Raw genomic sequence first — 137,875 nt, 5'->3', positions numbered from 1 at the left:
GAGCAAGTTAATGGCTTTTCAGAAGTGAAGCCTCAAGTGAAGGAGGGCAGTGTGAAGCTCACTGGCCACAGGAGGTGATTATGCCCCAATTCTTTAAAAAGCAAAGATAGATGAGAGGTCTTAACCCAGGTCAAGCTACCCTAATATGGTCTGTCAGGGGTGGTAATTAATCAGCAATTCACAAACACACACACACACGAGGAGGAGGAGGAAGAGGAGAGCATTCCTGTGGACTCAGATCTAGCCCTGTTTCCTTTCTCCCTCCCTGCATGCAGGACCTGCAGCCATGCTACATCTCCTGCCACTGCCCCTGGTCCCAGGGAAGCTGTGCTCCCCCATGCAGGCTGTGCTCACCAGCCTTTGTTTCACAGATTTTTACACAAGGTTTACATCCTCTGGCTGCTTTCCCTGCCTTCATCCTGCTGCTGCTTTTTAAGGCAGTTTCCGAAAGGAGGGTCCATCCCTGAGTTTGGCCAGCACATTCCCAGGGAACTGATGTGACTGCAGGGCTGGCAGGCTGTCCTGTCCTGGGAATACAGGCACAACCCCATGGTGTACAAGGACACACAGGGAGCTGTGGGGCCTGGCTATTCTTCCTTTGTTTAATATTCTTCTGTATCATACACAAAGCTGTATATCCAGCACAGCAGCTGTCACAGGGTGGGCATGTCCTGTCATGCAATGCTGAACTCTCTGCTGCTGCCCCAAAGCCTGATCTTGCTGCTATTTCCAGCAGTGGGACAACAGTGCCTTTTGTCTGGATTTGCTTTGAGCAGCTGGGCCTCTGAAATATGAATTCTTACATTTTCCTCCTTTCCTTCTCCTTCTCCCATTCTCAGCAGGCTCAGCTGGAGTTCTCACATAATAGATTGAGCCTCTGGAAGTTGAGCATTTGTGAGTTCCTTGTGTGACCACCCCCATTCCTCCCTCTGCACCAAAGCAAAGCTTTGCCATCACCGAGCTGCTGGCAGGACTGGACTCTGACACAGTGATTGCAGGTTATGAAGTAATACCTGCCTTGCATCAGTGTTTTCTACACACAGTGATCAGGAAGCTGTCAGCATCTCTCTGCCCCTGTGCAGGTGACAGGCATCTGTGTCCCCAGCACCATCAGGCCCTGCCAGTGTCTGTACCTGCCACTGAGAGCCCCTCAGGTGACACTTTCCATTTTCTTCTGCTTCTGTCAGCAAAAATTAGGTTGCTTTTGTTGTTCCTTCCCTTCACTCAGTTCTGCCTTCCTGCCAATGTGTTTGCCATGCAGGACTCCCCCTGCTCCCCCAAATATCAGTAAAGAACCAGCTGCCAGCAACCCCCATCACTGCAGAACCTGTAACAGACCTTTTGCACTTATCTGGATTATTAGAAGCTATTAGTCAAGTACCTGAATGTACTGGGCTGTGCAGAAACATAACTTTCTCCTCCTTTTTCTCTCCTGTAACAAGCCTTCCCTCACAGCAGGCAGATGCCAAACTCCTACCCATGCACTTAATTTTTATTATGGATGCCTAGAAACAGAGAAGCTGGACTGGAAACCCTTCTTCCCTGCTGCATCTGGTAAACATTATCAGCCAGGGGTCTGCAGGCTTTGATTCAGGTCAGCTGGCATCAAAGGAGATTTGGGAGTGTTTGCTTTCAATTCCAAGGTTGAACAAAATAATCTGTTCTAAAGCTGAGGCCTCTGCCTGCCCTTCATCAGGGGCTGCTTTGTGCAGGGAGAGCAGGGGAGAGGAGAAATGGAGTGCTGAGCAAAAGTCTCTGCTTTGTTCTGCTGTGCTAGGGCTGGCGTCAGCAGACTTCTCAAAGAGGGAGGCAACCATGCTACCACTTGTTCAAATATTTTGAATAATAAAGGTGTTAGTTTAATAAATGTCCTAGAGGAGGAAGAGTAGTCCAGCAATAATAGTTCAGCATTTTCCCTTTTGAGCCTGGAGAAGCTGCAACCAGTGGTTAGTGATCTGAGAGGGAGGGTAAAGGCAGGATGGGGATCAAGATTTAATTTTTTTAAGAGAGCTCTTTGGCTAATTTTTTTTTTTTTTTTTTTTTTCTTTTTTGATTGTCAGACATGACAATCACTACTGCAAGTTCTTCCCTGACCGATCCCTCCTTAAATACAAAGTGGCAATTGTGCAAAGCTGGAAAAATATTAACATTCAAGCCCAGGCTTTGCTTTTCCCCAGTCATTTACCTTCCTGGTTAGGCAAATTCTGCATCTGCCAATACTAATAATTTTCAGCAATTCTGTATATTCTTTTCTTCCCTACACTTGAATTTTTTGTTGTGCAAAAGGAATTATTCACCCTGATTTCTGAGGATCAGCTGTTCTCTCCCAGGCAGAGCTAAGCAGGCAGTAACCCTGCATTTCTGGCTATGTTGGAGAGTAAGAAGAGTTTGGAAGGGAGCAGACAGCAGACACAGGTTTGTTTCCTTAGTGTCCTTCTGTCTCACATATGGAAAGCAGGGCCAAAATCATCTGTCTTCTGTCCTCTCAGAGGTGCAAATAACTAGTCAGAAAAATGGCCAGAACTCAATGTGATTCCTGCAGCTGTCAAAAGTAAATTGTTGTTATTATTATTATTATTATTATTATTATTATTATTATTACTACTACTACAACCCATATTATTATTACAATTGCCTTATGTTTGCTGTTTTTTTTCTCTAGCCTACTGTTTCAGTGATTACTGAAACAAAGAGAAGCAGTTTCAACAGGAAAGTGTGAGAGATGAGCTCAAGGAGCCTGGGGGAAAGAGGAGGAAGCTAATCCCTATCTACCACATCCTGGACTAATCCTGGAACTTTCTAAGGAAAGGAGGTCCCCTTCTTTCTCCTGATGTACTTTTTGAGAGAGACTTAGTAAACATTTCATTCAATGCATTCCCCTCAGCCACTGCAACAGACCCTGAGCTGGGAGCTGAGTGTGCAACAAGGCACTGCCCTGGCACCAAACACAGCCCCCACTCAGAGGAACCACAGGAAACAATAATCACTTACTTCTGGAACAATAAAACCCACCTCCATGCACCTAGTCATTGTTGAGACCCACAGATTTCCTTGGGCTTTCTAAATGTCACCCCAAATGCTGTGACCAGAGAGGACCATAATTTAAAAGCACATTTTCAGCTTGTTGTATGGGTGGTGGTCATGGATGTCCTTCATGCCTCCAGCTGGAAATGCACTTCCTGATTTCTGTAATGAGAATGAACTTCTTGTTTGTTGTGGATATATAATCTAAGAAATTCAGTCTCTTTTCAAATAATAATTAAAGAAAGGCAAATTGTTATTTCTGCTGCTTCTTTGTTTTTGCAGAACCATTGGCTCAGGTTTGAAAACACCATGACAAGCTAAAGACCTCACCCCAGCCTGCCCATTCACACCACCTCAACATCCATTAAAAAAAAAAAAAAAAAAAAAAAAAGCGCTTTTTAAAGTCTTTTAATTTTTTCCTCTAGTTGCTGCTCTGATCTGATGTCACAGCCCCATGCCCAGAGGACAGAGGAGCTCTGTCCTGTAGCACCACTGCAGAATTCACTGCTCCATCAGATCACAGCCTACTTGTTAATTCAGTTAAATTGCATGAAAAAGTGTTCTGGCTGAGGTGAAAGGGTCAGGAATAAATAATTTATCTTGCTTCAAAGTGCTATTTCTACTAAAATGCAACACATTTCAGGATACAATGATTTGATGGATAAGTCTTTCATCACTGACCTAACAAGCACATGAAATGGCCAGATGTGTGCCATTTATGAAGATGAAGATTTATGGCTTTACCAACCCTTGTACCTGCTTCACCATTCATTCCTCCCCTGGGCACCTTCCCCATTGCTGTCTCCTACAGCTGGAGAGCTTTTTGGCAGTTCCAGCCCCATCAGACCCTCCTGTTGGCTGCTGCCCTGCACAGCAGCCCCAAGGGAGGTATTGGCAGCACAGTTTCAGTGTGCTGTGCCAGGACAGCCCTTCCACCCCAGGCTCACCCAGCCTTCCACCTCTGCTGCCTGCAGGTCCATGCATCCCTCTGGTCTTGGGTGTCAAGGAGCTGGAAAGATGAACATGCAGCAAAACAAAGCTTTTCTTTTTTAAAAGATTATGTCACAGGATTTGGTTTGGGTTTTTTTAGTGGTTTACTCTACCTTTGGGTAGAGAGTTGTGACTCAGTGCCAATGTCACCACAGTGCTACAAACTCTTGCACAGGTGGTGGCTCTATCAGCTTGGAGCTTTTCACATCCACACAGCCTTCTCTGTTAAAGGTGTGGGAATTGGATCCCATCTCTAACTGAACCAGGACAGAGTGATGTCCTGATTTAGTTGTTACAGATGGAGTTACAGCACTACCAAAACCATGTAGGTAAGCCCTTGTGTATCACATGAGCATGCAGCAGGGTTCTTTCTGCTGAATGGGGATGCTCAGTGTAGTCTGTTACCTTCCACCACACAATAACTCATGAGTTACCCTTGGGCACTCCCATTCATCAGCACTCCACCTGGTATTTGCCTACAGAAATCTTCACTACAGCAATTTTCTTTCCTATCAATGGCTCTTTCCATTTTCCTTCCAACTTTTAGTCATCCCCCCTTTCTGCCTTCAGACCCTCAAGCTCTCTGAAGAAGCAATCTCACATACTGCACATTTACCTTGATTTCCACTGTGCCAGTATAAATTCAATCCTGCAGCTGAGTCGTAGTACAGTCACAGCTTTAGATACAATTGGGCTGATCTCAAGGAACAGATTTTATTCTTTTGCTAAAGAAATGAGAAGCTACAGGAGATAACCCTAATCCAGAGCCCATACCTCAGGGTGAGGACCTGTTAATGTTCACTGTTCCAGTTTCCAGACACATGGCTCACTCCTTTTCCTGATGGGAAATATTTTGGGGGAAAAAATGTCCCATCCTTCTCAGCATTAAAGCACAATAGGCAAGATGCAGAGGTCCTTGAGAATATTGGAACACATAAGCAGAAATTACAGAAATAATCTTGCCTAACATGGGAAGCTTTTTATTTTATTAGTGCACAGATTTGAAGGGGCTGGAAGGAGAGGAAAATGCCTGCAGGATTTAGATCACAGGGATCCATGGCTTGCTCCAGCTGATGGGTGGGAGACACTACATGAAAATAAACACAAGGTCTTTCTCTGGGTGCTGTTGGCAGGAACAGCAAGAGCAGGATGCAAAAGAACAGAGACCTGGGTTGATCCTTCTGTTCTTCCAGCTGGATGCCAGGGGAGAGTCTTCAGCATGGGGTCAAACAGTGCACAGCCTGTAGCAGAACAGGCAGGAAGATAGCTGGTGTGTGAGGCTCTTGTCCCCACCACTTCATCACACAGTACACACAGGGTAGTGGACAAATGTGCTCATCTCACAAGGATGTCATCTGGTCTTCAATCCTCCCCATAATTATCCACAGACAACAGTGCTACCTGGCAGAGGTGTTTGGGTTTGGTTTGTTGTTGTTTTCCATTAGAGAGGAAGAACCCTAAACAGGGCTCACAAACACACAGCAATACATGTCTGTTACTAATCTTGAGCTGTGCTGTGCCTGGCAGTGGCATTGAGAATAAAGGAGCACAGGGCTCAAACAGTGAAAGAGAGTCAAAGCAGCTGGAAGAAAGGCTAGAGACTGTCAGCACTTCAACACTGAGTTATGTGATTATCTCTTGGAGAGCCCAGTTTAAGAATAGGGATAAAACTCAGGTTACAGTAACATTGTTTAGGAATGGGACAAAGACTAAAGCTCAGTTAGTCCTAGGACTGCCAAAGCAATGTATAGGCTGAAAAACAATCACCTCTGAACAAACTTTTTCCTTGGGGTCTAGATAAGCTGAGTTGAGAGTCTGGGTTAGGATTAGGTTTGGGACAGAAACAGGGAGAAAGTTGGGACAGGAGCTCGGTTGACATGGGGATTCCAAAGTAAGGAGGAGGAAAGAAAAATGTTTCTTCCCTATGCCTCTTTCATTTAAATGGTGGCCCAGGGCTCATTCCACATGTAGTGTTAGAATTAAGGTTTGGGTTTCCTGAAAGATTGCTCCTCTGACACCTTCACTGGGACCACAGCAGGTTATCCCTAATTATAGTTAACCCAAGATCAGGATTTTGCTTTAGGAGGGAGAGACTCCCTGAAGCTTCAGTAGATGCTGCATTTCCCACTGCCAGGAGAAGCAGCAGTCTCCTAGAAGGTTTTTGCTTTGACAATTGCTTGATTTGGGCTTTGGCTCCTCAGCAAAGGGTTATCCCATGCACAGCCTTAGAGCTGAGTTCAGTGTTGGGAAAGGGAAAAGCTACAGCAACAGTTAGCATGGCACTGGGGAGGGACTTGTGAAGGGAAGTGCAGGTCACAGAAATATTTCTCCTCTGCTTTTTCATTTGGACCATTGCTGTGTGTTCTTGACTGAGGATCAGCTCTCCTCAGGCTTTAGGTTAAGGATGGAAGAGGAACAAAGCCAGATGGCAAATGTCTGCCAAGGGTTTGGAAAAGGCTGGAAAGAACAGTAAAAAAAATTAACCCCCTGCTACACTTTTCATCTCAGCCAGAGCTGAGTGTTCTTACCTGTGAAGCAGCCCACAGCTGGGCTTAGGGCACAGTTTGAGCACTTAGAGATCCTACAGCTCCAGCTGCCATGGGGCTGTTAATGCACTGCCAGAGGCAAGGGAGAGGCTGCAGAGAGCTTTCTCCCCTCACAAGTTTGTTATCTTGGCATGGCTTAGTCTCTTTGGCAAATGCTCAGCTCACACAGAAGGTTTAGGGCTAGGATTAGTTCAGGGGAATGTCAAAGCCTAGAACTGCATGTGATGTGGAGCTGCCAAGGAGCTCCCTCAGAGGGAGGGACTGCATTCATTAGGGTTTTGTCTCTGAAAATCTCATCACTGGTGTAGCTTGTGATAATCCAGCCAAGGTCAATGTTTAGGGTCAGGAGAGGGAAAACCCTTGAACTCCAGTTGTGTTGTGGCTGACAAGGGAGAATGTAAAAATATTTCTCCCATGATAGTTTTTTAAATTCTGCTACAGCTTGAGATCCTTGGAAAAGGGTTTAGTCTGTGCCTAGGGTTAGGGTTTGAGTCAGGAAAGGAACATTTAGAGCAGTTAGAGCTCTCATTTGCCTAGGAAGCCTGGGATTGCCAAAGGAAAGACAAGCTGCACAAAGACTTCTCTGGGAACCTCTTCATTTGGGCCCATGGCTTAGGGTCCTTGGTTAAGCCTCACTCAAGTCCATTTATCAAAATCCATAATTTTCCTGAAATGGATAGAAATCTACTAGACCTTGCTTAAAAGCAGGTTCTTCATACTTGCAAACCTGTTGACATTTCCACTTAAGTAATTCCCTACTGGGATATGGCCAATTCAACACTGCATTGCCAAAACAATGGAGCTCTTAGGGGGGCAGGTGCAAGAGCTCAGGCAGAGGAGTCACAGTACACAGGCTTGGGCAGGTCAAGAAAATTTCTAGCTTTCAATTCTTCTCTTTTTCTCAACAGAATCAGTGGGACAGTTCACCATGCCCAAAACCTGAATACCTACAAGATGCACTCTTCATCCAGGTTGTGGAAGGAAATAAAGTAATGCTCTTACAACCTGGGTCTGCTAGGAAGGTGATGAGGAGGGGCAAGCTCACTCTGAAGGGCTGCAATTTGAGTCCAGTGAGAAATCTAAAAAACACTTGAAGCCTAACAAATTCTTCTTGGAAGAAACTAAGGGGAAACGGGGGAATAATAGGGTGAAATTGTGGGGAAAGGTACCAGTGGGGAAGAGAAGGCTGAGGGCTCCTGTTGATGGGGAAGGGTAGTTATCAGAGTGGGGGTGAGACACAGGAGATCCCTCAGAGCTCCTTCTCACATCTGCAGTAGAAAAGGGGCCAAGGAGCAAGACTTGGCTTATGGTAATGGGTCAGGAGTGTGAGTGGCCCAGTGGGATGAGAAAGGACATTCATGTACTGGCACTCATGGCTGGCATTTATCTGAGGCAGGATGAAGGCAGAAATAGCCTCGACATCTCATAGGTTTGCTGGTATCAAAACCACCAACAGCCGTGCCTAGGGACCACTAAAAATTGTGATCTATAGGAAACCCTGCAGAAAAATGTTCACCCTCCTCCAGTGTTTCACAGATGGCAATCTCCAGGACATCACCACCTGCACTGGGCACTGACAATTGGCACAATTGATCACTGGTGGCCCTGCATGACGAGCCAAGCTGTGCTCAAACAAAGGTGTGCTCAGGGAGCAGTGAGACCCAGCACAACTGCTCTCATGGACAAAGCTGCAGGCAAATCCTGGCACCCATCTTCAAAGGTCAGAGTGGGAAATGTAGGGACTTGCACCTTCCCTTGGAGTTTCCTGGTTTGTCACCCTGACCTTGGTGCTCTGGGAAGGTGTTTGTACTCAGCACTAACAAACAGTGGGACTGGCAGGGCAGGTGGCCCTATAGTTACCTATAGCTGTTTTCTCATTGAAATCACAGTTCAGCACACAGTGAGATGTGCCAGGAGGTCCCAGCCCGTGCCTGCACCTGCACACAGTTAAACAGCTTGCTGGATCAGGGCCACAGGGAAAAGCTTTGCTGAGATGGGAGAAGAGAAGGGCAAAACATACAGGATTAACACAATGCACTTGGCTCCACTTCAAGAGCCTTGTTTTGGTGCCACAAGGATCCAGCCCTTCCAAAAGCACACAGGGCACAGGTTGTGCTACAACCTCAGCCACGTTATGGGCATTTAAGGGCCAAACCAGCCATCAGTTTTGAGAAGCACAGATGCAAAACTAACATGAACTGAAAGCAAGATGTTTATGCCCTCACACAAAAACATGACATTCAAATCCTGTTCAGAAGTAGCCCTGCAAAAATCAAGCAAAATTAATAGCTCATGTCAAAGCTGGCCTCACTTCAGGAAAATTCCTGTTGCTCTGGTAAACAGCTGAGCCTCCATTTTTCTCCTTCCTATTGGCAATGTACTTCACTTGCTAAATAAAGATATCTAAACAATCTCTTTGTACAATAATTTTTATGCTTTCCCCATTGGTCTGTTTCAGTTACTTGCCCCTACTCTGTGCAGTACAGTACAAAGCAGCATTCAGAGTAAGCATTAAAAAATGTTTGGGGTTTTGGTAAGATACTAACAGGAGAAACCCAAAATTTTCTGGATGTAAATATAAGCTGAGACAAAGCCCCTGCTCATTCATCTCTTTCTCTATGAGACAATGTTCTGCTACTGTTTCTTTTGCAAAAATCTCTTTTTTTTTCTGTACAGAACTAATGGTACAAATATACTCCAGTATACAATCTAGTATTCAGAATCTATCAAAAGTACTTCCATGCATAAAATATTTCATTTTTCTGTTTTATATCCTAAGATCTTTATTGCTCAATACTGATTAGTTATCTCTGCAACATAAATACTTACCTTATGATTAAATTGCTTTCATTTTTGCCTTCCCTTGGAACTGCCTATAACTTCCATTCATTCTCCACCCCCAGAGGGGCATTATCCTGGGCAGAAATATTTGCTCAAGGAGAACTGGAAACTGATAGCTTTCTCTATCCAGTCATTTCAGCCTTTATGGCAATGAGCAGAAATCCCTGTTCATCTGTCAAACACTGATTTTAATGGGTCTTTGGGTTGAGGACAAACCCAGGAGCAGTTTCTGAGAAATACCCTGTTCAGGTGGTTATCTGGAGCTACCTGCCAGCTTCTCCAGCAGCCCAGCAGCAGATGGTACATAACAGAGCAGCAAACCTCTCCCTGCACCTGCTGCAGAGAGCAGCATTGCTGCACCCAGCCTTGACATTTTCCATCCCAAAAATCCTAAAAAACCCAGAGCATTATTACCTTTGAGTGCAGATGGGCTGGGCCATACTCCTCATGCACTCCAGCCTCAGTATAATGATTTCCCACACGTCACTCCAGCCCCAGCTTTCTGTAACAATCATCCTGAGATGAGGAAAACCCTGTGAAACTAATTGTTATGCTGCTGGTGTAGCCTGCTCCCTATTAAAATAAAATGGAGGATGATGATGAGAGGGCACACACATTAATAGTTAGAGAGGGAAGAGAACTGTGCTAACCAGTGGTGTCACCTGCACAGCACTGTCACTGATACATGGCATGTTAAGCATGCATGAGCCCTTCTCCTGTGCTGCAGGGAAAAAGCAACTCCCCTGAGACCAGGAAGAAGGATTTACTTGCCTTCCTATGTCTTGGCTTACAAGTGTGTGGCATTAATTTGGTTTTAAATTACTCTGAATACAGTGCACAGTCACTGCTTCATCTATTCAAATAAATAATTTGGTTTAAAAAAAAATAAAAGCTGTTGTAGTTTCTATCCAAGAGTGAGTGCTTCTCACTTCACCAGCTGGACAGGCAGCCTTGGTTCCATAACCCCTACAGGCTTTTCCAGTGGTCAGCAGAGAGGGACAGGCTGTGCCTGGCAGAGAGAAGATGGGTGTGGAGAGCATGTCAGACCAGTGGGTATGGATGAGGGGCAGAGGAACTGTGCCAGATTTCCTTACAGGAGATGATTTTCCCTACACCCACTGCCCAGTCTAGATCGAGATTTGGCCTTTGTGAACATGGTTTGTTGTCAGCCACTACTCAGATGTTGCAGGGCTTGTAATTCAGCTCCGTGCCTTGGTCAGGGTGAGACAGGTGACAGAGAAGAGCTGCATATGAAGGAACACTGATTTTCAAACAGCATTTTGTATTGTAGCATTGCTCAATTAGGAGAGATTGAAACATCTCCCATTAGGCTTCTGGAAAAGGAGCCTTCCCCATGTTTTAATAGGAACTGGTGCAGACAAGAGCTGTTTGCCCTGGTGCTGTTGTCCCTGTGTGAACAGAGCCCATCTCAGCTTCTGCCTGGGGCCAGTGGGAGATGGGGATCCAGGTCTGCAACAGGGATAGGTGCAGACTTCATGGAAACTGTATGTTCCAGAGTTTGGGCTGGGACAAGGACCTTGTTGGGGCCCTCCACAGAGACAGCAATGGTCTGTCTCCAGCCCTGAGTTCAGGAGACTTGATGCATATGCTAAACACGTGCCACTGTCCTCATGTTTCAACAGAGGAGATGGAAAGCATCAGGAGAGAGGAAGATGAAAGGTCTGCCTGATTTTTGCATCATGTTCAGCTTCAAAAGAGCATCAGAAAGAGAAGGTAGAAAGAAATAAGCACCAATGATTGGCTCCATCTGCACTCAAATTGCTGGAAATTATTTTGAATTACAAATGTAGTAAGGGCACCTTGTGCTTGTACAGAAGCAGCACCACCCACAGAATGATTCAAAAGCAAAAGGTCTGGTTTAGCCTCCAAGCTGAACTCATTGCTTAAATAACATTGTTAGGATCCAAGTTCTCCCCCACCTGCTTTTTTTTTTCTTTTTAATATAATTAAAATGTAGAAAAAACACCAGGCTCAAGATTAGACAACAGGATGTTTTCTCAGCAAACATGCTACTGAAGCCCAGCAGATGCAGAAAGTACAAAACCTACTGTCAACAGGAGTAAAAAGGCAGGGTTTTATAATCAGAAAGTAGTGACATGGATGGAAGAGCAGCAATACCACCAGTCAGTTTACTTCTGCATAACTTCTGCATCACCAAAGTTCACGCTGGTGCTGAAGACAAAATTGCCAACTTTCTCTGCTGGCATGGAGGTTTCTTCAGATCAAATCAGAGGTGCTCAAGCACACCTAAACTGCAGTTTAATTCTGTTACTGTACAGGACCTGCTTTATGAACAGAGCATCTACATCTGGAGCTGCCAATCCAACCCCTTGAATTTACTCAGAACTGAAAACACAAGATTTCATAAAGGACAAAACAAAAAGGGGGTGTAAGAGTGCCACATGGCAATGCCTCCCATTACAAACAAGTATCTGCAAAATCATAATAAGAATGCCTCAATCACAATGCTGATTTTACACAAAAGTATAATGTCTAGAAATTAAATAGAACAACCTCTTGTCTGATCTTTTTCTGTCTCTTCTAGTTGCATTAGGCATGCAAACTACATATATTTGCTTTTTCAGACAAACACATGAAAGACAATGAAGTGATCTTGTATGTAGCAGGGTCTGGGTGCCTACTTAACATGTTTTAATAAAATTTCTGTGTCAGCCCTTCAGCTTAGCCAGAAGACAGAGCATATCAAACCCAGGTTCACTGACTCTGCCAGATGCTGTGACACAGAACGCTGATGTTCACTGTTCACCTCTCCCCTCAGCCAGAGCAGGGATGACACAAGAACTGCCTGCTCAGGTGGAAAGCCTGGAAGAGGTGGTTCCTCCAGTCCTTGCTGTGCCTCCAGTGCAGAAACTGGGGGCATGGAGAGCAAGATGTGCTTTGTGGCACTGTGAGAAGGGGCTGTTCAACTTCACAGCTGGTTAAAAGTTCAAGGACTTCACAGCAGGATGAGACACAGGCAGGCTGAAGCTGATTTCACAGCCTGGAGAGGAGCAGGAGCCATGGAAAAAAGGGATGAGCAGCCTGGTATTCCAAAAACACCTCAGACCCCAGAGTAAAGAAAGAAAAGGCAACTATCAAAAGGAAATTGATACAAGCCCATCAGCAATTTCTGCCATAGTTATAATTGTTTTGAGTGCTCCCCAAGTAATAAAAAAAGAACTGTTTTTAGAAACCTTTCCCAGGTGGCTGCTTACTACAGCAACAAACAACCCTGAGTTTGTGGGGTCAGCCCCCAGCTGTGATGGAGCAGCCCCACTCACAGCTACAAGAAAGCCCCACACTTTCAGCAAATGCCCTCTAAGAGGGGATGATGCTCTGCCTTGCCTCCCCTTCCTAAAGCTGTTCCAAGGCTGTCCAGAGTCATCACACACCAGCCTGTTGAGAGACACCAAACTGATTAAACTTGTACATAAAAAGTGTTTACAGAACTACTTAGTTCCTGTTATTAGCCCTTGACACGATGGACTGGTTCTCTTGACACGACTGCAGCTCCACTCAGCACTCAGACAATCCCCCAAGAGCAATCCTGGGACATTCCTGCAGCCCAGCAGGCAGGCTGGGTCAGGCAGGCTGGTACCAGAAACACACACTGTGCTCTTAGCTGTAGTGGAGCATCCTTGGCATTTGCCAGCTCCCAAAACTGTTAGTGTTAATCTGCTCACCCATCACTTGCATCAGCTTTCTCACTGCTGACCACTGGGATGATCCAGTTCTAAAAGGTCCCACTGCTGTGCTGTAAATCTTAAATTATACATACAGCTCTGCCATAGGAGAAAAGCAATCACAGTGATTTATTTCTGGGTGAACAGAAAGCGTCCCCTTTGTCTCAAAACAGTAATTACTGTGGGCCACATTCCAGTGCTAGCCTCAACCACAGCAGGAGTTACTAGAACAGGGATTATTTGTGGAGTAAGGTATTTCTCAGCAGGTATCAGGATGCTGGTTTTCAGCCCTAAAGCCTCTACATTAAATACCACACCTTCAATTATTTCAATTTACCTTTAATCAAAGGATGTGAAACTAGAGCATCTCCCTTTCTCTTTGCTGATAGCTGCTCCCACAGATATGCAGAAAAGCAATTAATTACTGCAAATTTTAGAACCAAAATAGCTATGCAGGTATCTGTGAAGATGCTAAAAATGTCAGGAGAAAAGTGAGATAAATGTCAATGTTATTAAAAATAAATGTCTACTTAATGCAACACTTACCTAAATGTTTGTCAGAAAACAGTAAATAAGGAATGTAAATCTTGATGCAGCACAATAACGTACTGAGGTTAAACTCCACCTCTGCACTGAAATGCAGACAAAGATTAAAATCCCACTCCAAGCCCTGATATCATCTGTGCTAGCTCTCTGCACAAAAGTGGATTTTATCCAACATACAGTGACTTTGTAAACAACCCACTTCCTTTTTACCAACACTGAGTTTAGTTTTCTAATGTTTCCTTCCACATCCACAATGGTGCCTTATCAAACCTCACAGCCTGGCAGGGTTTTGGGATTTATACTATTTATACTCCCTTTTTCAGCCACCAGGGCCTCTTGGTCACTGCTCTGCTGGACCAAAGCCTCAGCCCCTTCAAGTTTAAATAGAGGACTCTGGGAAAATAATATGAGTGTTTCTTATGTCCTCACAATTTATCAAATAATGTGGCTGGCTCTTACAGTGAGCTCAGTTATTCCCATAATTGTGTCCAGCCTGCATGCACATCTACAAACAGTAGCAGCAATCATTTCATGTTTTCTAGCAAGCTGCTGACACAAGGGTTAAATAGTAAAAACCAGTAAATGACTCCTGAGGAACCCTACTGTGTACTCCAAGAGCTCAGAGATGATTCCCTCCATCCATCTCCACCTGGAGATCCATCAGCATCAAAACCACTTTCTGCTGGACACTGTTCATGTTCTCTCTGGACCCAGAAGTGAAAAAGGCCCACTTGGGCAACTACCACAACTTTTATCAGGCAAGCTTGTAATCTTGGCAAAGTAAAATATATCAGGCTGATTTGACAAGATCCATTCTCCTTAGGCTCAGGTAGAGAGATGCTCCAAATAAAGGACTCCAGTTTCAGTAGTTCCATTATTTTGCTGTGGATCAATGTCAAGCTGATAGACCTGTAGCACCAGCACTCAATTTTCATAACCTGTTAGCAGTATACTTTTTTCTACTCACTGGCTAAAAATCAACATAGAGATCAACAGAGCTCCTATCTCCAGGCCTTTAGAATTTAATGGATACAAATTTGCTGGATCTAAGAATTCTCAAATGTTCAGAGTCAGCAGATGTCCACGGTAACCTTCTCTAGCTTCTACCTCCATGGAAAACACTTCAATTTAATCACCTGTGATAAAGCTACATCTATTTGTCAGGCCATGCAAAACTGTATTGACACTGTCTTGAGCACTAATCTTAATAGAAACAATCAAAACTGAGCCAATTTCTTAGCTGGACATTCAAACTTCCACCTACAAAGCTCCTGAAAGCTGGTTTCAGCTCTGCACGAGCTTATCTTCTCAGCTCAGTGAGAATAACCTCTTTTCTAGAACATCTTTAAGCATTTCTAGCCAAGCTATAACAATTCCTTTGATGTTTGTGTGATGGACTAGAAGAGAGTATAGAGGGCTTCATGCCAAAGAGTTAAACCTCTTCTAAACCAGAATAAAATACAAGCTTTGTTTCACTTAATTTGGGTTATGAGCAAGATACTGGATCACTTCCTAATTTGACTGGCATTATTTATTTCCCCCAAAAAGCTATGCTGGAAGCAATCACTGTAACACCAGGGTAACACTCAAATTCATACACATGCAGGAGCAGTGACAGAAAACATCAAATGTCCTCACATGCACTGGCAGCTCCTAAACCTGCAGGGGTTGTGCTGCCTGACAGGGAGAAAGCTGGGACCTTGACACTGTTCAAATTAATAAGCACATGCTTGACTGAGATTTGAACAGTGGTTGTAATTGCCATCTGCATTATTTGTCTCTGCTGTATAAGAACTGTGGCAGGCCCACATTCCTCCTTGAATATTCAAGCAGGAAATTCAAGATGTCAAGACACTTCACAGACTGGGGGGTCAGGGTATGCAACTCACATTGTCCCTTTTTTTCACACACTACCTCCCCTCCTTTGGATCACTTCTGACAAGGTCATGCTGCAGCTTGAGTTCTGAGCAAGCTCTAAAAACTTACCTTCCTTATGGAGGGCAGAAGGAAATATCTGCTGACCATGAAAGGTTGCATTTGCATAGCTCAGATATTTCCAGCTAACATGGAAACATAATATTCTTCCTTGTGCCTCAGTAATATCTAAACCATCCTAATTTCCTGTTCTGCACATCAGAACATCTGTGGCAGCAAATACACCCCTCAACAAGTTGGAGATGCTGCACAGAGAGCTCCTGCACTCCAATCATGGCAGTTGCCATGAAATGGCTCCCATTAGATACCTGTCAGCAATCCTTCCCTTTCCATTGCTTCAGCCTGCTCCTGCTGTGTGATGCACAAGAACAACATTGCTCTATAGCCACACAGACTTGAGTGAACAGCACGGTTCTTAAGAAATTTACATTGTCAGAGATACAGCTCTTCATGCCTCTCGCAGAAAAAGCACTCCCTCTCCAATTACATTTAAAAAATCCATTGTAGATTTTACTGGCACTGCTGCCAGTGACAGAAACCACATTGTTGGTATGAAAGATGAAACTGCAACGTAACTAAGAATGAATGCCCACTTTTGTGCAAGAATGCAATCCTAGAAAGCTACAAAAACATTCAGAAACAACAGCTCTTTTATTTGGCCCTGGTACTGCCCTCGTGTACAATCCAGCTCACCAAAATAAGACAACCCCCTATCATTAAAGATGATCTCATTGAAAAGCAGCTCCTAGCAAGTTTTCTTGCATGGGAGGCTTTAGCTGCCAGCCCTGATGCAGCCTAACTGGGAGCAGTGTTTGCTCAGCACATTCTGCTGGTTTCAGAGACAAAGCCAGCATTCCCAAGGCTCCAGATAATCAAGCAGATGAAGTCATGCACTCTGAATGCTCCAGAAAGAGAAATTGGATGGGGGATGTGGAGGGTGGGTGTTAGAGGCAGGAATGGGGGACCACATTTGACATTATCACACAGAAAAGTGTGTGGTAGAAAAGTAGACAGGAAAAATGTTTCCCATTTAATGATTCACTGCATTAATGACATGCTGGCACTACCAATAAGAAAGATTTGAAAGAATAAACCATTTAACCCCAGGAGTCAGACTTGGAGGCAGCACATCTAAATGCAGGCACTAGAATGCAGCACCTATGTGCTCTCCCCAGGGACAGATCTTTGGTGGCTGCAGACAGAGCCTGAAGCCAGTGAGGCCCTTTCAGGGACCTCAGTTAAGCATCACCTTGTCATCATCCTCATCTTTTTTAAGGAAGGTACTGCTAATACCAGTCAACAGCACGTAGAAGTAAAAGGTGAAGCACATGCCTACAACAAACCCTTTCATTCAGAGCCTGCTCAGGACTAGGGCACAGAGGAGCACACAGAAGTTCTCAGTAGTGATACTTCAAAGACAGCCCCAGGTTGGGAAACAGGCTAGAATTAGATACTGATAACCACCAACATTTCAGAAAGCAACTGGTGTTTTAAGAGGCTCTGGGTTTTGGAGTTCAACTACAACAGCTTAAGGGAAATAAGATTTCCAGCCCTTTCTAGAAAACCCTGTTAGCTGCTTAAAAACTGAAATCATTGTATTGACCTATCCCTGAACTCCTGTGACTTTTTATATTCATCTCTGACTGCAAGCCCTCCAGGGATGGATCTGGCCTCACACTGCAGCATATTTCTGGGGCTTACACTGCAATTATTATAATGGACATCTTTCTCTTCAGATTCAGGAAGAGTGTGGTGAAAATCCTTTCCATTATCATGTGTTTTCAATCATTTTTTCCTCCTTCTTGCACACACACATCTCTTTCCAATTCAAAAATATATCATTTCCTTGCAGATAGCACAGCTGGATGGATACAGCTCATTACTTTCTAAGAAGCTTGTTTTCTTGCAAATTCCCTGTTTTCATTTGAACTCCAGCTTTATGCTTTCTTCTACCTGGGAAGGGATTATGGGCATGGTCTCTGCTGCTGGATGGAAGTGTACTATATTCCAGTTATCTGCTGCATTTACATGGAGCCACCTCTGGATAAACTGGAAATCTCCCCAGGGAGCATTTCTGAAGGAAAGCCCATCCAGATGCCATGCTGGAATTTCTCTCCTTACAAGACAGGCAGCTGCAGTCAGGCTCAATTCTCCTGTTGCCACTGAAATGGCAGCATGAAAGTTTAACAGAGAAAGCAGTTTACACTTCAGCATTCCAGCCATGGGTAAAACACAGCTAGCATCTCTGTTGTCAAACATCCTGCAGTCTCTTGCCACATTGATTTCACTCCATGCTGAGTCTAGTGGCAAAACCCCAGCACTAATGAAGTTAATGGGAGTTTCACCAGTGGATTCAAGAGGGCTGAAATTTCACACTGACTCTTCAGTCATAAAATTCCCTCTGCTCACCTCTGAGCTTAACAACTGTGCCCGCTACACCCAGCACGGAGGATCTGGGGTTGATCCAATATCCTTTTAAGTTAGTGGAAAGGCTCCCACTAACTTTAATGAGGACTGAGATAGATGACTTAGTGGATGAGAGCATTTTATTTGAGAAAGGGAAGATGATGCTTCACAGCCACTTACATTGTCTTTTTAACCCCTTATGTACTATTTCTGTGCTTCTCTAATCCTTGTGTTGATGTTACTTATTGCCAATAATGATTTTGCAACAGTGAGGGACATTATAAGCATTCAGGTTTTTACTCTTCCCTCTTTCTACCATTTAATGTGAGCAATAACAATGAGAAAGTCTGACTATCAACAGAAACATTCAGCAGAGCAAAAAATAGATGTAAAAATGTCCTGGAAAAAAATTCTCTGTGTAACCATGCTCAAGAATATGCCACAGCCTCAGTGATGCCTGCAGCTCACAGCAATCTCTCTGTATTAAGGTAATGTCTTTTGCTGGGAGCACACATCAGCAACCAAAAAGCTGTGACAGCAGAGTTGTGCTTAAGAAAAAAGCATTACTTTTGTATCAGTGCCAATCAATAGACCTGATTTAATGCTCTTCCCTTTCTGTGTGAATATCATTCCTCATCCTGATCTTTCTTGCTCACCTCCCACCCCATGTTTGCTGCATGAAAAACCCACACTTGTGTACCTCAGCTTTCTCTTGCTCTTCCCCATGATAAATTTTTCTTCAAAAACCATTCCACAGGGCACCTTATTTAAAAAAGGGCTTACTCCAAATACTGCTCAATTGTTTTAAATCCCAGTCCTAGAACTGTGAAGCAGTTTCTTTTATTCTGGATGAAGCAAGATGGGAGAAAACAGGTTGCACTGATAATTCAGGCAAACTAGTTCTGATTCAAGTCTGAGACTGCTGGAGGACTGTGGATGTCAGTGATAGCATGACACCAATGCCCATGGGAACATCATAAAACATTCACTGTGGTTCTCCTCAACCAGTGGCATGAAATTGGGCTTTTACTAGTATTTCAAACCTTTATTTTCACTGCTCTCTTTAAACCTTACTCTCAGTATTATGGCATGCTTGAAAACTGAGCAGAAAGTCTCAAGGCCACATACAGGGTGGAAATGACAGCCACACTTACCTGAAGCATCAGTCAGTGGGTTTTAATGCTGTGGCACTGAATGAAAACATTACATCTCCAGAGTTGCAACTCCCAAGGCCCCACATCTCCATTTTTAAATGTTTTTGGATCCCAAGAATATTCTCAGACCAATGTATTCAAAAATGGAAATGAATAAGCACCAGCTTAACAAAAGTCATTAATCCCCTGTAAGCACACTTCTGCATGAATCTATTAATTCTCATTTCCAAGTTTTCAGAATTAAAGTGTTTGATATAGTACATGCTACTTATTTCCTTTAATTAAACAACCTCCCACTGCTAAAGCAGGTGAAATATTTCATCAGTCAAGAGCATGCACAACCTTCATGAAGAAAGTTTCTGGGCTTGCCTGACACACAATAAAATACGGAGCATCAGCTGAAGTTCCTTGGCTCACCTTAAATCCCACTTGTGGCAGAAGCAGCAGGGGAATTAATTCCCTGCCTCCTTTACAACATGTACCTTAAGAGAGAATTGCACAGTTCAGATTTACATTGAATATCCTCTGTACCCTTCTTCACAGCCTGAAGCGTGGCTCTGACCAACAGCAAAAAGAAATGATGAATAACATTGCTGAGCACCTGAATGACAGCAAACCAGTGACCCATAGGAAACTGTTGTGCAGCACCAAAGCAACTCCACATGAACAAATGTCCATTCATGTGATGAATCCATGTGATTCGCCACTTGGCAACCATGGCAATAAATCTGATAGCAGAGGGATACACTCTCTAAGCAGTTCTGAAAAAGGAAGAGACTAGCTGTATTTATACTTCTCAGTGCTGCAGAGCATGTGGAAGAACAGGAGCTTGAACAAGCCAATGGCAGAAAATGCACAGGATCATTTTTTCTAATTCCTTATTTAATTCTATTTTTGGGAGCATCTACAAAGCATGTATACAGTGCACAGAAGTAATCTTATAATATTTGTGATTCACTATCATCCTCATAAATAGAAAATGGGAACATACCACTCTGTCAAGAAGTTTGTGTTTCAATCTTCACACATTCAACACAAACTGAAGTTTGTAGAGGCTTTTAAAAGGGTGTTTCATAAGTAGGGCCCAAGGCTGTGCTTTCAGCTTCCTATGTGATTGAGAAATCTCACATACAGAGCACACAGATACAAGAGGAGGGCACAACAGTGAAAACATTGGGGTTGCAGGAGGTCATTTGACATGGTCACAGCCAAGCAGGACTGTGACCCTGCTTGCACAGAGGAGCTTAGAACTAGAGGGAAGCAAAAAGGAGAGCAAGCACACTCGTCCAAAAGAGCACAGGCATTTGAGGAAGCTGTTTTTGAGCCCAGAAATGAGAAATGGTGATTCCTTTGAGACTTTAAAGTTTTTAGGTCACTTTGAACAAGCTTCCTTTAAGTGTGTGCAATGCAAGTCATTCCTGAAAATCCCAGAGGCCTAACACCATCCCCTTGATGGAATCAGATTACAAGGAAAACTTGGGTCATTCAAGAAACATCAACTAAAAACAAAGTCATCTCTGGCAGTCCCAGTGGACTGCAGTGTAGGAGGCTGTGAATCACTGAAGACATGGGAAAATGGCAGCAAGAGAAAATACAAAAAGACCAGTTTGCAGCAGATAAACAGGTGTAACCTCACTAAATCCTTCTGCAAGCAGCTGTCAGGATCTGATCCCTGCCTGGAAACTCACTACTCTTTAAAATATCCAACCTCCAATACTAAACATTTTATAATGATCACTGCAATATGAAGCTTGTGAAGCTAGCCTGTTCCAGCCAGCAGAGAAGAAAGGACCATCGTTAAGCAGCAGGCTTAATGCTTTTTCTTACAGAGAACCTCAAAGAGAACTCAAACTGCCAAATTTCAGCTACAGTTGTGTTGTATTGCTATACCACCACAAAGATAAACATCAAAATCCATGAGATGAAGGAATTGAAAGCAATCATTCTTAATCTACTTTTTAAGTTCCTTCATACACTGAAAAATTTTTCACTACCATGATGAAAGAAGTGACCATCTCAAAGGCAAGTCCTAAAACTGGGAATATATGTGACACTGTCTCCTCTGCAATTCCGAAAGACTGGATGAAAATCTGTTTTTACACAAATACAGGCTGGGCATGACCTGGTAATGTGCACACTGCAGCTCAGAAAGCTGATGGTTCTGGGCTGCATCAATAGCAGTGTAGGCAGCAGGGCAAGGGAGGGATTCTGTCCCTCTGCTCTGCTCCTGTGAGACCCCACCTGGAGAGCTGCATCCAGCTCTGGGGACTCCAGCACACGAAATGTGAACCTACTGGAGTTCAGAGGAGGGCTCCAAACACAGTCAGAGGGCTGGAACACTTCTCCCAGGAAAACAGGCTGAGAGAATCTAGGCTGTTCAGCCTGGAGAAGTGAAGGCTCTGGGGAGACATTACAGCTCCTTCCAGTACCTAAAGGATGCTGGCAAGAGACCTGCAGAGGGACTTCTCACAAGGGCATGTAGTGACAGGACAAGGGGGAAATGGCTTTGAACTGAAAGATGGTAGATTTAGATTAGATATTAGGAAGACATTATTTACTTGTGAGATTGCCCAGAGAAGTTGCAGATGCCTCATCCCTGCAAGTGTCTAAGACAGTTTTGAGCAAACTGGTCTAAAGGCAGGCAGATGTCCCTGCCCTTGGCTGGGGGGTTGGAACTAGATGATCTTTAAGGTGCCTTCCAACCAAAACCATTCTGTGATGACATCCAGAATTTATTTTAAATATTGGCTTATTATAGATGAAGAAAACTTGCAAAATCTCTATGGGATGGGAATGTAAGGTCCAAGTGCATAGGCACAGTAATATCATAGTGTTTCTTGAAGAGCTGGAACATTATTTCCAGCTCCATATGGACAAAGGTGAAATAAACTGAGATAGGAAGTAACATTCTTTTCTTCTCCAGCTTGAGGTTTATAAGTCCCAAAGTATAATATTCTTTAAATTCTTACTATTAAGGTTTTATCCATTAAAAAAATCTAATACTTAAAACACATTCTCCTGGGTAGGATCAAGTAACATTAGACAAGGGAGCTCTGAAGTTGGAGGGCTGAATTTTAATAACCAGAAAATCTGTGAAAAGCCACAGTAATTCTACAGCAGAAAACTTAGGAAGTCAAATTCAGATAAAGAACAGTGCAATAGTTCATATTGAAGTAAGCACAAAATTCTCTTTCATATGACATTCTCTTTGCAGATTTGGCATCATCTGCATTTTTTTATACTTTTTGCAAGATTGGTAAATATGCCTCACCTAAGATAGTTTAGAAAACACAGATACATAATTTAGTCAGCTGCCCTGGAATACAAGTTTAACATTTCTGATCCCCTACATCTTCTAAAATTAGGCCTCTTAAAATCCTAAGTGCAAGTGCCTTAATACCTTCTGATATCAAACAGAAGTCAGTAAGAAATGAATTGTATTAAAGTTTGATCCAAAGCCAAGTCTAGTTATTTTGATCTTTCCATTAAATTTCAGCCTGCCTTGGTATAAGCCCTTACAGAACATGTAAAGTAAATGTTGATGCTCTTTGTGGTTATTGCATAATGTTACGAGGTTCTTTGCAAATAATTTCCTTTTTCTGCATCTCAGTTCATGGCCACTGTCCATGAAAAATGAAAGCATTCTCAAAATAACAATCAGGATGCCAGGTAATGTGGATGTGTGCTTCTCAGTATAGGCAGCATCACTGAGGAGCAGTGATTTTTGTCTGTGCTCACATAATGACACACAAATCTTGCTGGAACACTTTAACAAGCCTACATATTCAAAACATGTGGCGAGTGTAAACTGTAATCATTCACCAGAAGACAGTACCAAGACTGGCCAGTTTCCTCAGTTCTAGGGCAAGAAATTCAGATGGGGGAAGCACTCTCAAACTTCTCTATCAGCTGGAAAGGATAAGGATTACAGGAAGGGTGAATGACATTCAGAGAAAGAAATGTCTTCATTAACTTTCTCTATTTTTTTTTCAGTACCAGTCTATCATCTTAGATGAGCATAAAAATCCATAGCTGTCTAGATCACAATTTACCATGACTTAATTTCAAGACTGTTCCTCCTAATGTCTGCTGACACTGATAAAACCTTCCAGAAGAATCTCTCTGCTTTCTTTTTCAGGCCAGTAAAAGATGGTTTTCATGACTGGGAAGCACAGCAGCTGAAAGCCCAGGGGAGAATTAGTCAAGAGCACCCTGCTGAGAGTTCATAATCACTTGCACCCATCCTGACTGGGAGGAGATGGGTCCCATTCAAAAGTACAAGGCCTCACAAAGACTGATGAACCAGCAAAGAGACCAGGTCAGCCAGTATCACTAAAAAGAAAGGTGTATTTTAGCTCAGATTCATTGCTTTTGCAACAATTATGTTCTCTTGCTTTAAAAACACAAACCTCACAGTCATTTAGTGTTTTTGCATCCCCCTAATGTATGTGTACTGGCAAGTCTACTGTTACAACTGTATAATAAATAAGAAGGCCAGCACAGATATTATGACCTCTTCATTGAAAAGAGATGATTCAGTATTGACCCACACCATATTTTACCTCTCCTCATCAAGTTTTATGCATCACCAGCTCCCAAACCAACTCATATCCATGCTGATGTGAAATGACACAGTACTGACAGACAGCCTCATACTGCTCTTCCACCAGGGATGGAGCAATCCTGTATCCTCTGTGTACTGATGGCAGGCAGCACATCCTTCTTATGGCCATGGGCAATGAGGTTCCTTGGTATGGATAGGACTATGTAAGTGCAGATGTTTTCATATAGTTGGAAAAGCTGGTGTGAGAAGCAAGTTCAAGGTGTTTTTTTTCCAAGTATCAGACTTAAAACAACTTTCTCAAGTATCAGAGCTGCAAAACACAGCCTATCACAGAAATCAAAGGGGTATGTGTCCCCAAGCCATTGGTATGGTGGGGAAAGAGGAAGAGCAGAGAAGTTTTTAATGCAATTATGTACTGTACTAAAACTGTTAAGTATTGGTTCTCCCTTCCTAAGGTCCTGAGCTCACCAAGGATTAAGGCAACCATGTGCAGTCTAGGACAACGTGGATTTCACTCATGCTCAAGGGTAACCAAACCTTTTCCTGGTGACCAATCTGCTGTGGAAAGGCTTGCACTGATTCTGAATGGAGAACTGAGCTAGTTCTGAAACAAATCAAATCTGAAGCAGTCTTTTAAAAGGAGGAAAAGTAAACATGCACACATATCTGGGACAAAGGGGATTTCTTAGATGTCTTCATTTCCTGCTGTAGAGGCCAACTGCTTATTCAAGCCCACTGCTATTTATATCCTCCCTCTGTATCTTGAGAGAAAAAGCAAGAACATCTTTAGAATGAAACTGAAGTTCCTCTGGCCTAGGCCTGCTGATCGTGGTCCCTTAGCAAGTGCCTGTGATCATTCTGAACTCCACTCCTGCTCACTGGTGCAAACACATGCACTCCACTGGTGTGGGTGAGCACACTCCCAGTGGTGCTCTCACCAGTCCTCTTATGCTGCTTCATTTCCATGGCTCCTTGGTGTATGCTCTTTGCTCTCTATTATCCACTGTACAGTGCATAACAATTACTTTGGCTCCTCTTTTCAATTTCAGCTGTTCCTTCCTTTTGTACATGGGCTGGAGGCTATTTTTTTCTCTCTAATTAAAGGACTTTGTTTATGACATCAGGTTTTGAATGAAGATTTTATAGCACACACCATAATTATAACAGTTCCAATAAACAGCACAAACTGGCATTTACAGCTATCACACAGTGTTATAGTTACATGCCAACATAACAACTCCACTATATCAGCCTGAATATGGATCGATGCAATTCAATCAAATCACATCTCAAAAGCTGCCACTGATGAATTGCAACTCTCTTGGAGGAATCCTTGCTATTTTCTCTCAGTTCAGTGCTGGAAAATACCAGCCAGTAGGTCAAGAAGAAACTTCAGCAAGGAAGAAAGGAGGGATGGGCTAACACTCCCAAATACCAACAGAAGAATTTCACTGCCCCTGTTTTGATGAGCATGCTGTGTGGCATTTGTGGTAAATATGCAGAAATACTGGCCATGTATTTTCCCACTCCCCATTTCAGAACTGCAGATGCTTAGCCTGTTTGAGCACCTTCCACAGTGAGAACACATGCACTGAAGCTCCCAAGTCAAGCTGCTGATTCAAGTGGGCATTGCACCATCCAATAACCACCTCTGTGAGTAAGAACAGGTTTGCTCAGGCCATATAGTTATTTGCTTGATGATCTGTTCCTTGATGTTCCCACAGCAAAAAGACACAGCTTCATGTAGGGAAGTGGGCCTGCTCCTCTGCAAGCTAAGGGTGTAAGGGAGAAAGTGTGGAGCAAAGCAATCATTCCTCTTCATTAGCCAGGCTCTAAAAATTAAAGGTTGTAAACGAAGGAAGAATAGAAATACTTGAAGACAAGAAGGAGATGAAAAACTGAAGAAGCTCTAGGGCACAAGAGAAAACAGGTGATAAAAACAAAAAAGCAGAGTAGGAGACCAAGTACATATGAGGCAGGAAGGCAGTGCAGATGAATAAAGCACAGGACAAGCAGGATTCCTGGAAGCTCAACCAGCTTCAATGAAAATTATGCTGGACCACATGCAACTGCACTAGGAAGAACACAAGAAAAATATATATGAGTCCTCATAAAAGTAAAATCATTGCAGTTAACAGTAAAATAAAAATAAAAAATCAAGCTAGGTGACTGTGTGATATCCTACCCTCAAATATTCAGAACTGTAATTTGCACAGCTTGATTTCAGATATACTCCTGAAGGTGGTTGGGTTCGTTCTTCAGAAATTCTAAGACTATTGCAGAATTAACATCCTGCTAATGCTGAGGAAAGCAATCTCCTCCTTTCATAAGTAACCAAAGTAGTTCCTGACATTGCATTATGTAATTAGCTCCTCCATTATTAGTTTTAGAATGATTTGCAAGCTTTTACAGAGCATTTGGTTTAAACCGGAAGGGTAACCCCTTCCCTTTTTTTTTTTTTTTTTTTTTTCTCTAAAGAATGGCCAGAGGTCATTCTATTAGGACAAAGTGCTTCCCAGAACTACCATGAAGTAGGAAAGCACATTTGGCTCTTATTTCCCCAGAACAGGATAACACAGCTCATCATGAAAAGTATTATTTCCCAATAAGCCAACACTGGATGGAAAGGCCATTGTTCCAAGTGATCCACAAAGTTCCAGAACAGCAGCCAAGGACCAGACTTTCCAGGAACTAACAAGACTGTAAAGACAGATGCACATGTATTTCTAAGGAAAAAAAAAAAAAAAAACACCAAAAAAAAAAAACCAGAAGAGGAAAAAAAACCAAAAACCCAACCAAATCTGATGTTAATTTAGGGAGACAAGTCTCCAAGACCACTGTTAAACAATATGGCATATTGCCATGGAGGGGCCCATGACTGGTAATCTAATGATCATCACATGGCAAAGGACTGAGTTGAGAATGATAACTTTTGAAACATGCTCAGACTTCTAATTTTTACAGAAAAAGTAATACTAAAGAATATTAGAAGGCTGACAACATAGGTATGATTATATACCAGACCAGAAATGCCAGCTAAAATGAAGATATAATTTCTCTTAAACCATTCTGAACTTCATAGCAGAATGATTAAATTACACAGAGACAAGCCAGAGAAGTGGCACATCTGATCTCTGTTAGCACAAGAAACAACCCTGAGACTTATTAACATGAAACATCAAACACTGATAATGTCAGCACCCACTGCTAAATTAGTAAGGGCAAAGGACAAACATAACTAGGTTTAATGAGTTCTCTGTGGCACCCACCCATTCCTGGTGGGTTCAACACCTTGTTCTTCTCTTCACACTGCACTCTGTGCTTAGCTCAAGCTAGTTGCACAAGAGCCCTGACACTATGGAAATCTCTTCTAACATAATCACAGCTGCCCTGCCTTTGGAGATAGGTTGTGGCAGCACAAAGTCAGGCCAATGCCTGTGCAAAACCAAGCAGCATGAAGTAGCATCCCACTTTTCACTGGGACATAAATCTGCAAAGACTTTCATTAGGAAAGCTGTCCTAAACACCAGTACTCTTAATCTTCCTGGAGCCTCAACATTCACTCCTGCAGTGCTAATTCCTGCAAATTTACTTACATGTAAACACACTGAACACCAAAAAAGGGTTAAGTTTAACTTCTACAAATTAGCTATGTATATTCAAATGAAAATAAACATCCTAATTCTCCAAAGAGAAACGATAAAGACACTTGGTTAATGATTCCCGAGCCTGTTCTCTCTAACTGTCTGCTGGTGCCCTTACCCACAGTTCTTTATGGCTGTATTATCATCATCATCATCTCTGGACTTAGTATTCCAAACATACCAGCTGCCCACAACTGAAGGGCTTCTTTGCATTACCAATTATAATTGCACTGAATGCACTACTGGTTCTGTGACATAAAAAGGAATTAAAAAAAAAAAAAAGTCATCAAGCTTATTTCAACTTGAGAGAGTTGAACCCAGGTGAAAAACTAAGTCAGTAACCCACAGAACCCACTAATTAATTACTATATAGATGTATGTATCCAATCTAATGGAGATCAAAATTAAAAATAAAAAAAAAAAAAGAAGCCCATTATTCACCACCAGTTTCAATTACAGGTGGGAGAATAATTCCACTTAACACATTCCCTGTGGCCTGGCCCACACTCAAGAGATGTTCCTGGGGAAGAAGCTTAGAAGCAAAATCTGTCTTGAAAACTGAACCAGGACACCTATTTTGAAGTCTTCCCACAAAAATCAAACCAAAAAGCCCCACCACCACTAAGGAACTTCCCAAAATCCCAGTTCTCCCCTTTTTAAGATGACTATTTTCTATAGTAAATCATTGAGATCAACAACTTCATCCATCCATTCCTTCAATAAAACATTCTAAATCAGCATTAATTTGTTAACCTTTGTGTTACTTCATGCACTCATGCCACAGGATGTCAAGCTAAATTCCAAACTAAATCCATTTAAGAAAATAGAAAAGAACGTTTCTTACCTGTTACTCTTTCCTCATAACTGTGGACTCCCACTGCTAAAGATAATCTGTCAAGTTAGAAAGTCTTCTTTTTTCTTTCTTTTTGTTTAACCTCCCACTCTTAAACCATTTAGTATTACCACATGGGAAAGAAAATGCAAGGAAAAACTTGTCTAATGTGTCAATGGCTACATGCCACTTCTGTTAGTCAGCTTCTGTATCAGCCTGGGTGGATAACTCAAGTAAAAACAGGGGAAACAGCCTATTTTCTATCAAGAAAAGAGACACGAAGAACATGTCAGAAAAAAAACCCAGAACATTTTAAAATACAAATAGAGTGTAGGGTTGCAGCAGCATGCAAAAGACCAGAAAATACTACACTTTTAAGTTTACTATATGTTATTTTTCACATTAAGTCAATTTAGGTCAAAAAACGTTTTGATTTCTCCAACAAATTATAAGTATATCCAACAACATGAATATCCACCTAAAAAAGAGAAAAAGACAGCAAGCTATTGCTTTTGCAAGACATTGGCACAAGGACATACTAATGCTGGTGCACATTTGGGTTGCAATGGTATACTTTCTAGAAGAGTATTGCACAACTGATTTACTCGTTAGTCAAAACAGTGAATGAATAGCAGCATTTACTTGCATCCTTCCATTCACATGGTACAGGCAAACTGCAATGCTCTTCAGGATTGTGCATGCTGTACTCTTGCTGGCTTGCACTTTTCCACTTCAGAAAAAAGGCACTGTATTTTGAATGTACTGGAAATAAAAGAATAGGAAGGCTCACAGTTCCTGGAGCATTTTAAGAGATCAGTGTTACTTTAGCAATACAATTTCACAGCTTATTATATGTTAACACATTTCCATTTAAAAATGAGTCATCTCATCCCACTGGAGTAAGAAAACAGAACCTGTCAGATTCAGATTGCAGAGATTGCCCAAGTTTCATTTACCTCTAGAGCACTGAATTAAACTTTCTAAAGACCAAGAAGAAATTAAAGCCCTTACAGTTATTTTGAAGCTTTTGCCAAGTAAATTGTCAGATCTAGTTAAAGGACCTGTAATCCATTTTTCAATTTACAATTTAGGCAAAAATTGTATAGATGATATTGTATGGTGGCATTTTGAAAGTATTTCAACTTTATGTTATAACAGAAGCTATTGTTCTAAGTGTGGAAGACCTCTATTTCCCCATAGTGAAATCATTAAACCAGACACCAAACTTTATAGTACAGAAAAGCTACAACAAAGGTTTGGAGGAACAGCTGTAAACTTTTAGGATTTAATATACATTTATGAGACACGAAGATCTGAACAGAGAACACTAAGCAGAACCATTCAAGTGTGGGACTTCAGAGTTTGTTCATGCAGTCAATGACATTAAATACCCAACTACATACCTTTATTGCTTTTTCCCTCCTCAAAAGCAAAGAGTAAGCAAATTCTTTGCTTTTACAACACAGTAGGTCCATGTGAGTTTACCTGGCATGTTCTTAGTGCACTCTTATATTAATCCTTTACTAATTTGTCCCCACCTAATATGTGATACCACAAACAATCCAGATAACGTCAAGTGGGAACCTGTCATCAAGCTCCCAGAGCTAAAATTATAAACATGGATCAAAAATTTCTCCCACTGTGAGGAAAGTACAGCAACTGTTATGAACTCACAAGTCATTCACATTTCTCCATAGTCACCAGCAAGGCAAGAACACTAACAGTTGTACAGGAATAATACTTAAAAGTACAACTTATGCACCTGTATGAACCAGGTAGGATGGCAAAAGCCAGGCTAAACACCATAAAGAAAAATCACAACTTCTACTCCATCAGAAATTATTTGAGCCTTTAATGAATACTGCAAGCAAAGAAATTCAGGTCATCATGACTCCGCTTGTATTTAATTAAAAAAAAAAAAAAAATCCCACCGAAAGTTTTGACAAAGAGGCTGCAAGTAGTAAAAAAATAAAAGTGAGATTTTGTCAAATAATTGAAAGGTGCGCATAAAATAGGAAAATAATAATAAAATCCGTGTCTATTGTCCCTTCATGAAGCACTTAGTACTGGAGATTATTAATGCTTAAGCTAACTCCAACAAATGAGATCAAAAGGGCAGGAAAAGGTGGCAAAACTCATATGAACATATCTCAGTAATGATGAGAACAATTTAAGAGCTATTAATGAGCCTGTTGAGCAGAAAGCATGCTGATAAAATACAGCATGGGAAAAACCAAGGTGAGACTTACTTGAAAAAAAAGAAATTACTTGAGCTAGTCATTTACAGGTCATAAACTAACTAACTGCTTTCAAAACAAAGTACTTTACAATTCACACCTCAAGACACAGAAGGTGTTTACAGAGCATGAGGTAACAAAAACAAGTAAAGAAAATTTGATAAATCCATTAAAATATAAAGCATATAGTAAAACCTTCATTCAGAGATTTGATTTAGTTCTGAGCTACTAAGATGAGAAAGGAGTTAGGAACTAAGAGAGCTTGTAAAAATGGACTCTAGAAAAAAGATTGCAAGAGGCATATGAAGGCTCCTGAAACAGGAAACATACGGAATATTTCAGGAATAAAATTAACACAGGGCATGAAACAGTAATTAATCAGTTTACTGAAAAGGTAAACCATTCTCATATATATTTTTTGTAAATACTACCAAGAGACAATAAGACTGAAAAGCAATTCACACAAACCTGAAAATCTTCACACAACATATAGCTGACTTTCTTAATGTTATTGCCATACCCAGTACATGCTTAGATTCACCTAAAGAAAAAACTAGGCATTAGAAGGCAAATCCCTACATTCTCTGCAGAATTCACTCATGAGGTTCAAGAAGCCCACTGTGAAGTCCTTCTGTAGGTAAGTTGTAAACAATTGGTACTTCTCACCAACTTCCTAAGGAAAACTTCTATCTTCTCAGAAGGCAGTTGTGGGTAGGTGCTCTTCAGGATAATGCATGATCATTTTGGATTGCTCTGAATTACTGCTTTCTTTCATTAAGCTTTACCAAGCACAAGTGTCACTGCCCAGTTTTCAGTTAATGCACATACGGAAAAATACATTTTTTAGTTCCAATACAAGCTGTAAATTCAGAAAACCTTACAGAAGTAAGATTTCAAGAGTGGTGTAAAACTAGTATGTGCACAGAACTTCAGAAATTGTACTTGCCTCTTGGATCTGAGCAAGACTGCAGTTCATTTGCAAAGGTGCCAGTGCAGTCTCCTGGCAGTGGCATGATTTACCCCAAAGCAAGTCAGACAGTGCTGGTATCTGCTTAACCTGCTCTAGAGTTACACACAGAGGTAGTTGCACTAGTACTGGCTGAAACACAGCATAGGTAAGAAATGTGTTTTAATAGCAAAGAGGAACCAGGAAATAGGTCCATCTTGCAATTTTCATTAAAGCTATGAATGGACTTAATTATCACAGAAACAAGAAACACAAAGCTCATTAGACACTGCCTCATAGCAAAACTGTCCTCTGCAGATGGTTTCTTTTCAGGCCACACAAATTCCAAGACAAACAAATTCATTATTCACTCTATTTCACCTTGCTAAAGTAACACCAGAACTACCACCCAAGGATAAATCCAGTACTCCATCATGACGTAATACCTTTTTTATTACAATATCCAAAAAACTGAGTATGCAAGATTTTGAGATCTCATGATCCCTTCTTCAATCTCAGGAATGTGCCATCTAAAGACTGTATATTTAAACCATAAAGGAGTTTAAATGTAAAGAAAAGAGAAAAATGCATTTTCTTCATAAACATTCTGTGTGTCTCTTCCTACCAACCACGCCATCCTCTGTAAAACCCGAAGATTTCTTTCTGTAAAGCAAATATATATATAGTGTTGGTAGCCCGCCCCACCCTGTCCCAAGATCAGTTTTTATTAATCTCCTGTATTAGTGTCAACAATCAGCTACAGATACATATTACTTTGAGAATTAAATACATAATCGTTTAATTCAAACAAGCAGAAGGGCAAGAGGAAAAAGCATTATGTGGATGGCACATTTGGTTGTAGATTACCAAAACATTCAGCCTTTACAATTCAATTATTCTTTCTCTAGTAATCAACTTTCAAATAAAATTTCTCTTTGTTGCAATTACAGACCAAAATACACTAGTTTTCTTTTACTACAATCTTACCATAGTAGTTTAAGAAGTACTATTACAAAATGCTTTTAATTAGTGTACTCTTTACAAAGAGTCAGAGAGGCAATGTAACAGCAGAGTACAGTGTAAAGAGTGCTTCTAGGAACTAGGAGATTTTGTATTATCCTACTCGGTAAGCAATATAGCTACAGAACTCACAGCCACAACTGTTATGTCTACTCTCTCTCACTCAAGCAGCTGCAGCTTCAGTGCATTCAAACTGTGCCCGATGTCTCTGAACGGAGAGTTCTGCCTGCACGAGCAGTCTGAACAGATGAACTAACACTGGTTTGAATTGAAAACGCCCCTCCTTGATCTGAGCTAACTATGTAAACGTACACAGGAGAGGGGCGTTTTGAACTCTGCCGGGAAGGTGAGTGCTCGCCACGGCCACCCAAGGGAAACTCTCAACCTGAAGAGAGGTGGTCAGAGGTTAACAAAACTGGAACACAAAAAGAGGCAAACGAAAAAAAGAAGGACAAACCGCAACTGACAGAGCAAACACTTTAGTAAGAGCCTATTCCTTAAGCCTGCCTCAGATATTGCTCTGCTCTAGAAAAGTGAATTTAGGACCTAAGGCTTGTAAGTTATAAGAGGCCCAGGTGGCCAAGTCCATCTTCAACGTCACTGAAGTGCTTTCACAAGATATAGCTTTTCCCCGTGTTCACTGGTGAAGATGGGAGCCTTTTTGTAGTGTTCCACCAACTCATCCATAGTATTAAATCGTCGCTGCCCAATACAATAGACATTGTCCACGAGCTGCACCTTGAAATGTTTGTTCTTCCCCGACGCCTTTAGAGATACTGAGAAGTCACTGGGCTGTTGAGAAGAATTCAAAGAGAAAAACAAAATTACATAAAAGTGAACAAAATGACAGCATAATTTTGCAGTTTCAGGAACAAACTGTGTCACATAGTTGACAGTAATTTACATCACTCTTTGTTCCACAGCTCGGCGCTTTAGCTGCTTAAGAAACCCAATAGCCTATTATTCAATAAATAATTGCCATTGTTATTAACGTGCACAGTTAAGTCAGTTAAGTGAAAGCTCCCCAGATGCACAGTCTGAAGTTGCCAATTACATGACTAAATTGCAAATATTATCTTAGTTACTCAATCTAGAAGCAGAAGAATGTCAAGGAGAAGGGAAGAATTTTTATCATGCATGTCTTCCTCACTAGAGTGCCCTGGAGAAAACAATTACTGCAATATTGGGCGAGATGAAGAAAATTCCCCATTTCACTTCTTTTAAAGCTGTGACCACTAGAGGGCCATTTTTGCTTTGCATTGCAAAAGACAAAAACACATGCACCTTTTATCTTCATTACCACATGTATGGGGAATAATTTCTCCCTTTGAGTACACTTTCTTTGTAAAAAAAGATACAGCCATAGAAGAAAAACATTGCACAAATCTCACCATTGCACCACCACCACAAAAGACAGAATTTATGCACTAATTAAGTTACTCAGGACATAACAATTTCTAATGATAAATCTCTTCATCCTGGCAATCAGTTGCTTTAACAAGGAGAGTGCTGTCATCCAAACAGCCAGAATGAGACCATTCCACCTTCACCACATGCCACCATAGGAGGGTAGAAAGGACACAGCATCCCTTGATCCAGCTGAACTCTGTCTCCAGCCACCTACTGCTGCTGGTTGGCCACAGAGATGGTGTAGAAGCCTGGGCAACAAAGATTTAATGTGCTGCTATCTATGCCTCAAGTACTGACGACCATTCAAGCAGGCAAATTAGAAAGGGATGTGGCTGGAGGAGGGGAGGATGTGCAGAAGTAGGGCAGCACCTTTATGGGGCCAATTTTCCTGTTCTGGCCCATGGAGACCACACAACACAAAACAGTGCAGGCATGGGAATGGGGTCAAGGAGCAGGCAAGTCCAGTATAGGGGGATCAAGACCACCAACAGCCCCTCAAAGCTCCCCCCATTTCCATAAAGGTCCAGAAGAGTACACATACTGATTCATTTACATGAAGAGCAAGAAACCTAAACCAGGGAGGGGAAAACTTACCTACAACCAGGTAGCCCACAAAGCCTTGGTGATGCACCACCCAGGCCCTGGATACCCTGTTGTCTGGATTGATCCTGGATCCAGAACTGCAGAGCTCCTTTCCTCTGCAACCTGATCTCCCTTTCACTTTCTCTTTCTTTCCTCTTTTCTTATATTATTCCTCTTACTATTAGAGAGTAGGGGCAAAGCATGAATTTCTATGCCAAGTGTGTAGTTTCCTAATAAAACTTTATGAGCTTCTTTTGGACCCTTTTGGTTTTTGCCATTCTTTGATGAATGCTGGGTGCTCCCTTCCATGTAGGAGTGGGATATGACAGATGGGAGCACGGGCTTGCCCTGTGAAAGGTGTATGGAAGTGCCACCAGCCAGCAGGAAAACTAATAACAAAACCCACCTGGCTGACAGCACTGAGGGGTCAGGAGCCCTCACATATTACTGCTGACACCAGACTCCATGAAACCACACCCCAAGTCCTCTATACTGCATTTGTGAGGGATCAAACACACACTGAGTACATACCCAAACAAGCTGGAGGACAGCATTTTCTCAGACATGCTGTCTTTGTTCCTGCAATAAAATGGGTCTCTGCCCACACATCCCTCATGCCCTGCCTATCCCAAAATCTCATCTCTTGCATCTCCCCTTCACCTGTTTTAGCACTAATGCTTTTTTTGTCTTCCCTCTGACTCCATGTGCCCTGCCCACAGCAAACAAAGCTCTTGCCATGCCTGCTGATCCGGCTCTCGTCCAACTCCTCAGACTCCAGGCTTGGCTTTGGGCAGGAGCTCTTTTCCTTTTGTACTGCTAAAGGCAGCAGCAACCTCCCCACACCCTTGGCCTAACCCTCTTCTATTTAAAGCCACTACATTTCAGATCAACAGGCATCACTTCTTTCAAAATTATTTCATGTAACACCCATAGGATAATTACTTGTTCCAGCTATAATCCAGGGTCATTGGGCCTTGACCAGGTCAGTGCAGACTCCATCAGGAAGCCTTCTTCTGGCACTGAGCAGCCACTGGCTCAAAAGACACGGAACATTTCCTGTGACTGCCAAGAGGGGACTGGGAAGGGTGGGAGAAAGTGATGGAAAGAAATGTGCACAAGAGCGTATCTTTGGGATTTCCAATGCTCCACCCGAGATACATTTTGTGCCCTGTCATCCATCCCTAACTGCAAGTATGAAAACTGCTCTTCTAAGCCAGCTATCTCTGATGTCAAGCCCCTGCCTCAGCAGTATCACAAAGAAGGCTGCACAGAACTCAGTGAGACTGGCTTTTTGCAGCACCTACCCCACTGGGTTAAAGCTGACCTGGCTGTACAAACACTCTGTGGTTAAAGCCTGGAATGCAGTGTGGACAAAGCCTCCAGCAGCCATAGCCACACACACTGCTTCCATGGAATCTCCACAGTTCCAAGCAGCAGCCATTAAACAGTAACAAAGTACAGGCTAGCACAAAGCTCTCCAGAAGCTTTGGGACCCTGGGCTCATGAAGGAGAAATTTAGGGCATGGGCTCTGGGCAGTGTGCTCATCGCTCTGCCCTGAACACAGGCAGGTCTGTAGGGTGTCACTAAGGACAGACTGAGGCAGCAAGTACAAATTAGCCAATTAGGATTCAAAACACAGTATCAAATCTTGCTGACTAAGTTCTGCTGTTTCCATGGGTGATGTCTACTCCAAACAAAAACCAGCAACCAAAAGGCCCTCAATTAAAACAGAAGAACTTACAAAGGGAAAGTTCATAATCTCAACGAAACATTTGTTTGTTTTAGGAACAGGAAACAATGCTATGGCAAAAGCTTAAAAATAAGTGAAATAATCACTTTGGTCTCAAGAAAGTTTTAATATTTTCAAACAAAGCACAGGTTTTTTAGCATGTCAAAACTCTGAGTTTTCAAAGCTCCTTGTATCTGCTAAGAATCATTATTTCTAAGCCATAAAGGATGTGCTAATGACAGCAGAGAGATGCTGGACCTCTGACCCACTGTCCTATGACCCAGGCACTGGCCACACTTCTGTCTTTGCGAGGTGATTTACACAATACAGTAAAGACTCTTTCTGCCAGTTTAATTATAACCTTAGTGAATGAACATTTCTCATGAACTACTGTCTAGTCTCCACAGCCCTGGAGCCTGCTTGTTAGATTGGTACATAAGTAGAAGACGTTATCATATTTTCTGCAGAATATGTTACAAAGTTTATTCCTTTCATTATCTGATTTAATTAAAAAAATGTAGAAAGTGGAAAGGCTGATCTAACTCTTTTGAGAGTCATCATCTGGTGCAAAGAGATGGAAGAGCTCAAACAGCTGTTGCAAAAATCCTGAAATCCTTTATTGGTCTCAGAGTAGTAACTTCTATACAACTCAAGAATGAACAGCAAAAGCAACTGGACTCATTATTGTTTTGATTTCAGTTCCTTCCTGCCCTACCAAATGCAAATTCATTAAAAATACTATTAAAAAAATCTAAATAAACTATTGCTCTTAACACTACCATTTCAAAGTATGCTGGTTCAATGCAGTTTGAATTGGTTCCCTGCTGTCCTCCTTGGATTTGCTCCAAGCCTGTTTATTTTATTTACTGTTTAAGCTATTTTGTTCTAACTACTGGCCAATTTCTCTCTCTTCTCCCTCTTAAATTAATTGCTACATTTGGATGTTTACACACTAACTTTTCCAGGAATAAAAGGCTCACATACAACAAATAAAGGCACAGCAGAAGGAAGCTTTAACCTCTTGAGTCTATTGAAGAGTTGCTGATTTACAACAGAGTTACAGAGTATAGCTTTGTGGCAGTGAAGCTATGAATATTTCTGCACCATCATAATTGGAAAGACCTAAACCTGAAAAACCTAACCTGAAGTTAAATCAATTCCTAAAGCAGAAAATTAAAGATTAGCTCTAAATGCACCTACAGTCCAGGTGTAGTTGTACTCTGAATTGTTTTCAATCCCTTTATTTTAACACCTGCTGATATCTAGAGATGACCATGAGCCAGCTGGTGCCTGCAGCATAGGGAAAACAGAAGGTAGGAAAGGTAGGTTTCTTTATTTCTTCAGTGAGGAATTGAATGATCTTAAAAAAAAAAAATCCAATTGAAAACTACCACAAAAGTGATAAAGCAATATAAGGAAAAACAAGTGAAGCAGCAAAAACAGAGTTCCCTCTTTACACTCTCAATTTGAGAATGAAATTATAATTTTATCACTTATAAATGGCAAGGTTGTGAAAAACAGCTCCCTCTGAAAGTCTTTTACTCAACCTAACTATTCTAAATTTTCCCTTTCAGTCCAATTCCATTTACCAATGCCCCTTCTCCAAAAAGATATTCTCATGCACCCATTCTTCAAACTATTCCAGATCCTCTGAGTGCCCATCAGTAAGCCTGTCCTGGAGCTCCCCAACTCCTTCCACTTCCATACTCAAGTTTTCCCTAACTTTTCCTCTTACTCAATCAACCAGCCAAAAAACTCCAAGTCATAGCTCAAAGATCTAAGGTCAGGCTGGAAAGAGCCATCTGGGAGAGTTAATTCCTTTTTCTACCCCTTCTGTTTCACTTGGATATGACCAAATACCATTCTCCTCCCTATGTCATGTTCACGTTCCAAAATCAATATGACACAGGTAAAAAATATGAATCAGTTTCATTGATCTTCAGCTATAGCTCTAATAAGATTTATATTCTTCCCTTTAAAATAAGTCACTAGGATATTTTCTTATGCCTGTTTTGGAAAAAAAAAAAAACCCAAAAACCATCTTTCTCCTCATGTCTGCTGTACTTATCAATCACTGCATGTCACAGAACATGACCAATGCTCAGTTTTTAAACAGTTGCCATATTTCATTACTTCTATCCAGGACTGTTGCAGGATTAAAACCCCAGGAAAACATGGGACACTGAATGCTACAGAATTAGCACCTCAAAAAACATACAGACTCTCAACCTCTGTTTCCCTCTGTATTGTCATTATTGCTAGACAAAGAACAGAGAAGCTAAATATGATCTCAAAAAAACTGACAAATCCAGTCACACCTACAATTCTCATATCATTTGAATACATCTAAAATCATCAGTATCATCTTAAAACTATATCCTGCAACCCTGTTTAGGATGGGTTACTGAAATTTGAATGCTGTGACACTACCAGCAGAAGGTAGCTATTATTTCCTAATAAATATCTGCTCCTGAAATAATAAAAAAAATTGCATAGCTCACTCATAGGCTGAGAAAAATAACACCTTCTCTGCTTCATGAGAAGACCTCATAGGACTACAAAGCACTGGTGTTTGCCTGATTGCCAGTTTCTCACCCACCTGCAGAGGATTGCAAGGGGCCCACAAGTTCTGACAGAAGCTCCCTTTGAAGTTTAAGGGCGTCTGCAGCAAAGGCTCTGCTCAGGAGCTGGAGGTGACACACTACTGCTTCCTGTTATCCACAGTACTAGTAAGCACACTTGTTTCTTGGTCTGAATCTGAACAAAACAACCCATTCCCACCCAAATTTCCTTCTGTACTCAGTGAGATCTGAGATCTTCAAAGCATGGCTATCACCCACCCACCCAAGACCACTAGTATCAGCCATGACCTGTTTGTCTTGGGTTAGTAACTACACAAAGAGAGGAAAAAATCTGACCACTGAAGAGCCTGGAATCCAAAAAGTGGCCCTGCAGAGACTGCATAGGTTAAATCTGCATTTTTTTGTTCATTGTTTTGTTACGTAAATGAGACAAACTGCAAGTTTCATTAACCTAGCAGCCTGCAACAGAAAGAACAACTAGTTAGCAGTATTTCTAACTAGGGACATGCTCTGTTCTTTTAGATCTCCAAAACTAATGTGACATTACCTAGGTATAACACAGTTGGCAATGTTATCAGTGGGTAACTGTGCCTGTTACATAAACTCTGGGCTTAAATGGTTCAAACAAGTTTATGGTTCTAATAATAGTATTTCGTAATTAATGAAGATAATCAGGCTCCTAGCTACCTTACAGAGTTCATCTCAGGTTATTCTCCTCTATGGCAGGATCCTGTAGATCTAAGTGTAATGAGGAGTGTATTTTTGGCTCAAGGGATCTAGCTGTGAGACAAAAATCTGGTAAATTAAACCTAGAGAAATACTGTAAAGTCTTGCAACTACTAACATTTGAAATACAAAAACATGACAGTCCCATCAAGTGAATACAGAATAATAAAAAGCTTCATCTATGCAAGGAGAGCTTTGCGTAGCTCAGTAACAAGAGCAAAATTGAAATCTATGGAAAACTTTTATGCAGAACAATTATTGTAACTATGGTGATGGAAGGCTACAGAAAACTCTAAAACAGGTCAAAAATCAGGCACAGGATTAGCAGCATGACTCACAGTTTTATCTGTGGGCCTTTCTAGAAAGGAATAACCCTTGCAATAGGTGAGTTAACAAAGTGCAATGGGAAGTGCTGGTCTGGTGGTCAGATGAGCAAATCAGAGAGCTGACAACTTGGCTCTGCTCAGTCTGCTCTCTCTAATCAAGACCATCTGCTCACACTGTGAAGACACTCCTGGTGACTTTTAGCCACAGCATGAACAACCTCTGTAGTCACACGTGACAAATACAGCAACTGTCAGAAATTTATGAGTTATTGCTAAACTCTTTCTGTATTCCATACATAATAAGTTTGAAATAGATTTTTACGATCCTTTTCTCCATGCTATCAAGTATGTCCATTTACTTATTATATCATTTATGACACTTCAGGGAAAAAACTAGCAATCCTCAGTGTTTTGTAATTCACATACATAAACACACTATATGATGGAATGATACATAAAGATTAGGGCAGACAGAAGTCTGAGATGCAGTAAATTATTTTTTTAAACATAATAAAAACTAAAACTCTCATGCAGTACTAACAGAAGAGAGACATTTACATGCATAACTATAGTTTTCTCATTGCTAAGAGTCTCTCAAATATCGGGTATGCAAGACCAGATAAAGAGTACAAAAAGAAGGAAAAGAGGTAAGTTCCTCAACTGAGTGCTTTTTTTTTTTTTTTCCCCTGCAGGTGTGCAAAAAACTTGCTGTGATATGAACTGAATACATTTTCTATTATCCCACTAAGTGTTAGATACTAAAATAGTTTGTACTCTTTTTGTATCTCAAAGCAATGATTTCTCCAGCAACAATGCAGGCAAAAAGTTTGAAACTGCTTTGAGTATAAGGATTTAGTATTATGATGTCGCATTAAATTAAAAGGTTACTGTGCTCTTTCAAGGTAGTTTGTTTACTCCAGAGATAGAGGCAGACTCTTCAGAGCAAAAAACCAAGCCATAGCATAGTGGTCACTGTGACATGTCATGCACTGAGAAATGGGTAAGTGTTTTTGTATTTTAAGCAATGTATTAATTTTCAAACTCTCCTTCTGGCACTTTCCCAAGAGTTAAAGGAAATTGATAGCTACAGTCTCAGGATAAATGCAGCCTCTAGATGTGAAAGTGAGCTTCTACCTGCTGGACAGACATGCCAAGAAACCACCACATCCAATATCAGACAGGATGTTGATAGAAAAAGAATGTTGGGGAAAAAAAGGAACTACTGTAATTTAACGATTACCATAATCCTCCAGTGCCCTTCTACGTTTTAGAAGACGGTCCTACATCAGTCTTTTCTTCTGTTGACTAAAACTTGATTCCTCTCAGCCTCTGTAAACCAGTCATGTTGTCTAAATTCCTATCTTCCTCTAGTTTATTTTTATTTAATCCCTAATTTTTTCCTGTTCTCTTGTGGTTTATTTGCATTTGCCTTTGTTTAGTGATTACAATTAAGTAGAAATAGGAATTTAATGACACAGCTTCAAAGAAAGGGTAGTTTGATAGCTATTATGATTTTTGCAGAGCAAATTCATCAAGGAGAGGTGTCTGAAACTTAATCAGACAATACTGTCTCCAGATAAAAAAATATCTGTGACCGTTACAAAATCGTACTTTGTCAATTGTGTCAATGTTATGTATGATGTAAGATTAAAATTTGTCACCTTTTCAAAATCACAGTCAAAGGATAATTAAATTTTAGTGCTTTAACTCTGAATTCTCTGGCCTCAGCATACATGAAAGTCCTTTCAGCTGAATTTTAAATCTGAGCTTTCAGAATTACATGAACCATAATCAGCATTACTCAGATCCCTCAGATGTCGTCAAGGCTCAATTTACAAGGCATATGAGCTGCTGACTTGACCCTCTGTTGTACACAACAACCTTTAACAACTAGATACAATAATAACTTTACCTTATTACAACCTAAATGATCTAAGTAGATAAAAAATACATTAAAATGGGATTTTAATAAATAAACAATATAATTATTCAATTAAAAGCAGAACAGAACTGACCAGTGCAAAGATTCTATTTGAAAATAGCTTTAAGATCAAACCAATTACTAAATTTTCAATCAGCTAGAATTATTTTACCTTGTAGTGCTTTAAAATTGAGGATTGCATGAGAAACACACGAAAAGCCAAATGGAAACCTGAAATATTTACTTGATTGTCCATAAATTGAAAAAAGCCCTAGATAATACAGACCACAGCTGTTAAATTTCAGTGTAAATGTCACTGCATTTCCCTGACAGACCAATTCCCACAAGCAGGGAGGGTATTGGTTGTTTTGCTGACGCCCTGTTTGCTTCTTTAAGGGTGAAAAGACAGGAATGTGTTAAATGCTGTGCTTGCTAACCCATGCACAGGGGTTACAAACCTGCAGGCTGAGCACCACTTACCGAAGATTCACTGTCTCTGACAAGGAAATCTCCTTCCACTCCCCTCTCGTTGAGGGCACACTCTGCTTGGTGCCGGGTGACGTTCCCGTAATACCACTCTCTTCCAGCAAATCGTCCGGTAGAAGATGGTCCCGTGTAGCTTATCTGAGGCGGGTGGGAAGTGTTCATGGAAGGACCATCACTAATGATTACTACATAGTTTTTAGGGACAAGACCGATCTGACCTCTGGAATTTTTACATTTCCACCATTCTGGGTCATTTTCTGGCTTTTCAATGACTTCCATGGTTTCCCCTTTCTCAAAATTGAGCTCTTCTTCTGTGACCGAGCTGAACGGGTACAGTGTCTGAACGATGTGGAGTACTTTGGAGCCCTGGCCGTTACTCATGGAAGCGCCTTTCCTTAGGCTCAGAAAGCTGGGGGAATCTGCAGTTGCCTCCTCAACCTCCTCTACCACATAGTTAGAAGGGAACCAGCCGATCTGTCCGTTGTAGCTCCCTCTCCACCAGCCGTCGCTGCACTTCTCCATGACAATCACTCGGGACCCTTTGACGAGGGACAGCTCGTCCTCCCTCTCGGCAACGTAGGCGAACTTCACGTAGGCGGGAATGTTGAGATCGTAGATCCGGTCGGCGCTGCTGCCGTTGGAAGGGTACTCTGCGTCCGTGCTCGGAGTCGGGGAGGCGTCCCTCGCACTCGTCTTTCTCTTGGTTTTTCCCAAGCCTGTCAAAGACAGAAATGTAAAGTGGTCATTGGAATGCTTGTGCACAGTCTGCAAATGCTGGATGACATGCCGTGCCCCCACTTCAACAACACTGCTAAATGGAGATCTCTTCTGTAACACTACATAGTCAGGAAATAGCAACACCTTTAAGAGATTCTCCTTAACATCCACCTGATGCACCATTAGATAAAGAGCAATTTGTGTTATAATGACTTCTCAGATGTAAGAGTTTAAATAGACTTAAAAACAGTGTTTTCTTCACTAGGAGAACAGGTAATGACTGAAAAATTTCTGAGCTTGCTGTTACGTATCACATATCTTTAAACTCCAGCCAAATGACCATACCTTTTAAGTTTAGAGATTACTTCAATATGGCTCAAACAAAAAGTGAAAGAAAACCTACAAAATTAACAAGCACAGAAATAAAAGCTAAAGCTTCTCTGCAGATTGTATAGCTCTGTTTGCTCTGGCAGTACCCAGGCAGCACAGCTGCAATTCCTTCAAACTGCAACCCCCCTTCTGAAACTCACACCTCTTTCACCTACATTTCATCATGTACTGTAACAGGAGAAACCTGATGATGAGAAAGACCATTTGCATATGTTTCCCTATAACCCGTAAATTCTGATGTCCTGTCATGGCTTTAATTATAGTGTTAAACACAATGTACAGAAAAAACAACAATAACATTGAACACACTTTTTTTTTCAATTAGAGAAATCATACTAATGTCTGCTGAAATATAGGAAAACTGCACAGCACACTTGGTGTTTTCAAACCCCTGCTTAAGCTAACATATAAACAAATAATAAAGTGAACAAGTAGCCCTCTCTTATGAAATTCACTTATAAACAAAAGATTACGTCTCAGTATAGCACAACCAAGCAACACCCAAAATGTCACGCAAGGGACAGAAAGAAAAACCATCACAGAAATACACTATGTATCACATTTGTACTTTTCTCCATACTCCTACAGCCTAGGAGGCAGGTGAAAGAATTAGTTGAGACACAAGGGCACACATGCTGATTATGGAATACTTAATGGAAGAAAAATAAATAAAGGTACTTTGTTTTTGCTTCTTCAAATAATCTGAAATAAAGAGATGCATGCTAATCGATTTTTAACAATTCAGGCCTATTCAATCCAGCCACTCTGCTGCCAAAAACTGTGTTTTAATGTATTTATACGTGTACTTGCATATACAGTGGGCATCTTCAGCAAAGCTGTTTGTTCACCACAAAACTTCATGCTTATTTCACAATTATCTGAGCAGCACAGACTAACACTGCACACACAACCATGCAGGGATCGCTGTCTAGAAGGGTTAAATACATTAATACAGTCTTATGGTCTCAGGAGATGGCAGAAAATCCTGACGATCCTAAAGTGTTTCCTGACCTTCCCCAGCAGGGCCTTGTTTCCTGCTGGAGCCTGCTACATCCTAATGTCTTCTAACTACATCACTTCAGCCAAGAGCCAGTGGCTGCACTTTCAGGCAAAATGAGGGAGGCAGCTTATTGTACTAGGGGAGACAATCACAGGAAAAGAGTGTACTAATCAGAAGGTGGTCAGGCTCTGATCTCTGCCAGGACTGGAAATTTTCATCAGTTTAGAGATAATTTTTAACCAAAAAGACAAGGATGTTTCAGAACTAATGAGCATTAAATTACAGTGATATAAACAAACATAACTTAAGGGTCGTTCTGTTAAGAAAAGGGGGAAATTACTTGTTATAAATTCATGGAAAACAAGCAACTGTATTTCAATAGATTTGCTCTACAAAAACCCTTCCACTGAGACAGAGCCTTCCAGATTAAAAACTCAGGCTTTTATCAGCTCACTAATGAAGATATGCAGTCCACTTCTTGGAATTACAGCAAAAGAATTAATGAAAAAAGCAGTAGATGGTGAAGTAGCTGGTCTGAAGTAGCTGCTGTAGTTGTAACTCAGAGCAGAGAGATAACTCTAAGAAATGGGTATGTAATATGACAAGAAAATGCCATCAACTTCAGTATTTAGAGAAAAAACTATTGACAAACAGGTAAAACCCCAAAATTTCTCAAAAAACCCCTGAAATCTGATAAAGGCATCTAAACACTTAGGAAAAAGTTATCAATTGAGCACTTTCTTTCATCTGGAGTTTCATAAATTCCCTCTTTTTTCACAGACCTTCCAGTGGTGTATCTGACATTTCAAATGTTGCTTCCTATCATGCCCATTAAACATAAATCATTACAAATTCAGGAAAATTAAAAAATAAAAAAAAAAGGAGAAACATAGTAAAGTTTCTAATTTCAATCAATAAAGACAACTGGAGTTCTTCAGTTTAAGCTTACCATTTCATGTGAACAAACTTCCTAAGGCTGACAGCATGTTAATGATTATTCTTTTGCAATAGCAGCAAAGTGCACCAGACTTTCTAGCTGGTTTGACCAAAGGAACAAACTATGCAGAGACCCATCTGCAGTCAGGCACAGAGAAGGGCACCCACATTATCTAAGAATCATTTTTATGTGAAGTTGCAACACTCACAACTGTTTCCATGACTGAAGAGGAAACAAGTTGTTCCATGAGCAGAATGAAGGAAATCTGTTCCTGTTTTTCTCTTTATACCTCCTGCTGAGCTATTCCTCCTCTTCCTCCCCCACCTCCTGCAGGATTCACACCAAGTCCCCCTACCATATGACTGCTTCCACATCCCCAGGCCCTTCTCATATCTCTAGCTCCCCAGTGCCATCTCCAGAATGCCTTCAAAGCACACTCCATCTCCCCTGGTGCTGCCCTCCTCCCTACCTTTGTTGGGCTGGCCAGCCACGGACAGTGCCTGATGCCCCACTGCCTTTCAGCCCTGGACTGAGCAAAATGCTGGGGCTGCTCTGGCTTCTCCTCCAGTGAGGGACACCAGCAGTGACTCTCCCAGGCACAGACTTGGAGAAAACGAGTTAGTTTATCTCTGCCAGTCTGTCAAGTTTGCCTAAAATTGGCTGAGTTATCAAGGATGGACAGATGGATGGACTGTGACAGCATGACTAGTGTAAGCTTCATTTCCTTAGGAAAGTCTAAAAATAGAGAGTTTAGTGGGATGGCTCATCGCAGCTAAGCAAGAATAAAGTTAGGACAATTACAAAAAACAGAACTCCATTAAAAAATGTATAATCTACATGAGTCATCTCTAGAAGAGTAAACACTACCATTCTAAACACAGAAATATTCAATTACTACTATTTGTAAGAGATTCCCTGTTCTTATGTCTTAATGGAATGAAATCCATATAGAGGATTTCATGGAAAACAAAACATCCAAGCACTTTGGGAGGCACATGTAGAAAAGCTGAATATACTTGCAATTGCAGTCATAGTTTTGGAATGTTTTATTGTCTTTGTTCTAATGAAAACCTATCTACTAATCTATCTACCTATCTACTACAACTGTGTTTTTCCTATTCTAACTCAGTGGTTACAGTTCATCTGTAACCTGTGGAAGCCATAATCCTTTGTAACACAAATAGTTGTCATAAGGAGTAATCAAAGTGAGAGGTTAGCTTTCAAGTGAGAGGAAAAGAAGCACTGCAAAGGAGCAGAAAAAGCCTTGTCACTGCAATTTGTAGGAAGTAACACTATTCACAATCCACAAGTAACCCACAGTAAATTACTTCATTTTCACTTGTATAAATACATTGCCAAGTGATGTGGAGCTGGTATAATTCTTAGGATATATTACTGAGACCAAAAAAAAAAAAACCAAACAAATAAACAAAAAAAAAACTGGTTAGCAACATTTCCCAGTGCACAGGGACCCAGTGCAAATCCTCCTCCTCTCTGAAGGGAAACAAATTTTTGGCCCCACGGTTAGTCCAGGGAAACTCAGAAACGTGCCTGTCACATCACTACGTGCTGTCTTCCTTTCCTAGCTCAGCTGCAGCTCTAAAGAATAGCTTGTTTTTTGAGCAGCAGGCTGAAGACCAGTTTCCTATGAATTTGCTTCCTGTCACTTAAGTTTCCATTGTGCAACACCCCTTCATGACCAGCTTGTCCCTGAGACAGCCTTTCCATTGTCCTATAAGGTCCTTGAGCTCGCACCTCCAATTCCCTCTCCTCACAGCATTTCCAGCCTTCCCAGCTCATCCTCCTTAGACTTCCTGAGCTCCCCCAAGCCCAGAGTTCAAAGTGCTGGAATTCCCCTCTGGTCACTCTCCTCTGGCCTGATGCTGGGACAGTGCCAGTTCCCCTACCCCTATGTGTGTGTCTCCTGCCATGCTGGCAAAACTCCTGGGCCAAAGCTTGGCTGCCTGTCACCACAGATGCCCCAACTTCCCAGCCTTCTCCTGCTAAAAAAAAAGGATTTCTCACTTTCTTCTGCCTTCAGTGGTGGCACTGAAACAAGGCTGCAGAGCTACAACCTTGCTGAAAATTGGTTCATAGGCTAAACAAGTTTAATTATATTTAAACATGATTTTAAAATATATCTTATCAAACACATAAATAAAACTTGCATAGAAAGAGATTTTTTGCCGCTAGTATAAGTTTGTATTCAATTTGCTAATTATAGTTTAATATTCCATATTACCTTTACTAGAAAGAGTTTATTTACAAAACGACAACTTCCTAATTTAAAGAAGTTTTATTTGGCAAACCTTTCCATGTTCCTGCAAGCTGATATCCTTGCTTGAAACTGACAAGTGACCACATTTTGTATTTTAATTGCATTTGATCATCCCCAGAAATGAAAGAACATCTCCATACAACATTATCCTTACTCATGGTTATTAAATTCTGCTTAAGAATAACATGAATCAAACATTAAAGATATTTGCAGTTAAATTCTCTAGCATCCCCTTCCCAAGACTGCTCCCTAAATTTGTAAAATCATGTATGCAACTTAACTTTAGACTAAATACAGTTGCATTTCTTTTCTGAAGGAATTTTAATTTGATTTGATACCTGGCTTATTTTAAAGTTGATTTGCTATTACTGTCTTTTGATTTGGTATGTCTTTTCTATTTTTCCCTCTTCTATATACAAAAAACATTATTCAGTACCAAACGACAGTTTTTGAGAAATGGTTGGCAAGTTATCAGTGTGATCTGAATTCTCCCAATCCACCCTAAAACCTTCTCTGATTTTAATATGTAATTTTAATATACAAATGATGAGCAAAGATATCTTTTGCAGCTTACCTGTACATCAAATCAAAATCACAGGACGAAAAACCCCAAAAACTCTTTTAGAAAAGTGTTGCAATACAAGAAAACTATTGTTTTGAGAAATCATAAGTGCAATACCATATTTCCAAAAGAGAAGTCCTCAATTCAGAAGTCAGTGAAAAAGACCAGATACTACTAAATATAATAGATACAACTCCTTAAGAATCCTCCAATAGCTTCTTATTCAAATATCAAGAACAATTAAGGAAGGACCTTTAACCTATAGAATACACTGCAAAACCAACAAAAGCGTCTCAATACAACTGAGTTTTGAAAACTATTTCTTCTTTAAGGGACTAGAGTTATATTAAATGTATTTTTCAAATACCCTGTATCAATGTTGGAGAAGACAGTTTTAAGTCTAAATATGCAGCTGAAAATATAAAAATGTATGCTGTTAAGTAAAGCTGTGAGTTCTCCCCAGGGCAATTAGAAAGTCAACTATTTGTACATTTTCATCTACTGCCATATTTACATATCTTAATAGATTTTTATCATAAACTAGAACTAATTTTTCTATAATATAAAACCTTTATGTTTGAAATTAGTTTTTGATCAGTTATTATATATTACTACAAAGCTGTAAACTGGCAAAAAAGTAACTTGAGCAAGAAAAGAGTCATCCAAGAGAGATCTTGAGCTAATACTGCATCAAATCCCAACAGGTACTCTCTTTCATAGTCTATTTACTAATACAACAAGCTTTTTACTCAATTGAAAAACTAAAATATGCTGTACCACCTAAGCAAAACACAGAAACTGATATTAGAGCTGAAATGGACACATGTACACCCACAACTCTCACACAGGCTGTCAAATCCTGGGTTTTAAACTTAACATGAATATTTGAAAATTTATTTATGGGAAAAAATGAATTTAAAAAAAGATCTTTCATGGGAAATATGAATTACTCAGTAACTCATGTTTTTTAAATATTACTGAACATTACCCTCTGAATTAAAAAAAAAAAAAAAAAAAAAAAAAAAAACAAAACAAACCAAAAAAAAAAACCAACAAAAACAAAAAACCACAGCAAAACCTACCCAAAACAAAAAAGCAATTACTTGTAAAATTTTTCATACTAACACTACCAGTTGCTTTATGGTTATAAAAAACCCCCAAAGAACCCCATAAAATCATAGAAGCCACACAAAGAACATGAGTACGGTACAATTTTAATGGAAATAATTTCATTTAAACTATTTTTTTAATAGCAATGGATTTTGTTCTTTAAAAATAACCCCATTCCAATTCAAACTGAAACGAAGCACTCCAGAGTGCTGAAAAATTTAACCTTATTATAATATTTTAAAACAACGACAACTTCCATTAAAGAGCTGAAAGATTCAAGATAAACAAGTTTGAGGCTGATAAATTTGAGGAAGTCAAACAAATGAACTAGGAGAACTCCCAAAATAAATACCCAGGGGGAAAAAAAAAAAATAAGTAAAATAACTGCTGCTAATTTCAGAGCTAACTTCAGCAAAAAGTTAAGAAATAAATTTCAGCTGAAATTGAGATATGTTTTAGTTCCCCATAGCATTAAATCAAATTCTACAGAATAGCTCTCCTTCAAAGACAAGGCAACCAGAAATTTTCTTCCAATTCACTAATCTAGTGTTTTCTGTTAGATGCAACAGAAACAAGCAAATTTCTCAAAATTCATTTTTATTTAGAAGTAATATTTCTTCAGCATTTTAGCCAATTTTTATTTAAGATACTTAAAATTATTTTTCTTGTGTATTCTAACAAAATTGTAATTCCAACTGACTTCCTACAGATGCAGTTAAAAACAATGATCCTTTCTTGTTTAACAAGTAAGTTATTCATCTCTGAATATTATGACAATGAATATTGCATATTAATGCATACATTTAATAAGAGTGCAAAGTGTACAGTGTCTGTTTCAAAAGAAACTAAAAATTGTATTAAGAAAGAAGCAATTAATTTTTCAGGAATTTTTTTTCAGAAAAAATCCCACCAAAATGCAATGTAAATTAAGTAATTCATCCACTCAGTACAGAGCTAAACACAACTTCTTGTGAACTGGAATATTCAAATTAGACATTCACATAGTTTTGTTATTTATTATTGCTTTTATCATTTCAAATTAACGTGTCTTTGCTTCTTTATTACTAAGGAATTCAGCAGACCAAAGTTTCTTCTGTTACACAGAAAGAAAAACCAAACATTTCTGCACATTTTCAGACTGCTGCCTCCCACTCCTTCTCCCCCTCCACCCACACATCCAGTTTCCAAGAAAATGTTCAGAGGCTAAGATCCATATGGGATAGTTAGTGTTTTAGAAGTAACATGTCCACCAACAGCACTCTTTAAAGGACACTGCCATAAATTCCAGAAATCTTCAACTGCATTTGTAATACAGAAATGAAGCTTTACAGCTCAATTAATGACTTTTTGTAAGAAAAGAAGCTCAATATTAAAAAAAAAAGTCACTCTAGAACAAATCAGAAAATGGAAACTCTTCTCTAAATGTCAAAGTGAAACCCTGACATTTCGACAACCAGCCTGCTTTATCACTGCTTTTCAAATGCAGGAAAAAAGCAGTGTCAAAGTTTTCCATGTATCAAACACTACTTGGTCTGGAGGCTTCTGTAAAGAAATCAGCTATATTAAAACAATTATATTACAAACAACTACTGCATTAATTCCTGTAATTTACACTGTGCTACACATGCCTATCTGTGATTAGGAAAGGTACACTCCAATACCAGGTACTGAGTTTTCTGTACCCAGAGCATTTTAGAGCAAAAGGTTAAAATTACAAAGATGTTTTATAGGGACATATGTGGACAGAGAGAAATGCACGATCTGCAGGCTTCCATAAACTACCTCATGTATGTTCCTACCCCAGTAACAAAATGAAGCAGAAGACTCAGTAGGCAAATTTAAATAGTCTTGGGATTTCAAATCCTCTATATAACAGGAAAACAGCTGTCTTGGTCTCAAATCGAAGGCATATAAAATGATTGGGGTTTCTCAAGACCTACCACTCCAATTCTTTCTACATATTTAAATTGAAGCTTGCTTGCTTTAAATATGCAGTCTCTGCTTTCAAACACAAAAATATTTTCATCTAATTTGTAATCTTATAAATTACACTATCTTGATTTTGAAAGATGGACTGATAAAAGAATATAAGCAGAAATACCCTAAGTCTAAGGCAGCCCTATAATTCTAAGAACACATCTATAAAGTGTGGGGAGAAGGCAAAGTGATCATGTAGGACTTCCCACTGCTTTCTGTTCCCTTGATGTAGAGAAGTTACACTGTTTTGCCTTTCCTTCAGGAACACTATCAGAGGATATTGACAAAAAAATCACTAATATGCATGAGATGCTCCAAACTGTCTACCTCAATGCATACTCCTGTCCCTCAGGAAGCACATCATAGCTTGTTCCCTCTCCCTTTTCAGCACTTGGTGGAAATACCATTTATATTTAGCTATCTCACATTTATAAGAAGTAAAACAAGTGCACAGGACAGCTCAGGATACAAATTTGACTTCCTAACACAAACTCACTCAATTAAAAAGAAATTGAGGGAAAAAATACAGCAAGTACAAAGTAGACTATCCTGAGTGCAAGATGACAATCCTCCAATTTAAAGACCCTTCCAAATAACCAAGTCTGAATTATTCTATTTTAAACACATGTAACTATAGTTCTAACTTAGTCATTTTACTTCTTGTATGCTCGTATTTACGCTGAATTCTGTATCTTAAAAGCAAAGATCTAAGAGATGTTACAGATAGAGACTAAAATTTGGATCACCAAGCCCAAATCTGAACAGAGAAACTACAAAGCAGCCCCTCAAAATAGCCCCTCAAATTAAAGAAATGCTTTAGAAGACAATGATCCAAATACTGACTAAAGGGCAGTATCTCAGCATCAAAAAGCTCAACAGTCCCTCCTGAAAGTACAACACTCATCTACCCTTTGAGTTTACTGTGTTTTACTCCAGTTGACCCATACCAACATCAAGCATGATGCAAAGTCTTAGTAATTCTACCATAAGGCCAGAAAGCCCATGTTATACTATATCAATGTTTTGCAACATTAAATAAGTATTTATTACATTTTCTCTTTAGAAACCTTAAAAATACTTAGAAGCCCACAGTTTTCTTGCAAACTCCTTTTAGGAAGGGGAAAGCAAACTAAATATCATCTTTTCTGTACGAACTTCCTCCTTGAATTTTAATGCACATAGCTTCATTAATCAAGGGCTCTTCAGTTATTTGCAATTACATACACAAAAACAGGCCAAAACACAAAACCCAAGGACTCCCACACAAACCAGAGCCATTTCATCTGTAGATTTAAACTCAATAACTATCGAGCAACAAAGTAAATACATTTATCTCCTATTCTGGAGAACAATTTTCTGAATGAACAATTAAAAAAGATATCTTACAGGTTGGTTAGTAAACTGGTAGAGCCCATATGCAAGAAGAATAACATTTCCACCACATCACAATACATTCTTCCTTTCCTTTTTCTTTCACTTTCCATTTCCTTTAATTTACAAAATCCCAAAGACTGCAAACAGGAGTGATGGCAATGATTGCATACAATTTAGACAGCCTACAGCCTAAGTAGTAAATCACTTTCTAGTGCAAAATACAGCTACAAATAGTCATCTATTAGAAAGAACACCCTTAAATGTCCACCTGTCCAAGCTGACCAGCCATTAAGAGAGGTGTCTGTCCAAATGAACTTGCTGAGATCACAAAAATAATTTGGCAGTAAGCAACCACATTCACCACTGAAGCACCTCTCATAAAATGCCATCTGTGCTGGAACATTTCCCCTTAAAACAAGGGAGGTGGGCATTCTCTCCAGCATTGCAGCTTTATGTCTACATACACTCCACACATGTCAATTCCTGTTTTATGGACAGACTCCACAAAACAAAACACTTGTGAGACTCAGAAAATGGGAGGAAACCTTTCCTTACACACTGTAAGACAAAGCCCAGTTTCATTTGGCGTGAATGCTAATTTACAAATTCTGTTTGCATGGTATAAGAACATGTCACAGAATAGTCACCTATTGTTCAGGTCTTCAAAAAACCTGAGAAACAGAAAGCAATAGAACCCAAGTGTAAACACACAGAGAAAAAGGAACAAATTAAAAAAAAAAAAAAAAAAAAAAAAAAAAAGGAAAAAAAACCACATCCAGCAATACCAAAAGAATTACTCAAGGTTGCATATTGAAGGAAATAGCCACATCTGAAGGAAAAGAATTCCCCAATGATTCTAAGGTGGAAGGAAGAACAGCCACTGTCACCTATGTATTGAAAAATCTCTTGTCCTTTAGTCACTGCAATTCACTGGAATATGGTGTCCCCCAGAGTACATAGAGAGGCCACTGACTTTTGCCAGTTACCTCAGCTCAGTCTTTAGAACGGTGACTCAGCTCCACACACCAAACAAGGTACACAACACCTCTGATATCTCAGCTGGTGTCATCTGTTTCTTCTCTCTGCTACCACTTTCATGTGCTAAGATGTGAAGCCAAAGGGGATGACAGTATGCAGAGCACACAAACACATGTACCCCTATAAACACGTGCTTATGGAAAAGCCCAACCCAGGCAGAGAGATGCAATGCAGTGATGCACACTGCAGCCCCAGTTCTGCTGCCTCAGCCAACTTCAGCTCTCCCAGGAACCTGAGGAAAAGGAAGACTGAGGAGAACACTATGCAATGAATCCACTACAAGACAGTACCTGGGGGGTGGGGGGGAAAGTACTCTATTTTCACTAGTTTGGAAGAAGAGATATAATTAACAGAACGCTTAAAGTATTTTATTCTATGTAAAAAATGAAACATCAAAGGAGTTGAGGGTTCAGACACAAACTTTTAATGCTAAGAAAGTAAAGCCTGGAACAGGGCGTAGGAAGAGCTACTGGCAATGGGGTAACTCTTTAATAGTGAGCTGTGAAACTACCTTGGGAGCTAATTTTTGGGCTTGCTCTAAGGCCAGACATTACAGGTTGAAACATAACTGGCTCAGAGAGGGGCAAAACCAAGGGTCCTCCAAGGTGATGAGTGAAGGAAATAATACCAAAGGCATCAGTACACACAACCACACTGAGTTAAGGGGATCCTTTTATCTTTCCACACATAATTATGAATAAAATAAAGGCTCGTTCTTTGATCTATAAATGTCAATGTACCTCCAAGCACATGTAGACATTCTGCATGGGAAAGGAGGAAAAAGGTCTACCTATTAGATAAAACTTCTAATACAATGAACACATTCATTTACTCAATATAAACTAAAAATAGGAGGATTTCTTTATGTCATCAGCCTTGCAACATTTTACTGCAACCGTCACAGAAGAAAAATCTGCTGAAAGGTAGCACACATCATGGTTTCCATTATATATTTGTTTTAAATTCCTGAAGCAGCACATCCTTTTAATGATCTACCCCAATAAATGATCTACCCCAATAAAGCTAAAACTTCAACAGAATACAATATATAATTGTAAACTGATAAAAGCAAACTTCTGAACCATTGCAAGCTAGCACTGCAACAAGCTTCAGGTTCTGCATTCACTGCTGCTTTTGCTTTTCACTCTGGAACAGATAAAAGGCCTGGTGCACACATCCAGCACAGAAAGTCTTATCAGGCAATAAAAAAAGCATTATTCTGAACCATGAGTTCTGCAGAATATCCACCAAAATTCTTTGCCTTTAGCCCTTTAAAAGGCATCAAGTTGGTGTTTCATTTTCATTGGGGATTTTACTTGTGGGTTTGTTTGTTTGTTTTGCATTAGTCTGCTCTGCAACTTCAGATTTTTTTTCCTTCTCCAAGCAGATGTTTCTTTAGAAATTACAACACAGTATTTTTTAGAAAGTCTGATTTTAGTTTCACCAAGCAGAGACTTGGATTCCTTTAATGTTACTTTCAGTGGACATAGTTGTCATGCATCTTAAAAATATTTAAAAGTTTGAGGGTGTACAGTATGTCCAAAATCATAAATTCATGAGTTTGTTTCTGATTCTAGAGAAATATTTTAGTGTTTTATAGTAACACTCATTAAAAATTAATGTATTTTTTGCAATTATGTATCTAATTGATAGTGGGAAGGCAGACCATACTTTGTCATCAGTATGTTCTTGTGTCATTTTCCATATGCAAAACTACTGCTGTTGAGAATTGTCTCAATAACTTTAAATTCATCAATAATGTGAAAATGGCTAACTAAGTCTAGGTTTTAATGATAATTGTGAGGCAGATATATTTCCAGAAAGCAGCAAAATATTTCAATTACATATTATACAAATCATCTGCTACCACTCCACTGGCACCAGCACCTAACTCCACATGCTCTGAATGGGAATGGAAGAAATCTCTTCTCTGTGTTTGAAATCATTGTGAACATTTCCCATTACTCCTTTCTCACCAATTTATGCAACCACAATCATCTGTTATTACTGTGAACATGGAAGAAATGCAATTGTTCCAGCTTATTTTCCCCCCGAAACTAAAGACACCACGCCTAAAAGGAGTTCCCATCACTTCCCTCACTACCACAAAACCATATTCTCCTCAATTTCATCACTGGTGAAGAGTCACCACCATTGCCACACTGTCTCACAAACAAACATGCTTACTTTGAGCAATGCAACTACAAAGCAGGATGAAGCACAGCAGAGAGGGTGCTTCAGTTGAACAAATTCAACCATGAAATGAGCTATTCTAGGATTCTAGGAAATTGAGCAAGAATTTGTGTTGTATATAAACAGTTCCACTACTTCCTCTCACTAAATTTGAACTTAAATTTCTGTGTGCTAACTCCTTTAAAGTGCAAACAGAGATGACTTACCCTCATCTAATTCTCCAAGAGGCACAACAGACATGCCACAACTGTTATGCCCACATTTTCTGACAAGCTAGAAAACTTCAAAGCAACAATAAGTGACACAGAAAAAATACTTTTATTTTTGCTGAATTCCTGTGAGGGGATTGATTTTATCACTAATTTCAGCCAGAGATGTTTGGCTAAACAAAAACTTCTTAGAATTCCTCCTAAGGAATTTTAATATGCGATAAATAATTTGACAAGTAGCTATATGCTTCAGTAAGTTATTTATTTTTTAAAACAAACTTTATTAAATACTGGTTTTTGAATGGAAAGACTAGCATTTCTTACAGGTCTGTGACAAGGAAGGTCAAAACTATTGGAAGCTTGAAGTTCTAAAGAGATTAAAATAAATTCTATTTGTCTTGTAAGGTAGACCTGTTTTTATTAACATGGGCTGTATAAGGTTTAAGAGGCTGTGCTATATAACAGAATACTTACTATACAGTGAAATCATATTTATTTTTATTTCCACCATTCTTTCATCCTGTAGTAAATTTTGTACCCTTATGGTGTCCAGAGAAGACTAGAATTGAAAGTAATTAAGAACTAACAGAAATATTTTCAAACTGGGACTTAGTTCTACTATGAATTTAATGTGTTTTCTGTGATCTTGTAGATGAGGCTCGGACAGGTCACTGATAAACAAATTGATCAAGCAAAGAGTACTAAAAACACAATTTAGTGCTCTGACTGTGCCAAAAATACTGTGCATACTTATGATTACACTTTTAAAAATTAGTGTGGAAGAAATGGAAAATATTCAGCTAAATTCCACAACATTAGTCATATAAGTAACTTTTACCAGTGAAAGACTTTAGCAATCAAATTTCAATACTTAAAACAAGATTTAGAAGCAATCTGATGAATGTCAAAATACAACCTTATATAATTAAATCTGCCACACATATCCCATCAGAACTACCAAAATCAGATCACTAAGACATTTTTAAAAATAAGTCCTCAAAATCAAACCAACTCAAACAAAAAACAGAGGCCAATAACACACACACCAGAACTTGGAGAATGAGATTTCATAATCATGTTATACATAACTATGGTGATAATTGTGTAAATCTGAGTTGAAATATTTATATGTAAAAAAGGAAGTACACCATGGTTAGGAAGTACCTCCTAACCAACCAAGAGGAACAGTTTTCCATTGCTAAAAAAAGATTGCATTAAAGAATGACCAATTCCTCATTTCTGCTTCTTACTAGGCAGTGACTCTGCAAAGAAAAAAAGGTCTAACTTCCCTGCCAATTTCCAAATGGGCACTGAGAAAGTGGTACTAAGTAGCTCTCAAATGGGAAAAATGCAGTTATAAATTTGAAAAAACCCCAGTATTTTCATTTAAAAAGAATGAGGATAGGAAAGAAGTATAAAACTGTTGATTCCTGGAGGCATCAGTATACATAGCATTCCGGAACTCCTGCAGATGTCCAGACTGACCCAGGCAGACATACACCACAGGGGATGACAAACACAGGGAATACTCCTGGATGCTCAAAATACTTCTGGAATAACCTGAACATAACTAGAAACACTGATACAAGCAAGATTCTTTATATTACATCTTGCTTGGCAATTCATCCTTTCCAAATCTGGCATACTGAGTGAATTAAAACTAAAAAATTACTGAAAAGTTTTGCAGACTTCCAGAAGCTTAATAAAGGAGCCATTTAAAAAGTCTCTCATGCAACTCAAATAAGTCTGTGAAATGTTATAAAGGTTACTGTTATTTGCCATCACCACCAAAACTCATCCATTTCTACTGTTCCTACAGATTTGCAAACACCTCTCCTGTATTCTTGGTGTCCACTCTCCTTTTCAATACACATTTCATTAAACCTTTTTCTTTTGCAGGGCATCTGTTCAAAATCCCTCACTAAGAGCAGAATAAAAATGTCCTCAAGGTTTCTTATGTAAGGGAACAAGACCAGAAAGCTGTAAGAAAAGCCTGTATGAAGTGCTGGTTGAGAAGCAAAAGCAGTAACACTCAGAAAACCATGGATTCCCATGAAAATGGCACCCTGCTGCTGGATCACACGCTTCAGTCACTCATGGCACGCTGCTGCCTGGGGAGTTGTGCTGCTGCCAGGAAAATGACTTGCAAAGGGATGGAAAAAATGTAGAAGTTTTATTTTGAGTACACAAACAACTGACTTCTCAATTATTCTGGCTTCCTTCAGATAAGGTTTCTGTTTGGCATGACAGAGATGAGCCAGCAGGCATAGATCATCTTTGCTGCAGACGGGGAAACCCGTGGAGTTGCACTCAGAGGCAGCTCTGGGGGTGGTGCTGGCAAACACCCACTCCAACCAAATGGATATGGGAATTCCTTTCCACCCCCCAGCACATGGGAAGAATTATATTACAGAAAAATTACAGTTTAAAAGATGCCTGCTGGAGGTCCCTTGCTTAGTAAGACTTACTCACAATGTATAGAAAATACCCTCCTCACAAATGAAATAGTGTAAAAGGAAACTATTTTTAACTTCATTATAATGAATGAAGATGAAATTTTAATCACAGTCATGAAAGTTGGCTTTTGCCTTAAGAATAGTAATAATTACCAGATTTCATTCAGTATGAGCAAACAAAAGACAGCAATTTGAAATGGCCAAATTACCATGTACTTGCAGTATCACTCAGTTAAGACAAAAAAAGGGAATGAGAAGATGAATCATTTAAAATACTCAATAGGTGGCCTATACACTATATTTCCATAATTAAAGCTAGGCCATTGCAGCTGAGTATTCATTAGAGCTCACTCAAGAAAAAGATTTAAGAAGACACAAATAGTATATATCAAACAGAAAAATGACAAAATAAGACATCCATCAATTAAAGAATTACAAGACTCAAAGTTCCTCCAAGTAATTTAAGGAAAATTAAGTTATGGAAAATTCCCTGATATCCCTAAATGAATATACAATAGAACAGAGCAAGCCCTTAAAAATGCAAAGGCAAAGCAAAGAGTGTAGAAAAGGCTATTGGTTTGTAAAAAGGCATAGGATGATTCTAAAGTATCTCTTCAGAAATTAATGGGGGTCATTTGAGATTTTGGGTGAGCTTTTCAGTCCACAAGGAACTGATTTAATGAACATATGCTAAACAAATGTTAATCAGCATTTTAATAAGCACCCAACACATTTAGGAGAGCTGTCTCTGAACACATTTTATTTGATACTTTTTTCAAAAAATGCTGAAATAAAATGGAAATTAAAGAAGCCTTAAGACATTGCTAAAAATGGGCTGATATTTTAAAACATCAAGCTGCCTGTTCTAGGTACCCATATGTCCATTAACCTTCCACCAACCCCGAGCCAAAAAATGATAAAACTGATAGGACTATTAATAAAATATTCAAGGGTTGAGATATAATTAATGACAGTCAACAGTTCTGGGAAAATTAGTTTTTAGCATCAAACAGGCATGACTTAGTTCTCTGATGAGATGATAAATTCTCCTGAAAAAAGCAAAGTAAAAAATAAAAGTAAAAAGTAAAAGATAGTAAGCTTTCATGGTGTACTTTTGTGTGTTTTTGTGTACAGGGCACCAACATAACTCATGGCATAAAGTTTCATTAGAACAGAGACTAAAGCCAAAGATGAACTATTCAGATGATGTATCTTCAACAGCAAACGAGGGGAACTATTAATTAAATAGTTATAGCTCCTACAGGGTCTGCCACAATTTGAACTATGGCTGGCACTTTTCATATTTATTGAATATAAAAATATAAATCAAGCACTGGTAATTACCATGGATAAGCACAAGAGTGGCAGAATCACACAGACAACACATGACATCATTTGCATGATAACGATGCTTTCAGATGAATTATTTTTTAACACAAGGAAACATAATCTATTAAGAAAGAGGCAGGGAAAAGTGCATCTCCATGGGAACAACCATTTGCTTGAGTGACACAAGTATGAAAGGGGGTGTAAGTACATCAATAGAAGCAGCTATGAGTTGGCTGTTTCTCTCCTGAGATTTCACAAGATTCATGATTAATTATTGACAAGACTATTAAGTGACACTTTGTTGGATTTTTTTTTTAAGTTCAGTACCTGATATTTTGGCAGTAGCTTCAAGATCAAAGTTGGAAACAGATTTGTTTTAAGGACAATTACTCATGACCACCATTCCCAACTGTGCTGGGTTAGGAAGTATTTCAATGAGACTTTTCTTGTGATCCTTGGAGAGGCAGGCATGATGATACATTAGACATATTTGTATAGAGAGAACTGAAGAACTTGCTACACTGGGCGAAGCTAAACTTTCAAAAGCTGTTTCACTAGATGAAGCATCAGTCTTGCAATTTGCAAGTCTTTGTTTAAAATGAAGGAGTGCATTTTTGATGGCCTCTCAAAACAATGGATCCACTACAGAAGGACACATGCTCTGCTTGTTCTGAATGGGAAATTACAGCAAGACAGGAAAGGCTTAAAAGACTATAGTTTAGTTGAGGACTCTTATTCAAGCAAGGTAAAAAAAGTTGTACAGATACGTGGTGCACGTCACATACATGTTTCATTATAGTAAGGAGTTCACAGCACCTAAAGTATTAAAAAAGAATACTCTTAAGCACCAGCTCTTTTGGGTGGATGTCAAGAATATTCTGAATCTGTTTGTGAGTTAGGTATGCCTTAGGCAGTTTCTCAGTGTCACAGGATGAACGAGCTTAAAAGAGCATGAGAGGTGCTTTACACTCTGGATGCTCACCAGGTAAGTGTGGTGACAGCACGCAAAAAGCCAGACTCCACCCTAAGGCACTTTCTGCCTCAACTGAACAAATACACAGAGAAAACCATTAGAAAGGAAACAGGGAATGCCTAACTTGTCCTAACAGTGCTTCAGAACTTAAAAACCCATGCAGGTGTGTGCGAAGGGCTGAGTCTTGGAAGATGTGACACCTAGGGATGGCTCAGCCATTAAACCACCAAGCTTTTTTCTCACACCTTTTCATCATTCACCACCAGCGTGGAGGGAAGCACCCTACACCACGCAGCTTTTTTAAGACTGAAAATAAACCTCTATTCCTTCACTTAAATAGATTTCTGCTGGACCTAAATAAAAATGTGTTTACATCGAGCAAATATTGCCCACATTTTACATGAACACTTGAAATATTATTACAACAGGACTGCAATCCTTTCCTAAGGTAGCTTTCAGACAAAATACATACTTTAAATTTATGTTTTAAACAACACAAATCTATATAAAAGGAGCTTAATGTCACAACAAGGACTTTGATTTTAACCACACAAATCTTTGAAATGGCATAATCACATTTCCTGGAACTGTAATCACTATATTCCAAGAGTATCTGTAGAAAGGACTGTGGTACTAAATATTACCATGGTAAATTTTATGATAACCTTGTTTGCCTGCCACCCATCCTCTAGTTTCCAATTTCTACATGCATTATGGCAGCTCAGCAGTTGAAGACATGGTAATGAAGGAGTGACTAAGAAAGAAAACCTGTTAGAAACAACATTGGCACAGGAAAATCCCACATAAGTTATTGCCATGTTATTTTTAAGTGAACCTTTTATCTTTCTAGTAAGTCCAATCCCAAATCCTAATTTTTCTGTTGAAGAGTCATGCTGTTGACAGCAGTCTGCAACAGAACATACTTTCCCTATGTAAGACTTCATCAAACACAGGCAAAAATCCAAAACAGAAGGAAAAGAAAACCCCTCAAAATACTTTTAATGTGCCTGTTTCTGTTTTATTCATAACATCCTAAAACACCACTAGTGGGTTGTCCTGGAATAAAGCAACACCTTATCACTATATTTATAACCTTTTCTAGCCACATGCAAAGCACTTCTTAATCAGTCTTTAAAAATCGAAGAGATTCAAATAGATTTCTTTAAAATGCACACAAAATTTTTCAAAGCTAGATTATTTTATATGTATGAGATACTGTTGTGAAGACTTTATGTGCAAGTATAAAACAGACTACATATTTAAGGACTTGAAAGTCAACAGAACATCTCAAACCTCAGAAACTTAACCCCTGGATCTTTACACAGCCACACTGCAAAATCCCATTCACAAAGTAATTTATCTTTGGCTACTACACTATGCTGAACAATCCAGTTCACATCCTTCATCTTTCAAGTGAGAGGAGCTGGCATGAAAATAGAGGATTCAGCAGTTGACATGTGTATGAAACTCACAGTTTGTCAGCCACTGAAAATACACAACCTTTGACAAACTGAAACAAAAGTAACATCTTTTTCTTCTGGATGTGATGCAAGAAAACACATTACAGAGTTTTACCACCCACACCCACTCTGTCTCTCCCTCCCTCAATCATCTGCCCAACTTCCCACCTCAAACTAAGCACAAAGACAATCCAAACACGCATGTTACGAAATATTTATATCCACATTACTTTCCCAACCTGAAACTCATCAAGTCTACTAAATTTATTCCAAAATACAAAATGACTTACCCAATGTGTCTTTTAGATTTTTAACCAGAGAACCTTTCTTCAAGCTGTTTTTTCGCTCCACATAATTTGATGGCACATATCCCGTTTTGTTGGCCGCGTTTCTTACCCTCCACCATGTCTTAGAATCATCTAATAGCCAAAGACGCTCATTTTTCTTGATGTCAAGTTCTTGGTCCTGCTGTGCAGTGTAATCCCACTTTGCAATAACAATAACTTCTTCTGTCATCTTTCATGGAGTCCTTCTGCAACAAAATATTAAAACATTATCCTCAGTAAATTATGCCATATAATTCTTACTCATTTTTTCACTTGGATTCTTCTAAAATAAGCAAGAAAAAGGTTAGGGGAAAATGAGAATGTCATTTAGGGAAAACCCTCTTTTAAAAATAAGCGAAGTCGTAATGACTTCTTGGTTTTTCAGCCACTAAAATATGGCAACATCTTGATAGTAAATTCTAGTCATAATGTATTACATTCACTTCCTCAGAATGTATATAAAATAATACATGGATACATATTAACAGAAGTTTATTTATAAAATGTGTTTAATTTTTGCACATAGCATTCTAAAACTATCCCACATGTGGAATTCCAAGTTCTAAGAAAAAAAAATAAAATAGCAGCATTCCAAAAATGTATTTTCCTTCTGCACTAGTTCCACATCCTCATACTAATATTATATATATATTTAAGTTTTCTGCACTTAAACAAAGCTGTCCATCTTCATTTAGTATAAAGTTAAGAAATAATTCAACAAGTAATGCAATCCAGAAGGGAAATCTGCCATCAATAAGAGGGCACTGTCTTTAGCAAGCCTTTGTTCACCGTTTTGTGCAGGCAGCACAAAACTGCCTTTAGGAGTCTTCACTTCCTCCTTTGTTTCCAGGAAGATCCCAGCTCAGCACAGTCCTGCACCAGGCATTAGTCAGCAGGGTGGAAAAGAGCACACACTGGATTTCATTTCCCCCCTACCTGAAACATATCCAGAGTTCCATTAAGACTGAATGAGTTGTCTTTCTCTCACTTACCTGCAAGAACAATGATCTTTTTCAAAGCTATTTGTCAGCTGCACAAAGGCAGCTGCATGCCTCCACATTTTCCTATGCATCCCAGCAATTACCAGGAACAATGTGAGGCAGAACAATAGTGTGCAAGGAAAAGTCCAATGCTAGTACCAATGATATTCAAATGTGTTATAATGCCAATAGAGACATTGAATTTACCTTCTAAATTCTGAGAAGTCACCTAAAATGTTCTAATTACTGCCACGGGGGCTGGGGGAGAGGGAAGTGAAGGAAGACAGAGAGCAGAAGGTGAGAACATATTTGAAAACCAGATTTGGGGATTTTTTTTAAAAAAAAGGTGCAGGTTTCATTTAAACTACCAAATTAAGTAGATTTAAATTAGTAGAAAAAGGTGCAAAAAAACTTCAAACTATTAATGCCCAAAGCTTTCTGTAATATTTGACTTTGTTGCCTAGGTCTTGGAAATCCACAACACTATCTTCTCTGATACCTAGTGGCTTATGTGACAGAAAGGCAATTAAAAAACAAACTTCATTCAGAAATTCTGTTCAGCATGTCAGTTATATCACCTATATTCTAAAAGGGTTCCTTCTGCAGTTTGTAAATACACACACAAACTCACACACACTTCCCCCTTTAGCTACAAACTGTGAAAACTGCATGCCAGACAACCCAGCTTAACTACTCTAGGAAAAATAAGTGCTTTCCTTATTTAATCTATACTCATAAAACCTAATAGTGAGCCCTATTATAAATTAATAGCCTCCTCTTATAACAAATTTTGTTTCTAGGAGAACATCATATAGGCCTGAGCTATGGTTGCTAAACCATTTGACAGCAAAGCTCTGGCAAGCACCAACAAAATCACCCCTCGTGGCCAAGGCATGACACAATTTTTGAAAATCTGAAGCTGAGTTGAACAAGTTTAAGTTCTCAGTTTTCACTCAAAAACCAGAAAGAACGTACAAGCAATTAAAACATTATTCAACCATGGATTTGCATGGCTGAGGTTCTCAAGATGAATTTTAAAAGGAGCTATGATGATTTGAATAACTGAGAAGCACAATCCTTACAGCTCAAACAGTCTGTGACTTATGCAGTGGAACTGATAGTTTTACAATAAGTAAGTCAGTAACCATTCAACCATTTTTTCCCCCTAAAATAATAATCCCGTCTGACAGTGACAGAGAAGAGCCTGAACTTTGGACCTCAGCCTTCAATAAACTGCCCTGCTTTCTGACTGACATAAAATGGACAGAGAGCCTACAGGTCGATAAGCTGATGTAGCCACAGGGGACTGTAATCAAACATGTTCTGGAGGCTGGTGTTGTCAATATAATCTATCTTGCCAATTTAGGTTGGTTTATTTTATCTCAGCAATTGTAAAATGGTCAATTCTTACTATTCCTGGGGACATGGAGAATGTGAAGAAATAGGACATCATCAACACAGTTGGTTGATGTTACCACTAGATAAACTCCCCTTCTAAAAAACGTTATTTCCACAATATAATCATGTAAAAATGACCAATATTACAGCATATTAATAATAAAAAACCCGCATTAAGAATAATATTTGAGTAGTGACTGGTGCAAAACTATTTAACTTTTCCTATACTTCTGAAGAAAAATGAATTTTAATTCACCCCTATTGTAAGAGTCATCAAGTCTTTCCCCATGGTGTTGGGCAAGAAGCACAAGAAGAAACTATTTACCAGGGCTGACAACATCAACTGCAGTCCTCTGAAACTCACCAGGACAAGGTGCTCAAACCTACTCCATTTCTTAAATTCCCATTAGTGTAGACAAGTAAAATTGTCACTATGCCTGAGAAATGATGTCATTTCACAAGCAGGCCCCTTGCACGATGCAATTTTGGCAGAAGTATTCAGATAAAGAGAAGCCAATTTTCCTGAGCACCATGCTCACACTTAACCCCTTTCAGCAAAGTAGTCCAGGTTTTACTAAACGTTTAAGTGGCACAAGCTATCCTTCCCAAGTGGAAACAGGATTTAAAGTCAAAATGCATAATGTAATTGCAGCTAAACAGTTTTCCATTTAAAGCTGTATACGTGTGCATACAATTTAATTGTGTTGGGTTCTTTTTTTTTATTTTTAGGTTTGTTGTTTTGGGGGGGAATGAATTTTGTTTTGGGGTTGTTTGCTTGTTTTGTTTTATTTTGTTTGCTTTTGATGTGGAGAAATATATTAAAGTTCTTAAAATTATTTTCTCATGATTACATCATTGGTCTGTCTGCGTCAAGGACAATATGGCTCTTCCTGTGACATCTGTAGAGCTAAGATTTCCTAGTATGTAAATAAGGACACATTTGTTTCCCAGAAGGGGAGCTGTAGAAGTAATAGTTTTGAAATGCTTCTGCAACACAGCCATGTGCCAAATAAATTATTATAAGCAGACAACATAAGATTTGGGGGAAAATGAAAACACAATAACACAGCCTCCCAAAGCATCTGAGAGTACTGTAAAAACTTGACACAGACTAAAAGCATGAAATTTCTTTAGTGTACTGCTTACATACTGCAAAATAAAAGATATCACAGTTCCCAAACGTTTTAATGGCAACATAAGATTCCTTCACATCAAGAAGTCAAGAAAATGAAAATCCATTACTGCTAAAAGTGTTCAACTTTCTGGAAAGTTCCTTCTCAAAAAGCTCAGAAGTCCTCGTGCTGAAATACTGTGAGGTCTTCTACCTGACAGAACAACATTCCACACTTCAAAACCACCAGTGAAAAGTTTTGAAATTCTTCTGCAAGAAACTGTAACAGTCTTTTCTCCATACAATTGATCAAATGCAAGTCTTTCCTCCATACAATACTGTTTCACATGACCCTGGCTTTTACCTTATCATATCAAGTGGTTATTTGCTTAACTTCTATGGCAATCCAACTTCCAACCTTAAAAATCAAAAACAACCCAAAATGAAGACACCACACTAAATGAGAGCAAACAGAACTCCATAACTCAGACTTTCAAAAGGCACTTCTTATAATACCAATACACAACTCCAACTCCTTTTAATTCAGCATTTTCTTTACTGCTATCAGTCTTAAAAAACTAGTTTATTTTACCAACACTGCATTTTTGCTGAAATGTTAAGACTAATATAGTTTAGATTGAGCTCATGTATTTTTACCCCCTTCGTTACTCCCCTTCATCTTAGGTTTTGTTAGGAAAGGAGTTCTGTCTTCGATGGAAGCTGCCCCATTGCAAAGCACTTTTTCTACACAAATTGTCCTTGGGAGAGAGGGCAAAAACTGAAAAATTGCCCAGCCAAGAAGGCAATGAACAAAAACTCAGCCAAAGTCAAGACAGTTACGGCTCTACTGAAAGTTCTTAGACAGGTGAGAAACATTAACTAACCATATGGCAAAAGAAATGCAGAAATTGGTGGAATATATAATACTGTAGCTTCTGTATGACTTTATGAGCCAACTCAACAATCAAACTCTCAACAATCTAACAACTTAGTAATGACAGAAAAAAAAACTAAACAAAGAAACACCTATGCCATTTTAAAGCCATGCTTAAAACCAAACCATGCAAGTAATATTTGAGATGATGGAAATTTAAACATAAAAGAACTCAAGAGAATTTGCTCCAACAAGCTTGTAAATCTACTAGTGATTTTTCATGTCAAAGTTTTATTCAGTTGGTGTCACTTTAAATACCAAAATACGAAGAATTGTCATGCAGATCCCATTCTTTTTTACTAGGCTGGGATTTCAATCCTCACTCTCTCCCACTCCCCATATACAGGACTAATATATTTCTCCCACAATGACAAATATGAAAAAACTCATACCAAAATGCCACTTGAACTGGAATCTTCTCCTATAGACTGACACAAGTTAGCACTATGACTAGCTTAATGTCCTGGTCCAGTGGGTAGAAAAGCAGCATCTTTTCTTGCCCTCAAGAGGACAGCTCATAGTTATATCAGGGTTAGTTAGGACCATGCAAACAGAAGGTAAAGATGCAATGGGAAACAAAGCAGTTGCTCTCCTTGTTCACAATTTGTTTTGCAAAAAAGAACATGACTGCAAAATGACTGACAGTAATGCTTGAAATTTAATCCCTCACCAAGGAAACAAGCAAAAATTCTAATAATAGGCAGTGCCAATTGATATAATAGACTGTTCTGGAATTGGATGTCTTTCTAAGCCACACTGAAAGAAAGGGACAGAATTGATACAGAGGCTTTTACACAACACTGATGTTCATAAAACACCTAACTGCTACACAATATTAAGTAAAATATAATTACTATATGATATTTAGTGAATTACATGGGAAGAATGGAAAACTAACTAATGATGTATCATGGTTTTCTCTAAGATTTTAAGGCTGAACAACCTCTTCTCCTGTCCCCAAACTCTGAAAAATCAAAATGTGTTTTGGACCATGCAGCATTTGTTGTTGACAGGCCAGGTATCTGGTGTCCACCTGGTTAATCCATCAGCTATGGTAAATAGGCAATATTCAGTCCTCTAAGGTAAGACAGTTGCAGAAAATAAATTTTTAGAAGTCTGTGTTCATACAGACTTGTTTCATACTACCTGGATGTACTTACTGTATTCTGCAATTAATAACTCCTATTAAATCACTTCATCTGAAGTACACTCTAAATCTGAAGCTTTCTTGTTTATGATGATGCAATCTCTGGTTAGCTCGACTACAGTTTCAGGAAATTCAAAGTTATGTTTTCAGCTAGTTTTTTTCTTTGTTGCATGTGTGGGTGTGTGGTTAGTTTTCTTACATCAGCCTAGATGAATACTTTTGACATATAGAAAGATATCAAACAAACACATCTTTATATTTGAAATCATTTCATTCAGTTCAGACTAGTAAAACTCTAACACAAAGGCATTAAGAAGAACCAGTAATGTGAATTCAAATAAACACTTGTGAAAAACAATACACCTTTTAGATATACTTTTAACTATTTCCAGTGGAATGTGTTTGAAGAAATAGGAAAATATCATCTCCTTCAGTCAAAGGCCAAACTTAACCTAAACCGAGGAAGACATATTTCTAATGATTGTTAAAAGGAAACCTCAAAATGCAGAGGTTTAAAAAGAGTAAACAAACTGACCCAAATTATAACCAGTTGTTATAATTATAACCTTTGTTATAACCAGTAAAACCCTTTCCATGCTTTGTTACTTGGGCTATTTGCTGGTGCTTGGACAAACAGAGATAGATCACATGTACTTCATCTAACTGCTTCTGCAGTTTAACACTTTAATACTTTATCTAATGTGTGTCAACCCATCCCAAGAGACATATTTCTTTGGAAAGAGGTCACTGCATCAAAAACTACTGTAAGACTACTATCTGCCTCTTTTAAAGGAAGTTAACCAAACAGCTGTAGTGAAAAAGCATTCATTACCCAGCTATGTGGTTCTGAGGTGTCAAACTGATAACTGAACAAAAAAGCCCCCCACAACCAGGCAACCTAAAACAGTTGACTGTTTCAGCACAAGCTTGACAATTAATTTGGGGTATTTCACTATTAGGTCTTATTAGGATGCATTGATTACAGAACTAAAAGTGATAGCTGAGTAAATACAAGTAATTATTATCTAATTTACTTTGATGTGCAAACTGATGACACAAGTCACAATCAATAGATGCTGCTGTCTGTATTTTAGGGGGTCAGTTTTCCAAAGTTGAAAGCAAAGATGAGTGGAAGGCTGTAAAAAATAACCATGAAGAAAGATGCAAACAAATTAATCCACTCTAAAGGAGGAATGTTTTACAACTATTTGCAATCTACTTTCACAATTTAACATTTACAAAAGAAGAACTGGTAAAAAAAAATAACCTGTCAAAAACGTGAGGTAAAAAGCTCTAGAGGTTTTCTGTGTCCTCTCTCCCTGGTTCTTTCTGTGAAAAGGAAAAACTGATAGCAATAAGCTCAACTCTAGAAATGCAAACTGAAAGTATTGAAAGAAGTAAAATTCAGCTCATCAAGAACTGTAAAAATGGTATTAAAACTGCATTGGAATAGTTTAAATATTAGCAAAAGAATAAGTACAGAATTAGACAGAATAATAAGCTGACTGCACGTGATGAAGGAAACAAAGTTTAATACTTATTTTTACATATGGGATTATTTTACAGAGACAACCACTTTTTTTCTATGTCATTAACCAGCATATAAAAGTAATAAAAAAAATTAACTTTTAATGTTCAAATGTACCCCAAGATATCAGAAACATCCACAAAGCTGTTACAGAATATTAGCTATTCACTAAATATTTTTTTCCACTTCTTTTGAGATCCTGGTTTAGGTCTACCCATCCACCCAAGCTGGACAGATTTAACAATCAGCTGAGGGATAGCCCCAGGCACAATGTAGGAAGACTCAAGGGCAGGCTCAGTAGGTGCCATGAGCTTTGCTGGCAGAACCAGGACGTTTGTTCTAAAGTGCAAAAAAGCACTTGGTTTCCTTTCAAGTCATTTGGGGAAAAAATATTTTCAAAAACAACCAGAAAGGCATAATTACAGATGAAAGGGTGAGAGAGATCCAGGCCAGTGCAACACTTCATGGCACCAGAGGTGCTACAGCCCTTGCACCCAGGCAGGACAGTCCTGCCATAGTCCTTCTACAGGCACAGAAAGAATGGGGCTTTTAGATAATTCTTGCTAACATAGCCAGGTGGTATATCTCCAAAAAAGTGAAGGATCAAGGATCATTGATAATTAACCATAATTTAGAGCTGTACTAACTAACGTGACACCTCAGACCCTGTCCCCTTGGTGTGGCCTGCCACTGTTTATGGGCACAGTGGTGTGAGGGCTGGGGTTTGTCTCTGCAGCCAAATGCTTTTGACAGCTGCTAGGTAACGCTGGCCTCTCCCAGCCCCCAGCATATCTGCTATCCCAATCTCTAATACAGCTGCAGCTGTGTGCACCTTGCACCTCACATTGCAGAACACCGGCGCACCGGCACCTTGCATCTCACATTGCAGAACAACTGCAAACAGGAAACCTCAAGACTAGTTTAGTGGTAACGAATTTCTGCAGACTCCAATAGAGCACAGAGCTTAAGAACATTTTTTGTTTGTCTTGTAAGTGGCTTAGAAATCTTTTAAAAAGACAGACAAAGAAATAAAGGAGAATACATGTTAGAAACACCCAGAAATACATCCTTCCTGCTAAGGAGTCAGTAATACATTTTACCATTCAACAAAAATGAAATCTTTGTGTGTTTATCTAAGAATGCATAAAAAGATGTTTGTAAAAAAAATTCTCATGCAAAGTTTTCATGATGTCTATCACATAAACGAGTCTGCTCAGGTAAAATAAGCAAGCAAGGACTGCTTCAAATGATCTCTTAAAATGTAAACTGAACATTTAAAGAAAAGTTTTAAACAAAAAGGCTTCATCTTGGCAAGACCCACTTATGTTTTGCTTGTAGTCCAGATTCTTGGTGATTTCAGTATCTAATGGCTATAGGTTTTTCCAGCTCTCCAAGCTCCACTTCAGCAGGAAGGTGTAGCACAAGTGCCTGCTGTACAAGAGTGGTGAGGATGCCCTCAAAAGAAAAGGCTGCCAAGCACCATGAATCAGTGAGCACAATTTTCCAGCTCACATTTTTTCTTCCTTTCTGGAAAGCCAAAGTCACCTCACAGTCACAGCTGCCCATTATTCAGACTAATACAGCGTCATAATTTGAGGCATACCGTATCAAAAGTTGCAGTAAGAAACACAACATAAGACTTTGAAAAAATATCAAATAGGAATAAAATTGCTAATGGTTATGTGAGAAAGCGGCTTTGCTAAATTCAAGTCCTACCTGACCAATTTAGTGGCCTTCTATGATAGAGTGCCTACAATCATGGATAAGGGAAAGGCCACAGGTATCTGTATGGACTGCAGTAAGGCCTTTGACACAGTCCCCCACAACATCCTTCTCTCTACATTGAAGAGGTGTGGATTTGATGCATAGATTACTCAGTGGATAAGGAATTGGCTGGATGGTCACATCCAGAGGGTATTTGGACATTGATCAATGGCTCAGTGCCTGGATGGAGATCAGTGGCAAGTGGAGTCCATACTGCACTTGTCACTGACCAGCACTGTTCAATGCCTTCATCAGTGACACTGACAGGGGAATTGAGCACATTCTCAGCAAGTCCACATAAACACCAAACTATGGTTGACAAAACTGCAGCATGGGATGCCACCCAGAGGGACATGGACAAGCTCAAGGACTGGGCCCATAGGCACCTGAGGAGGTTCAAAAGGGCCAAGTACAAGGTACTGTGCCTGAGTCAGGGTAACTCTGTATCAGTACAGGCTGGGGGATGCAGGGATTGACAGCAACCCTACAGAGAAGGGCTGTGGAACATTGGTAGATGAAAGCCTGGACATGACCCAGCAGTGTCCACTTGCCGCCCAGAACAACTACATCTTGGGCTGAATCAAAAGCAGCATGGCCAAAAGGTCAAAGGTGACTCTTCCCCTTCACTGTGCTCTGGTGAGACCCCACCTGTAGTGCTGACTCCAGATCTGGGGCTAAAACAGAGATGGGGACAGACTTTTTAGCAGGGCCTATCAGGATAGGACAACGGGGTAATGATTTCAAACTCAAAGACAGTAGATTTACACTAGATACAAGGAACAATGTTTTTTTTATTTACTAGGAGTGGTGAAACACTGAAACAGATTGCCCAGAGATGTGGAAGATGCTCCATTCCTGGAAATATTCAAGGTCAGATTAGATAGGGCTCTGGGCAATCTGATCTACTTGAAGATGTCCTTCCTCTCTGCAGGGGGGTTGGACTAGATGACCTTTAGAGGTCCCTTCCAGCCCTAAATATTCTGTGATGCCATGAAAAATAGCAGATGCTTTAGGCTGCTAACTCTCCAGTGGTACAAAGAGAAAGCCATCCAGGCTATTATAAGGTAGGCTGCTGCAACATCAGAACAACACAAATCTCAGTTTTGGCCTAATCATGCAATACTACTCTAACTTTATATGCTATTCACTCTTATTTCATGTGACTTTCACACAAGCTAATCCTCCCAATTCAATATTTTTAAAGATTTTCCTTAGAAATATTGCTGTATCACATAATTTCTTCATCTGGTACAGTACAAGATACAAATGCTTAATCAATGTGGCAGGCTTTAAAATACAAAATACTAAGTACAATCTTTTCTATTTATGTGATAAGCGCTCTGCTGTTTCAGGAAGCTGAGTTTTAAAAACTCTTTTGATGTTTTACTTGAAAAGGATATTTCTATAGCATTTTTTGGAACAGTATGCCTGTTATAAAGTAGGCAGAGTTCATTTTCAGGCTCTGACAGATGATATAAATTTAAAGTTCTATTTCAAAGGACCAAAAGCTGGTATTGTACAGGAACAAGCTGGTATTATAGCAGCTCATGTTATAGTTACACAGTACTAGCTACAAGTCTTACAATTTACCTATGCTTAGAAGACTGATAGCAATAGTAACAGAAATTACAGAGAAAACACCTCATCACATCTTTAACTAAGCTTATTATAGGCACCAACAGACAAGGCAAAGGGCTTGTAAGAAAAACCTAGCTCAAATATTTCCATAAATATGTGATGACAACCTTAAGGGATTAAGAAAACCAAACAAATATGTTTCAGTTTGTTTGGGGCGTGTGTTGTTTTCAAGAAATGTGCATCTGTATGTCATTCAGAAAACAGGACAGACTAGCAGACAGCACCAGCAACCTTTTAGAGATCAAGCAAAAAAACCCAAAAAACAGCACCAAGAGGGAGAATTTTTATAATTAAATAATTTTTACTGTTTTATCTCACAGTATTTTTGGAAGAATGTACTTCTTCATATCTTCAAAATTATACATAGTTTCATGCCTTTTATCATATACTTAGCAGAAAGCACAAGGAATGTGAACTGTCATCTTTGCTAATTTTAATTTGTTGAAAGATGAGAAAAAATAATAATGTCTGAATATAAAGCAATTCCAGCAACAGACAGTTGTCTAATATCCCTCTTCCTAGCAAGCCCTTCCTCCAGCCTTCACCCTCCCTGTGCTTGTGCCATCTGCCCTCAACCTCCCTTTCCAGCACCTGCTGCTGCAATCCCCAGCAGCAGGCAGGGCTCAGGCAAGTACAGGCAGCAGCTGCAAGGCTTTTTTCTGCCTCCATAAGCAGCCTAATGCAGATGCAGTGACTGTGAATGACCCCAACCCGTGGTGACTATTTCCACTGCTACTGCAAAAAGTCTTTTTGCTTTATTTTGAAGGCAATCAAAAGCAATGGTACATTCTAGACAGCAGTGGGGAAACCCAGACAGTGTCAGAGAAAACATCTTCAGACCTTTTGACTGCAAACACGAGACAAACAGGAAGGTGGCAGCTTTTTTGGCCCATTTTTCTTGGATGCAGAGTATGAACACAACAGAATCTCAAATTGCCTCACATTTAGATATAGGAAGAGCGCCACCTTTTCCTGAATTTCTTAAAAAGCAGTTCCAGAAAAATGATGAATAATAAACTCTGTGGCCCTAAAGAAAACTTTTGGAAAAGAGACCTCACCTCACCTCTAAAACAGTAGCAATGATTAATGATCACATCTCTGCATCAGCTTATGGGTGTTTTGGTATTTCTGCAGAGAGACACAGATAAGCTTAATGTTTGTTGCTGTTGCTCTGGATGGCTCTCTCTCCACTCCTCCCAGCTGACAGCATTTAAGTTACCTCTCTCTATTCAGAAACACATGAAACCAAAAACAAACAAGATAAAAGAAGGGAAAGTCCAGGAAGAATAAAACATATCTTAGGTGTCTACATAAGATAAAATTACTAATCATTTCACACCTAACAACCTCTCCACCGTTCTTTACAAAAATAGAGTAGGAGGGAGCCAAGCACACAACATCAGAAAAAAGAAACAAAACAAAAACAAACAGATGCTCTACTGAGAGGACATTTAGGTAAACTTAGCTATATGACAGACTGGTGATATATGCCCTGTGAAAGAATGAATTAAGTGTACCCCTGTTCATGGACTTCATCCTTATTATCAATAAAACTTTCTTCTCAAAATTAAACCAGCCAGCCACCGAGGACATGGTGAACCTGAGTGAATGGTGGACACCATGAGATTTTATAAAGGAGACATCCTTGAATTTCTTTCAAGATTTCAAATAATAAAGTGTTTGAAAGATTTGCTTCCACTGCTGCTTCTTTTCCCATATCTCAAACATTCAATGGTCTGCAGGAGTTTTACTTCACTGGAAGTATTAGTACATTTATGTATTGTATAAACAAAGAACAGTCCTCAGACATAAGAAGTTTAACCTTGATCTCGTACAGAAGGACAAAGCTCAGAATCACTGTGGATTGCTACGTTTTACTGCTAATCCCTTGAAACACCGCTACCTACTTTTCAAGGGATTTCACTTTAAACTGTCTATAAAATGCTGAAAATAAAACTGAACCGCTGACCTTCTGTTCCCCAATGGAAAAACCATACATCCACTTTTTAACTAGAAAGAGGAAGAGATGTTTGTTCAGTTCAAAAACCCATTTATTTCCAAAGTTTTTAAGGGAAAAAAAAAAAAATATATATATATATATTGTCCATTCCTAGATAACATTCACTCTGTAGTCTTAAGCAATTTTATCATTTGCTATTCAAAAAATTGCCCCACATCAATCAACTTCATAACAGTAGGAAAATAAGAAAACCATTGTAATTGTTAGAATATTTTAAACTTTCTAGTTCACAGAGCACTAAGTAATTTAAAGGTCCTGTTCAGACTCTGCTCCCAAAAACTTTCTAGTTCACTGCCACTTGGAATGCTCAGTAAATTCTTAGATTTCTGGATTCTCTTACCAAGTCATCTGGACCAAAATTTTTATCCAATATGAAAGAGTGCATGTAGCAGCAGGGGAATTGGGGGGAGGGGGGGAAGATACTTCTGAATTTAAATCTCAAGGCAAAGTTCCAAAGCTGAATTTGGGTTAATGAACACCTATTTCTCATATCTAGGAGCATTTCTCAGGCAAAAAGCTACTTCCTAGAAGCTGGATCTTTGAATAGTACAGGTAAAAATAATCACTGGACATAAGATACCATTCTTTATTCTCTGCTCATGCATGTAACCAAAGAGACAGCTTGAAAGATTTCATTAAGAGACATCTAATAGTATTAAATTTATTGTGGTATAGATCTGTACATCTTCCTGAAAAAGACTGGAACATGAGATAGTTACTCAAAGCTATGCTTTTAATTTCCTGATAGAACATGTACCCAGCAAAAGCACAATTTAAATAAACACTCTTGGATCTTTTATGAGATGTGAGCAAATGCTGCAGCTTCACAAGTCTCTTGTCAGTCACACTGACTGCTGTGGTACCAAAGAAAGTATAAGCCTAGGCAAAAAACAGCAATCCCAATCTCCCCTTTAAATTATTTATTCCTCCATCTAACAACACTTCAGAGTCAATACAGGAATCTTCTCTTACTGCTCCCAAAACACAAATGCAGAGGAAACACCATCCCTCCAAATAAAACAGGTTTCAAAATTATTTGCCCTATAACTTGTCCTATTTTAAAGAGTGCTTTAAGTTTAAAGTCACGACCACATTTTTGGACTGGATTGTTGGTAGCATTCATTTATTTCAATAAAATTATTTCTTACATATCTTCCTCCAGTTTAAATGAGGAACTCTTCCAAAAAATTGTACTTGCTACACAATTACAGCAGCTAGCTGCAATTGCACAGTTGATGGAGAGGGACACAAAGCCAAGAGAAACACCTTTCATAGAAGAGGAAAGAGGATGAAAGGGGATTTTCTAAAACCCTTCTTCTGAAACCCCAGGAGAGCTCCAGAGAACACATGCTGCTGTAAGTACATTAGGAAGATGCTTCTCACTCTGAGCTCTTATGTTGCAGTTCAGGTGCCAGCTGCTCTAAGACAGCTTACACAGACAGACTCAAAAGTTGTTCCACTGCTATTATCCCAACACAATTTTCCATTGCAACAGATCTGCTGCTCAAAATGATAAGCTTCTGAAAGTAAATTTTCACTGTAGGAATATCTGATTTTTTCCATAGAAAAAGTTACACAAAATCAAAAATAAGCAATTAGAAAAGTCTTCATTTCTAAGAGCAAAGTATACATTTGCGAGAGACTAACATTGCCTCGTGATGCCAGACTCTCATCCTCCTTTATTCCCACTCTCACCTTCAGTGCTTGACCAAAATGGAGTACTCTTCCAAACACCTTTAAATCTCCTCCTATTATTTTTATCTTCTGTCAAATTTCTCCAAAGCTTGCTTTTCCTGAATTAAACCTGTCTGCAATAACTTGGTTTAAAATTAAACATTTGGGTTTGGCTGCTACATCGCATTCTCTTTCATCCAGAAATGTTATGTACTCTTGCACTGATGAGACCTGCTACCCTCACACACTCAGACACATTTTCTTCCTTACTCCTACCAGATAACAATAAAATAAATCAACAGAAATGAAAGGCAAATAATAGTAGACAAATAATTTCTAAGCATGGATAGAGATTGTGAGGATTAACATCTGTACAAGAACAAAGATTAAATGAAGGAAAAAACAGGCTCAAAACCACAGGTCTGAAATGTGGAACTTTAACCACAGAGTTCATGTTCCTTCTAGATTAATACAAATTTAAAAATATACACTGCTACAGATTTTCAATAAAAATGACTATGCTATTGGTCTCAAACACCAGTTCAGCTGGAAGTCATACAAAATACAAAGGTACTACAAGACCTTATCAAGTACTAAGTGTTACTTGTAGTCAATATCAAGAGGGACACACCACAACCCTGTTAAAAGTAATGTAACAACAGAAGTAGACAACTTTTCATTATCTGAATCAGACCTTACCCAAACAAGACAACAGTGTTACCAAATCTGGATCAAGACCCAAGGAAAGGCTGTCTGAAGAAAACTGATATACAATGCTGGCAGTCATAGAGCAGTGTATTAAAGGAGCAGCAAGTTACAATCCCATGACTAAAAAGAAAGAGGAGCCAGTATGTAAAAATTCACAAAACACCTCAAGGTAATAGAGAATAAAATAGAACATAAAGAAAATAGAGAAAAAAGAGAACAGGGACAAGTAGGAAGATATACTCGTCCCCTCCTTCTCTGGACCCCAGGAGAACTTATAGAAGACACATTCCTTTTCCTTTCCTCTAACACAGAATTCCTGACTGTTTCAAGTGACTAATACCAAGTATTTTTATTTTATTTCTTCTTTAGCTTCTTGCAAATTAAATTCTGAGGGATAGGTCTTGGTCTGAATTGCTATTTGATGCCTTGTTCCTGCTCCTCTACTGTGGAATAAATACATTTAGGTTAAAAAAACTCCACCCTGAAACCAAGCTATAGCCTGGTATAGCTACAGCTAAGCAGCACCATGTAATTTCATCAAATATTGCCCTCAGTTTTGTTTCTCTTATTTTCAAGAGTTTTGCAGGATTAATTAAGGTACTGACTCAGGATGTGGAAATGCCAAAATGCCCAGCCACCATCTACAGGCCAGAATCTTTAGCTGTCCAGTGACCTACTTTGTGCTGTCATTTTTCTCCCCTTCTAAACCACAGGCAGGAAGCAGGTCACAACAATCAGCAGGCTTCTGATCTCTCTTTTTTTCCACCACTTTTTTTCCTGAAGAATACAAAGCAGCAGCTGCTCTTCACACAACGGACATAAGCCCAGCACACAAATGGGACACCCCCATCTAATGATGTGTGAGCAGTCACATGGAAGAAGACTTACAGCTCACAGCTCAAGACTTCCTGAAGTTTCAGTCATTTACTGCAGTCAAAGCATGTTACAGCAGCCATGCATCCAAAGAGTGTCTGAAGGGCAAGTCACCAGCTGAGAATGCTAACTTCCATCATCCCTTTGACAGTAAACTCAAATTCTATGGAGCACAATTGTCAAAGCTTTGCTTATGAGGCAGTTTCAAAACCAGTTTTATAAACATACATACACACACAAGTTCTGCAGTTTTAGTCCAAACATTCAAGTAAACTCAGGGATGTCAACACCCCTTCATTTTGAGATGTTTCACATTACCATGCATTCATATCTTCACCATCATAAACAAGCCCTCTTCTCCAGCAATAATGGAACAGACCTTTCCACATCCCATGCAAATCCAGGGTTGGCAGAAAATATCATTCATTCAGTAATCTTCAGGGAGAACTGAGCAGGAAAAAACTAATACTCTGACTGTTTAATCTTGAAAAACAAATTCAGAGATCAAATATAAAGAGAAGTTTAGCTCTCATTCAACAACATTTTTGGGGCTGGTATGTGATAACCTGAGAACTAATGGTATGAGACAACAGAGTTTATCAGGGAATGTGCTAAGAGCTATGGATTTTGGTGCAAGATAGAGAATACAAAATCAGCCTCTTGGGAAAATTTGGATTCCCCCAACTACGGGCTGCTTCAGGGAAATAATCTCTCTGATATCACCTGTTCTAGCTGCTTGCATGAGGCAGATTTCTAGCTCACATAGGGAAACACGTCTGTTATGGTGACAGTAGTGAACATTCTAAAAAACATCAGGCTACTGGTAAATTTTAAATAATAGTAGGAAGAGGTGAAACAAGCAGTTACAAGGAAACAGTGTGCTACAAAAATTCAAGAACCCAAACCAGTGAGGAAAAAAAATAAAAGCAGTGAGTGGCAACAACAGCACCTGGAAGAATTAGGCATAGAGGTGCTGAATCAAAAATCAGAAGGATCATTTAAAAGAAAGGCAAGGGGATAAAAGAGAGGATGGAGCAAGTAGAAAATAGGCTACACCAAGGCTCTATTGCAGGGAGCAGCTAATAGCAGCTGACACAAACAACAGTCTCCAAAATAAGGCAGGATGAGAGCTGCCACCTGAAACAAAAGGGTGTGAAGAGACAGAACAAAGGAAAGCAAGGCTTAAATCCACAAGATGGCAAGGAACCTGTGATGTCTTAAAATAAGGCTCTCAAACTTAAAATCAGGGAAAGAAAAAACTGTAAAAGGTTTGCATCTGTATGCGTGGTATTCTATGCTTTGTGCTGCTACTGGCATAAAAAAAAAACAGGACAAGCTCATTTTCTCAGTCCTTTCTGCTTAGTACAATTGGAGCTTTGTTACTACAGTGCAAACAGTAACTGTAATCCAAGATTAATTAACCAAGTTATTAGAAACAGAATTCCACAAGAAATACACCACACTAACTTTATAATATTCTTCTCTTCTGTGAAATTCACCAATTTCAACATCTAGATAACACACCAAAACATTTGGCTCAGAAAAACTGACATGCTGAATGACAAGACAAAATCCACTGGCTATCATACATCAAACCTACTTCCATGACAAAAAAATGTGGTTGTTATATTTTTACTGAAATTAATTTCCCTATACTGATGAATGCTATACCATGTTCTCTGATGATAAATCCATATGGACTGCAGTTAAAGCACACTGCAAAGGACATTTGTGGGCTGTAACAGGTACTGCTGATACCTACAAACATGAGTTGCACCTGAAACTATCAAAACTGGAAAAAGTTAGACAAATGATTCTTTACTTTCATATTAGTAAATTAAAACATGCTGATAGTTGAAGCAAAGAACTACAATTACTACAAAGAGAAACAGAAAAAATGCAGTAAAGGAAAATCTAAAAAAAATAAATACTAAAATAACATAATTCAGGAAAGATCAATTTATTCTGGGTATGTACCTGTTGTAATGGAAGTGTAAGAGTGGGCTGAAAGTGTTCTTCCCCACTGTCCTCAATTATAGGTTACAAAATATTATGCCACTAGCATAACATAGCAGGCAGAATCTTATAAATTCATTAATTATACTAAATGTCCGTTAATATACTTAAGTAACACTAGAGTTGGATTCAATGTCTTACAATCACTTTGGGCACCTGAGATAATTGGCATAACTACAGAAATATTTTTTTAAGGGAAAGGAATCCAGACATCCACTCAGCACATACCTTTCATTCTCTTCATAACTGTCAGAATCAGTTTCCCACAACTAACTCATATGAAACACTGAGAATAGGTATAATTTTCCTCAGGTAAAAAAACCAGCCAAAATTAACAGCTACAAACATGCCGAATCACAGAAAAATACCAAAAAATATTCTGATACAGCATCACAAACAGTTCCATCAAGTTAAAATGTCTGTTGTGCTTTGTCCATTGTCCATGTGCTTTTTGCTCTCGAACAGAGGAGGAGGATCAGTCTGTCAGAAGTCTGTCAGGGCTCATCTCTACCATGGTTGCTTTGAGAATCTTTACAGACAAGGATTTCTGCTCTATACTGTGGTACTGTAGCCTTTGACAAATCTGAGTATGAAGACATCACTAACTTTACTCGTACTGGTTTGCTTCTGATCTCATCAAATAATCTCCCTCCCATGTACACAGGTAAATCTAAGGAACCAATCATTCCAAAAAAATCACAGACTATTTCTCAGAAAATTTTAATTAGAAATACAAAATGCTCTGTGCACATATTAATATTGCAACTATTTTTCAAAATATTTTATTGTGAAAATACAATACGAGATTTTGGTTTTGATTCAATTACTGCAAGTGAATGAGGGACAAGTACAGAATATTATTTCATAAAATATGATGTTAGAGGACATCAAACAACTGAAAAAAGTCAGCTTGTCCAGCTACATAAAAAGACCTAGCAGACCTAGAAAACCACAACAAAATCCTGTAAGGATACATTATTGTCTGCAGTTAGGCGAAGTTTAAGAACTTTGAGCATAACTTCTGAAAATTTACTTTGTTGCCAATTTCATTTCCTTTTCAAAGGGCAAAAGGTTTTACTACGTTTGGTTCAACAATGCATTACAAATGTAGGCTTTACTGAACCTACACATTCATTTCCTTTTGGGAACAGCATTAGAATGCTACAGGTTTTGCAGATTCACATATTTACCAAGCTGAATATAGTCCATCAGAAACAAGCACACAAAGGATGGAAAAAGGCATAAAATATTAATACAGCTAGCTTTAATTTTGTTACTGAAATTGAGTGTGGTCTAATTGTACACAGCAAATATCCTGGGTACTCATTCTTCAATGAAAAAGGGGGAAAAAAGATACAAAAAGTGAGACACTTCTTACACCCCTCACCAACTGACATGTCCATGTAGTTCTGGCTCACCTCCTTTCAGTGAGCTGTTATGGACTTACTGCCTCTTGGTAAAATACATAAAATCTTCACCTGATGTAAAGAGCTCCAATTTGGACATGTCTGGTTACCCTCCACATTTATTGGATTAAAGAGTAAAAAAAAAAAATTACTCAATATGTCATATATCACAGCAACTAGCTCAAGAAATAAAGATGACTAAGTGCATAACCAAGATTTCAGACACTTATTTCCTTTAAGTGAGAAGTGGACTATTTTAAAAATTATTTTCACTGAACATTTAACCTAAAACTATTATAAAAAAGGACAAGAAAGAGATTCCAAAGATAAAATGTGTTTCATATTACACATTTGGAATAAGAACATAATTTAGTTCATAGTCAATAAATTACCAGCTTAATTCTAAGAAGAAATTATTGCAGAAAAATAATTAATTTCACAATGACTATGTCAACAGCTTGATGAATCATTTGCTTTAGGATTGTGTATTTATTTTATTTTTGCATTAACAGTTCTTTCAAGAATATTTTGATTTTGCTACCTACACAACATACAAAGAAGTATTAAAGAAAGCTTACTGCAATTTCTACTCCAGAAAACTGGTACGAAATGTTTCTCACTATTAGTCTTTAGACACTTAAGAGTTGAAGGTTACACTGATCTGTTAGAAAGGCCAGGGTTATAAATATTTCTCTGTACATTTAAAGGCATATGTCAGATAACTTGAAAATCTAGTGTAAAAGCCCACTATCTCAGTATTACTTCAGAATTTCCTTTTCAGTTTAAAGGACAATCAATAATTTGCAAAAATATATGGAGACATTATGGTTCAGACTGAATTGAATTTTTAATTCTAACTGGTTCACCTTCACTTTATTGAATAAATAAATCTAATTTCAACATCTCATAACACTTAATTGAACAAATATTTAACAGAACTCACAGCAAATATCAAGGCACACACAACTTAATATATTGCTTTCCATTTGAAGGTTCCAAAATGTCAATAATTGGACTTCATACCTCCCCGGAAGAAGGTAACATTAGTTCTGTTTTATAAACAGAGAATTTGAGTAAGAAGTAACAAATCCACCTGGTAAAGTACTGAATAAAGCCAAGATTCCATGCTGCAGCTGGAACAATACTGAATTTTTATTCAGTGTTCTGCCATTTTGCTTTTATTTTTTAGTACAGTTGTAATGAGGTGTCATTTATTAAAGGTTTCTGTAAATAAATTCCTACTAAACCACAGAGATCAACTGCAACTACTGGAAACTGACAACAGGGTACACAAATTAAAAGGAAGAACTTAGCCAAACTCCACCACAGAAAGATTTCTACAGGAACATCAGCATCATTAGATTATTTCAGGTCTTCAGAGCCAGCCTAGGAAGATGTTCTCTATACACTGAATGCAACTCTCTTCTGCTCTCATAGAAAACACAAAAAACCTTCTTTCCACCTAATGCATTCAATACTTAACACTTTTAAAGCTATTACTTAGCTTTTAGAATTCAACCAAAGAGTAATACAAAGCCTGCCCCACCATAGTTTGTGCATGACTGCTTTTCCTCCCTACTTCCCACACCATCCTGTTGTGCTTTCAGGCAGCACCTTCAGGTGAAAATAGCCCAAGTCAAGTAGTGGGTATCAGGAGACAGAAGCCATAAAACAGTGGAAGCAATATCTAGTCCTTAATTAATAGCCTATCATTTTTTCTTGTTTTACTTTTTTTTTTCTGAAAGAAAGAACTAAAACTGATTTGCCCCAGATCACTGACAGAAAAAGACATGCTATTTAATTATTCATCCAGCAGTTTAAAAAAAATTAAAACAAAAAAATCACAACTACACTGCTATTACATAAAAGTCAAAACCAAGCAATACATTCAGTTCACTTGTTATCTTAAATTATTGCTATAACCACTGAACTTGAACCACTCACCTTTGACACACTGTTAAAAGGATCCAGGCAGTGAAAGGCAGGACTCTCCAACAAAGTTATATACACCACCGCCTGAAACAAAAAACATGTATTTTAGATCTAGCACTAAACTTAGAACACTTCCAAATAGGTAATTTAGCCTTCAAGTTGTCAAAATGAGATGTTGAAGTGCAGGCAGAATGGCTTGAACATGATCCACCTGTTTAGCATAAACAGACCCCATCTTCAGATCTAACTCCTCTCAATGAATCCTAGGCGATTTTAACCCCAAACAATCCAAACCATGTACAAGTTAAGCCTTCATAATACAGAGACAAATCAATCAAGAAACAGAATTAAAAATTCATCCTAGTTTTAAAAAGATTACATTTTACAAAGCACCATTATTTACTGTTTCATTCACTCTTGGACAGTTTAACTTGACTGCACTTTCTAAGCAAAAGAAAATGCCTCTACATGTGGAAGAGAGGTACAGAAACAAAAGCATAGCCAAGAGTTTTGTGAGGCAGTGAATATTTCCATCCAGAAGGCACTCACAGTCATACAGATGTGTAATTCAGCTGGATTACTATCACATGTGGCTGGAAGTCTTCTGGCACAAGAGATGGTGAAGCTTGTCAATGAGTCAGAGAACCATATTCAGGGAAATTCTGGCTGGATGTAAAGAAGGCACAAGGCTGGCTAAGCACAACCACATACCCTCTGAAGTGATGGGCCTCCTTCCTGGGAGTCTCAAATTCTATTGAACATGGCCTCAGGTGCAGCCTCGGCCCTGACAGAATGTGGATGGCTTGTCCAGAGGTCCCTCCTGGCCTCCATGGTTCTGTTAAGTATTTCAAGCCACCAAAGTAACCGTTCAGAAGAAAGGTCTGAGTATTTAAACACTTTTCATTGTTTTTTGATGACCCTTCTAACTCCATAGGATGTCTGAAAAATTCAAGTAGTGTAAACCCATTAAGATCCAATTCAAAAAGAAGAAAAAAATACTCAGCAACTTCTTCTGCTGCAGCCTCTACCTCATAAGGGCGATGTGTTAAAACTCCTATACAACCCCAGGCCACTCATGCACAAATGTTTCTGTTCAAAGTCTATTCTGAAGAGATTCCAAGCAGTTGTGATTCCACAAAAGCATACTAGGAAGAAATTAACCTCAAAGGGGCAAGTCACCCAGTGACCCCATGCACGATAAAGTGAGGAGAGAATAAAAAAATATTGACAAATGTATTATAAATACCTTACAAATATAAATACCTTACAAATGTTTCAAAGTGAGATTTACTCTCCCATTCATTAATAGGTGGAGTAATAGAACGACTAAAGTCACAGTTTGACAAACATTTAAACCTCAACATACTGTTAGGGGGTCAAGAACACAAGACTCCTTGACCCTCAGCTCCTGGAAGCTCACCCCAGCAGCTACAAGGGGAGACAAACTGTTGCCAGCCCTCCTGAAAAACACACAAGATTAAAAAAAAAAAAAAATAATAGAGGATGGCAAATTATGAGGAAATAGAATAGCCTCCTGATCCAGTTCACCACCTGAATGAAGACTTGCCTGTGACAGCAGAAAGCAGACAGGACTGGAAGGTGATCAATCCCTTCTCCTCTGCAAGGTGGTGGCTGGAATAGCTGCTGCCCCACCTGGGTTTTCAGTGTTCTGCAGACTCAGACCACAGGCAACACTTGCTGTATCAATTTTTCTATCCAATTATAGACCTTAACCATGTTCCCACTGAAAATTGCTCTATTGAAATTGTAGGACAGATATCAAGTAAATGGGAGAGATACTTTAATAAATGAAGCAACATTAAAACTCTGAGGAAGAGCAGATCTATTTTCCTGCTGACTGAATGTTTTGTAGTACATGTTTTTTCTCATGTCAATAGTACAAGGATATTTTTAATATTAAGAAAAATGAGAAAAGAAAAATCTCATTTTTTTGGCACAAGATCTTCTGAGTAGTACTATCTTTCCTTGTCCTACCTCACAAATCATCTACTGCTCATTACCATCTATCACAGAAGTGCAGTAAAAAGCCCCTGATTTTGTTAGGGTATTTTTGCTTTGTTCCTTAAAGAAAAACACAATACCTTCAATTATTGCTTTCACTTTCACAAAAGCACACTTGCAAATAGAACACGTGTTTGAAAGTGACCTGAAAACAGCACTATTCATCATCAATACTTGAAAAACTAGCCAGTTATTTATTAGTCTGTCTTGGTTTGAAAAAGACATAGTCAAATAGAGAAGAAGTACAGTTGGGAAAAGAAAGAGTCCAAATTTCATCTAAACGCTTAAGAAAAGAATGAGTCATGTGTTTATCTCAACATAACAATGCTAACTTCCTTCTGTAGAGCAAGAATGGTTTTATTTTGGCAGCTCAATTAACACACATTGGAATGTTAATGGTAATAGTACAAATAGTGAAAAGGAAGAAGATGTACAAAAAACCATCACTTCTAACAACACCTAGATTGAAACAAAACTCTGCTAATCAAACAGACACACAAGATGCAGACTGGTCTCTGTCCTCCTTGGGTTCAATCCTGTTGCATCGTGACTCCATTTTCTATTTTTCTCGTGATAAAAATCTTCACTTGGCTTTGGAAGAGCCAGAGGACGTTTTCTGCTACGAGTCACACTAACAGTCACTTCCCCAGAGAGGCAGCCAATTTCCATCACACACCCCCACAGTCCAAAGCTTTGCCAAGCTTTGCCAAGTGACACAAACTCAGGATGGAAACCCAGACCTCAAATATTTCACTTATATTTAAAACATCCCTTGAAATGTTCCTTTAAAATGTGTTCCTTGAAATAATCTTCAATTACAGTAGTAAGGATCTTTCTTCTCAAGGGTCAAAAAATTGTTACAGCAGTTAGTGTTTGGGACTTCTTGCCCCAGGGCAGAGTTTGCACCACAGAAGGAGATTTCTGGCTCTCCTGCTATGTCCTACCAGCCAGGACTAGAAAGAAACATTTGATAGCACAGACATTCTAGGGAATGAATTGTTAAATTTCAAGAGTACAAAATTATTTCCAACCACCATCAAAAGCCTTGCAGCACACAGGACTTAGTGTTCACTCAAAAGACAAACGGTGCAACATTGGAAAACTTGGGAAATCAAGTCAACAACTTTTTGGGAAGTCAGCAAAGCAAATGGAGGCACAGAGATGGGCAGTCTTCTCCCATGGTGTCCCCAGTGCCCATTTAGCACAATGTCCATTTGCCATACCTCACTCAGTGCATCTACTACTGTACTGGAGTAATGTCAGACCTTCCACATGTAAAATGCCACAGCTCCTTACCACTCATGAGTCTCTCCATACCCTACACTTCCCTTGAGGCCCAGAACAAAGGAATAGAAACTATGACAAGGAATAGGAGTGGCAGAGTATAGGAACTGGATGAACATGGATGAACATGCGTACAAACACACAAAGCAAAAAGACAAATTTATCCAGTAATCAACAGTAACTTTAGTCACTCATTTGCTTTCTAAATCAAGGTCTTCCAAACACAAGACCTATAAAAGTTCCACAGCTAAAAGCCCCTGTCAATAGTCAGAAATAAAAGTCTGAACTTGATGCTTGCAAATGAGCACCAGAAGGTAAATATCAGTAACATCTAATATAGTAAGAACCTTATCATAAAGGTTACTACCCTACAGAATAAATTAGTGGTTTTGTAATGATTACATTCCAAGTAACACTCACAGTTATTAACCACCTCTTCTCTCACTAATAGCTCTAACGTGCCCCATTTTCTTTATCTCCATGGCTAAAATCCAGATTCAGCCTTACAGCAACAATTTCCATGACAATTCTCTCAGGCTCTCTTCCCAATACCCAACCACCTCCTATTAAAATTCTGACACGAAATAGCTAAAATAATCTCTTTGATACTTAATATGCTAATACACAAGAATGATCTGACCATAAACCTGTACTGCACAGAGTGGGAATTTTAACTCCAATTGACATATTACTGGTGACCTTCTGGAGAAGAAATGAAAAGCATCACATTAATACAAATTCTCCCGTGGAGAAGATCAAGTTGGCAATCTGCCAGTTCATTACACCATCTAGCTTCACTTCAACATTAAATATTGCCTTTCTTTGTAATTGACTAAAATACACTGGAGCAATTGCAGGTAACCACTTTGGGCTATTAAAGTATTCCATTAAGACTTATCCATTAGGCAGATATTTCAAAAGAAGTTACATTTAAAAAAGGCTATGTTCAAAATATTTTAACTATGCAGACAATTGGGCACGTACAATCCAGTTCCATGGAGCAGCAGACAGATCAGCCTAAGCACTCAAAAGCCCAGTGCCTGAATTTGCTTAAGTTAAAGAAACCCTAGTATATGCTTTGTATTTTAAACATCCTAGTCATATATATCATCTCAAAAACTCAATATTATCTTCTTCTACAGCTAAGAAAATACTTATGTTAAAATAGTAATATACTTTCAGAGTCAGTATGAAACATAGGGAGAAAAGAAAAAGAAAAAGTGGATTTACATCATATTTAAGGTTTCAATAAGGCAGCAACTTACAACATTGTATTACAATGTGTATAACATTTTAAAAACAAAGAGTAAAAACCCTTTCACACTATATAATCTATACAACTAAGCTTTTCTTCTCTTAAGATTGTGGTTCCCTAACAGCGAGGAAGCAAGTGAAAAGAGGCACAAGAATAGGTTCACTGCCTTGCATGCAGAAAACACTGCAAGATACTTAAAACACTGGGGAAGATTTGAGCTTGTATGCCAGCTATAAAAACGGGACTAGTCCTTGAAGCAAAGAAAAATTTCTGTGTTTAAATGGGCTTTTTAAAGTAGTCCAGGTTTGGAGCCATCACCAGAGGCTGTAAAAGTTACTCTAAGAAATTCATGTCTCTACTGAACAGCACACAGCCAGGAGGTTGTACATTTTCTCTGTGCTCCTGTCTGGATGCAAGAGCTGTCATGCACCTCTGGCCATGCTGTCTGTTCAAAGAGGAAGCAGTTAGACATGTATCAATGGTCCTTCAAACAACTCTCTTTTTTTAAATAAACATATACTTGGGGGGAATAGGAAGAGAAATGCAGCTAGAGAAAAAATGCTTAGCTCACACTTTAAACACACACAATTAAAGAATCTACGCTTCTTGACTCATTTAACTCCTGCAGTCAAATGCATGTTCTCTGTACTAGAATACACACAATATGTTTTCAAAAATATTTTTACATATATTTGTACAACCAACTGCTTGTGCATCCTGAGTAGATCAGGTGATTCTGATCCACCTGATGTACTCATGACACACAAGCAGTTGGTTGTTTAAATAATATCAGTATTTAAAATAAATATTGTCTTACAAAACCTAACTGTCAATGCAAGCTTCCAATTCATTGTATGTATATCCTCCAATCACTTGCATGACTAGCATCATCTTAAACTGGAAAGAAATGAGGAGGGTTACATGTGTTAGTGGAAGCATCTGCTGAGACTTCTACAAAATATATTGTACAAATTTACGTTACTTAAGCAAAATCACATGTTTTTTACATTCTCTAGCTCCCCCCAAAAGTCTGAGCTATTAAAAAACCCAAATAACTGATGACAAATTACTACCTAAATTCATCATAATATGCAATTTTTAAAATTCCTGGATTAAGCAGGGGTTTTTATCTTGATACTTGCTGATATTGATCTAATTCATGTTTGATTATGCTGAGCTTCAAACATCCATGCAGCCCCTGCATGAGAAAGTCAAAAAACCCCCATGAAGCACAGTGGAAAAGTCACAAAAGGGTGGCCAGAAAGCTTCCCCAACAGGAAGGCTATGAACTTTTTGAGAATACATGCAATACTGCAGTGTCAAAGCCAAAACCAAACAACCCCCACGACCAAAACCCCACACATCTGCTGTTCAGACCAAAAATCAAGCACCAAAGTAAGTGCAAGCAGTGATCAGTCGTTCTGCAAGCTGAAGGAAGCTCACAACAGAGGTGCTGTGGCATCATCATAGCTCCAGTTTTTTATAGCATTCCTATTCAAGAACTATCAGCGAAAAGTGAAGTATTCAAACTCCATTTTATACAAATCCCCTGTTTTTTCTTCTTTATCTGCAATAAGAAAACAGAGATCACAACCTTTATTTTCTTTCTTTAAGGGTTTACAAGCTGGCTCTGCAAGGATATGGATAAATATCCCTAAAGCCCAGAGGAGATGCAACAAAGGTCTTGATCCATGCTTAGGACAGCTCTATCCATTTCAAGAACCCTTATAAATGTATGTGGAAAGACCTGCATTGCCTATTATAACTGCCAATAGATAAACAGAAACTGAACTATACATACTAAGGTTGTTCTTACACTTTGTCTCACAGTGTCTCTAGGGAAAGGAAAGGATTAGACTTCAGCCCTAGGTAATACTTCCCTGAGTGAGCTTCTCAGGCCATTGTTTGAGCATAAGAATTATTTTGGTTTCCTTAATAGGATACTTTATTCTTCAAATTACAGATACCATTCTTAGAAATATCTTAGCATCTATAGTTAGTAAGAATTTCATAAACTAGTGCTTTGTATGTACTTTTTAATAATTGGCTCCATTTGAGTCTCAGCCTTTTTCTTATCAATAATTTAATGCTTTGTTCATAAAAACTGTACAACAGTCTTTCCATTAAATATAAAATCAGCTCAGAATCTTTGAGGATGACCTCAGTGGTTAGCAACTTACCAGCCCCAAGCAGCTCCTCCACAAATCTGTTTTTTCTACTGCATCTTTATGCAAAACATGTTAAAGGCAAAGATGTATACAACCCACTGAATTATACCAGTTCTTCCAAACCTCTCTACTGGAGTCAGAGCTTTTAACTCAATACTTCTGGATTTCAGGACTGTGAAAGATGACTACAAACAGCATGTTAATATACTCTTTGTAGTAATCTAGTAATCTGCACATGTAGATTACTGAATATTACCACCTCCACTGGAAAAAGATTCACAGATGTCTTCTGGAGAACTGAAAATCACATATTCCAGTGAGTTAGCTACCACAGAAGAATGTAACATTAAGTCAGCATCAGAGAAATACTAGGCAGAGACAACTGGTTACCACTCATGGCTAAGATGACTAACATTTAAAATAAGCAAATAAATCTCACAGTTACACAGTTTGAGATTATTTCCTTTGGGGTGAGATCTAACAGAAAATGGACTGTACCACGAATCAGAGTCAAGTAAGACAGACTTAGCCTTCTGGCAATTCAAAGTTAAAGGCTGGCTGAAATCCTTATTAGAGTATTCTGGTAAATTATTCATTCTTTCTTAGTCTGAAGAAAATTTTTCTTATGTGTACATTCAACACAGCACTGTCTGAATTTAAAACAATATTGCCACTACTGTCTTGGTGCTAAAATATATGGCAATAGTGATTTAAAGAGAGATAGGTCAAGGTCAGTGTTTGTCTTTGAAGTCAGATACAGAGAACTAGAGGAAATGCACCAAGCAGATTGTGACTGATGTCTTCAAGGAAAGCACTGTCAGAAACTCCTTTATAACTCAAACTGCAAGGTGGCGAGTGGATAATTTACACTGACAGAACAAGATCTGGTTTGGGCACTCCCCAGCAAAAGCTGCCATCCCCAACAGCTGCAGCCATCACCCCACACCTGAGCCTGTTTGCTGAGGGTGTCTGGGTTTTTTACCCTTCCTCTAGATGCTCAGTCACCAGGAACAAGGATGCTGTAGGCATTACTGTCCAAGTAGAGTATCTGACACTGAGGATTTTGCAAGCTCTGCCCTATTCTCCTAAGGCAAACTGCATCTGCAGTTCATCAGCATGAACGAGCCACTTGACTTGGACAGGACAGCAGAAAGAAGTCCAGGCATCCTGGCCCTCAAGTGAAGAAATGTATGATGATTTCAGCTGAAGAAACATCTCTAAACCACCACTATAAGAAGAGCAGAGATCTATCATTTACTGAAACTCAGTATTTAATTTACAATGCCAAAAAGCACAGGGCTGAAGAACTCATATAAACAGAAACTAAACTAGAATGCTATAGTAAAACTGAGGCAAGGGGAGACCACTCAACACAAAATCCTGCACTGGCCCCAGAATAGTCTCAAATAATATTTGTTGTTAGTACTCAGTAATGCTCTGATGAAAATTATCTTCTTTGGGAGGAGTAAGATATTTTTGTCATAGTCTATTTGTTTATCAAAGGCTGTGAAAAACTGGTATTTCAGATTTGAAGTTTTTCTGAGTCTCCCCAGATGATGTAACTGGTGAAAAAGAACAAGGTGCAAATTGCAATAACCTGCATAAGGTTCAAGTACAAAACTAGAGGCTCACATCTAGCAGCCAAAAGGAACTGGAAGACAAACACATGGAATTTCAAAGTGGTCTTGCCACTTACACAACTTGGTAGGTGGTACAGTGACCATCCTCTTTGAACACGGCAGAACAGCAGTCCCCAAAACCTCCACCTTCACTGTACAGGACAAAGATCCTCAGATCCACGTGTCCTTTTGGTAATAAGGATGGAGTTGCCAGGATCTCCACTTCCCAAGAACACAGTCCACAAAAAAAGCTGCTTTTTCTTCCAAGTTAACCACCAGAAAAGCAGCTGAAACAGTTTTTGCCTGAACCACACAAACCTTGCTTTAGGCTGGCAACAGAGATACTAAGGCAGCTTTGGTTCCATCACAGCACTCAGCAGCTCCAGCCGCAGGCTGTGCTGTTACTGGTGTTTGGAAGATAACTAAGTATTCCAGAATCTCATCACATCCAAATAGAATTTGGCAACAGCCTACCTTCTGAGGTTTTTAGCACTGATTTTCTCCCTTTCATGTCTTGTACATTTGATGGTGTCTTATTCTACACATTTTAATCACAGCAATTCAGTGGCAGAGTACAAATGAAAATGCAATAGAAACATTGCAGGCCCTGTAACAATAGTCAAAACAAAGATTTCCTATGGCAGCTGCCAAATTAATGACATCTCCAAAGCCATCTAAATACAGTATCTGGGCAAAAATCCAATTATGTCAATTTTGTCTGAATACCCCAAAAGAGAGTCCTACTGGGGTTAGAAGTGGAAATAATTTTAAGTGCAGATTAGCAACATAAGCAGCTCCACTCTTGAAACCAGAACAAGGGAACAAAAACCTAAAGGCATGACATTTATCTGGATGCAAGGGAGAGGGAAAAGGAGCTGTTAGACATCTGGCAAAAGGTCAAAGCCAATTACCTTGTCCAAATTTGCCCCCCAAGATAATAGCTTCCAGGTCCAGTTCTTTGAAAAAAGACATATTGACTCAAGTAATTACAAAAATTTCTGCTTACCTCTTCATCCTCAACTACCATTTTGGTTTTTCCAAAACTTCTTTTTCCCAACAAAACAATAACAGCAGTAGTATACCATGCCACCTTCCCAGAAGCATAAAATAAATTTACCTTAAGTCTACATAAAAGAAAATAATATTCTCCCTCATTTTAACAAATGGTATTCATTGACAAATGGCATTTTAATTTAAGAGTATGATTTCTTGCTGTTTTCCTTAAGCCATTCTAACAGCAGATTTTCCTTTTTGGAAGTGTGTGTGTGTTACTGCTTAATTATGTGGCAAATTCAGTTTACTAACCCTACTACAGGATTCTGCTTATTTGTTGTTTAAAAATAAAAATGAATCAAGGAGAAAGGGAAACAGTATTTCAATTGATCAAAGAAATAATATAAGGTATTTTTTTGTTTTCTTTGCAGGCATATTAAAATATAAGTTTATCTGTTTTTTTAAATGAACCTATTTAAGAGACTGCTATGAAACTAAAGAAAAAATTGCACGTGCCAAGTAACTGGAACCATATATGCTGGTTATCAAATACATTCAACCTAGAAAGCCTTATCTCTATTATGAATAGATGAATAAACCTTTAAATATAAGTAAATGATGACCAAAAATAGCAGACTGGTTTAGACAAAGTTTCTAATCCTGATCTGTCCAGAATATTTTCAGTGGTAAGGATATAACTCACTTTATATATATTGCAAGTGCTTCTAGTATCAAGACAGCATAAAATTCAGGAGAGAGTAAAGCATTCATTATTAATGTGGCTATATTTAGGATTGCATATTTCAAGCCTGTGCTTCTTACACCAAGATTCACACAATTAGAGGTGGGTATCTTTGTTTCTGTTTGGGTTTTTCCTGAATTACAGTCATTAGCAATACTCAGAAAAGTCTGAAAACAAGAAATTTCCTCAGTCAAAATCTGGTACATTCTAGAATACAGAGCTAATTCAAAAAGAAATTCAAAGAAACACCTAATACACAAATGCAGGGTTGCACTCCAGAACTCAAGATAGCCTTTATTCAAATGAAGCACCAAGGAAGAGCAGCCACCATTTTCTTAGGGCACTTAGTCTCAAAATCCATTTTCAGAGGTATTCAGAGACAACCCTTTGCAAGGCAGCAATTTTGGATATTACTGGTTTGACCCAAATTCAAATCAGTGACCCATACGTTTTCTGCTATTAAAGCACAACAGAGAATATCAGACACAATAATTTTAACTAAACTTCTAAACTAATAATAACTTCATTGTATTTGCATACAATATACAGTTAATATAATGAAAATATACAGTTAATACATATTAAAATATACAGCTAATTGAAAATATCTCCCAACTGAATCATGCAGTCAATGAGCCTGTCAGAAACACTCTGACAAAGCCTAGAACAAAATTCTTCAGCTACAATTTTCCTCAAATTTCCTTTTTTAAAAAAAGTTTAAGGATATATTCAATCTATTTGTTTCCAGTTTTGTATGAGATTTAATTTTTGCATTTGCTCTCTACAACAGACTGAGCAGAGTACCATGAATTCTCCCTCATGTCACACAGGCACTGCAAATCCAATCAAATCCAATTACTACTCCATTAGGTCTCATTTAAATCCCATACGGTATGACAATAAACTGAATGAAATGAGAATCAGCACATTTTTCAACCATCTTTATAGTATGACATAGATGGCAATCTCAGCTTAATAAAATTTCATTTACAAGAAAGAAAATTCAGAGCTACCTTTCTCTGCCAGGCATTTCAAAAAGACTTGGGAAATGCCTCTTCTTCCCAGCATCCCTTGAAGAAGCCAGTTGCTATTTCCTAGTTCTCAAACAACTTCTTCCTTCTGCTTGTGGCACAGAAGTTTGTCCTGGTCCCAATGCTCAAAATGTATGTAAACCATAACAACCACCAGGTGAATCCAACATTAACTCCAATGGTTGTCCCAGTTCTCATTTTCTTGTTTGTTAGGGGTTGTTTTTTAAAGATTTCCTGGGTAAGGAACCTTCTGACACAAGGTTACTTCATGCTGGAAAACACAAAATCTCATCAATCTGAAGGGTACTGAAAAGATGCCTAAATTTTTAAAATAAGCTCTTATTCTATCTGGATTTTACTATCCTTGCTAAATATTTCAAAGTAAATTTAGACAATGTTCAGAAGGCCTGAATACTTCACCACTTTATTTATGGATATATAATAATCATGTGTCCCTCTCTTCATACAGTATTTTCCAAGCTCATCCAACTACCCCAAACATTTATAGATGTCCAGGTCTGTCCTTTCTTTTGGGAACAAAAAGCAAAAGAAAACAAATTAAAAATCCCTCATTTGTAGTAGGCAGTCACAACAGTCAAAGCTCTCTCTGAAGGGTACACAAGAGCCTTGCTGAATAGCTCTTTGTCAAATAGCTAACCTGACTAAATCACCTTCCTCATGCAGGCCAGAAACTAAAATGTCATGATGCCATTTAAACACATGATCCGTTGCTAAAAACAAAACCCAAGAAAACATGTGCTTTCCACTTTCAAACATACATACCAAAAGCTTTGTTTCTAGCACAGAAAGGCTCAAAGTTTCAAGAAAATACTTTTAAATATTTCAGTAATTTCATTAAACAATTATAGTTATGGTTTATTAAATTTTGTCCTTTACATGCCTAACGACAATCTGAGAAACTGCTAAATTCCAGACAGAGAGAGGATGCTGATGGGGGAGGGAGGGTAATTAAGTAATTTTAAGGTCTGTACTCCAATTCCACAATTCAAATGGGAAGATCTGGGCCAGAGCTTTCTCAGTGCCACGGAGATTAAAAGACAATAAGATGAGGTTGGGATTTGTTTTGTTTTTAACTTTCTGTGACAAAAGGAAACAAAAGGTGGAGGCATTTTCCATGCATATTACTCAACCACATGGGCTTTTCTGGTGTATTTCCATGGGGTTTTCTGAACAAACTCCAAAATGGCTTTATTGACCTGCAGGAACAGAAGCTTTCCTAAGAGAAATATAAAGACATTGGCTTCATAATCCAAACATCATTGCCTAAAAATGAAGCTAAGAGTATCATCTCTGAGTTTCAAAAACTAATAAAGATCTGAAAACACTAAATAAGTACTTGTATACTTAAATAATTTTGAAAATTCTGGTTAACTTTAAAGGAGGCAGAACAATTTCCTCTCTGCATGATTTTGATTATATTGGTTTTCTTTATAATTTATCATTCCTTTCAGTTGACTGTGATGCAAATATGGATTCTACAACAAGAACAGATCCTTTAGGAAAGTTACATGTCTCAAACTGCAAAAGAAGACAAGCATCCCACATGCTTCACAACACAAAGTATATGACATGAACCCTAAGAGCAACAGTCTCAAAAACTCACTTTTAATTACTAAAGCATAGACACAAATTTTCTCAAAAAAAATTGTTATAGCAACCTTTAAATCAGCAATATCACAAATGCCACAACTGCTTTCTTCTCGACAAATATAAAGTAGCAGTTCCCAGTAAGAATTGAATATATTCAAATCTAGAACCCACCTACAGACTGTGAACATATCAAGTGCTCAAATCGTATCTACTGAATTTTTAGAAGCACTAGGTACATTAAGAATGCTCCTAGCACATTTGACATATGGTTGCAAACAAAAAAAAAAAAATTGAAAAAAAAAAAAAAATCAGCCCAGGAACAGACATGCTGTATGAACAGGATTCAAAATTTTGGTGATGCTCCAGGAATCAGAAAAAAACCTACCATGACAAAATAATATCAACAATAAAAAGCATGATGCATCATCTAGTACTGGTTCTGACACCACAAATGGGGTACACCATTCATTCATTCCTTTGCCAAAAATAAAAAATAAAAAATTACTCTCACTTTGCATTTTACCAGCTTATAGTAACTATACATGTGCAAACTTCCTTCAGTCAGAATTCTTATGTTTCCTGTTTATAACAGCCATTAATGAGCTCTAGAAGGGTCAATCAGTATTCAACTCTTCAAAACATACTCAAAACAAAGCAAATCAGGGCAATTTGCTTTTATTAAAGACATATTACTACCTTACTTTGTGATATACAAAGCAAACAGAAGACAGAAAAAAGAATAACCCTACAGAAGACATACCAATCAAAATTTCTAGCATGGGTTTCTACACCTATGTAACAAAATTTTGTAGTAGACAGTGCCACACCTACAAACTAAGCAAAATGTGTAACATTTATCCTTTGCAGTTTATATTTCAGAAGCCAGTTTTAGCTTTGCTTCTAAAAAAGCTAGCTGGTTTCACCACAGAAACATGCCTCCTTTTTTCTGCAGAATACAACCTGATGGGAGCTTCAAAATAAAAAAAATAAGAATAAAAGCTTTGGGTCTGAGAACCAAACTCAAAACTGTAACAGGGCAAAAATGCCTTCTGTCTGAATAAAGCTTGAAGGAAGAATCACCTCAAAGGAGGACAGTACTGTTACTTTGTCCAGCTTTTCCATGTCCTCACAGGCAAAAAACTTCCTCTTTCAGTGCTCTCCCTGGAGCAGAGAAGCAGGAGGACCTGATACTTGAAGACTGCTTACCCTGGTTAGCAGAAGAGTATATAACCCAGACTTAAGAACCAGCTTTGGAAAGTTATTGGCACATGCTAATCTGTCAAATGTATAATGCCAAATTAAAGAATAAGCCATTAATACAAACACATCCACAAACTGTGAATGGCATCTTGTGTACCTATACAAAAGCTTTACCAAAAAATGGTATGAGATCATGGGGTCCTCAAAAATCAGAATCACAAGATTTCTGTGATTCTCAGCAAGGCACGACTTTCCCCTCCCATCTTGAATAACTGACTCAGGCTATTTGCCATCAAATTTTACGAAACAATTCTTCACTAAAAAAACCCAACTCAAAACAAAACAAGCCAACCACACACATCTATGATTTCAAATAAAACTTGCAGAACCAGGAGTATGTGTAAATTGATGGCCTAAGGGCAGCAAGAGTTCTGCTTCAGGTCCACAGAGCTTCTCAAAACAGTATCAACATATAAAGGAGATTTCAAATCACCAGGGCTACATGTTGTTTGCTCACCCGAGCTCTCATATCTTCCTTAGTGTCATTACCTGCAATATCTACCAAGCAATAAAGCCTAGATGGGTATACAATCACAATTTTATTTCAGAATTGCTCTTTGCTGGTGATTTCAAAACAAGAATGTGGATAGCGGATGTAGTAGTAAGCGGCTTGTAAAGATAACTCACATGAGAAGGTCAAGCAGTGATAAAGCAGACAAAGAAACAAGACAAGAATGTTAGAGGGACACTGAAAGAGATGCAGAAAGGTTTTAAGCAATTAGCAATTCCCTTCACAGACAGGGTAGGAAAAACACACACAGAAGACCTATGCAGAGCTCAGTTTTAACTTCAACTGATGACAACCAACCACCAATTGTTACAGCATTCAGAACAATTTGAGAGAAAATAAGGGTTGGCTGGTAATAGTCTCGGAACAAACACTGGTTTGATACACTGAAATTTCAGAGATAATACATCTAAGAACATTTATACACAAAGGAAAGACATATCACCTGCAATGACTACTACACCAAAAGAGCTCAGGTTTTAGCTAGGGTTTTACATTTGACAGCTTAAACTCTAATCCTGAAAGATAAAACAAACTGCTAACAAATTCAAGTCAGTCTTTCAGAAAGGGAAGAACTGAGGAAATGTTTGTTGCTAATTCTGATCCAAGCCAGAGACACATGATGAAAAGTTCAGCAAACAAGGATTCTTCAAAAGGCTGACTACATGTTTCATTTTGTGATTTTTTTTCCAAGTGTTTCTTACCTAGATTTCTTTAAAGATATGAAATATACACAGAATTTCCAGAAAAGTTGGAAGAGAGTTTTGAAACAAATGTATGAAGAAAGAAGACTAACTAAGAAATTTACCCCTCTTAAACCATTCCAAAGCCAGTTTCTACATGGTTGGCAATTTGAGAAGTATATTGCCATTCTGACACAAAACCTTGTATTTCAAAACTGTTTGTTTGTAAAGCAGGTAAAGTTAAAAACTCTAAAGTGTCCTTGATTTTATTCCTATCAAAACACACAGAAATTGCATTCCAGGAATTCCAAATTCTTGATTTCAAATAAAAATTTTTCATTGAATATGTGTGGTGCTACGTATGGTGACAGAATTTCAAAAGCAAAGAACAATGACTTATATTATAACAATGACTTAACTATTGCAGAGTATAACCAGTACAGAGATCTCCAGAAGTCTTTAAGTGGAATACAGATGTTAACTAAGATTTTATATTAAAAAAAAACAAAAAACTTTGCTTAAATTATTAAAAAAAAAAAAATCTATTGTGTCAGAAAGAGAAAGATAATTTGAAAACATATCATACAAGAGGGAAAAAAACAAACAAAAAAACATTAAGAAAGAAGTGATACAGTTTTCTCCTCCTTGAAAACTCCATGAGTTTTCCAACAGTTGCCCATGTCACCCAAGAGGACAAGCTCTCAGCATTAGGAACCCCCCACTCTGTGTCTGTTCAGGCTCCTGACTGTGACCTCCTACCAGGGACAGCTGTCCCAAGGCCAGAGGAAGATTGCACACACACAGATCCCAAGGGCAGCTCCTGGCCCTCCTGCTGCCACTGGCAAGTACCACAGCTTCCTGCTTCTCAACTCATCAAAGCATCCAAACTCAGATAACTGATCTATTAAATAACACAGACCTAACAAATTAGTATTTTCTAGGAAGAAGGAAAACATTTTTCCATCATGTGTTGTGAGAACATCAGAAATGTTGGTATTATAAACACCTGTAAAACTGCTGCTTTACATCACTGCAAGATCATTCCTTTGCCTTCATCTTTCTGAAACAATTGAGACACACAGCATACTCTTTCATTCAAGGTCAGAAACAGCAATTAACTGGCACACAGCAAGTTAAATTGGATCATGGAGATCACCTAACATGGAGGAAGCTCAGAATCTTATGAAAAGCCTTAGGGTTTCACACAAACCAAAAAGCATGAGGCTGTGCACTGGAAGTGGTCATGAACAATTACTGTATAAAGGTACATTTTTTTCAATTACTGTATCAAGGAACATTTTTTTTAAAGAAAAATTTAATTTGGGGGAAAAGATTTAGTAGCGTAACATGATTTCCCCTGTGAACATTCTCTTATTGTTAGAGGGAGAAAGAATTAATTTTACCAAACTCTACCAGCTAAGCAACTATTGTGGCAAAATATTAATCACTCAAATTAGCTATCTCACAAGTATGTTTCTTCCCCCTTTATACATCATTAAGCCCTTCAAAATTAATTGTCTTTGATTCTGAAGAAATTTCACAGAATTGTGTAAGCTGATCACACAACTGATCTTAAGGAACTACCTTAATAGTTTGCCCTCTGCAAGGAGCAGACACTTTGTATAACCAAAACCTGATACAACTTTCCCAAACATCTTTTCTGTGTTTACATAAAAAGTCTCCGGAATGAAAAATAACCCTGGTACAAATACCTTCAGTAATGCTTCCTCAGCTTTTACTAACCAACAAAAGCTTAAGAAATCCACCCAAAGTATAATCAATACAGAACCTTTTAAGAAAGCAGAGCATATACAGAAATAACAGTTCAACAATACTTAAGAATTAGGTTCAGGCATTAAAGTGTGAAAGAGAGGTTTAGGCACAAAAAGGGTTGGAAATGAAGAATTGAAAGTGGTAACAGTTGCCAGTAGCAAAAAGATGCTCAGTATTTCTTACCATCTCCCAGAATAGCAGAGCAGCACATAAACTGACAGCCCTGCTGAAATTAGTGCATATTTTGAAACATAAATTATATCTACACCTTACTGCATTAGGATGGTGGCTCAGAAATAAGCACACAATCCCTCCAGCAGAATTTACTTCAAAGCCTTCCCATTCCTCTGCCTACAGAGCTCGGCAATAGATAAAATTGAGAATGTGGTTTTCATTCATTTCTTCCAGGCACTCTAAAATTCACACATGCACCTCAGAGCGGCTTGAAATCTGGTATGCCATATGGCAGTACACTTGTCATTTCCAGAAATATGTTGAATATGGGTTCCAGAGATATAAAGTCCCAATAAAAAAAAATTAAAAAAGAGAAGAAAACAAAACCAAAAACTCCTGAAGCCAAAAAATTCGGCTCAAACGCCACCAGCTTTATCCTATGCACAACCGGAGAGCCTAGGCTTTGATCAGGCTTCAAAGAATCTCTTCATTTGCCCCAGAAAATAAATCTGATGACTTATCTTGTGGAGGCTTATTTTCCTACTGTTTTGCAACTCTGTAAAGTTATTTACACTTGCCTTAAGTGAAACTGAAGAAGAAACGATACATCAATATCAATAGTAGATTTATACAAACACATTGCTCTTGTAGCACAAAGTAAATGATTTACAAGCTGCAGAACAGTGAAGAATCAGGATCAAGAGTTTTATAGCTATTCCAGTGTGAACCAACTGAAGAAGAAATAATTACTTCTCATTCCTGCATAAAATGTTTAATGGTGCATGATGAAGTAACATTACAAAAACAACCAAAAAACCCCCCAAACAAAACCCCAAAGAACTGGCAGATTAAAAAAAACCAAAACAAAACCCAAAAACAGCCAACAAAAACCTGACAAAAGAAATAAGGCTCTCCTGCTGGCTGAAATAATCACACAGCCTCCAAGCTCAGCAAATCAGAGTGAGACCTCCAAAAAAACTGGCGGAGCTGAACTAAACATCTTGCTGTTGCCAAAAGGAGTGAATCCAGTTCTGCAGGTAGAAATCAACTAAATCATCCTTCTGCTATCATTTTTACTTTCTAGGGGTGTCTAATTTCCACTATTTGCAATCTGTGACTAAATTATCTTTCTTTTGTCAGAATGAAAACTCAAGACTTGCAAGCTGAAATCAAATAACATTACATGATCACAACGACTTTCCTCCTTAAGGATAGAATCACTGATACAGAGAAACAAAGAATCATTCTCCTCTTTGCAGGCACACACTGTTTCTCTCTTTAAACCTCATATTGCATTTTGAAACTAAGTTATCCTAACACACATCCTTTTACCCCAAAGATGAACATTAACAGAGACTAGAAACTCTGTTGATAAGAAGTGCTTTATGGGCGATACTATGTTTTTAAACATACACAGAAATCAAGAAAATAATCTTACTCCAGAGAGGTGGATCCTATAATCTGTAACAAACTTTCCAAGTGCTTTCCACAGAAATACCTGCTTTGGAGACAGTGTGTGTGTGCTATTTATCCAAGTATGCAAAGATGACTCGGAAAAAAAAGGCAAGGAAATAGAAGTGATTCTAATATCAGAGTCCAATCCAGACCTACTGCAACATTTCTATGAATGAAGAAGAAAATCAAGAGCATTTGAGCCCTGTTGGGGAGAGTATATTTGCAAGCACCTAAAACAACTCATGGCACCATCAACTAGGATATGTAACATAGCACAGACACTCTACCACTACACTAATCCATCAAGTTCATCCCAGAGCAGGGTCCATTCAGCTGCTGCAGCTGATGAGGGTTTCAGCCATGCAGAGACAAGACTACCACACACCTGCCACTCACATCTCCTAATGATCAGTGTATCTGCTCATTGCTGCTAGAGGCAGTGGGCTTTGAGAAAGCCAGGGCTTTTTCCCCAGGCATGACAAGCACAGAGCTGCCAGCCACTGGTGTTGCCATCTAGGGAAGCTATTCCTAGAAAAGCAAGAAAAATGCGTGGGCTGAGCTGAAAAGACAATGTGGAAACTAAAGCAAGCAGAAGAGTCCTCTGTAATACAAGAGTTGAAGAAAATCCCCGTGCCTGGTAAGATTCAGGCTGAAGAGCAGATCTCTCCCCAACACATTCCACAGCCAATAACTGGGTTTTTCAGGTATACTGGGTGGGATAAAAAGAGGCTTCCACATGCCACAGCAAAATTTTATTGTGCCCAGCGTATGCTAAATTTTCTGAACATTTTAATATTCACTGCAAAGCACAGCAAAACCAAACAAAACCCTAGAAAATCTGCACTTTACAGAACTTTCCATGTGTTTTGCAGATAGCATTGAAACCATCTGCTGGTGCTGCCAGAACAATTCAAGAACCACCAAAATCTGTGTTTGACAGGTCCAGACCTACTGTAAAGAAAGGAAAATCTGAATGACTTCAGCATGGTACACAGAGGTGCTCCTGGATAATACAGATGACATTTATTCTTTAATCGTTCTTCCAATAAAAGCAGTATGAAATTCAACTTTTATGGTACTTTAATTGTAGCTGTAGTGAACAAAAAAGCCATCAGCTATTGAAGCCTCATCCCACAGCTATTACTACACTAACAGAAGAACTAGAGAAACTGTTCTCACACTGGCACACCTAAAATGCCAAAGAACCAGAACCAATTCTTAACTATGCATATACTTATTTTAATAATAATTGTCGTCTTCTCATGTGTGCTTTTCTTTACAAAGTCCCAAATCTAAACCTCAGAAAGTAAACTAAACACATTCATAAGTGGCTTAAGTATCATAATTCAGTTGATTAAATATTTGGAAGAGCTCACCTGGTGGCTTTGAAGTGCAACAGAGGACCATTTCAGGGTTTTGTGAGTGGCAATATACTTCCTGAGGATCTATCAGTAAAGGAGTAATAATCCTTTAGGTAAAGCAAAGCCAAAGGATTCAAGATGGGAAATGAAGCTATAAACAGTAAGAATGCAGAAGTTTACTTCCTGTATGCAAGGTTAGCAAACTATTACAACATCAAGGCACATGCCAGCCTTTTCTTTTCTTACTTACATATTTAGCCTTTAAGGTGTCCAATACACTTTTCACTTTTTTTTTTGCTACCTATTTTAATTCTATACTTAAAGATCTTCCTGCATTCCAAGACAATTATTATTTTGCTTTGATGCTTTTTTCCTTGGATGTTTTCCAGATGAAGTTCTAAATTGAAGTTCAGCACAGAAACGATCAGAGCACTACATTTCAATAACAGAAGCATTGAAAGTGTGGCCTTCAGTGTATTAAAATCATTGCTGGAAGCTACATATGAAAATATATTACCCACCTCAAAACCCTCCATTGTTATAATTTGGTCATTTCACACACCAGTGATCAATCTCAGCTGAGCACATTCTGGAAGTCCACACATAATGATAAAAAATTAGACATACCAGAAAAAAATTTAAGTCTTTCCTTTGTGAACAAGTATATTCACCTAGTGATTTACTATATAAAAATCACTTTTCTACTGGTTCTTGGTATGAAGCTAAACAAGGTGAAGATATACAAATTGTTGGTTACAAGGGTCAATGACTCAGCAACCTGCATTATGTCCACTTCGCAGCAAAAGCTGATAAGCATAAAACAATTACTTCAAAAAACAATATTGGAAGTATGCCCACATGAAACCTTTCAAAATGCAGATATACATTTAAGGCTACTAACTGTGAATCATATAACCTTTGTCTAACTCTTCCTGAACTCAAGATTTCTATCTTCCAACTCTCTTTCCTCTACCTGCCCTTAAAATGTGTAAGTTTCCGATCAGTGTTGCATATTAAGTCCTGAGAATCAGCAACTGTCAGTAAGTATATTACAGCACATCTAGATGCTGAAAACCCCAGGCTACGTTTAATTTCAGTAGAAAACACCACAGACTTTTCAGAACAGCAATGTTCTGAAGAAATATTACAAAAAAGAGAATATCCATCTATTGGAAAACAGAAAAAACTAAAATAATATTGCTTTCACCATTCTCGCAACACTCTGTGACACTGGGATCCAGTGCTGAACCTCATCACACAATTCTCTCTATGGCAGCTCTCCCATTCTATACAGCGTGGACAAGCAAGGAGCAAGCATATACATATCAAGGTAGAAAATGAGAATGTGATATTAAACAGAATAAGCTGTAAAACACACCCTATACTTTCTCCTCCCCTGAGCAGATACAAGCAAACAGACAACCTCATTTCTGTGACTCTGTGCAACCACATATTCAGTTGGAATAGAGAGCCAACAGAACACTAACAAAAATATCTTCATCCAAATCCTATTCACAGCTGTTAATTTAATGGAAAGGCTCTTCCGGCATGAAGAATAGATGAGTAATAGCCTCCCCGGGAACTTTAACAGCACATCTTTAGACAAAGGGCTTGTAACACAGCAGCTGGACGCCATTCAGCTACCTGACAGCCCCGGTGCTGCTGGGAAAGAGTGCATTAACCACAGGATGTGGATTTCCCAGGCACTGACTGGTGCTCCCCGGTACTGCACAGGGAGCAGAAGGGAGATGGGGAAAGAGGCAGATTTGGATGCTTTGAAATAGGTTTTAGAGCAAAGGGCTGTGGATGCAAGACAACATACGATGATCAGTCGCACACAGCAGCTGCAGGAAAACAGATTTATCTGCAGAACAGTTACACAGAGTCATTTTAGCCTTCCATAAATTTACAGTACTTCAAATAATTGCAACTTAAAATTCTAGAAAAATGATGCAAAACATTTATTTATTACACTTCTCAATGCAAAAATGTCTTCTTATTTAAGGAAAGATATGTATTGACTGACCCATGTGGGAGCCCACCCCAACACCCTCACACAATTACAGAATATATTCAGAGAATAAAGAAGTTAAAAACTATTACACAGAATTTTTTTAAGCAAGTATTCAAGTGTATCCTCATTTCAGAAATCTCATCAACTCTACTTATGTACCTGCAATGTTTCAGTCAAATCTTACTCATTCCCAAACGTGTGTAATCATGCTAGACAGAATACATTTTTTCTATTTTTATCTAATACTTTATTTTCTTTGCTTAAATACTTCTGCTGCATGAATGGATTACAGACAACACAAAAACATGGCCTCTCACAATCAAGGCTATTCCCAATCCTTATTATCTACAAAATACTGTGTAATTGAAAAGGAGGAGGGAAAATATTAACAAAGCAAAGACACAGGTGACCACCATGCATTTAGATGGCACAATAATCAATGTATGCACCAACTAAATCAAAGTTTTTACTGAATTACGTATTTACAGATTCATAAAATAAAATGGTACCTCCCTAAGAAAACCTAAAGGTGCATGTACACAACTGCTAAAACTATGAATTATATTGATACCATGTATAAGTATTAATATTGAGGTTTGGAGTTTTGATTGTTGTTGGGTTTTGTGGGGAGTCTTCTTAATATCTAGTAGGTGCCACAATTTTAGAACAACAGTATCAACAATTTAAAAATCCACTGAAATCCAGCTGCTTAGTGTCAGGGATGACATTCTGAAAACTAGGCCTGTTGCTCACATTCAAAAAAGCCTGTGGCAGGAAAATGGCACAGGAGCAAGAGCCAAGGGCTGCTGCCAGTCAGGTGGGCAGCAGGCAGGCAGAGCTGACCAGGAAGTGGCATTGGAAAAATGACCTCCTCTCTAGTACAACTACACCTTGACTCACCTGCATTCATGACTCACTAACATCAGATTCAGGATTGCTACTTTTAAAGAATGAAGCATTTAAAATTTTACTACCTGCTTAGCAAGCACAGTATAATCTACTAAATACCAAGCTGCTTCAAATGCTATGTACACTCAGTAATGGTATGTATGCCATTGCTGCAGAAGGGTAAGTCAACGGCCATTAATTCAGATTGCAGTTATGTATGGTATCTTCTTTTAACCACAAGTATATCACTTATATTAACTCAAAGGAATCCAAATGACCAGCTACTTAACCATTAAAATTATCTAACCGGAAAGAAGGAAAAAAAAATTACCAAAGAACAGACAAATCACAAGGGCAAGCTGAAAAGACTTTCATAACAGAACATTGAAATCAGGTCTAGCAGCACCATTAAGCAATCTAATACAGTTAAAACATGGGGGCAAAGCATTTTAAAAGTTAAGAATTTCCATGATCTGCATTAATATACTTATTTTCAAACCTTTCCTCCAAACCAGGAATTACAATTTAAGAGCCTTTCTTGCATCACACTTCGGTTTTCCCATTTTTTTCCTACTTTTATTCATTTTGGTTTTCTGTTTTAAATTCTAGGTTTCATGTTTTTAAATAAAACACCAAACTAACGAATTCCTTGTTTCTCCCCTGAGGGACTAACTTCCTTTTCCATCAACTTAAACAGGTATTATATCAAGCACTGCCTGATCCACACCTGTTCTGTAGCAGCTCAGTATAACTGTTCAATAAGCAATCCTAAACTACTAGGAGCCACACTGACTTTGTGGGACTGCTGGAAAACTAATGTCATACACAATGTATAGGCGTAATGTCTGTCTCTAAAAATAAGCTGGCTGTGTGACACTACAGCAGAAGTTCCATAATTCAGTATACATGTCATGACAAGTAAAGAATGTGTAACTAAAAAAGAACTGGCCTGCAATGTAACAGTGGTTCTTGTCTTGGAAAGGATGTGCATATGGCTCAACTTTGTGTTTTGTAAATAACAGAAGTTTATTCCAATAGGACCACTAGTGGTACTAAGAACATGCTTGCATTTCCACAGGGCCACAGCAACAGAGTGACAAGTTGGAATACAAAATAAAGAATGAAACTCTGGCAAAACTTTGACATTGTGTCTTCCAGAGAGGTAAAATACCTGAATAAACATCCAGAATCTCCTGTCAGCAAAACCAGAAAAGATCCTAAAGGAATACAACCAAGAATATCATTATAAGACAAGACTAAAGGAGGAAGACACACATTGTCACAGTAATGACATTACCCAGACTTTAGCAGTTTTCTGCCATAGGAAGTCTATAACATTTCAGTTCATTATGATTCCCCATGCATCCCTTAAGAGCCTCAAAGCTCATAAAAATGATGTGTCATATTTTGATACTTGTGCTAAACACAAGCTTTGTGACTACCAGTGTTTAAACTCAATACAATCCACACAGCCCTTACTGAGATATCTGATTAAATTTCTAATATTCATGAACTAGAATTTTAATACTGAATGCTCAAAATGATTTAGGTCTTTTGATGCAACAGAACATAAGTCCTTTAGTGTCAAGTGGAAGGCAGATCATTTATTATAGCATTAATTATTTGGGATATTAGCATTACTTTCTTTCTCTATTCGAATTAAATGGAATTCAAAACAGTGTGAATTTATGAATAGTCCACAATATAATTATTTCTATATTATCCCTGCAGCACTAGAAGAAAGACTGCCTACAGACCTGAAAATCTAAAGTAAGGAGATTGATCATCAATTTTTCTTTTCATCTTTTTTTCTGAAAGACAGGAAAGGTAAAGCTCAGGATGTTTATACTCTAAATGGCTTCACTCTTTTTTTGATTTAAAAATACCTGTCTTTATACTTATAAATGCCACCTACATTTTTTGCATTCAACAAGCAATGATTAAAGGAAAGCACAATTAAACAAGATATACCATAATCAACTTCTTTTATGACTGGAACAAAAGCATTCTTAATTAAAACCACAAGGCTGAAAAAAATAACAGGGACTTTTACAAAATTTCAATACTCACTGGGAAAAATGCTATGTCTTAACTTACATTTTCAAAGTTGCTACATACAAGGAGTTCCAAGTTCAGGTAGGAAGGACTAATTAAAGATACAAACATGGTACCTTCTTCCCAGCACTTAAACAGTACCAGTTATCATTTCACTTGTATTACAGGTACAGCCAGACAGAATTGCTAACAAAAGTAATTCATAACTATAAATAAATAAATACATCACCATGCATGAAAAACTTCTATTTGCAGGTCCTTTGAGCCAGTTACCAGAGCACTAGATACTGACACACTGTAATCCAGCTTAACATTCCAATACAAAACACACAAAAAGCAGCATTTATAGGGTTTTACCCAATTTACAGGACTTCTTCAGTCCAGTTAAACCAGAAACACCTGGCCAACTGAGACTGCAACCTTACAAATGAACAACAGCCAAGCCTATAAATAAACCAAATAAGCCATCTGTGCCACTGACTGCCCCTGTTTGCAGCCCATCTACACAGGTGTCAGCTCCTGGCCCTTCACTCTACAGATGAACTACCATGGAGTGCTTGTACCATCACTGATTGACAGCACTACGACAAAATGAAAAATAAAAATATAGTGAACAGAGTGCTCGTTTCCAACCTAACAAATACTCAAAACCTATCCTTCTGGTTTTGCTGAAATCTTTACTAAAGTGACTGGATGAAGTTCAACTACCTTTTTTTTTTTTTTTCCTACTATTTAGCAAACAAATTTTCAACCTAAAATTATCAACTAAAATTTCAACCAATATTAAATATATTTAAAATGAAAACTCAAAGGATACTTCTAAAAACAAAACTGAAAAAACCCTGAACTCTAACTCAAGAAAAAGCCTAAAGTAAGTTTTGCTAAACCAGGTGGCAGTGTGCAAGCTCCCAAGTCTCCTGTGGTGGAATCCAGAATTCTTGACATGCCATCATTCAAGACCTGTCAAATTTGATAACATTCTGTGTGTGTCTGGAAGGACACCATCCATTCAGGGAAATGAACGTGTCATTTGTTGTCATGACAGCTATCAAAATTCAGCCCGAGAGCATACCATAGAGCCACGTATCTCTCCTTCTGCATTAAAAGGTTGAAAAATACTTTCCTTGTCATCATCCAAAACACCATTAGGATGTCAACTAAGAAGTCAGCTCCCCTGCAACAGCAGTGGCCCAGGATGGCACTGGGAGCCAAGTCCAACACACAACGGATGTGGGAGAAAACAAGTGTGATGGATACACTGCTATTGTAAGAACAGGAAGGAAAAACCTTGCAGCCATAGTATGCTGAGGGTGTTCTTACTGCATTAAAACCAAGAGGTCAGTATGATTAATGCTTGGGACTCTTCTTTGGTATCAGTGCCAGGTTTTGCTAAACAGGAGGCTTCACTTATTGCTGTTTCTTGAAATGTTTACTAGCCCAGAATGCTCTAAAAAATTTAGAGTAATACACCAGTTTACCTCTCTATATATGGAGTAAGTTTTAACAGGATAGAGTGCTCGTCTTCTCTCCCAAACCTATGAAAGGACTGAAGGAATGAAGTGCTTTATTTTACTATATAGTTAACTAATACTTAATTGGTTTGCAAAAAGCATTATTTCAGACAACTTAAATTTGACAAGGATGAGTTAGAAAACCTACTGTTTCATTTATAATTTATATGCTTAATGAATACCATCATTCCTTTCTAAACCTTCCCAACCTTGCAAAAATCTAATCTTATTTTGAAGGAAAGGTTATAAGACAGTGTTTAATGACTTTTAAAAAATAATATAAATATGAACAATATAGTTAAATCTGAAGCAAAATTGACAGTTTTTTTCCCAAGAGCTTGCCTCTATTTTCTCAAAAATAAACCACATACTTTTAAAATGATGCACTGCTAGCATCAATAATCCCACCCCAGCATGAACAAAAAGCACCTGCCTTTGTTACCCCTCTTGCTGCGCTCCTGCAGCGTCTGACGGCTCCTCTGTGTTTGCACAGAGCTGATCCGGTGTCACCCGTAGGGAAAGACAGGCAAGAGACAGCACTCTGCTAAAAGCAGCTTCTCACACTGTAAGAGGACGTGACCCAGACTCAGAGGACTGCATCAGGAAGAGCATCCACAGCCTCTAGCTTCTCCATAAACTTCAGTACCTGCTTTCATGCTCGTGTCACTTCTCTTTATTAAGGTCCTCATAAATACTCTGATCATTCTGGAATGTAGACACCTCAAACAGCTTGGAAGGCCAAAATCTGACTTTCTATCAAATAGGTAATAAGCTGAAGGCCTGCTCATTTATTTTTGCTTATTGATGCCCCACCTATCCAAACAGTACAATTGCTGAAACACAATAGGCTACCTAACGATAATTTTTTTTCTGATTAAACATTTTATTTGAAACAAAGTTTGTCCTTAATTTAATTAATTTTAAAAAATATTTTAAAAAGGAGGTTGCCTAAGACAGCTGCTACCTGATTCTGTAAACATACTACATCTACCTTTTTCTGCCCAACAGAATTTCAGCTTTATTCTGTCTGTGGTATATCTCACTACCTGGTTTCAAGTCTGTTTCTATGGTTGTGTGTACTCTGCATACAGTAACTGATATGAGTTGAGGAAAACCGGGTAAGGCAAAAACACACCCATACAGCATTTTACTTTGCATCGGTATTTTGCCACGACTCTAAGTGAGAAGCAACACTTGTGAGAATTCAGGGATCTGCCAAGTGTCCCACGTTCAACCCACTGTCTGCTCCACCAAATAATCAACAGTAGCTACATGTCATTATATTAATACTGGCTAATGAGATCAGGACCAAAACCAGCATAGCAAATCTCCAGTGCAAAAAAGCCTCTGAGCCACAAAGTTTGTTTCACAACTGTGAACACATACAGGCTATATCAGCATGCCTGAGCTTCCACTCTAGCAAATGTTTTTCATAGCATGAGTATTTCTATAACTTTACTGACATCAGGGTTTTGTGTATAGCAATGGGTTTTAAAATGCAATGGGTTGCTATTCTCTAATCAAGATTTATTCCTCTGTGCCTGAATTCTTAAAATTTGCAGTACTCTACAAAGGTTAAAAATGTACATTGTCAGGCCATCTCATTGCACACAAAGTTATTACTTATGCTGGGTTTAAAATATGAACTCCATTAATGGCGAGAAACAAACTGATTAGTTTTGTCACATATACCTAATTGAATATAAAAAAATATGTATTTCATATTTCATCGTACTTTCAACTTACTCACATCATTAGCATTTATGAAAAAATTAAGAATTCTTATGATGGGGGGAAAAGATTACTTCAAGAAAAAAAACCAAAACAAAACAGCAAAAACTTAGCATTTGGAAGAATTACTTTACCCTCCACTGAACAGAGCAACAGTTTAATTGGGCAGAACACCATTGACTACTTTGTTATGAGAAAACTAATGGGCCTAATTAATTTGCAGGAAAAGTTTAAATTAGAACTACCTAAAACAGAAATAACTTTTGGATTCCTGGGCCAACATGCATAAATTTGGCAAGTAAAATTAACAGAAAAGTCATTTTTCAAAAGGTGTACCAGGATCTCCTGCAGTAAAGACTGGATAATGGTGCACAGGTGAAATGATTAGTGCAGGTCTCACTTCTTCACCTCACGACGACAAAACAATTTTACACATATTACACACACCATCCCAGCTCTCTAAACATTGTTCACTCCAGGAACTAGTAAGAATTCCTGACTTTCACTCCCTGGAAACTATTGTTCCACAACATTTCTGTATACCTAGTAAATACAAGGACAAAGTGTGCTACCTTTAAGTTTATTATTTCATGAGAAGCAGAAAGCAGCTCTCCTGCAGAGTGCCTCAACTCTCTCTCTCTCCAACAGGCCAGATGACCTACTTTGGGGCAGCAGGGTGTCCAGCCACGAGCACCCAGCACCTCACCCCGGGCTGCCTAAGCTCACCGAAACACGGCAGCGTCTGCTTTCAGTTTTCACCTCTAATAAATCCACATCAGCAATCCTCCTTCCTCAAAACACAAGGGGAGTGGGGTTTGGGAGTACCCACAGTTTAGAAACCACCAGTCCCTCAATACAGGCAGAAAATATTTTTCTAGAACATACGCTTTACATTCAAAGATGCCTTGGTTTTGATTTCAAACCTGCAGCAAGTAAATTGATACAGCACCTGTCTCCATGAGTCTGGAAGCAGCTTTTATGCTCAAGGAGCATGAAAAACGCAGATACTCCAGGTAGTTTTGCTGCTGCTCAAGACCAGGACCGGCAAACAGAGCTATCTGGGTATTGCTTTTCGAGTCTCTACTGTTACGGTTTCTACTGAGGAAAGCCATGAGCACTGCAAAGGATTAACATACCAACAGCAACACAAGGCACAAAAAAAACAAAGGCTGGAAAAGCAGCAGACACCACTGACCTTGTCCCTCTTCTTTAGCTAACAGAAGATGTGAGGTGACACGGAAGAGAGCAAACACCTTTCCTTAAGCTTTCAGACAGCTAGCCAGGAAAACAGAGAAGAGAAGAAGGGGAGATAAGTTTCTTTTCTGTATGGCAACAAGGCAAAGGCTGAAGTTCTGAATTTATCATATGTTCAGTAGCCAGGACGTAATAAAAGGATCATCCAGACTATCAGCAGACTATCTGCAGCTAGTATTGGGAAAATACAGCAAAAGAGATTTTGTGTATATTTTTTTTCACAAAAGCAATTGGAAATGTAATTTGATAGAAGTAGGAGGCAAATGCAACAGACAATGACAGAACAACAGCAAAAAGAACTAACATTATAATGAATCTCTATCTGTTTCATGGCCTATATAAAAATATTTGCTAATTACAGTCTTGATCTTCATGGTACAGGTGCCTTCTATTGTTACATTTACTCACTGTTCCCAAAAGTGACATCTTCTGTCAAAGTCACAAGAAGAAAGTCAGTTACAAAGACAAAGCGATCTGCTTAACTTCTTAAACACACTTGGGTGAGACAGAGGCTTTTGTTTCCAGAGTTGTGAAATCAATATTTCAGAGACGCAACAACATTACATCAGAAATTATAAACCTAAAAATGAACACACAGGACCACTAACATAATCTACGTGGTGCTGACTGCTTCAGATTCCTAAAAAGCAATGGCAAAACAAGTACTTTCAAACAGAAATTCTTCATCATCCCCTATCCAGTGAGTCCTTTCAAATTCCTCCATATTAAGTTACCAGTCCAAACTCCCGATGACACAAAACACGCGTGGTTAGGCCATGAAAATTTGTTTTTACAAAGGCCACTACCGCATTTCATGAAAGAGAAGTCTAATTCTCCCACGTTGAGCTGCTAGAACAGCAGCAGTATGTTCCTCAGAAACAAAAATGCTTCATGGCAAGAAACGCTGGTCAAGCTGAAGAATGCTTTAAATTCTTGCTGACTTTCAGTCACCATTCAACTTTTAAAATTAAAGAAGGTTTCTTTCTGTTTGACAAACATGACAGTTCCGAGTGAAATATTATATAGAATTAACGGAATAACCCTGATGCACGCAGGGGGCCACATTCACTTAAAAATCAGTGGAAGATATAACATAGGAACTAGAGCTGAGAGCCCTCATGATCAGCCAGCTGCAGGTTAGACCTGAATTATACAATTATTGCAATTTGATCTGAGATAGGCCAAAGTGCCTACCCTGCCAGCAAGGGGCAGCTGTTACACTCGGCACATTTTTAATTAAAAACAGGGCGAGAAGACTTACAAACTTCAGTAATTTTCTTCCCAAAACACACAGGGATGCGCTTCACCGAACACTGAATACATGAGATGTAATTTTACCTTTATGTTCTTTACCTACACTGGCATCGACTGGCTCTCCTAGAGAAAAGCCCCGGCCTCAGCCCTGCTGAAGCCGAAAGTCGGTGACGGCCAGCAAAGCGAGCAGAGCGAGCGGAGGGCCGTGCCCGTCCGCAGCCCGGTGTGCGCCAGCCCGGTGTGTGCCAGCCCGGTGTGTGCCCGCTGCAGCCCGGTGTGCGCCAGCCTGGTGTGTGCCAGCCCGGTGTGCGCCCGTGTGCCAGCCCGGTGTGTGCCTGCCCGCCCGCAGCCCGGTGTGTGCCCGTGTGCCAGCCCGGTGTGTGCCTGCCCGCCCGCAGCCCGGTGTTTGCCCGCCCGCAGCCCGGTGTGTGCCTGCCCGCCCGCAGCCCGGTGTGTGCTTGCCCGCCCGCTGCCCGGTGTGTGCTTGCCCGCCCGCTGCCCGGTGTGTGCCTGCCCGCCCGCAGCCCGGTGTGTGCCCGCCCGCCCGCTGCCCGGTGTGTGCCCGCCCGCCCGCAGCCCGGTGTGTGCCCGCCCGCAGCCCGGTGTTTGCCCGCCCGCAGCCCGGTGTGTGCCTGCCCGCCCGCAGCCCGGTGTTTGCCCGCCCGCAGCCCGGTGTGTGCCCGCCCGCCCGCAGCCCGGTGTTTGCCCGCCCGCAGCCCGGTGTGCGCCTGCACGCTGCGCCCGCCGGTCCCGCGCGGGGCGGCGGCGCTCCCGCCCGGGAAACTTTGGGGCTGCGCCGCGCTCCGGCCGGGAGGCGCTGCCCGCCTTCCCCGGCGCTGCCCCGCCGGATACGCCGCCTCCATCCACCGGAGCCCCGCGCGGGGTGGGGGGTGGGTCCCGGCCCGGCGCTGCCCCCCGGCCGGGCGGCACAAAGCGGCGGCTGTCACACGCACACACACACACACGCACACGAGCAGCAACTCGGGAGGATGTGGAGGAGCCGCCCCCGAGCCCCCCCCGCAGCTGGACGTGGCACACAAACACCTCCTCCCGCTCCGGGCCCCCCGTGCCGCCGCCGGCAGGTACCGGCCCCTCCTGCGCGGAGCCTCGGCCGCCCAGGTGACACCCTCCTTTCGGCCGCTCCCGACGCCCCTTCCCCGCCTCGTCCCCCACAAGTTTGCGGCGGGCCCCGGCCCCCGCCCCGGCCCCGTCCCCGTCCCGGCCGCGGCCGCGCTCACCTCCGGCCGGCCGGCGGGGAGCGCAGCGGGGCGGGCGGCGGCGGCGGCGGGGAGGCTCCCAGCCCAGGCGGGCTCCGCTTCTTTGTCTCCTCGGCGGCGGCGGCGCCCGCTCGCTCCCCCTCCGTTTCCCTCTGCCCTTCCCCGGGCGGATGCGGGCCGCGTCCTCCGAGAGGGGCCGGCTGGCTCCCCCCCTTCCCCTTCCTTCTCCTCCTGCGCTCTTCGCCGGACGCGTCCAAGGCCCCGGCCCTCGGCGGCGGCAACCGCGGCAGCTCCGCTCCCTGCCTTCCCTGTGCCTGCTGCGCCCGGCGGCGGCGGCGGCGGCCCCTCCTCCGCGAACCGCCCCCCCGGCACAGGCACAGCCCCCGCCCCCGCCCTGCCCTTCCTGCCGCTGCCGCTGCCGGGATCGCGCGGGAGGAGCTCCCCGGGCTCCCCCCTGCCGCCGGCAGGGCCGCTGCTCCCCCGCCCCAGCGCAGGAAGGACAGGCAGGGACAGCCCGGGTGGCTCCCTCCCCTCGGCGGGACCTCTCCGGCCCGCGGGGCGGGGCAAAGGGGGCCCTGCCCGGCCGGAGCGCCCCGGCACCTCCTCCCCCTTCCATCCCGTGAGACCCGGCGCTGCCCCTCTGGGGAGCGCCCGGGAAAAGTACTGGCGAGCGCAGAAGGACCAGGGGGGTGGGACGCGTACGCTCCGGGCTGGGCCGAGGAGGCGCCGCGGTTCGCCCCGGGCTGCCGCGGGCCGGGAGCGCGGGGCCGCTGCCGCCGGGGGTTCCAGCGCGGTGTCGGGGCCCTTCCGCCGCAGCCCCAGCCCTTCCCGGCCCTTCTCTTCCCTGCCAGCCCGGAGCGAAGTTTCAGCCTCCTTCAGTGCCCCGTGTATCAGCGGGGTCGGGCGGTGACGGGGGGTGCGCAGCCCTCGGCAGAGGGTGGTGGGCACGGCAGCCATCCCAAGCCACAGAGTCAGAGAATGTCCTGTGTTGGAAGGGACCCACGAGGTTCCTGGAGTTCATCTTTGCCAAACACAGGGCACTCCAAGAATTCCACCGTGTGCTGAGAGCGTTGTCCAAATCCTCCTTGAATTAAAGTCAGCAGCCCTGCTGTCTTGTGTTCTGTGACCAAGCTTAATCTAGCAGTGAGACCTTGGGACAAAGATTTTAGATGCTTGAAATATGATGGGTTTAAAACTTGTGCTCGGCAATCTTTCCATGCTCCTGCTTAAAATGGTTTAAGAATCCTCAGATAACTCCCTCTTTCCCTTGTTAACTTTTACAAATTCTCACAGCATTTAATTGATGGTTTGGGAAGCCCCAATTGCCTTTCACGTGCCTGTGAGATAAACCTGAAAGAAAAATGCAGCCACTTCTTTCTTCCAAGAAAGACTTTGCATGCACCTCAGGGAGGAACAGAAATCCCCTTTCCTGGGTTTTTGTGCACGCCTTTGACTTCAGAGAGGTGTTAATCTTCCTTTTGAAACAATAATCTGACCATGCTTTTTTAGAGCTGGAAAATATTTGGGGTCCCTGCTGGCTCCACCTCACAGCATGGTCAGGCCTTACTTCAGCCTGCAGAGGCTGAGGCTGAATTTAAATGGGATCGGTCATCCAAGGACTTTCAGATAAAAGTCTCTGTTGTTTCTGGAACAAAACACACTGTGGAAGTGATAAAAGAGAGGTGAATTATTACTTCTCTCCTTTGCATTTATAGTACACTGTTAGGTTTCGATTTTGTCCCTTCTTACCACACCCTTGCTAATGCCATCCTGCAATAAATCCTCCACTCTTTTCTTTTCCCTGTAGTGCTGTTGAGTTGAGGATGTCCAAGGCAAGGTGGCATGAACCCTTCAAAGTTTCCAGGCTAAATTAGACCTCCAGAAGGAACCATAAGCTGCTGAATGAGCAGTAGCTCTCAAAGCTTTTCAGGTATCTGAAAAAAAATGATAAAGCACACCTAACTTTAGCAGATTAATGCTAATAGGATTTACAGAATAAGAATGTTTTAGGGAGGGGATTTGGATGAATACATTGTCTTGAGGCAAAGGACTAATTTAAGGACTCTGAAGCATACTGTTGTTAAATATATTTAATTACATTAAGAAGCTATCCATTAAAGTTTTTTTTTTTCCCAAAGTGTGGCTTATGATGAACAGAAGACACTCTAGAAAGTGTTTGCAAGGGTTTGTATGTTGAAGGATGTTTTTACTGCCTATTTGCTGAATGGATCCTTAGGTTTCCCTGCAAAAACAACCAAGATGTTGCCCTGAGTAGTATTTCAAAACATTGAGCCTACTGAAATATTAATGTATGCCTTTTAAAATGTCATAATTAGCTGTTATCTCTGAAATAACTGTTATTAAGAAGAGCTGGCTGCTTGTGATTTGAGTGAGAATTACATTCTAAATATGAGAAGATGATAAATCTGGGGGAATATGCACAGAAGTGAAAGCAGTACATGATGTGGCAGGCACACTGTTTTGTATAAAGAAAGTAAATATGTAAAGCATGCACTTCTGCATATGCATAAGAGTGGTGCTGTCCTTAGAAAATACGTACACCGGAGAGAAGAGCATAAATATTTTTCCCAGCCTAAGGCCATAACTATAGTCTAAAAAAAAAAATAAAAAAATAAAAAAAAAAAAATTTAAAAAAAGGGTAAGTAATAGAAATATGTATCTATGTCTTTGGCTTAACATGCCTTATATTGCTGCTTCAAACAGGGCTACATGCAAACCCCAGACCCAGAGGTTGTGTGATAGACCCATTTTGCAATTACATAATGGCAGTCAATTCATCTTGATGTTCATGTCTTGCACAAGAGGCTAAAAAACCAATAGCATATCTTTTAGCTTGTAGTTCTTTATTTTTTTCCACTTTTCCTTTCCATGAGTCTCCATTTTCTGTCCCCTGTGTCCTGTTGCTCATGCTTTACCACTGCCCTGGCAGAGGAGTGGCTTCCACAGGATGAGCATGTGAATGTATGGACCCCAGTCATGCAGCTCCAAACCACTCTAATGTGTTTATACACATCATGGCAGGAGACAACAACCAGCTCCCAGATGTGATTCTGTGGAAATACCTGATCTTTTCTCCAGATCTATCAGGTTTTCTTACCAGCTGCTTTATCTAGAGTATGAGCTAATACTCGCTCCCATTGGGAGACATTTTAGCAGGGATGTGAGACAGAGGAACTGGTAAGTTGAAAATCTGGAAAACAACATTGTCCAGTTCAGAGGTGGACAGCAAAGGTGTTTGATCACTCTGTGTTAGTCCTTTGGGGTGAAATCAGTTAATATAGGTTGGACTCCATTATGTGAGAAGTCTTTCCAAAACCTAATTTATTGTGTGATTCTGTGATTAACCTCTTTCAAAAGCCACTCTTCCTGATTTTCAAAACTGCTTTTTAAAGACATCAGTAGTTTGATAAACTCCATTTATACACATGGGGTTGTTAATACTGTGTCACTAACAAATGGAAAGGTAAAAAATCCCTGGGTATTCTGGGGAAAAAACAAGTAATTTTTAATTCTCCCTAACCTGGAAAAAATGCTCATTTTACTAACATGAACAACAGAATAGCAGAAGACAACAGAAAACTTCTGTCAATGTCTTTTCTCTCAAGAAAAATTTTGAAGGGTTTACTTCACTATGCATTTAGTTTCTGCTTAAAACATGTGCTCGCTTCCCATGTAGATGAAGGGGAATTACATGACCACTACCAGGGGAGAACAGATCCCAAATAGTCACTTAGTTACTGCTGAGTCACTTAAGTATATTTGCACTGTGATTCTAATTCAGCCTGATGGTAAGGCAGCTGCTTTTCTCACTTACTGCATGGCTGCTGCATCTTCAATGACATTTATGAAAAACGTTGAGGGGAAGAACGTGTCCTTAGAGCTCACAATACATCTGAATTCTTCTATTCAATGGACCAAAGCTCCCCAAAGGTGCTGTAAAACTGCAAGCTAAATCTATCAGCAGATCACATTTAACTATGACAAATTCTATCGTTATCTTTTGTAGACAGTTGCTGAGATTCAAAGTATTTATGTAAGGAAAACAAACCGGTGTTTTGGGCTTTGGAAATGTCAAGGCCCTTGATTCTCCTGTTTATTTAAAAGTGGAAGTGTGCTGAGGGACATCTTTTGAACTCTATTCAAAGGTTAAAAGTGATCTTTCATACAGTTTTGAAATTCAAAATACTGCTGTTAAATGTTTTGACTCTGCTGTGTATTCTTGGTTTTGCACTTAAATACCAAATTCTGTCCAGAGCTGGCTGTTCTGCACAGTGCTGAGACACAGGCATTGCATCTTCCAGCCATAAGGTGCAGCCATTTCAAGGGAGGAGCACAACCTCCCCACATGTTCCACAGCTGTACAACAGTTCAGAGCCAGTGGTGCAGGTACAGCATTGCACTGCTGTGGTAGGCTATGTCTGCAAAATGAGATTGCCCATGCTGGACTTTGCTCAGCACTGCAAGCTGATACTCCCCTCTCACAGGGAAAAAATCTGTAGGGAGAGGCAACAGAAAAGAAACAGAGGAGGTTGTCTTACCTGGAGATCCAGTAGGCTGCAAGACCAATTTATGAGTTGTATAATGCCAGGGACCAGTGCTTTCTTTGCTTGGGAGGAACATGTTCCAAGTGTATGTAGTTGTTTACTGATGCAGGGAAGTTCATCCCATGGGCCCTCAAACTCCATGGGCCAAGTTCCATAGCAGTTCCAAGCTTCCTTGAGGACCCACAGCCACAACCTTGCAGCATTTGTGTTCCTGGACAGGACATCTTCTCTGTCCCATCCCAGCTTGGTACAGCAGCCATGGTCTGAAAAAGTGGCAAAGTGATGTGCTGCAGATCCATAGATAGATTACTTTACCATGTCACCCCAAGACCCTGAGCAAATGAAGCAGAGGGATGGTGGGACTTAGTTGGGCCAAGAGATTGAAAAAGCAGCTGCAGGTTGTGAGTGAAGGCAGTGCAACAGTCCTGTGACATCACACTGGCTTGGGATAAAGTTCCTACTTGGCTCTCTACTATCTGTCTACAGCCTTAATTATCAACCTCATATCATAGAGCTGACTTCGCCCTTTAGAGGTCTGGCTGGTGTCATTTCACAAACTGACAATGCTGTAGTTAACTGCAGAGAAGGAAACAAATGCTCCTCGTTAGCCTTCACAATTATTTTCTAATAACTGGTGACTAATCATTGGCCCTGCCTTTGAAAACTATTTTGCCAATTATTTTAATTGTTGTTCGAAATGTATTGTACCTCTCAGAGCACTGATCCCAAGAATGTGAAAGAAGGTATGCGAAAAGTGCAACCTTCAAAACAGTGTTTTCATCCTTCATGACTGCCAGGGAAAGTCTGGAAGCCTGCTCTCTGTGAACTTAGAAACCTGTAGAGAAAAGAAAAATCAATGTGCTTTTGAATCAGGATTTTACATTAGTTCCATGATTGGTGTCGTGATTGAATTTTTGAATGTTTGAGGTTGACGATTCTGAATTAGGTCAGATAGTGTAAGTCATTGTCTGCTATTATATGCTGGCATGAATTTTACCTTCATGCAACATTTCCTCTTTGAATGGGTAATGCAGACTCTTACCGATCAGTGCACAAAGTTTTAGTCTACAGTCTAGACAGATGTACAATCCATGCAGATCAAACATCATCTACAATGGCCATAGTTTAATCTGTTTTTTCTGGTTCAGAAAATACAGAAGTGTAGTCTGTATTTTGCTTTTCATTCCAGAGTTAAAAGACAAGACTGTGAGTAGATGATTTTCCCTGTATCTACATGATCTACTGTAATGGGAGTCAAAAAACAATGGGCACACAACAGCAAACCAGGACTCCACCTGCCTCTGATGAAAAATTTAAATTCGAGATACTTTGTGTGGTCAGTTTTTAAAGTTCCGTCTCAACGTTACAGAGCTTATGATCTCTACACTTAACAAATGAAGTAATCCTCATTCCTAATGGAAAATAAGTTAAAAATACCTAAATAGATGTGACTTTCAAATCAGAATTTGGGTATACAAGATGATGGACTACTGTTTCCAGTAGAACTGGTATCTAATTTTTGTACATTTTGGTGTACTGTAGTATTTTGCTGTCACTCAGCAAATAACCTCAGTCATCGCTGTGGAATTAATTGAATTGTACATCAGTACAATCAATTGCTGTTCAATCTAATTAAAATTAGAATTAGCTGGGAGAAAAATAGTGAGAAGAACTAATATGGTTGAAAGTGAAATTTTCCTGACTCCATCAGTCATAATGGAAATTGCTGAATGATTATACATAACAGAAAAACTGAATACCAGACAGCATTATAAAAATCAGTCAAATACAAATATTACATTAAAAAATCTGGAAACACTGAATTCTTAAATCAGAGATGGAGAAAAATTTTAACTATACAAAATCATAACTATGGACTGTTAAATTAAATAAAGTAAAAATTATTTTGAATATTTATTGTATCACAATTAATTATTTTAAGGAACAAACTTTTTAATAATGACAATGGAGCTATGAAGAAATCATCAGATTTCAAAATACAGTCAGGGGTGTCTTGGTTTTGAGTGGAGCTTTTTAAAGCAATCCCTCTTTTAAGCTGCTATTGCAAAGACAGCAACATGGCAATAACAATTGAGCATATGTAAACTCTGATCTGCATCACTACCATTCTTTTACCTGATCTCTATTACATGCAAAAACTGTCTAGAGACAGAAAAAATAATTCAGAAGTCAGTGTTCCTAGTCTTTGTTTTTCAACTGTCACTGTCACCCAAGTGCTGTGTAGCTTTGGCTTAGGAAAGCTTTGATGGTTTAGTGTTCCTGGGGTTTATACAATTGTAGTAATAGTTCACTGGGATGATGGAGGGATGATTTGTAGATGTAAAGCACAGAGGGCATCCTGTACAAGTGGTATATTCTAGCATTATGGCTTGCAGCAGCAGAGTCAGTCTTGACTTAGCTGACAAATCCAACTGAAATATATCAGGTGCTATTGTTTTCTTCAACAAAGTTTGAGAGGATCGGTTGTGTTTGCAGTTTTGACACTCATTAGCCAAATGCTTTTGTCACGCTAACCTAAGTTTATCTGTAGTCTGTGAACATACATGGACATATGTATCAGAGCACTCTGGATAAACACTTGAGGCAGTGCCATCTGCCAAATACAGGACCAACTTCTACTCAGCAAGAAATAGAGTATTCCATATCAAAGGTCTGCATGGTTCCTCAAATCCCAATTTAAAATATTGCAGCTCTTTCAATGCTGAACCACTCCTGAGTGGAGGTTGTTTGCCATAGTAGTGAATGCACACCAGGCAGGAGGCTCAGCACTGTTCAGCTCCCATATGAAAAAGTAGCAGTCAATGAGTTATTTGACCCAATACTAACAATCATGTCTGTTCTAGATTTGAAGTCACCTACACTTGACTTTCTGTAGAGCTCAACACTGCAGTAACCTGCTCTCATGGGATTTAAAATTCGATGGGTGAAATACCTAGCTGACAGGAAAAATAGTGTAGGCAAACTTAATCACTGCTCATTAACTTTGTATTGATACTGGCAGGTCATGATAGGTAGGTCCTTTTGCAGATCACGCAGGAAAAAAACATTTTCTCTGCCCTCACCCCAAAGAGCAGTTTAATTTCCCTTAGGAGATTCCCAGCAGACCACAGGGATTCCTGCAGAGGGTCAGTTGCCTTTGCAGCCCCCTTTGAGGGCCCCTGCCAGCAGAGCTGTAGCTGGCATGCCTCCCCTTGCCAGCTGCTCCAGAGCTCCTGTGAAAGCCTTGGGAGGGAGAAAAGCTCCTCACCATGGGAGGGTGGGTGGGAAAATGATAATGGGGAGTGGTTGCATTCTCCTCATTCCTGTCCCAAACCTCTAGTCATTGGGCCCTCCACCGAAATACCCCCGGGAGGGGAATTCCTGGGAAATATCCAATCCAGAGGGAAAGAAATGTGCCTTTATGATGACATGCTGTTGTTCACGTTGATCTCAAGTTGTTACAAATGCTGTTTTGTGCTGGTCCCCACACTGCCTGTTCAACATATCATCTCACAATGTCATGCATCTTAGTTGTATCTTCCCCTAACAGGTGCCTAATACTGCACTGCCTTGTGCTTTGGTGTCAGTAACTTTGAAATTGTTTACGGAAAAGCTCATGGCTCCCACTGATTTAATCTGCTCCTGCAATTTCACTATGAGTCATCCAATATGGTGTGTACTTTGTTTTACTTACAGACCAAACTGCCTGAATTGCATCTTTAGTTAAGTTGTCTCAGCTCCCTTCAGGCAAAAAAGCACAAGCAAATAAAAAGTTTCTTGCTCTCAGAGCTGTGGAGGCACACTTGAAAATGTTTTTACCTCTAAACTCTTTTTTACTAGGAGGTAAATAAAAGCAAGCACACCATTGCATTTTTAATAGTGCTTATTTTGGGTCGCGTTTTGTGTACCAGAAGCTGGTAGTTCTGGGGTTATCTCTGAAACTTTCACACATCTCCATGTGGATGCCCAAAAATCACATTACCCACCCTTGGGAAAGTAGCAATGTTTTAACCTCTCACAGGTGTTATAACATAATCTTGATGAATGTTCATAAAGTGCTGTGAGAACCACAAAGGTAAAGCTTGAAAGAATAGGCTGATTGCTAGGGAATTTCCTTAAGAAGATGAGGATTCAAGGGGCTTGCTGGGGTCTGGAGCTTGATGCTCAAGAAAATTTGCAGTTCTCAACTCCCTGAGCTGTGAGGATGGGAAGGGAGTGGTGTGGGGAGAGAGCCTACAATACCTGAGGCACTATGAGATGCTAAGGAAGGGACTCAGTGTCTCAGGCACATGGTGGGATTCTTGTTTTCTGCAGAGGGCCAGGAGTTGGACTCAATGATCCTGATGGGTCCTTTCCAACTCAGCTTATTCTATGATTCTATGATTCTATGATTCTATGATTCTATGATTCTATGATTCTATGATTCTATAATTCTATAATTCTATGATTAGTAATCCTGTGGTTTTTTAAGTGCTTCCAAACAGCCTAGATCCACTTTACACTGCATTCAGAGTGTTTTTCTTAACAAGGCTTGCACTGCTTTGCCTGTCAATCTTTATAATGGGGATGGCATGGTCACTACAGCAATGCAGCATCTGTCCATTTATACTTCAGCCTTAGATGGGATCTTTTAAGGGCAGTTGGGAAGAAGCAGCAGCCCACAGTGGAGTCTGGAAGGACTGCAGAGGGACTCTGCTGAGATGGATACAGCTGTCAGTCCCCTTCTAGCCCAGAGCTTCACTTGCTGCTTCTAGAAGTCAATCTCACACTCTTCTTCCAAAGCTGAGCCAAACTGATGGTATTGAGAGCACCAATTGCTGTGAAAATCCTTAAGCTACTCTTGCAAGGAGAGTGTTTTTACTATGATTTGTTGAAGCCAGGAGGTCACTAGGTACACACAGCCCTCTCTGAGCAGGGATGCTGTTAGCAAGCAACATCAGTGCTGTTTTTAAGAGCAACACATTCAGGTGCAATGGCCAGGCTAAGGTAATGTAAAGTTATTTTTCCCACAATTTGGCACAAAAGTGTCATAATTATGTCCAGTACTTTATCAGAGTTGTTACCTTTGCAGTTGTAAACAAGAAAGGCTCGCCAATTTTCCACTCAATAGAAAAGTCCTGTATGCTTTGATAGCAATACACCAGGGACAGCATATAAAGGAAATGTTGTCATGGAGTGCCAGCTCAAGAACACATGAAAAAGTCTGAAGAATTAACTCTCAAAAGACATTTTTCTTTCCTCCTTTTCCTTTTCCTATTTTCCTTTCTTCCTTTTAATTTCTTCTTTCTCTGTTTTTCTTTCTCTTTGATAATATGTTTGTGACAAAAAAGGGATTTCAATCTCAAATAGGCCTGTCTTTTTTGCTATAATGATAAATTAACACATATAGCAAATCTGCTTTTCAATTATCATTTCTCGGGTGCTTCCTGCTTATGTCTTCAATCAAAGTAACATTCTACATAAGCAGAATAAAGCAGCTTGAGGAAAATATCTACCAATTACTTTCTCTCAGATGAATGCTGTACTTGTTTTCTGTATGTCTAAGTCAAATTGTGGTCTACTTGTGAGCCCTCATCTGGCAGTTCCTTGCCTTCTAAAGGGCAGGGTGGGCAGAAGGGTCTTGGTAAGTTTGATCTCTGCTGCCTACATACATTAGCTGAGCTAGTGCCAAGGATGAAGCAACCTGCTGCATTTAAAACTGTGTTTTGGTCGCAGTTTCTTGCCTGCAGCAGTGCAGAAGTGTGTGGGTTTGACCAGTGTCACCTAAGAACTCATTAAATCAGATTAATTATTTGCTGACCAAAAACAATTGATTATCTGAGACAAAGGTTAACATTACCCTAGACATTTGTGGTGTCTCTAAAGGTAATTCCTAGATTAAATCATAAATGTTTATGCTCTGAGAGAAGAAATTTATTTAAAGCTACAAGAGCATGTATCTAATACAAACATATCCCCAGGAGCCACTATTTGAGCTGTATGTGACTGTTTGTACAGGTGCCTATTCTTATATTAAACTTTTTTTTTACTGGTCTTCTTTCTCAGGTCATTGCTAATATTTTCACCAGCAGAAGTGCTCACTGTGAGCAAACCCAGAGCTTGGCAGTGTGTTCCTTGTAGAGCACACGTGGAACCTGTGGATGCAGGCAAAGTGTTTAGCTAAGGACAAAGAAGAGAGGCAACGTGTGCCTCTCCTCCATTCCAAGTCCTGCATCTTGCTTATACCAGCTCTGGCCCTGACTGGACCCTCCCTTTGACTCACTAGTGTGGCATAAAGCTATGTAGGATTTGCTGTTGTTTGTTTTCTTCCAGGCTGTTGAACTGAGGTGACTCAAGTACCAACACGTGAGCGCTGGTGTCACCGTGAGATACAGAGAGAAACTCTGTGATGACAAGGGGGTGAGAGATGGGTGGGACCTCCATTTTTGGGGTCACAAAGTGGTTATTGACTCCCTGGGATTTGTGATATGAAATCCTTGTGACAAAGGGATCAGAGTGGGAACGTTCTCGGCCAGCATCTTCTGCAGGAAGCAGCCTGGCATCAAGAAATATGGTGCATGAGCATCTCTTAGAAATCCCACCCCTGTTCCTCTGGCCAGGATAAGGGGATCCTGAACTTGCTTTGCTGACTAGGAGATAGAGATCTCTGGATTTTACTGACTCCCTCTTTTCCATGTAAGTACCTGACATATTACGCAGTGGCACTACACACCCTTTCTCCTGCCCCATGAATTTGCCTTTGCCTTCAAAAACAAAGGTGGAGCATATTTATAGCCAAAGCTGCTCCACTGCTGCTTCCTGTGTTGGATCCATCCAATGGTTATGTGCCAAGCCTACTGTGACAGGCCCTTAAGGTGAATAAGTGATGTATTTTTGGGTTGCAATAACACTCAGACATGACAAGAGTATCAGAGACTGTCCCAGACACGTGCAGGTGCAGAGCTGGCAGCATTGTGAGACTTATGAAATCAAACAGGAAGGTACGGATTTGTAATGTTGAGTACAGGAATCTTAATAATACATAAGCCCTTTTTTAAACCTTTCATTTGGTCATGCCCTAAGCAGCTCATTAAGTTGCAGTCATACAATCAGGAAGCTGAAGCAATGTCATGTAGAGCCTCTGCCCCCACATTGTCTCTCCTGAACAACTACAGGAGTGCAGTGAGCCACCTGAAAACTACTCCTGCAAGCTATTTCAGGGCTACTCAAAAAGTTTGTGTTCATGATTTGCAAGTGATCAAAGAATCAGCCTTCTAATTCTCCCTACATTTCTTGAACATTCATTTACTGTTAGAGCAGGTGTCTAATTTCTTCAGATTAAATTGGTAGATGTATATAGGCAAGAAGGAAATCTGAAAGTGCTTTAGATTACAGATTTTTAGGAACAAATATTTATTTAGGAACAAATGTATTGGGAACAAATCCTTTATGTACATTAGGGGGAAGAAATTTGTTGAAGAAATAAAAGTCTCCAAGTCTTAGGAAATAGCATTTTGCATTTTGTTATTAAAAATTACAAATAACAAACAGCTGCAGAGAGGAAGACAGAATCTATATTGGGAAATTAGGGAAAGACTGTAGTCAGGGAAGAGAGAGGCTGGGTGCAAGATTAGTAAATTAATTCCTCTAACTCCTCTCCCACAAATAAATCGGTGGAACGTGGTTGACCCTCATTCTGGTTGGGAGAGACAGCAGGCAGTAATCCTATCCTCTCCACTCGGTTTCTTTTGCTCTCAGTTACACCCCTGGCCCCAGAGAGCAGAAGCCCTGGCTCAGCCTGCCCTGCTGCTGCTGCCAGCCCAGGCAGAGCCAGACACAGGAGCATCACCTCCACTTCCAGCTCCCAGACTGAACTGCATCTTCTAAATTTATGTGTTTGCTGTTATTCCTACATGCTCTTCCCAACCTTCGTTTTTCAAGGAAGTGGATATGTTCTGATCCAAATGATTTGGTGTATTTAATAGCACTTTCATTCATTTCTGCTTGCTAAATGAACAGTGTAATGCATGTCCAATACAGGAAAGTGTTCAAGGGAGATCTTCACACTAAACAACATAAAAGAAATAGTATGTATGCAAGAAGCCATTTACATGAGCATATCTTTAGGTTATTTTGTCTCCTGTGATGCTGTTTAGACTAATTGAGTATGATCACTGATTTTTTTCATTTTCATGAAGTCTGAGGCAATAAAATATACATTCTATAAAATAAAACCATGAACTGCAGACACATCTCATGCATCCCAGGCAGGAAAAGAGAGAAGGCATTTCTACATTGAGTACATATACCAGACTCCTGCATCTCTTATTCATATACAAGAAAATTTTGCCTCAGATTTAAGTGCTCACTAATTCATACTTTAGGCGATGAACCAGGTCTAAAGTGTTAAACCTTTCAATTAGAATAAACATGGTCATGTTGAAAACATAGGTCAGAACATCACCTGGACTAGAGCCAGTGTTGTACCACTGCAATGCTATAGAGGTGAGAATACAAGCATGGGTCACGTTCTCTGGATAAGTTTAAATTACAGCCTTGCTCAAAGCAAGAGTCTTTTCTTCATGATTTCCTGTAAAATATCATCCATATCCATAGCCGTGTGGGAGCAATAACAATACAATCACTAGTGCAGCACAAATTAATTTCTGAACAACTGTCTCATAAGAACGTCCTCTTGGAGAGGAAAAAATAGATCAATAGGCAAAGTCCAGTGCATTTGCACAAGCCAGAATGCTTGGGCTGCACATGCAGCTGGAGACTTGTAATCCAAATCCTTTCTGCACGTGACTGGAGCGTGCTCAGGGCTGCTTTGCCAGTCTCTTAAGTGTAGTTTTTCCCAGAGAAGGAGTGAGCACTAGGCTGCTGGACTCGTTGCAGCCGGAGTGCGAACAGGTTTCTTCAGGCGCCGAGCCCAGCTGTCCGTGGGCAAGCAGGCGTCCTGGCAGCAGGACTGCAGGGACAGGCTGCCACAGCACACAGCCTGGAGCTGGAGGCCAAGCCCTGGGGAGCTGCCAGGGCCCAGCATATTGACCATCCTTCGGAGAAAACATTTTATCAAAGCTGATCCTGATGAAATGTAGGTGTCCCTTTGTCCAGCAGAGCAGAGGCACAGCCAGGCAGTGCAGCTGAAAAGGTGTCCTTGAGGAACAGCCAAGCTGAAGGGGCAGTCAGTGGCTTCAGCATCTCCTCTGTACTGTGGGTGAGGCCAGGGTGACTGCAAGGACAGCCCTGGCTGACCTTGACTGCAGTCTGTCCTCTGGCTCAGTCTGGGTGGTGCGATTAATGCAAGTCACAGTGTGGTCAAGCCTGCCTTGCCTACAGCTAAATTGCACACTGCTTGTGGGGGATGTGGTTCTAAGTCCCTGTGAAATCTGCCCTTCCCAGCACACCAAGCTTTCCGTGCAGAGGTGCCCGACCTTGCTCCCATCTCCAAATTCCTCTTTATAACAGAGCAGAGCATTTGGGGAAAACCCTTCTCTGTATCTGTGTGTGTAGGGATGTGCGTTCTGCACATCCACCTGCTGCAGCACCACTCCCACACACAGCCCAATACTCACAGTACAGATGGAGTTTGAAAACACACAGGTGAAACAACCAAAATAAACCATCCTCTCTAGTACTGATATATCTCTTCAGTTTAGTCTAAACCACTCAGCCAAATGACAATATTTTGAGAAAGAGAGCAAATGTACGTACTCGTGTCCTTATAGCCAGTAAAACAAAATGAGTGCAGCAGGCAGCCAGGTATAATGGACAAATAGTCCTTTGGGGAAGACTTCCCAAGCCAACCATTAAATTCAACACATTTTTTCCCACTCACTTAGGGCTCCTAAAGAAAGGGTTGAGCTCAGGGGATGACAGAGGAACTGAGGAAATGAGATTAAAAAGCTACTGAAATTGAATTTCCTCACAGAGTAATTCTTCCATAAGCTCCATAAACTTTTCTTGCCTAAATAAATACTCTGGGGTGAAACAAGTTTTTACATTTCCAGTGTGACTCTGGTGGTAACCTTTGTCTATATTGTGACTTCCCAAGAATCTCAGAAAATAGATGGTTGGTTTCATATTATGTATCATCTTGAGCTAGGCAACATTTGGGAACCATGAAATCCTTCCAAATGTTTGCAGATATCAGAGCCTTAAAAAAACCCCAAATATAACCCCCAAATTCCAATCTCCATCCTCCCCACTCCCCCTCCAATTCTGGCTGCAAATATTTCAAATACATAAAGAAAAAAAGAATCTCTGGACTTTTTGGTGACTTGACTATAAACATCTCTCCTTCTCTCCTTATCACAGCCTAATGGATTCTGCCTGAACAGGCCACATAAAAACAGTAAAGAAAATAATGAGGTAATGAGAAAAGTGTTTAGGGCACCTAAGCTGTAAAGCATCAACCTAAATATCAGCTATAGTGGCATTATGTAGTACTTTCAACATATACAGTTCTATTCATTGCTGGAATATCCCATGAGGCAGGTATACTTTATATACAGCTACAGTTAGGACAAAGAAATTACAGCGTGCAGCTGTTAGGAGACTTGCCTTTGATCAAAAAGGAATTCATTATCAGAGTTGAAATTCAACACAAAGCTCCTGATTCCACCGCTCCCACCCGCTGTCTCAACAAGAAAATACAAATACTTTTATATTCATAAAATAAGAATTGAAATTATTTTGCTTCAAGTGCTTTTGATATCTCAAAAGTATTGGAAAAAAAACAACCAAAAAACAACCCAGCCCTGAATTTCTAACTTTAACGTAATCTAAATGAATGAAAATATTCCATCCTTTAATTGTTAACCTTGCACATTTGTTATGCAGCAGTGTAGAGATTAATAGCACCAGCTCTTGACAGGTTGAGATGAGTAAATTCTTACCTTCTTGGTCTGTCAGAGCTGGCCTTTGGAGAGTTGGTTTTCAACCTCACTTTTCTCTGTTACATGAACAACTCAAATCAGATGGATTGCCTTGAAAGAAATTAATTTATTTTTTCTCTGTGGGACTCATATATTTACTTTCCATTCTTGAAAGAAAAAACCCTCTCAATAAAAGCAAAAATCAAAATAGCAGAACACAAGCTGTGATTTATGCAGTCCAGCATCAGAGAATCTGTTCTTCAGTCAGAAGTGAAGATGGAGAATTTAGAAGCAAATTTGTCCCTTTCATTCAAAGACAAGACCATGAATCAGTGCTTGTTTACATACAATCTGTCTTGCTATACTTTGTGTAGAGGAAGTGCTTTCACCCACACTGCTCCACCTGAACTGCTCTTGTTCAAGTTTCATGTAGAAATGTCCTTGACAACAGCAATAAGTGGAACTAAACATAGTTTTGTAGTATTTAAATAGTTTCATTAAGAGTGTCAATTTAAAAAAAGATACTTTAAAGTTAACCTGCTGGAAAGAAAGAGGATAATATACATCACCCATATCGATTTGTTTGGGTTTTTATTCACTCCTTAACCTTCAGTCCTGTGGAGTTAATTACCTTTAACAGAATTTTGCTATCCTCTCACTTTTGTTGTTAAATATCAAGTCTTCCATCATAAATTAAGGACACCATAAACTGAATCACAGGCTTCAGCTTGTGATTATTGCTATCACCAATAATGAAAAAATTATCTGCTGTACTGGAAAAAATCCCACAGCCTTTTAGTTGGCCCTATTTTAAGTTTTTACTGACATTGCCTCCGAGTTTTGAGAGCCTTAAGAATTTGACTGGGAAGTGTCAATTTATTGCAGCCTAAACATGTTTGCAAGGTGGGAATAAGAGGAGTCCTTGTGTAAACATCAGGGAAGAGACGGCTCCAGGCTGTCTACATGATGCATTCACAAACCTTGCACCACTTGTTGGTGCATACAGGGGCTAAAGTCCCTTCCACACTGCTTTCCCTCCTCTCCTTCCCTCACTCATCACCTCTGCTGGCTGACTAAAGACCATAGTCTCAATATTGTCCTTGAAAATACAGGAAATACAGTGGAGCTAAGGGTCCATTTTTGGTCCACTGACCTAAAAATTCAAACCAAGTCAAACTGATTAATTTATAGTATGAAGAGATTTATATTGTTAATGCTGGCTGTGAGCACACTTCTAGTCTTGCTGAGTGGCTCCTGAGTCTCCCCTGAGCAGCAGCCACAAGAAAATGCCATCACCTTTATAGCTTGAAGTGAATTTAACAATTAGAACATATATATTTAACAGCATCTGCAGGTATAAAAACAGTTGTACTCAGGGAGGGAGAGAGATACTTTTTAATATTATTTTAAAGGAAGTGATTTTCTTTGTTGCATGTATTGAAGAATGTACCAGAAAAGGCACCATCTCCCTTAATTCCTCCTACAGCTTACAATAAGGGACAAAACCAGTCAGAAAATAGTTTTAGGGAAAACTGTGAATAATGGTAATGCTTAAATAATTCAGTTCTCTGAAATAATTTCCAAAGTCTTTTTCATATCTTAGTGAAAACAGTAACAACCACTTTTGCTTATAGATAAGAACAGTGACATTTAAATCAAGATGTGACTCTGACAATATTTGGCTTCACCTACTTTGGAGGGTGTGCTTTTGGCATGGACTGAGATTATAGGAATTGTAATAAATACATATATTTAAAATATGTGATTTGTAGACTATTTAGCATCTATAGCAAAACAAAGTCTAAAGCAACAGGTGTCTGTATGGTAAAAGCTCCTTTTGCAGGTTGAGTGACAAATGGCCACATGCAAGACCTGCAGAACTATCAGGACAGAGGAGGGTAGAGCTTCACTTCTTCCCCCACTGCTCTGTCCCTGATAGAGTCAAAAAATAAAGATTGTGTCCTCAAAAGTAGTCTAATAAAAGAACCAAATTTTTAAAACTTATTTACAAGAGAATCTTATTAGAATTTCATTCCCCTAAGTAAAACAGTAACAATATTACAAAAATAAAGACAGAAAGATGAATTGGAATAAAACATTTGGGTGGAAACACTGAGCTGTTGCCATGACTAACGGGAACTAATTTATTTACTTATACATCCTTTGTAATCTCATTTTCTCCCATGTGACAGCCAATGACTCATTGTTTGTTTACTGATGAAGAGAACATACTTTCTGAAATCTGTACCCGGAGAGATCTTCTCTGGACAGTCTGCATTTGTCCCTCACCCAGGAGTGGGCTGAGCCTTCTCTGCAGTGCCCATTCAGTAGGTCCCTCCAGACCCATGGGCACCAAACCTCAGTATTTAGGGCAGGGGAAGGGGGAGGAGAGGCACACACATAGGTGCTGTCTGTAGGGGCTGCTGTGGGCAAATAAAGTAACTTGGGTTTCTTTACTTTTCCCACAGGTTTTCCCAGTCTTGGTGGTTCAGGAACGTTCTGGGCAAAGAAATCTAATGTTGGCAATGCTGCTGGAAAAGTGGTAAAGATGGTAGATTGTAGGCAGTTCTGGTATGCTCTGTATTCTGTATTTCTGGGCTTGGCATGTGCCAGTTCAGGCAAATATACATGGAGAGTTGTTTGCCTTTTCTTTCCTTTCCCCTCACTTGCATCCTCATCCAGATGAGCAGAAACTGAAATGGAAATGTATTTCTGGGGTGCTTTTTCAAGTCAGCAGACAAAATGAAAATATCTCCATTGAAGAAAAGAAGAGAAAACCATGACTTTTGACAGATCAGTCAGCTGCAAGAATGGTAATCTGGCAGGCTTTTGGCAATGAGAACTGCTCACCTGTAGGTGTGTCATGTAAAAGGCTGCTACTTTATTGTTGTTGACTTTCTTTTTCCCCTTCCATTGCCTGTCCTTCAAATAGACTTGCTGAGCCTCTCAGAGTGGTTGTTAGCTGGTGGTGTGCACCAAACACCACATGGAAGAACATGGCCCTGAATACCAGGGTTTTCCCCAAACCACGGCCCTCTCTACCTTTTGAGGTGACAGCCACCATCATTTGATGCGGTGGGTTTGTGTCATTCTAGGGTTCTAGTTACTAAAAAGAAACAAAATTGCTAACAGATAAACATATGAGATCATCAAGTCTCCCATTAATTAAAAGGGAGTGTTTCAATACGAGCAATAATTATCTTAAGTGAATATGGGAAGCCTTGTAGTAGCACTAAGTACAGCAGGGAAGCCTTTGGTGCCAGGAGGTAACATTAGTCACCTGGGAAATCCTGGGAGCACCCTTGAACAGTGAGACTGAGATACTGGAATACAAACAATATCCTTTGGTCTAGGCCAGTGCCTGTTTCCACATCCATTCCCAAATTTTGCTTGACTTAGCCATGGGCTTGCCTTTGACAGATGACTTCATGGGCCAATAGCTCAGATTCTGTAATTACAACAAGAAACATAAAAAGAAGGTCCTGGATCCAGAAAAGAAAATTATTTGCTAGGGTAACTTCAGGAAGGTAAGGCTCACCACTCTTCTTGCTGCAGCTGTGCCCTCATCAAGGAGGAGGTGAAGCCCCTGAGAGGAGACAAAGTGCAGCCATGCAGGGATGTGGAAGATACCATGGAACAGATGTTGCTGCCTGCTCCCAGGAGGTTTGAGATATAAAGTCAAGCCTCAGACTGCCCATCCACAGGAAGCCCCATCACTGGGCTCCAGGCATTGCATGTAGATCTGTGGGTTTAACTGGAGTAATGTTGTGGAAAGACAATAAACTCCCACCAAACTCCTGAACCTGTCAGGGAGCCTTCCCCACTGTGGCTGAGTGGCAAAACTGGGCATCCCCTCTCTCAGTCACTCTATTGTTTCACCTTTTTGAGTGCTTTTGTCACTGCTAACATCTGCTATACAGCAGCAGTGAAATAGATTACTGGAAATATTTTTTCTTAACCTGGATTCTGGCAGTAGCCTTATTTCTGCTTCTGTGTGACATAGCTGAATCACAAAAGTATGGAGCTCTGCCCAGCACTGTTCTGAGGGAAGGACACACATAATGCCTGAAAACTTAATTGAAAGATTTTATGCATATTCATCTTTGAATCTTTGCTTAGATGTAAATTTCAATGGACATATCATTTATCTATCTCTAACCTAAAATACTCCAGGGTAATTGTTCAGCTTGTAAAATATTTAGATGCACACACCCACTCATGGCCCAATTTTTCAAACTAGGTTTGTATAGCTCTACGCCTAATTTGTTTGTGCAACTTCTGTGATTGAATGTTCAGCTGGCAAATGGACAGGGAAATGCTTAGATCTATACATATCAGGTTCTTGCTCTTTCCTCATTTTTAGGTGTAAACAAGACAAATGTTGAATGCCACCTCTTGTCAAACCCCAAGCAGACAGCAGTCTGGGCTGCTTTTTAAGAGGAAAGCGGGCCCAGAAACAAATTCCAGTGATCCCACCACTAAATGTATTAAGCATAAAATAAATAGTTCTATAAATACACACACTAAAGATATAAGTGGGAACTATTCATAGTGGATGGTCACATTCTTAACCCTAGTCTGTGTCACTTGCCAGATAACTACTGGAACTCCCAAGCTGCATTTACAAGTACTGCATTATAGTCCAAAACTATTTGAAGATAAACTTGTGCTTACTGTCAAGGAAAACTTATGAAGTTTGTTTACTTCCTAATGCAAAAAAAAAATAAAAAAATTAATTAACACATTCCTTAAACACTGATCAAATTAAACTTCATAAGGGTTATGCCCAGTATTGCTTATAACACTTATGGACTAGCTCAGGGAAGTTCTAAACTTGCATTATAGGGGCAGATAAAAATAATGTCATAGACATCGTGCATATATAGCCTATATAAAATAATATGGTATTTATGCATCAGTCAGCACTGTGATTCATGTTAAACTATTGAAGGAACACTACATCACTGTAATACAGCTATTAACTATGAGATATCCTGTGCCTTACAATGCACTCTTGTTCCCCTTAGTGTTTAAGAAGCACAGTTTCCCAAATTGCTCTCTGTAATTTCATAGACGTCATCCTTATGGAATTTCTGCTCTAATGTTCACCTTAATATCTGCAAATTGAATCTCTTCCAGTTGCATGAGATATATATACATATATGTTGTAGGAATCCCCTCCCTCCCCCTGGCATTCTACTTGCCCTCTTCAGCAGTTGGAGTTGGAGCAATCTGATGCCATCTTTCATCAGGGCACAAAACTGTCAGCAAGAAGTGTTCTCAACACCCCCTCTGAAAATTCACTCCCTGTTTTTCCAGCTCCTCACCCAACCCAACTGTGTTATTGTGGGCACAGCTCCTGCAACTCTCACCCAGAAGAATTTGGGACTCTTCACCCCAAGAAGGCAAATGGAGGAAGCCATGGGCAAGGGCTGCTGTGCCATGGTGTTAAGTTATGATGCATTTACATGCTGAAGGGGGCTTGTTTTTAAATAAAGCTACCTGTGCCTAATGAGGCTCTGGCAGGCCACAGAGAGTGAAGGTGAGTGATTGAGTAATTTTCTGGGTCTGGCCCATCGCTGTGACTCAGGGTGTCACGGTCACACTTCACTCTGGGTGTCTCATCCTCACCAGGGACCCTTGCAGAACCCCATGGGTGTGGGTGCCTCTCCCCGTGGGACACCAAGTGTCAGGACAAGCTACACCTGTGGCAGAGATCCAGCTCTGTGGCAGATCTAGCTCTGCAGGGAGGGAGCCAAGGCCTCTGCTCACTTTGCAGCATGGTTGCCAACACATCGCAGATGAAAATTAGGCATGTTGCAGTTCTTTTTTGATTTTACCATATGTAATGAGCCCCCCTAGCATCTTCAGGAGAAACCACTTCGTAATCCCAGAAAGAAGAAAAAGAGCAGAGGAAAAATTACTGCTTTTGTTTTGCATGCACCACCAAGAGCCTGGCTTTGCTGCTCTAAATGCTAAGAAAAATCACTCTCTCAGGAACAGCAAGCACTTGAGAAAGGGAATCTCTTTTATTTTAGATGGCTGCTTTGGGCCAAGAGGGTTTTCACCTCCATGCATCTCTCTCTTCATTAGCTAGGGAGGGGATGCTCCACCATAAGCCTCTCTAAAGGAAATGTCTGAAGTGATACCAGGACAGTGAAGGTAACCATATATCACACAGCCCAGATGCTGGGCTGATGTTTTCTGCTACATCTTTTTGGTCAAGGGCCTTAGGTCCCTATACCTTACATCAGCTGACATCATCTTTAGCTATGATCTTTAGATGCCAATACTATACTGAGCTATTGCTCACTAGGGGAATGTAGTAGGAAATCTAACATCTAGATATATTGTGGCAATGGGCATTTGGAGCCTTAAGCTGGACCTATCTCCTGCTCCCAGCTCCTGATGTGGCTGTGAACCAGAGGTGCCTGGTCCATTTTGAGATGCCCTAGGCCTGCCCTCTCCTGCCTGTCCTCAGGTCCTATGCTCCAAAGAGACATGGATTTCCTGTAGTTCCTGTCATACAACTGCTAGTCCCCAGTGCATGTCTGCTTCCCCTGGGGCCATCAGGCCATGCCTATGTGTAAGCAACTGAACAAAGCCCTAAATTGCTACCAATTATAATGGGACATTTGATGATTCCTTCCTTTGTAGGTACCTCCCTGCTTATGGGTGTCTTAAATCAGCAAGCTGAGTCTTTCCTTATATTGTTTCCCCATCTTAATATATTTTTCCATTTTTCTGAGACATGAGAAATGATATGCAATTCAATATTAATCCCTTCAATATTATGGATTAATTTAGTCAAGGCAGCTAATTTACCAAATGTTGTCTCACATGTGTTTTTATCAACAGCTAAAGTTTTGTCTATGCTTCCTAATTGCCAGCACTCCATCTTCATTTTAGTTTACATAAAAAACTTGTAAATATAGTTCTGCATCATTTCCATTTCACAGCAATTTATTTCAGTTCTGT

General features: G+C 39.6%; 1 protein-coding gene and 1 long non-coding RNA gene across 2 annotated transcripts; both read right to left on the bottom strand.

The window, feature by feature from the left end:
* Positions 1 to 31,804: 31,804 nt before the first annotated feature.
* On the bottom strand, positions 31,805 to 115,802 carry NCK2 (NCK adaptor protein 2). The gene is made up of 5 exons (XM_056497261.1): positions 115,495 to 115,802; positions 83,623 to 83,694; positions 62,446 to 62,687; positions 42,147 to 42,868; positions 31,805 to 33,181 (listed from the first exon to the last, which is right to left on the bottom strand). The coding sequence occupies exons 3-5, from the start codon at positions 62,669 to 62,671 to the stop codon at positions 32,987 to 32,989; spliced, it is 1,143 nt and encodes a 380-aa protein (XP_056353236.1). The 5' UTR covers positions 62,672 to 62,687; positions 83,623 to 83,694; positions 115,495 to 115,802; the 3' UTR covers positions 31,805 to 32,986.
* A 458-nt stretch (positions 115,803 to 116,260) lies between these two features.
* LOC130256028 (uncharacterized) lies at positions 116,261 to 124,394 on the bottom strand. The gene is made up of 4 exons (XR_008841050.1): positions 124,281 to 124,394; positions 120,747 to 120,873; positions 120,033 to 120,301; positions 116,261 to 117,407 (listed from the first exon to the last, which is right to left on the bottom strand). It is a non-coding gene; the product is annotated as an uncharacterized LOC130256028 (long non-coding RNA).
* Between the last annotated feature and the right edge of the window lie 13,481 nt (positions 124,395 to 137,875).

This window comes from Oenanthe melanoleuca, chromosome 1 (genome assembly GCF_029582105.1).
Source record: "Oenanthe melanoleuca isolate GR-GAL-2019-014 chromosome 1, OMel1.0, whole genome shotgun sequence".
NCBI classification, from domain to species: Eukaryota; Metazoa; Chordata; class Aves; order Passeriformes; family Muscicapidae; genus Oenanthe; species Oenanthe melanoleuca.
The sequence above is the reverse complement of the archived record's forward strand: the minus strand, read 5'-3'. Positions and strand labels throughout refer to the sequence as shown.

What these genes read in the sequence shown, in the direction of transcription:
- NCK2 (XM_056497261.1), bottom strand. Translation starts at nt 62,671, where the DNA reads ATGACAGAAGAAGTTATTGTTATTGCAAAGTGGGATTACACTGCACAG. An exon ending in AAATCTAAAAGACACATTGG is followed by an intron (nt 42,869 to 62,445) that starts GTAAGTCATTTT and finishes TGTCTTTGACAG; the next exon opens with GCTTGGGAAAAACCAAGAGA. An exon ending in TCAGAGACAGTGAATCTTCG is followed by an intron (nt 33,182 to 42,146) that starts GTAAGTGGTGCT and finishes TCTTCTCAACAG; the next exon opens with CCCAGTGACTTCTCAGTATC.